Source organism: Lepisosteus platostomus, chromosome 12 (assembly GCF_059453375.1).
Source record: "Lepisosteus platostomus isolate fLepPlt1 chromosome 12, fLepPlt1.hap1, whole genome shotgun sequence".
Classification (NCBI taxonomy): Eukaryota; Metazoa; Chordata; class Actinopteri; order Semionotiformes; family Lepisosteidae; genus Lepisosteus; species Lepisosteus platostomus.
The window spans coordinates 30,145,363-30,274,061 of NC_142622.1; the positions used below are offsets into that span (position 1 = coordinate 30,145,363).

The 128,699-nt window shown below is 37.6% G+C and overlaps 3 protein-coding genes across 5 annotated transcripts; 1 reads left to right on the plus strand and 2 right to left on the minus strand.

Annotated features, from left to right (window-relative positions):
* Window positions 1-514: 514 nt before the first annotated feature.
* plekha8 (pleckstrin homology domain containing A8) lies at window positions 515-24,195 on the minus strand. 2 transcript variants are annotated; one of them, XM_088601590.1, is made up of 15 exons: window positions 23,968-24,195; window positions 23,618-23,685; window positions 21,435-21,551; window positions 19,027-19,182; window positions 17,609-17,739; window positions 17,310-17,474; window positions 16,042-16,088; window positions 15,694-15,830; window positions 15,175-15,394; window positions 13,737-13,822; window positions 12,498-12,556; window positions 10,849-10,979; window positions 10,136-10,206; window positions 5,867-5,928; window positions 515-2,585 (listed from the first exon to the last, which is right to left on the minus strand). In XM_088601590.1, the coding sequence occupies exons 4-15, from the start codon at window positions 19,157-19,159 to the stop codon at window positions 2,388-2,390; spliced, it is 1,440 nt and encodes a 479-aa protein (XP_088457716.1). In that variant the 5' UTR covers window positions 19,160-19,182; window positions 21,435-21,551; window positions 23,618-23,685; window positions 23,968-24,195; the 3' UTR covers window positions 515-2,387. The 2 variants fall into 2 exon arrangements, with proteins under 2 accessions (XP_088457716.1, XP_088457715.1); XM_088601589.1 differs by lacking the exon at window positions 23,618-23,685.
* A 169-nt stretch (window positions 24,196-24,364) lies between these two features.
* On the plus strand, window positions 24,365-29,442 carry fkbp14 (FKBP prolyl isomerase 14). The gene is made up of 4 exons (XM_088601591.1): window positions 24,365-24,735; window positions 25,360-25,511; window positions 27,327-27,454; window positions 28,768-29,442. The coding sequence occupies exons 1-4, from the start codon at window positions 24,539-24,541 to the stop codon at window positions 28,924-28,926; spliced, it is 636 nt and encodes a 211-aa protein (XP_088457717.1). The 5' UTR covers window positions 24,365-24,538; the 3' UTR covers window positions 28,927-29,442.
* Window positions 29,443-45,393: 15,951 nt separating this feature from the next.
* Window positions 45,394-100,905, minus strand: LOC148651386 (uncharacterized). 2 transcript variants are annotated; one of them, XM_088601593.1, is made up of 10 exons: window positions 100,791-100,905; window positions 100,374-100,474; window positions 93,905-93,983; window positions 82,016-82,139; window positions 74,164-74,290; window positions 56,720-56,857; window positions 49,641-50,417; window positions 47,997-48,158; window positions 47,549-47,650; window positions 45,394-46,288 (listed from the first exon to the last, which is right to left on the minus strand). In XM_088601593.1, the coding sequence occupies exons 4-10, from the start codon at window positions 82,100-82,102 to the stop codon at window positions 46,248-46,250; spliced, it is 1,434 nt and encodes a 477-aa protein (XP_088457719.1). In that variant the 5' UTR covers window positions 82,103-82,139; window positions 93,905-93,983; window positions 100,374-100,474; window positions 100,791-100,905; the 3' UTR covers window positions 45,394-46,247. The 2 variants fall into 2 exon arrangements, with proteins under 2 accessions (XP_088457719.1, XP_088457718.1); XM_088601592.1 differs by lacking the exon at window positions 93,905-93,983.
* Between the last annotated feature and the right edge of the window lie 27,794 nt (window positions 100,906-128,699).

Consider the following 128,699-nt stretch of genomic DNA (forward strand, 5'->3'; position numbering starts at 1 on the left):
TCTACTATGAATGCTTGAGTTACTCTAAATTAATTTGCTGATGGTGTGAAAAACTGCTTTTCTGCCAAATGTTATCACAAAATGTAGCTGGTTTCCTGACACTTTCAAGTAAATATTACAAAAATATTTACATTAATTCCTCATTACACTACTATCACATTAACTAGCTGGAGATTGTTTTGACTGCACCAGCTCAGTAATGCAGTGACCTTCCTGATTTGTCATTTTTGTTACTAGCCTCGCCAGAGTAGTAAAACCTGCAAACTTGATTAATTTCACAGATTCAGTTTGTATACTCAGCCATAGGATTTAAATATAAAACCATGTAATGTCAATGCTCATTTAGCACAAACATTCTGACATTTTTCAACGGGCTGTAGTTTGTGTAGTTAAAATTTGTGTGTTTTTTTAAGTCATTAAATATTTTATTTACAATATGTTTCTTTATTATTACTTACCATATCTATTTTAAAACTAGACTACAATGAAATTCTAAATAAAAAAATCCAAATACTTTTTTTGCATGTAAACAATTTAATAAATAATATACTTTTCTTAGTACAATGTTTCTATTAAAATGCATGTTTTTGTGTTTAGCTCCCATATATAAATACATGAAATATCTACATATTGCTAGACATTTGAAAAATTTCTAAACCATTCTGAGGTTTTCGTGCTTTTGTCATGCCAGAGACAAGATCTTTTTTTGTCCAATAAACAGTTTCAGTAAAAAATCAAAAACTGTAAAAAAGAAACTACTGGATACAACATTGACAGAACAATCATAGTAATAGTCTTAAGATGAGGTGAACATATTTCAGTTCTGAAGCTAAACAGCTACATCAGTATTTTACTAAACTTGGATTCTTTTAGTTTCCTAAATACTTCACAACTCATAGTTCGCTGAGAATAAAAACATAAATTATAAGAAATGAGAGGAGGCCATACAGCCCATCTTTGTTGTATGGATACTATTAGATAATCTAGCCTTCAGCTACTACAACATGGCTGGGTAGCTTGTTCCACAACAAATTTGCAAAACATGGTCTTTTAACCTTGTTGTTGCCTTTGAGGATACTGAAATCTTGTATCAGATCCCTTTGTAGCCCTCTCTAACCAAGACAATAAGATTAAATTATTTTAATTTGTAGTTATTTCTTCTGAACTTATTTGTTCCTAGTTATTTTTGGGGGGAACAACACTATACACAATATCCTAAATTAGGTTTTATTAGTCCATTTTACCATTGTCACTCCTTTATTAATCACTACTTATACTGCATGTACTAACATTCTTAGTTTTTCAAATGTTTACTCACATTGTCTAGAAAATTTAAATTACATATCAACACAATCACTTAAGACTTTTAAAGAAATGGCTTCTTTATGCTGTTTTTTCTAAGTATGTTTTTGCTACCTACATGTAACACCCTGTGTTTGTCAACTTTTAATTTCATACAGTATGCCATTGATTTGCCCAGTTTGTCATTTCTTTTGTGTAATTTCCTTTGCAACTTCTAATGTGTTTGCTAATTCTCGTATTTCAATGTCATAGGTAAACCTGCTTAGTTTACTAACTACTGTATAACAGAGTCTAGATCATGGATTCTGAAATAGAACAGTATCCCAAATAAAGATCCCTATGATACAAAACTAATTACTGTACTGTACCCCGTAATGATGTAATATGTAATTTGTGCCACTCATCTGTACTCTCTCTAGAGTTCATGCTTTTCTTTTTCTCAGTTTACTTATTCACAATCCGCACATTACCATGAGTGCTTACTGCCTGACATCTAGTAATTTAATTATTAATCTTTTATGAGGACCTTTCAACAGTCTTCTGTTGAAACCCAATATATCATATTACATGCTGTGTGTGTGTTATGGTTAAAATACATTACTGCTGTTTTGTGTTCAAGGAACTCTCAACAGTTAAAAAATACCTTTTCTAACTCCATGCTAACTGGACTCTAGAATTTTATCCCAATTCAAAAGATCCTGTATTTTAGTTTTATTGTTATTATAGTTTCCAGAAACTTAAATTAAAGTGAATTGTAAGTATAATCACTTGTTCTGATTTTGTCACCCTTTTTAGAGATAGGTGTACACTACATTAGCTATGTTCCAGTCAGTGGATATTATTCTTACCTTCAGTGACTTCAGTAGAATAAACATGGGATGAATTTGTTCAGGTGATAAATAGCTAGCTACACATATGTGATCAGGACCACTTTCTCTTTCTCTTGCTCTTCAAAATAGGAACTGTTTAACGTATACTACTTAGAAATAAAATTAATAAAGAAAAGCCAAAAACAAAACAACACCTCCTGAAAATGGTTTAGCTCTTATCCCTGAAGTCCAGTTTCTGTATTTTGTCTACTATCATCATACAATCTCATCTGATTCCAGACTGTATTCATCATACATAGCATCCAAGATGGCTAACTGGTTCTCCATAGCTGGCAAATAGACATCAAGGTCCCTGTGCATCCCCTCGGGAAACCCCTTCTTCAGTTCATCTCCTTCAATAGAGACCAAGGCTGCTGCAAAGCCCTCATAGGATGGAGCAGCTCTCAGTGCAAGCTAGAGGAAAAACAGGCCCATAGGATAAAAAAAGACACAGGTGGGGGGTAAATATTACAAAACACTTCAGATATTTCAGACATTAATACAGTATCTGTACACTTCAGTACTGCAATCTATGCACTTTTAAGTTTCATATACAGTGGGCCAGACATGGCTGTCAAACAGGCCTGGTTACTGTGTAGTTTCTTGAACTCCTTTTGCATTCTTCATAGCACAGGAGGCCCATTCTCAATACTCCCCCATTTTCATGCACGATAGTACTACACTGGCATGGTTGCTGTTCCGGATACACTCATGTCAGTGCACCTGGCACTACTACGCTACATTCTTTTAAATCTTACATCTTTTGTCTTCCTGTGAATTGCACATGCACACACAGTGCATAGGTACATGCCTACCTGCTTTAAATAGCATTGTCTGCACATACAGTATGATGCTTTTACTGATTGAGCAGTCAATTACATGGGAAGGGCAAGCATACATAATAAACTGGTCACTGAGTGTATTCTGTAGAAATTGTTTTATTTCACATTCACATTTATTGTTTTATTTCACATTCACTTAAAATATTTTGATTATGTATTTTTCTCATTACAAACATAACTAGTAATGGCACTAAACAGTAGGTGACGTTCAACACAGGCTGAAGATCTTTGTTCTAAAACCCGTTAAATTAAAAAACAGTTCAAAGCTTTTTTAAACTGTAGCTTTACATTTATGTTATATTCCTTATAATAAATTAATTAAAAATGGTTATTAAAAAGGGTATTAGGGCAAAAAAGGTCCAAGGGCCACATTATATTTTGAAACTGTATAGAAAGCCACTTAAGGCTGTTGTTACAGATATCCTATGCCCTATGTAAGTTTAAAACCCATTATAGGCTTATTAGTTCAATGTTAACAAAAACCTGAGTGAAATACCCTCATCCAAAAGGCTTCTTGATTATGAGAGCTGTGCAGCTGATCACTTCTTTTTGCAAGAGCATCAAAATCCATTGATAGTTGTGTTGTGGCAATCCGTAATACACAGCTCAAGTGGTGGTCACTCAGCTCTGATCTGTGGTGTGATTTGTTGATGTTCATCAAGCTGAATGTTTTCTCACACATGTAAGTAGATCTGAATAACACCAGTATCTTTTGTGCTGCTTGTTGAATATGGGTAAACTTGGCCTCGTTCAGTGATGCATAGAATTCTTTCTGCATTACAGAATGAAACTTTTCCTTCAGAGTTATGTCACTCTGCAGATCGATCAGTTCCAGCTGCAATTCGTGTGATGCTGTCTCGTAGTTGAAAGTCAGAGCACATGACACCAACGTTTGAGACCTCTCAATTTTATCAAAGTCAGCAAATCGACAATAAAATTCTCCATGCAAGTCTGTGAGGGACTTGTTGTCCCTTAGTGCTTGAGCGCGTGACACGTCTAGTGTCCCAAGAGTGGGGAAATGTGCGAACGAGTGGCTGATCATCTGTTTTGAAGGTGAACTTAACTCTGAATGCATTCACATTCTATTACAGTTCTGGAACAAAGTCACCTTTTCTTTACAGTTTCACGTTAAGCTCATTCAAGTGAGCAAAAATGTCCACAACGAATGCAAAGTCGCAGAGCCAGTCTGAATCTCTGAGTTTAAGGAAATCTGCAGCTTTCCCAATGTTCTCCAAAAAGGAGTCGGTCTCCTCTCTCACACTCACTTGAATACTTTTCCCAAGCTGAGCCAACGAACATTTGAATGATAGAGTAAGTCATGATCTGAGCCAATATCTTCAAGAAAGTGAATAAACTGATGATGATTAAGTCCCCTCGGACGTACGAAGTTCACAAGTTTCACGACAGCTTTCATGACATGATCAAGGCACAAAACATTTTTTTTTCCATTTACAAAATGATGCAGTGGAGAAATATTACCTCCACCTCAGGGTCATTTCCTTTCACTTAGTCCTGTATTCACTTCAGTAGTCCAGCATTTTTCCCGGTTAGATTCAGAGATCCGTCTGTGGTAACATTTAGTAATTTGCTCCACGGTAGCTACTACAAAAATTAGAAGCTGTGCAGTGTCCTTTATATCAGTCCTTTCAACCAATGCAACTGAATAAATCTTGAAGTTCTCCATTTTCGTGGTCAACTCACAAGCCAAGTCTTCACCGATTACCTCGACCCAACAGGTTCTGCGTACTAAACTTATTTTCTCAAATTTGCTCTTGCTCTCTTGACAAAGAATATCTGTGGTTTCTATCATACACTCCTTCAAAAACTACACTTCAGAGAATGGCTTGCCTTTGTGCTGGCCTCTTGGATGGTAGAAGGGCGGAAAAATACATTTTGCTGAGCCTGTAAACTAGCGGCTAGTTTGGAAGCTCTATTAGCCTACTCCTCGCATGACAGATTGCTAGCATAGTTAGCATGTTTGGTAGAGATTGTATTCTTTGAACACTGGGACATTTTTCTTGTAAATTAAACATATAGCCTTTGTTCCAACCTCTGTGAAAAAGTATTTTGCAGTCCATTCTTTGTTGAACACTCTGCATTCACTGTCAACTTTCCACTTCTTCAATCTGCTCATTTTGATGCAGATTTCCTCGCAGTATGATGCACCCAATTGTTGACAGAGTCTCTGTGAATTTTGTACACACTTTTCTTGCAGAGGATGCAATATTTTACAACGTGGACATTTAGAACTAGTTTGAACTGGATTGGGCACAAGGGCTACTATGTAACTCTATACCATTGTATAGGGATGCAAGCTAGGAACCTAAGTAACCAATTGTATCAAAAGAAGTTATCTTAAGCGAATAGGGAGGTAAGAGGTTCTGCGTGATTTTGGAACACTGCTAATCTCGTAAGCACAGGAAAGTGTGATAGATAACAGAAAAAATATTTGTACTGTTCTGGTTAATTACTTTGAGAAAAATACACAGAGCATCACTGTGTGTTTCGCTCCCATGCGCATGAAATAAAAACTACTTTTAACTTCTGAGCCGGATTCCTGACTTTTAAGGGGAATCGGGGAAAGATTGCTCCAACACACTGATTCTCCAGCGAATCAAACTGATTTTGCGGTTTGTGCGCCATCTTGTGGAATAATGAAAGAATGAAAGAATAATGAAATGCAAGAAAAAATTGCACCGAAAAGGTGGAAAATGGCGAATATTGACGGATTTATTTTTTACCTCAAGGGCCAGTTAAAACTGGCTGTAGTTTGCCCAGGGGTGTATTAGGATAACCATGAATCTATGAATTTAACTACGAATAAATTAAAAAAGTATAAAGAAATAAACTTACAGCAAAGACTCCTCTTACAACCCATCCATGGTACTGTCGTAGTGTTTTACCATATGCATTATCTGAAAAGCAAATGTAACTGATTTTCAGAATCTGTCTTTGATATTTATAACAGTAGCAAAAGTTCAGGGTCAGCAGAAACACAGAAGACCTCATTCATCTGGACTTGCAGCATTTCCGAAACTTTGATATAAAGCAATACGTAACTTGGAGGTACTGAAAAAAATACTGCTATTACTAAATACTAATTTATTGTGTTATCTGCATTACTGTCAGTGCATTTCTCTTAGATTTCTATTTCTAAGTTGATTTCCATAATGTCAGTATGAATTACTACTGTACACCAAGAGATGATGCCTCTGAATTGCTTAATGTAAGAACATAAGTAATTTATATGTACAGTATTTAATTACACCAATTATATTATTGAGAACAGCTTTGTTTAAAACTTAGAAAAAGTTAATATCCCATGTTGGCATATAGAGATGTAATCTAAAAAGAAAAAACAAATTCTCTCTAGTATACTAATACAACCTGGACAAGAACATGAATAGTATAAATTACAATGACATAAAAGTCTGCAATGTAAAGTTTGTGTTTTGTTCATATTAAATTTCAGTTCACTTGAACAGTGGAAAGAATAATTGTACAGTTTCTCAATTTTACTATGTTGTGAATTATTAATTACTCTCATAAGCTATGCGTTGTGAAGAAACAAATATACAGTAGTAATAAGGATAGCCTGGTATTTATTAAATAGTATGGAACACAAATCTAGACAGGTTATGGTGAATCTGTGCTGTGACTTACATAGAGTAGTGAGTACACTATGATCTTAAACAGGATACTCAGTTCTGAGCAACACAGAATGAACAGTAGAATATAATGAACAGTAATGTCATTTAGACAGTTTGTAAAAGGACAAAGAGCTGTTCCCATTCTAAAAATAATTTAAATGTAATGAAAGAAAAGATGAAATGCTTTTAGCCTTAACTGGCTATGGCTGAAAAATGGAATGTTTTTACCTCTTGAAATTAAAAATAAGAGCTAATTCCATTTTTTTTTCTCAAAATTAGTTCAGGCACAGTATAATTTGAATTTGTTTTTGTCTCATTCAGAGCTGATATCAGGAAAAGCTACAATACACTTATTAATTTACTATCATGAGAATCACCTCACCATTAAACAGAACCCAGGTGCTTCAATGTTTCTATTCTCTTGCCAGAATTGTTTTTTATTACATGGAAAAAAACACCAAGAACAATACCACTATTTATTACTAATAAACATTTCCAGGTGTTTCTAATTTTTTTCAATTTACAGTAACTGTAAAGCTCCTGGACTGTATTTCTAATAATCTAAAAGTAATACAACCACCCCATTGTGCTGTAATCCTAGGAGAGAAAAGCTCAACTGGATAAAACATCCAAAAAGGGGAAACTGAAGGGATAGGACCAGAGCAGGGGCCCAGGATATACACAACTACACAAGCCCCTATGTGCTCCAGCTGCCAGAACCACTCAACTAGGCTTCTATAGCTGTTTACCAGGGCATATCTCTTAGGTGTAAGACCAGCAGCATGCTCTACAGGAAGTACACCCCTTCACAATTCCTTTCCTGGGAATGACAAAGTAGAGGCCAAGGTATAGGCTAGGAAAAAATCTGTGACGCTGGCCACGACAGAGCCAGTAAGGTGCACAGTAGAAAAAACTGCTCCAGGAGTGTACCATGTTGATCTTTGAGCTGAAGAGGCAGAGTGGGGTCTAGCAGGCTACAGAACAAGAACAGACCCTGGATCAGTCAGATCAGTCAGCTGCAGCCTAGTAGGAATGAGAATGATCTTGCTCACCAGAAACAACTGAAAGGTGAGCAATGAGTTCGAGAAGTCCAAACAATGCCATTCTAGTCTCCAGAAGGGCTTGGAAAGCCTGCTGCAGGAGTGCACAAAGCTGTTCTTTGAGTTCAGGAGAAAGGAGGGAGGCTCATTCTTATGTTAATGAACAGTAGAAAATGAGTCTGGAGGCCACTTTGGTGGTATGAGATGTAAGTCAGCCAGCTGCTGACCAGTCAGGCTAAGCATGAAGACTCACTCCAAAGTCAATTGAAGGAAATGGGCAGTGAGCTGAATCAATTTCTGAGAAGTAGCCGCAGGCTCCAGACAGAGCTGGAAAAAGCCAAGGAGGCTCCACTCAATGATGGTAAGTTCAGAGATGGAAGTGAAGGACAAATAGGTCCAAATAACCATTCTGCAAACCCTGCTACAAAACAGATTATCCAAGTAAAAGAGTAACTTGGAGATCAAAAGCCTTGATGTGAAGAATATGGAGAAGCTAAACAGTTCAGGCCGCAATGGAGGTCATTAGGCAGATAATGACTTAGTGACAGACCAAAATGAGGAAAACCCTTCAGTTGTTTTCCTCTCAAAGAAGGGGAAAACCGGTTCCAGGAGTTTGGGGAAAGCACTAGATATTCTCAGCCAGAAACCACAGAGACACTTGGCTTTAGGGAGAAGTTAAAAGAAGAGGCTCAGATAATTTTAAAGGCAGAGTGTGAGTACTATTGAAGTGCTCTGGCTGAGATAAAAATCTTAGCAGAAGACCATCAGATCTTTCTGAAGACTTAAGTGGCCCAAAGATCTTTGATGTGCCATGGCCAAAAGGATGTCGGAACTTGCAAACTCTTCTTGAGAAAAGGGCTGATGTACCCTTTGGGAAGCCTGAGATCACCTGCAACCCTGACACAAGCCCAGTCAGAGGGGCCTTGTGTTCTCCTTCACACACTCCATTGATTGTGGTCAGGCCTGTGAAAAGATGGTGGGAGTGGCACTGTTCACTCCTGGAACACAGGCTGCTGTGAGCTCTATGTCTCCAAAGGAGAAATTGGAGGAAATGCTGTTGCCTGCATCCCAAAAGGTGAGAGATCAAGCTCCAGGTGCCAGAGGACAACAGGCTGCAGCTACCATTCTGGAAGGAATCTCCAACGCAAAAGGAAGATGATGGTTTCTTGCATCAGTGCAAGCAAGGGAGGTTGGTGTTTCCACAGCACCAACAAAGACAGATGGGTAGGGTGTTGCCAGGAAAATGACCCCATTATCCAAGTAAAAGAGCATCACTGGGACACCACCACCTTGCCACAGCATTTAGCAGATGATGGAGACAGAATCACCAGGTTGACATGGCAGCCCTCGTCATGGAGAGTGTTGCTGGGGTGAAGACACGGCTTTCACTACAGAAAGAAGCAGGTGGGGGAGAGAGTGCCAATAGGATGATAATGACACTACTCTCTCTAAAGTCTCCAGGGATTTGTAGACCCCAGCCTTCAGCTGGAGAATGTTTGACTTGGGAGGAAGGCCTAGGGACTCTTAGTATTCAACCTGCCATTTGTGAGGCAGATTGTGTCTCTCACTATGGGTGAGCAGTAATTTGGCAGGTCTGCAGCAATCAATCAGCAGAGGATCATTTCAGATGACTTGCCTGTAAAGGTCACCTGTTTGTATATAGGTTCATATGTGATGGATTCATTGATTTAAGTCAACTGGTGAAGAGCTTGGTGAATTGGTGAGAGATACATTTTCTCAAGCCTCACACACTACCTATACGGGGTAGGTTTGTCATAATTATGAACAAGATTTGTCATTAACTAGTTTCATTTCTGCCATAAACTATAATATTGTGAATGCCCAAGAATAATTTAAAGGTGTTTGTAATTAAAAATATTACATATACAGAAGATTTATTATGTTATTTATTACAATTAACTACTGAGAAGGCAAGAGGAAATTTGGCAAATTTAAGGTGAAAAAAGTAGTTGAAACACAGATGCAGTTTTCACTGATTACTTTTAGTACAGTAACATATTCATAAAAAGCACTGTATTGTTTCCAAAATTAAGTTAATTGGATTTTATTAATTAGAATAACAAAACATCATACAACACTGTAGTCTAAATTAACCTCAACCCACTATAGATATATGGACATTAATACAGTGAAATTAAGTGTGGTTGAATGTTTCATGATTGCTTTATTTCTAGATACTAAAAAGGTCAAAATTTAAACTTTAATATTTTGTCAATATCAATATGTCTATATCAACAGTTTTACCAGTTTCAGGAGTGATTCTTTAGAAATAGTGACTTTTCTTCTCATTATAATCTGTTTTTTAACATAGCATTCTTATGAACTCTCCTTAATATCAGAAAATTAATTGCTATAAGTTGCTATTTATCAAGCAATAATTAATATGCCAAATTCAGATACTGGATACTTACTGAGTGCAGTATGAATATCTTTCTCTCCTCTGTTCACTTCTGATAAGAACTCTTTCAGGAATTTCAAGCCTCTGGAGGAAAATTATAAGATATTTTTTATATTATCAATAATCACTTTTTCAATTTAGGGTCATGATGGCCCATGATCTCCCAGGAAGCATTTGGCACATACAGTATGGGATACACCCCAGACAGAACACTAGTCCACAAACATGCACACTCTTACACTTGGTCCAATTGTTTCAGAAGCCAATTAACCTAGCAGCATGTCTGTGGACTGTGGGTTGAAATGAGGTACCCAGAGCAAAGCCACGTGAACACTGAGAGAACATGAAAATTCCATTCAGATAGCATCTCAGGAATTAAACTCAGGGCTCCAGCACCGTGATGCAGCAATGTTAACCCCTGTGCAACCATGCTTCCCAGCCTTTAGAATTAAAATAATAAAAAATCTTTTTATTTATTAAATCATTTGTAATTGAAATTCTAAACAATAACCTTTTCATTTACAACCAGTATATACACATTTTTACATTTTTATAGATAAATCAAAGCAAACAATTTAAAAACACAGTGAGGAGCTCCTTATTAAAAAGGAGGTACTGCTCGATCCTATCTAACTTCCAAATACTTTGTCACAGTACACTACCAGAACACCTCAAATAGCATAAAATAATATTAATCAAATAATAATTAGAAAATTCTCACATTACCTTTTTAACCAGAGAAGGGCTTCTGTTGCAGAATTTCTAACCTGTGCAACATTTGTATCCACTTCGTACAGCACAATCTTCTGCAGGGTTGTGAACCTCTGTGGGTCAGTTATGTACTTCTGATTAATTTTCTGTAGGAAAACCAAACAGCCAAGTATTAAGAAGTGGTATTACCACAGAGGAAATCCCATGATATGAGTTATAAAGTACATAAAATGTTTCACTTTATAAAGAGGCGCTTCAGAGAGGTTAAGATGGTGATGATGATGAATTTATACAGTACTATATCTGTCATTTTTATAAGATAAGCAACAAAAGCTCTGAAACTTTAAAAGTAGAATCTTCCATTTTTTACAGAAATATTTAAGTAATGCACCTTTGGCACTAGTGACAAACTGCTTGCTTCCTACAGAGAGTTGAGAAAGGTGACACACTACAATAAGAACTGATCTCACATGGGGTCCAATTGACAATGGTATTTTGTAGAAACAATCACAGATTACAAATGCATTTTTAATTAAATTGACTCATTTCACATTTTTATTCCTTATCTCACCAATGTAAAATAAAAAATAAAAAAAATAATAACATTTCAAATTTTTTACTGCACATTTTTGACTGCACAGAAAAAATAAAGTTACTCATAGGAGAGGTATACTACTGTAGCTTAACAGCATCTTCTACTTAAAATATCATTTTGATATGTTGGTAGCAAAGGTGTTACATATTTAACAGCAAGTATAATTAGTTTAAATATAATTGGTTTATATTCTTAACATTCAAAATTATATTTTTTCCTTATAGTCTATTTCAGAAAGGAAATTAATTAGTAAACATTTTAAAAAGCTTTGACTTCTTTTAAAAAAATTGTTTGTGTTTTTGTGAGGAGATAAATTGTTTGCACTACATGTGCAATACAGTTGCACCTTAACAGAATAAATTCTTTACCATTATTATTATCATCTCAATTCCCCAGCTTCAAAAGCAGAAAATGCATAATGTGTGCATTAACACACATATTGAATGAACAGAGAAAATAGCAACCTTCGGGTGACAAAGAGCTACTATAATGATTTTTAATACTATAGTGATTTTTGTACCCTCTACTGGAATACTGTACTCTGAATCTCTTGTCTACCTATATATTGGTATATTGAGTTTCAGGCTGTTTAGCATGTTCTCAGTGTAGCATTTAGAGTCCAGTAATACCATCTTGTGGCTGTGCTAGAAATGACAGCTTCTAAAATTGTATAACTGTATTTAATTTTTATTCTATTTTTAACCGTTTAATGCACTTGGATACAGGTTGCAGACTGGACAGGATGCCAATCCATCGCGGTACACATACAGGCAGAAACATACACACTCTCACCAGGGCCAGTTTTCCCAGAAGCCAATTAAACCATCAGTATTTCTTTGGACTGTGGCAGGAAACCCACGCAAGCATGGGAAGAACATACAACACACAGTACCCCAGGAACTGAACCCAGGCCCAAGTGCTATAGGGAAACAATGCTAACCATTGTGCCATCCAAAATTTAAATCACACATACTAAAAACTATAACAACAGTTGAATCAAAATATCACATTAAATCTCTTTTGCCTTGGTTAAATAACTTTTAAGGCAAAAATTACATTATGTACGTACCTTAATATTGCCTACAAAATCTATTTTAACGGGAGCAAATACAGTGGGCCCCAGCTTATCTAAGGAAAGAAAGTCAAAAGTCAATTTTGGTTTTCAAAATAATTTAAAAAAACAAAAGTGACACTTTATATAGCAATATTGTAGAGTATTTTATAGTCTCTAAATGCATTTCAAATGCTCAGCCTTCTTGTGACAAAATTAGACTAATGTGATTTTTCAAAAGGATTCTGAGTTGTCTTGTCAATATTTTTCATATAATATCAGACAATCTTTTCCCCATATCAGAATTTATTACAAAATATTATCATTGCCAGCTAAATAAGTGCAACTGACCTGGAGAGAAAGAGAAAGCTTTTACCCTGCAATCTTTAATACCACTTATTAAAAATCATACTCATCCATGGAAGTTATATATAGAAGTTTTTTGCAAAAACATACAGTATAGACAAAATAGACAAGCAGTTTGCAATGGTTCAGTATGTTTACAATGTGAAAGTGCAGTCCTGTCAGAATCAGAAGTAAAGCAACTGTTTAGTGCAGAATGCACAAGGAATTTAAATAACTTTTAGTTAAAAGAGTAAGAGTTTCTTCCTACATTATTCACACCTTATTATACTTCATACCCATTTATGCCAATATGTGTGATGTAATACTCCACCAGAAATACTTTAAAAGTATTTTCATTTTTGAATGTCTTATGTAGAGTATTATCAGAAATGTGTAAAAGGTTTATTCCATGCTGAAAAAAAGAAGAAAGAGAACACAACGTTTCGGCCGTGGAGCCTTCTTCAGGTGTCAGAAATGTGGTGGTCAAGGCTCGACAGTCACGCAATGGAAAACCTGATATACTGTCATTTCCATATGAATAGTTTTACCAACATTTTTTGTAGCTAATTAAAATGTAAAAATTTGAGTATTTGTAATATTGCATTTAAACACAAGTAAGGACATATTGGATACTGGTACACACAAAATAACCTTATTTTAATTTAATAAAAACTGTTGTGTTATATTAAAGTGTTAGCACAATTTTGTAGCTCTGTTAATGTAGTCAAAGTCAAATTAGTAGTCCTGTAGTTCATATTAGTTAGAGTCAAATTAGCATATATTTTGATATCAAGATTAAAAGAAAATACTCTAAAAGTTTTGCCCTTTTAAATGCTTACCACTTACATACTCAAATAATAAACACCCATTGCATGTAAAAGCTTTGTGATGACATTTATATAAGGATCTTACCTAATACAGGAACTATTGCATAGCAAGATTCCAAAAAGGGTTCTGTTGGAATACCACTGTCCTCTTCCAATGTAATATCACTAAATCTAAAATTAGAAAATATTTAGACAAAATTATTCAAATGAGTGAAATGGCTATCTTATCCCTATATTCATATGTAAATGAGCCATGAACTACAATTACAGAATGAAAATATCAGTACCCATGCAAAACATTTTTAATATTTAAAATTGTATGGTTATAAACATAGCAATGAAGATCACAAGTCTTATTTTATCACCTTTACTTCATTTTAATGGTAATGTTTATGTACAGCATATTAAATTAACAAAAAATCACCAGTTGAAAATATTCTAGACTTTGTTAACGTTAGCTTTTCATACAATATTTGAAAAATCCTGATTCAAAATTTTTCATCACTTGCATTTCCTGCCTTGCATTTTTACAATCTTGTGTGAGCTTCCCTGTTGTTAAATCTCTATAATTATCTCCTCCAGTCCAAAAGCTTATAACACAAGGTAAGAAAAATATCCAGTGCTGCACCAAGTTAAATGTGTACTGCTGTACCAATTGTTTAAATTGTGGTGTAACACTAATTGCTGCATTTGAAATATTGTGTAGCAATTAGCTTTAGAAGCTAGAAGCACTTGTTGGAATCTGTAGCTGGTGTGAACCCCAAAATCACAATCAAAGAGCAAAATAATCACAGAGAACATTTCACTGGGTATTTAACAAGGAAAATAAAAAAAATAAAAACATTCCTATAAAACCTATTGCATTTGATCACACCAGTACTGAATAAAAAATAACATTAAGTACAAAATCCACACGTGTAAAGATTCATGCAAGTGCAAATACACACCAGAATAAACTCTGTATCACTCTTAATTACCTGTCATATTATAATGAAGTGAAGATTGCGTCACAATGCTGATTAAAATCAGATAAAATGAAATGTTCAGACATGACTTCTCTCATTAACAGTGAAGAAAACAAACTATTCAATAAATATATTCCTATTATCCACATACAAATAAAACACATTTTGTATTTGTAAACACTGTTGCATCTATATTATTGATATTGTATTGCATCTGTATTGTATCTCTTTCCACTGGACTAATTAATACAGTTGTGAGATTAATTTAAACACTTTGCCACTCAATAGCTAACAAAAGGAAATGTCACCACTTAGTATGGACATACTGACTAATCTCAAAGTCAGACATTTTTTTACTGAATAGTTTAATACTATATTGAAGATGTATGTGTTACAAGTGCAACTGTTTTCCTGAATAGGATTATACAGTGCATTTAATATATAACGCAGCAAATTTCTTTCTTTTAAAAGCCCTGGAAAAAAGCTGAAAACCATTCCAATTGTTGGTTGTGCAGTATTGTACTCTGAACAACTCTTTACAATAGGGAACCTGCATACCTGTGATTCATGGTACTAAAAAATGTGTCAACTTTTTCTGGCTCTTCCTGTTTTTCCTGCAGAGGAGGGAGGCCACCTTCCTGCTCCAAACAGGTCTCTCTCTGCACCTGTTCACTTTCCTCTCCGGGTCCATCTGCTCCCTTGCTCTCTGCACTGCCCTCACAGGGGGCATCCTCAAACTCTTCATTATCTGTATGATCCCCCTCCATCATGCAGCTGCCTTTCAATAGCCACAAGATAACAGAAACACAGACTTATAAGAAATCAGAAAACCCAGTTTAAATCTATTTTTTGCATCTAAAGAGTTCTGAAACTGGAATGTAAAATGATGTTTTAAAAATAATACAAAAAATATAAAAAGAGGCACTGCCATTGTGTGATTCAAATGAGAGTATTTAATGAAGGTGTGTTTCAGTTCAAAATTGGAAATTAGCTTTTTTAAGTTCTCTTTTGGTGCATATTTTTTAAATAAGCATGATTCAATACTGTGATTGACACCACAGGATAAAGAATGCATACTTGTTAACTGGTTTTGTGAGTCTTCTGCAATGCCTGAGTCATGGTGCTCTGATATCTCAACAAATATCTTTTTCCCTTGTCCTGGAGCTCTTGATTTTTCAGGTGCTGCCTCCCGGTTGTTATTCAATTCTTTTTTCCTAGTAAAAAGAAAGAAATGACTGAATTTTTATGTTCTAACTTGAAAAACTCATTTTTATTTTCCATGAAATTCCCACAAGAAAACCTGTACCTGTTTATACTACCCGTGTAAACAAACTTTTCTTCAGGCATTTGTTGTTATGGATAAACAAAAGGAACCGTAAATTACCAAGTAAATTCCAACCCAAAGAAATGTGTAGAACACCTTACTTTTCTGTAATTCCAGATGGGTGACTGGATGAATTGAGAGGTTTCATCTATAAGAGACAGGAAAGACTGTTTTTCAATGCATCCATTAAAAAATGAATTTAAATTGCTAATAACCAGGTAACTAGAAATTAATTACTTCACATCCTGGATGTTTATAAGGTTATGTCTTCTGCACTTTTTTTTAAAACTGTTCAGATTCGGCACTGCACTATTTTTTTAAACTGAAAGGACTTAACAGAAAATATTCAATTTCACATTTTGATTTCTGAATGATTGTTTAATGTTCCAGTGAAGTTCATTACCAAAGGAATAAAGCGAGAAGAGACTGCACACCACAGTTCCTTTAGATTCTTCTTTAATTACTGTCTGAAAACAAAATGAAGACTTACTTTTCTCATTAACCTAAAGTGGAGTGTTTACTTCACTGGAATAATATACATTACATTCAGAGAACATTCTTCATTACACCTTTCTCAACTGCCCACAAACAACTATGCATGTTTAAGCACATAATAATTGTATTCATGTTTGGTTACATTTTTTCTCTTTCTTCATTGATTTTGCACCCAAAGTACTACGGCATGAAAATAATAGGTTTCCTCAAAGATAGCTGTTTATTTTTTAATTTTCTTGGTAATTTATTTTTTTATTCCATATTAAACCACACCTTCTCTGAATTCATTTGTTTCTACCTTCAGAAGCCATGGCCATGCAAAGGGATCCCTGGGGTCCAAATGCACATAAACTAGGGGAAGGTCTCTTCTGTGTCATGGAATCCCCCTTTCCCCCAGAGTCACCTCCCACAGGAGGAGGAATTAATATGAGAGGGCTTTCGCCACTTGAGATTCTCAATTAAGTATTAGGTGCCTTCTATTTTACCTCTTGTATTAATTATTAATAAAGGCAGCACACCAAAGCCTTTATATATACTTGATTGATCCCGTGAGGGAAATCTTTATCTTACTCGGGTACATGCACCACTGATACAACAGACTGTGTAATAATATTATTCGGTGAGTCAATAAATTAAAGAAAGAACAACTGATCCTATAATGGGGTACAGATCTAGAGACAAACAAAGATCTAATGTTATCTGGGGAATAATTATTTCTAATGTTTTACACTACTCATCTAAGTATAAATATATTTTAGCAATACAGTTAATCCATAAACTGAGTGTAAAACAAAAAATAAAATAATTATTTTCTTTATATATCTTTAATAAGACACATCTCTGCAGCTGTGAAAAACCACCAAGGTTAGCTCACCCTGTTGGCTTTGATGGCTGCCATATGGGGCGATCCAGGGGGTGTCTGGTGCAGCAGCTCTGCACTGAAGGTCCTGTTGGCGATCTGCATACACTCCTCAAGCGTCTTCAGAAAGGTGCTACAGGTGGACTTCACCAAGGCTCCCATGTCAAGATTATCTGGCTCCTTTTTGAATACAAACACAGGCTGTAATGAAATCTAAAACATCTTCCTGTTTCTGTTGTGTATCGCTTTTAAAATATACAGTATAGTATGTCTGATATTACTGAATCTGAACCTTTTGCTGACACACAGTTTACCTCAGTGGCAATGTTGACTGCTCCAGCTGCAGAGCTCTCTTTGATTTTATTTACTTGCTGAAGAAGAAGGTCACAGTACAATCTCAATTCAGACATCTTTGTTTTTAAAACTTCTGTGTTTTCATGTAGCTCTGAGGAAACAAAAAGTTACATTAAGCAAGTCTATAATATTCAAGATCATTTCAACCATTAAAGCAGTACTCCTTCCCAATGCCATTCCAATTATTTTCCATAAAGAAAAATGTCTGAAGCTTAAGAACTCAAAACACTGTGGTTCAACTGACTTCTGCATTTTTCTTTTGAACCATTTATTTAGTTCCTATAACAAATAATGTAGTAATATTTTGTATCACACTATCTAAAGTAATGCACACCTGGTTACCTTAAGAATATGTGCAAGGCTACAGAAAAAGCCACACAATTAAAATGAGCAGTCACACTAAGAAATGACCTATTAAGGATGGTAACACACCATTAAATTTAGTAATGGTAAAATTAAATTAATTTACTAAAGCATGCCTACCATAAAGAAGCTGAACTTCCTAAGAAAATGCCTGTAATCACTGACAACCTCTAATGTCTAAGCATTTATTACTGTGGGTTGGGGTACGGGGATTACCCTGGATTTCCATGCAGATAGAACCCAAAATACGGAATTGAACCCAGGTCCCCAGTGCTCGAATGCTAACCACTATGCCACCATGCTGCCCTGACTAGGGCTATATCATTAGCAAATTTAAAATAATGCCTATCTGTATTCTTTAAATTAATAGTGTACAAAATGTACAATACGAACGACAAGACACAGAACTTTGATGATTTAACAGAAGTGCAACATACTTTTGATAACCATTTCTCTACGGTGAGAAACTCAGTTTGCTGAGATGGAATAACAGATAGCTTTAGTCAGAAGATCTCATTTCTGTTTTTACATATGGGCTTTATATTAGCTTGACACCACTGACAAAAGTTTAAGTCCTGGAGCTCAGACAACAGTGGTGCCAGTCACATAATTTTGCTGTCAGCTTGCCAGGTTTCAATGAGAGCAGAAAGCAGTATGGTTGCAGATTAGTTGTAATCAGGTGTTATGTTTTTTCACACTCTGTCAGTTCCTCAAAGGTTGGTAGTCTTTTGGATGATTGACTGATACCAAATACAATTTTGGTTTCCAAATTATAGAAAATATATTCAGGTCTGAAATCACCTCACATACATTCCAGGGATTATGGGGATGTTCAACACTGACAGGTTGAATGAATTAAACCCTTTTCATTTTCAAAAGAAAAGACTGTGAATGGACTTGATCAAGGGCATCACAAAACTAAACCCTTTGTCAGAATTTTCAGAATGAGAAGTGAAACACAAACCAGAAACAAGCAGAAACCACGTGGAAATACAATTATAACTGAGAAACTCACCCTTTTCTTTTTTTGTCCTATTATCTGTAAGGCATGCCTTGGTGGTGCCCAGAGCAACTAGCCATTTTTGCCTCTCTGCAGCATTTATAGACTTCAAGTAGAAATACTGCTCTCCTGGGATTATCAGGTCCATTCGCGTTATATCTGTGGAGTGAACTGTAAAGTGAAAGAAACACAAAACCTGTATCAACACAACACAAAACTTAGGACAGATTGACTCAGACACTTCAAACTGTAAATAAATCTAAGAAAGCAAGCATTACAGTTACACTAATGGCAATACACCACCAACACAGGAAAGCAGATACTGTATTTCTACTTCTCCATTAAACAAAGGTTTTCATTTGTACAGTAAGAGTTCTGTAAAGCATTATATTAAACTTTCTTACAAAAGGTATAAGTCACTCACCAAGGTAATGCTTAAATTTAGGTTTAATAATGTTCCATAATAAGGGAGCAGCTTCACAAATGGCAAAAGAGATACAGGTTTATGCAAATACTTGGGCAAATATTTGGAAGAGCCATCAGAAGGAAGCCTTACTTGTGATCCCATCACAAAAGTCAACATTTGAAGTATGCAACACAACACTTAGATAAGCCAGAGGTGTTTTAGAACCAAGTGCGGTGGTCTGATGAAATAAACATTGAACTCTTTGGTTGCAATCACAAAGGTACGTTTGGAGAATAAAAGGAGAAGCATTTGAAAAAAAGAACACCTTGCCAACTGTTAAGCATGGGGGTGGATCTATTACGCTTTGGGGTTGTGTGGCAGCCAGTGGCACTGGAAATATTCTATTTATTTTACTGGAAATATTCTATTTATTTCAAGTGCCACTGGCTGCCACACAACCCCAAAGCGTAATAGATCCACCCCCATGGTTCAAATACTTCTCCTTTTATTCTCCAAACGTACCTTTGTGATTGCAACCAAAGAGTTCAATGTTTACTTCACCAGACCACCGCACTTGGTTCTAAAACACCTCTGGCTTATCTAAGTGTTGTGTTACATACTTCAAATGTTGACTTTTGTGATGGGATCGCAGGTAAGGCTTCCTTCTGATGGCTCTTCCATGCACATCATGTTTGTGCAAGCAATGCTGCGCAGTTGACTGGTGCACCACTACTCTTGTGCCAGCTTAACCTTCCTGCAGGACACCTTTGCAGTGATATGGGGGTTTTGCAGAGATTTTTCTTGGTTTTTCAGATCTTGTCTTTGTCAGGGAATATTAATGAGGACCCTATGCAGAAAAACCAGGACGAACTCCTGAGGCGTAGTTGATTTAACAGTCCAAGGTCCGAAAGCCGAGGGTAAACAAAAGGGTAAGCAAAAGTACAAAATCGGAAGCAGAGCCGTAAGCCACGAGGAAGCCGAGAGTCAAAACCAGAATGATAACCAAAGTACAAAATAAAACAAGGAGACATAGTCGGAGAACAAACCAGGGTCAGGAAGCCAAAAACCAAGAAGTAATAAATTGCGAGAAATCAAGGTAGCTCTAACCAGGAAAACCTAATACTGAGCAGAGGGGAGAGTGTGAAGCAGCATTAAATAGGCTGGGGTAAATGGGCTAATTGGGAACCGTGCTGGAATGTGAGGTGGAATGACGAGTCCTCCAGGGGCGTGGTGTAACAGTCTTGACTTAAACAGTTCCCCTTAACTTCCCCTTTATGACATTTCAGACAGTGGAAATTGCAAGCAGGAAGCGTTTCTATATCTTTTTATAGCCTTCCCCTGCTTTGTATTAGTCAATCATCTTTATTTTCTGATCCTCAGTCAGCTGCTTAGAGGAGCCCATGGTTGTTGAGTGTAAGCACAACACCCTGACAGGTTCGATGAGTAAAGAGAATTTGTTAAGATCTGGAATTCTCATCTGACTTAGATTAAGGCCTAATGAGTCAATTAAGTTCTGAGACCTTACATAAAAATAACACTAGTGAATCAACTGGAACTTTTTCACATGCCACATTTAATGTTTTATTTATTTCAATCTGTTAAATTAGCAAATAAACAGTAACTGTGCATTAATATTTGTAGAAATATGTCAAGTTTAAGTTTGTTAGCTACAGAGGTTGTGTTAACTTCTCTTTACTTAGAAAATAAACCAAAAATGTAATACGGCCAGGGGTGCCCAAACTTTTGCCTAAAACTGTATGTCTGTAGTATTTAAAACATTAATATTGAACTACTTTGTCTGTACAGCTCACTAGTGGTACATTTATCTCATACCCCTCCTTGTTCTTAGCTTGCTGAAAGAATTGAGAATCTACGTTTCACCACTAGACCAATTTTTTTAACTATTAATTGGTAGATAAAGAGAAGGCTGTACAGTACTTCATTTAAAATGTGGACTTTTTAACCTCAATTGTTTATAATTTTATAAATACTGGCATGTTAACCTGTAATATCATACCTTGTATTTCGCAAACAGAGATTGTAATGCTGCCTTTACATCCTTTCCAGGCATCTTCTTGTGAGTCATAATATGATAAAGTTCCCCCCTCCAGTACAAACCAGCGTGGCTGCCAGCCTAGAGAGAAAAAAAATAAACCAAATTAGATTCTGTGTACAGTGGCTGTCAAAACTATTCACCCCCTTGGACTTTTTCATATTTTAATTACAATATGGAATCATAATATATTTAAGTTTGAATTTTTATCAATGATCAACACAAAACTCTCTTTAATCTTAAAGTGAAAACAAATTTCTAAAAATCTTCCAATATTAATTATAAATATAAAAGAGAACATAAATAATTATATAAGTATTTACCCATCTTGAGTCACTATTTGGTAGAGGCACTGATGGCAAAAACTACAGCCATGAGTTTTCTTGGATAAATCTCTCCTAGCTTTGCACATCTGGATGCTACAGTTTTGCCCATTCTTCTTTGCAGAGTTGCTCAAGCTCCCTGAAGTTACATGTAGATGGGGACCATTGGTGAACAACAATTTTCAACTCTTGCCACAGATTGGACTGGATTGAGGTCTGGGCTTTGACTGGACCACTCCACAACACTGACTTTTTTGTTTTCAAGCCACTTAAGTGTTGCTTTGGCTTTATGTTTTGTGTTATTGACCTACCAGAAAATCAGTTGTATCCCAAATCCCAGGTCTCTTGTAGACTGCAGCAGATTTTCCTCAAGGATTTATCTGTACTTGCTGCATCAATTTTGCCTTCTATCTGCACAATTGGCCCTGGCTCTGATGCAGCAAAGCATCCCCATAGCAAAATGCTGCCACCACTATGCTTCATGCCTGGGACTGTGTTATCAAGACGATGTGCAGCATTACACTTACACCAAACATAGGGCTTAGCATTGAGGCCTGAACAGTCCATTTTGGTCTAATCAGACCAAAGAACCTTCTTTCACTTAGTCTTGGAGTCTCCAACATATATTCTGGCAACTGAAGTGAGATTTGATATGATTTTTTTTTCAGCAATAAATTGGGGGATATTCAATGCCTAGGAAATGTTCTTATACCCATTCCCTGATTAGTACTTCTGAATAACCCTATTCAGGATTTTCTTTGAACGTTCCTTTATTTTTATTATGTAGTTTTTTTGGGGTGTTGTACTAATCAACTGTGAGAACTCCCATAGATAGGTGTATTTAGTCTGAACTCATGTGAAACACCTTAATTGTTTTGGTGGAGCGGAGCGGTGGCACTGTGGCTAAGGATCTGCGCCTGTGGCTGGAAGGTTGCCGGTTTAAATCCTGCAGCCGGCAGAGGAATCCTACTCCATTGGGCTCCTGAGCAAGGCCCTTAACACCAACTGCTCCAGGGGCGCTATACAATAGCTGAAAATGCACACAGTTGGATTCCATTCAACTAATTGCATTACTTATAATGACAACCGGTTGCACCAGATCCTATTTAGCTGTGTCATAGCAAAGGGGGTGATTACTTAAGCAATCAGTTATTTTCTGTTCCATATTTATTATTTGGGAGGATCTGTAAAATGTTGTTTTCCTTTTGACATTATAGAGTTTTTGTGTCAATCAATGGCAAAAAAATCCCAATTAAAACATTATGATTCCATATTTTAACACAAAAAATATAAAAATGTCCAACAGAGGGGTCAATAGTTTTGATAGCCACTATATTATGATCCAGTGGACTACCTGGCATCTTCCTTCCATGTATTGACAAGGCTGCACTGTAGGACTAAGTGCTATTAGTATTATTATAAACACTACTGAACAAGGAGCCATTTTATTTAAAGAATTCTTACTGGACTAGTGCTTGTACAGTTGGTAGAAACTCAAAAGTTTTATCTCCAGATTCACATTATCAAGTGAACAGAGATCTTGACTCGTTTAACAGTTTGATGAGGAGTTCAGTCTCACCTTTGAGAGCATTTACTGTACATATCACGCACATACAGTAGCAGCTGGAGTAATTATTTCTCAAGACTATAAAACAACACGTGTTATATCATAAGGCGTTCTCCATATCAGAATCGTTCTAGTTTTCCTCAACGTTGAGAAATTAAATCAATGCTGCTTCAGTGATGAAAATATGGCCAGGCAAAAATGGCAAGAAATACACATTCCAAATTATAAAAGGAAAACATGTCTGTCTGTATACTGACCTGTGCTGCAACACTAAGGAAAGGGTAAGGCGTGTTTGGTGCTAGATCTTCACCTTCACATGGTTTAACTGAACGCCATCGGAAACAAAGCGATTGCGGTGGTTAAGTAAATATTGCATTTTTCAGAAACATATATTAACAACCCCCCTCGTCAACGAATAAACACATAATATTATCCTTCACTAGTAGAAATATACTGTAGTTCGAGGCCCTGTCCCATCTTAATTAAACCTCTTGTAGCAATAGCATAACCTACACAAAAAATACATTTACTCAGTAGGAACAAATAACAAAAGCCTCTTTTCATACACTGATTTGTAGTCTTGAAATAATAAGAAAAGTATACATACCACTAAGATAATTAGTCCATTTATATAATAACCCCTCCATCGTTTTTCTCTTCACAGTTCATTATTATGAGGAATTATGTCAAATCCCTTTAATTCAAAAATAAGAATTCCGTAACTCTCTGAGCAGGGTATATCGCTTCCTTGCGTACTACGTTGACTTAATGTGTAAAATGTTTCGTGAATGATTGGAACCCATGTGATTGCGTAGACTTGTAGGCCAGCACAATCTTCGTGACGTCAGGAGGATTGGATCTACTCAGAGCTCGAACCGAACTTGTCTTCACGCTGTTGTGGGTGTGGTTAGAAAAAGGCTGGAGAGGGTGCTTCCAATAAGACTCGAAAGTACAAGGAGAGGCAGTGCTCTTTTACCAGATCTCACCAATCATCAGTGGGGGAAGGTGTTGAGTGTGTTGATGTTTATAGAAAAAAAAGAATTGTGTTTGCCACGTAGACGTCTGTGTGGTTGCATATGAGCAGCTTAGTTGTTCCACGTGTTTAGTGTTGTATAGATAGTTTATCCCTCAGTATTAACCCAGTATTAGTGTGGTCTTGTATAGGATTTCATTTTGAAATGTTGTTAGCAACTTTTAATTGGTTATGTTCGTCTTTATTATTGTACGTAAGCGGGGCGAAGTTGCCGGAACCAGAGGTGAAAATAGAGGTTCTTCACAAGCCTTTTATCTGTCACCGAAAGACAAAATTTGGGGACATGCTGCTGATACATTACGAAGGGTTTTTGGAGAGCAACGGGACAATGTTCCACTCCAGGTGAATACTTTGGGGAAAATTACAAAGGGCAGGGGTAATTGTGCATACAAATTTGAACACTGTATTATGGAATATTTGTTTTAACTTCTGTTGACGTGTTAGTTTTGCGATCAGTTTAAAAAACACCCCAAGAAAGTCACTTTATCAGCGTGTGTGTATTACAATTTAGGAAAGATCTAAATCCTGGATAGAAAAACGGGTCAGTTAAAACTTCAAACAAATTGATCTTCCAAGTTTAGTTTTTCAAGGTAAAGTTTACACAATGCATATAAAGAGTCAGGGACTCTTACTGAATTCCTTTTATCGATGACTTTTTAAACTGATTTCCTCTAAACCTTAGGACTGTCCACTTTTCTCTCAGTTCTTTTGGGGTTAGTGTAATTCTCCTGCTTTTTATAAGGCTAAACTGTGTGAGCTAGTCGTTCCATTTTGTATTTAGTCCTTTGCCACAGTTTATTGTAACTTTATCTGGTTTGTACAGTACAGGGCAGCCATCTCTAGTTTTACCTTACATCTACATGAAATTAAATATGTTTAATTTTGCCATTTTGCAAATAGCCATGTTGCCATTTGCAGAATGGCAACATTAGTTCAGAAACATTTAACAAAGTTTTGTTTTCTCAGCCGCACACTTGGCGATAAGCATCCTGTTTGGTTTACTCTTGGAATAAAGGAAGTTATCAAAGGCTGGGATAAAGGCCTGCAGGGCATGTGTACAGGAGAGAAAAGGAAACTGACTGTGCCACCAGCCCTTGCCTATGGAAAAGAGGGAAAAGGTAGTTTGCAGTTTTTGGTGGCATTTAACGTCTTTCACAAGAACAAATGTTCAGTTTGGACATTCAGGTTTTGATTAAAATATTCACTTAGAAATGGTACACAACTGAAAGAGGTTGAATACTTTTGAAGGTGCTTTACTTAAAAAATCAAAATAACTACAGTAGTTCTGCTTGACCACTATTTCTAAAACTTCTTTAGTGCCTATAGAAAGTCAACAAACCCTTTCCAAAATAACACATTTTGTGGCTTAACCTGATATTAAAATATATTAATCAAAATTGATTTAACCTTAACACATTGTAACACAACCTGCAAGTGAAGAAAATGTTTAAATATTCTGAAAAGTAATTACAAATGAAAACTAGAAAACAGAGTTGGATACATGTACACACCTCTGGGTACTTGGTAGGAGTACCTTTTGCTTGAATTATAGATATAATTCTTTTTGGATAGGTCTGTACCAATGTAGCATAACTAGATTTGCTAGTAGGTAGCTGCAACAGAATGCGTAGGCTGCAAAGTAGCAAGTAAAAGTTTATTCCATTCAGAAAAGTAAAGAAAAGAAACACAACAAACATTGTGTTTCTTTTCTTCTTTTCAGCATGGAATAAACCTTTTCTTGTTCCTTTGCACACCTTGATTTCACAGTGTTTTCCCATTCCTCTTTACAGAACTGGAGACTTTCTATAGGCACTGTATATGGTGTATGTAACTGTTTTCATAGTAGGCGTCTATGATAATGAACAAGTAATAGGTTTATTCGATGCTGAAAACAGAACAAAGAAAACACAATGTTTCGGCCGTGGAGCCTTCTTCAGGCGTGCCAAGGCCTTTGCAGCCTACGCATGCTGACGCAGCTACCACCTGAACGATCTATGATAATGTGCTTCACCTGATCACTTCCAGGCTGCCAGATTTCACAAGTTAGAATCTGATGGTTATATGATTTGTAACTTCATTGTCTTAATAAAATAATACAATTTTAATAAACCTATTGAACGATACAGACATTTTAAGAAATGCAGGCGGCAAAACCTATAGGTGCCAGCATAGGATAAAATACATTGGAAATTTAGTTTTTATTATTTAGACATAAAATGGGGGGTAGTTGAAAAGACTAAATGGTGTTTGCTGTTTCAATTTATTTTCAATTTTAAAATGTCTGAAATTGTCTGTTTCAAACATTTTAATCTGTACCCACAGCTTCTTTTTAGTGTGTCATTTTTAAGTTGATTGAGTTAACCCTGATGTTACTAACAACTTTTTGTTACTCACCTTTAGGCACCTAGCTACAGTATTTAGTAACAGCATGCTGAGTCAAGATATGCATGCTGCCAAATGCATTCTGTGTAGTACCTTTCACCACATTGGTAAGCCTAGAAAAATAAGTGGCATGTAAACTCTAGATGGCACTAAATCTTTGCTTTTTGAAACTTGGACTTTCTTTGTGCATGATTGCGTTGGTTGTCCTTCTGAAAGGAGAATGTTAAAAGCTTTTTATTTTGCTTTAGTTTACTGCAACTTAAAGTAAAACCAGCAGCAGAGCCCACTTGTCTCTTTTTCTTCTAAATTAATAATTTTTAAAGGGAATGAAAAATATCTGAAAAGCTATGCTTGTGTAGTACGTAGTATTATATTTTAGTTATTTGAATACTAACTTCTTCTATAGAATATGCTTAACAGTTAGGTAAAAGTATTTCTATTGTTTATAAAATAGAAAACATTAAGACACTAAGTTTTGTTTCTTCTATAAACTGTGATTCAACAAGCTTCAGCATCACATAAAATCTGTTTCCTCTTGCCTTTTTTTCTAGGAAAAATACCTCCTGAGAGTACACTGATATTTGATATTGAATTAATGGAGATCAGAAATGGACCCAGGTCTCATGAATCATTCCAGGAAATGGACCTTAATGATGATTGGAAGCTCTCTAAGTTGGAGGTGTGTATATAATGCACCTTGGTATCTTTGAAAGGTTGTTTAATTGTGGTCTTTCATTTTTATTACTGAAATAATTAAACCCTTTAATCAAAATAATTAAATACCAAATATAGCCAACACTTATAAATGTATAGTAAATAATAAATGAAACATTGGGGAGAGAGAATTACCTAGTCTAATGTAACTACCTTATGTAATGTAAAGCTTCTGTGATTTTAACATTTTATTATGGGACCTGTGGGAGGTTTATGTAAAGTCAAATTTCAGTAAAGTGATTCACAGGAGACTAGGAGACTAACCTAGTAACAGATCTATGCCTTTTTATAGTGATAACATGCCTTCTCTCAAAGAGATAAGATCTAAATAAAATGAGGTCAATCCTAAAATGATAAGTTCAGTTTCCAACCAAGCAAATAAAATGTTATGATTCACAAGTAAAACACAGCACTGAGGACTGTGAACAAGATTAAGAGAACACTCCTTAGCCTGAAGTCATTGAATGGTTGATGTAACAGTATAACAGAGACATAAGATCACTTTATGACCTATACAATTTCTTGCATTAGGAATTTATCTTTTCGCATACCCTAGCTTGCTCTCCATGACACACAGACAGGGAGAGAAGCTTGGGGTCAGAGTGCAGGGTCAGCCATTGTACAGCGCCCCTGGAGCAGCTGGGGTTAAGGGCCTTGCTCAGGAGCCCAAAGGAGTAGGATTCCTCTACCGGCTGCAGGATTTGAACTGGCAACCTTTCAGCCACAGGCGCAGATCATTAGCCACAGAGCCACCGCTCCGCCCCCAACCCCCACCCCCGGTCACTCCGCCACCGCTCTCTATAAAGACAGATTAAAGGTTTATAATAAGAAGGTGTTCTATGCCACATCAGTCACTAATGACATGAGCCAAATGCAACTGGAGTTCTGTAAGTAGTGTCACACAAATGGCTTAGTGTTGACTCCTTCAGCTTTCTTGGCACTAGCAGGCTAGCAGTGACATCGCTGAGTGATGTGCTGCTCCTCCATGTAGTGTTAATGCTCCTTTCAGGCATTGTAGGTTTTTCGTTATATGAAATGATTAACAGATGTCCAAGTGGGGGTTTCACAAGAGCATGGCAGTATATTTTTTCTACCAAGTGGGTCTTTGCTGGAGGGTCTTAAAACAGTTTTTGATTCCAGCTTCAGTAGGTATGTAATATAAAACTTGTAGAAATTGCCATTTCTAGAACATATAACTTAGAATTTGCATCTTTTATATTGTGCGTAATGCTAAGTAACAAATGTTTGGTAATGTAGTTGTGCTGCTTAATGTTTCAGGTCAAAGAGTATTTGAAGAAAGAATTTGAAAGGCATGGCTATTCCCCCAATGACACCCAACATGAAGTGATGGTTGAAGATATTTTCCAGAAGGAAGATGAAGATAGTGATGGATACATATCTGCTAGAGAATTTACATACAAGCATGATGAGTTGTAGAAAAAGAGAAAATATTTGAAAGCTTACCTTTTGTGATATAGCATCTGTAAAAACAAGTTGGGTATTGGCTATTAGGAAAACATTTTTGAATATTTCAATGTTTTTAAATTTAATGACATCACATTGTAGTTTGAATATGAAAGACGTTTTTGTTGTGTCATACTTGTTTGTTACCTAAAAAGGTCTTTTTATGTATATAACAGCCATTTTATAATGGAAAATTTCCAAAGCATGTTACATTGTTTCTGTGGGGAAAATAGGAAACATGCAAGATGTATCTAATGTAAAACACAAAAATCATAAAGAGTGCTGTTGTTACATAATGTTCTGTGTCTTGCCAAATGTTTGAAATTTCAGACCTCCAGCACCTCCAAGATGGTAATATGCCCTTTGAGTGGGCAATTTCAGACCTGCGTTTTAAAAGTCATGTAATAGTGATATGTTCCTTAAAGGCTATACAAATACTGTACAACTGGCTGTCTGCCAAATATTATTTTAAAATAACTGAAATCTTAATCGTATGTGTATTGTTGTACATTTACATAGTATTCATGGTTTCTGTTTTTCTACATACATGCAAATTCTTGCACTTATCTATATTGGAACATCACATGCTATAGGTATGTGTTTTGAATTTCATCCAAATATTTTTTAACACCAGTTCCTATTTCTACAGTGTTTGCGAATCCCTGTAATATATCATCTACAAACTTCACTAGTTTGCAGTGGCCCTAGTATAGATCCTAGTGCTATTCCACTGATACGATCACCCCAATTTGAACATTCACTCCTTTACTGTACTCTGATTTATATTCAATTCAACTTTATTGTCATTAAACTTACACAGGTGCATAGTATAATGAAAAGTGTTTCTCATTAGTCACTCAGGTGCAGTATATAAATAGGACAGAAGATAAGACAATAGACAGTAACACAATAGCAATAACAGTAACATGTAATAACATAAGATAAATAACATGTAATCAAAACTGTGCAAAATTCTGCAAACAGAAAATATAACAGGACAAAAACAGTGCAAGGTAATTCTTGGAACAGTGCAAAAACAGTATGGTTAATAAATATTAAATATTACGACTGGTACAGTTTTACTGGGCTATCGAGGGGACAGTACAATTTTGGCTTACATGTGTGTGTAGTGGTGTAGGAGTACAGTCATTGTGGATACAGGAAGACGTTAGGAGAGATCATAATATGGTGGGAGGGAGTGGGGGCAACACCAACTTGACAGCTATGGGGAAGAAGCCATTTTGAAGTCTAGTTGTGTGCGACTGGAGTGACCGGAACCTTCTGCCAGATGGTAGGGGAACAAACAAGTTATGAGTGGGGTCAGACATAATTTTGGTGGCTTTTTTCAGACTCCTGGTGTTGTTTATTTCCTGGATGGATGGTAAGGCACTGCTGATGTTTTGGGCAGTTTTGACCACCCGCTGTAGTGCCTTACAGTCGGATGCGGTGCAGTTGCCGTACCAGACTGTGATGCAGCTGGTCAGTATGCTCTCCACCGTACATCTGTAGGAGTTGGTGAGGATCTGTGGATGTAGGTGTATTTTCTTTAGTCTTCTCAGGAAGTACAACCTCTGTTGTGCCTTCTTGATGAGACTGGACGTGTTCAGTGTCCATGTAAGGTCCTTAGAGATGTGAACACCTAGGAATTTGAAGTTATTCACCATCTCCACCGCAGACCATTCTATGTAGATGGGGGAGTGAACTTTTCCTTGTCTTCTGAAGTCAACAATCAGCTCTTTGGTTTTGCTGATGTTGAGACATAGGTTGTTGGTTCGGCACCAGTCTGCAAGTTGTTTTATCTCCTCCCTGTAGGCAGTCTCATCATTGTCAGTAATATGGCCCACGACTGTGGTATCGTCAGCATACTTGATGATGGTGTTTGTGCTGAACTTGGCAGTACAGTTGTGGGTGAACAGGGAGTAAAGCAGTGGGCTAAGCACACAGCCTTGAGGGGCACCGGTGTTAAGGGTGAGTGTGTTGGAGGTGAGGTTGCCAATCCTGACAGTCTGGGGTCTGCTGGTGAGGAAGTCTAGGATCCAGCTGCAGAGGGTTGTATCTAAACCTAGAGCCCTGAGTTTGGTAGAGAGTTTTATGGGTATGATGGTGTTAAATGCTGAGCTAAAGTCAATGAACAGCATTCTTGTATAGATGTTCCTTTTATCCAGGTGGGTTAGTGTGGTGTGTAAAGCTTTAGAGATAGCATCCTCTGTGGAGCGGTTTGTGCGATAGGCAAACTGGAGAAGATCCAGTGTTTTTGGAATGCTGGCTTTAATGTGTGGAATAAGTAGTTTTCAAAGCACTTCATTATGATGGGGGTGAGTGCAATAGGGCGGTAGTCGTTCAGGCCTGTGGGGGCTGATTTGTTTTGGTACTGCCACAATGGTGGTCGTCTTGAAGCAGCTAGGTACAGTGGCCTGGGCAAAGGACAAGTTGAAGATGTCAGTACAGACATCAGCTGTCTGCCAGGCACATGTTCTGATACCAGGCCAGGGATACCATCAGGTCCAGCAGCTTTATGTGTGTTCACTCTACTTTGTGATTTCCACACATCTAGCTTGGATAGTGTGGGGGTGGGGTGGCAGGGGAGTCAGTGGTCCAGGTGGTTGGTTCAGGGTTTTGAGCTTCGAAGCGTGCTTAGAAGGTGTTAAGCTTGTTTGGAAGACAGGGGTCAGTAGCGCTTACAGGGCTTGTTTTGCTCTTGTAGATTGTGATTGTATTTATGTCTTGCCACATGCGTCGTGGGTTAGCGTTGGTGTTGTAGTGGTGTTCTATCTGGGATTTGTACTGTTTCTTGGCAGATTTTATGCCAGCTCTTAATTTTTTCCTAGCCCCTCTCAGTTCTTCCTCATTACCAGATTTGAAGGCTGCATCACGGGCTTTGAGGAGGGAGCAGATTTCAGTGTTCATCCAAGGTGTTTGATTCGGGAGTTTGCGTATCTTTTTAACGCTCACCACATCATCAGCACATTTGCTGATGTAGCTGGTGACTGCTGATGCATACATGTCAATATCGGTGTGGGATCCGTGGGAGGCTGCATCTTTGAACACACTCCAGTCTGTGCACTCTAAACAGTCCTGAAGCATTGATTCTGCCTCTTTGGTCCATGTTTTTACAGTTATAACTGGAGCTTTGGTGCGTTTGAGAAGTCGTCTGTAGGCTGGGAGTAGGAACAGGGAGATGTGGTCAGATTGTCCAAGAGGGTGAGGTACTGCTTTGTAAGCACCGGGTACATTAGTATAAACTAGGTCAAGTGTGTTGTTTCCCCTGGTGGGGCAGTCAACGTATTGGTTGTAGCTAGGCAGGACTGATTTCAGATTTCCCTGATTAAAATCGCCTGCAATAATAAAAACACCATCAGGGTGTGCTGATTCTTGTTTACTAATAGTTTTGGATAGTTTTTTGACTGCTTCCTTAGCATTAGCGTTAGGAGGTATGTATACAGCGGTAATAATGGCCGACGTGAATTCCCTAGGTAGGTAGAAGGGTCGGCATTTTACCAATAAATATTCTAAGTCGGGTGAGCAGTGGATCGCGATTTCTGTAGTATCTCTGCACCATGCTTGATTGACATAAATACACAGACCTCTTCCTTTATGTTTACCAGAGGCAGCTGTTCTGTCCGATCGGAGAGTTAAAAAATCATCCAGCTGAATGGCGGAGTCCGGTATGTTGTTGTGAAGCCACGTTTCCGTAAACACAAGAGTGCAGCAGTCTTTTATATCCTGGCGAGTAGTAAGCCTGAGTTTTATTTCGTTATTAACAAATCCTCAGTCCAAGCACTCATATTTCCCTGAATGCCTATCACTTTGAAAATGTGAATTAATTTTTTACCAGAGCCTTCTGAAAATCTAAAAACACCATATCCTTTACTCTATATGTACTGTATACATTATTGTTGTTGCCTGTTTAAATAACTGTAAAAAGTAAGCAAAATCTACTGTAGCTTTTCTAAATTCATGCTGATTATTCTCTAAAATCTGATTTCCATATAGCTGATCCTGTAGTTCTAACATAAGTCAGGTTTATTGGCCTATAATTACTTGGTTCAGGTTTCTCATTCTTATTATGGATGTGCGGTAGATTAGCAATTCTTCAGGTCATGGGTATTACACCCGTCTTGAGTAACTATTGGAATAGCTGTGCTAATGGCTTCTGAGTAACATCTCATCCTTTCTTGAGTACATTTGACAAGATACCATCAGTCTTGGGTTGAGTGAGTCTAATAGCTGAAACACTTCTACCTCTTCTATGCTTATACTATGAATACAAAACTTGCCTTAGGCATGTTGTTGATTTCAATGCAGGTCATTATGTTCTTAAACAGAAAAGACCACGACAGACCTGATCCAGGTATTCATAATCCTCAAAGGCATTGACAAAGGCAACACAATGGAATTCTTCAGAATCACTGGAAAATGGACAGGAAGGGGAGTAGGGGAGCAGCTTTGTATAGAATTGAAATTGTTAATGTAATCAATAATTCACATAGCTATCTCATGTACAGCTCATTTCACCCCACATATACTAAAAAGTCTCTCCCTTTCTCACAGTTCCTCAGACTCCGACGACTTGGATTTCCAAACCCTAGCCCTCAAAATGCATTTGTTTTTCGTCAACAGAGGATAAGCAGATAAGGTGGTCGTCGATATAACATTGACAGGGCCCTTACCTGAGCCAAAAACAGCCCTTGGATAAACTCAACTCAAATTAGGAACTCCCAGCCTCACAACTGCATCCCATTGGTGCTTCCCTACCACCCTAACACCCTTTCTATCCTCATGACCATTAACGACAACTTCCCTATCTCACAGGATGATCTGTCCACTGGTACCCCTTTTTCTGAACTCATATCATCTCATATTATCGACAACCTAATCTGCATAACCTTCTTGTTCACAGTTCCCTTGACCGCCCTCAGCATCAACCACTCCAGGCACTTTCTTCTGCAACAGAACTTGCTGCATCACATCACTATAAATATATATCCAATACCACACTCATTCAAGGCCCTTCTGGACAATTCCAGATCACTCAGATGACATCATACCTCCAGCAACCTTGGTTACTGCATCTCTTGCAGAAAATTCTATCTACATTGGGAAAACAGGAAGGAGACTGGAAGACTGTTTAAGAGAACATGTCAGGGCTATGAGGATCAAAGATCTCTTCAAACCCATAGTTTCTCATTTCACCTCTAATGGCCACGATCATACTGATCTCTCTGTCTGCATTCTCAAAGAGGGGTTTCTCAACTTCTATTGCAGAAAGACATCTGAAACTAAAATTATCCTTAAACTAGTATCACACCCTTCCACTTCTCTCAATGACAGATTTATTTTCTTTTAATCCTCTGTACTCATTTGCAGGTTTTGACTTCACACATCTCTTCACCTCTCTCAAATTCAAACCCCCAGAGTGCCCACTTTGCTTCTCTGCTGCTCCTGCCTCCTCTCCACTCCGGCTTTTGTTCTCCCATTGCTGCTGACTTTCCCCTCTTTCTCACCCGAAGAAGGCTCATCAGCCGAAACTGTTTCTTTCCTTCTCTTTTCAGCATGGAATAAACCTTTACTTGTTCTTTTGCAGCCTACGCAAATTTGTGATACCAGGGAAATAAAACTTTTAATCTTATCACATAAAAAAACACCTCCAGAAAGACAAATATTTGTAATTATTTTCTGTGAAACTAATTTAATATAGTAAGTTATGTCATAAGGAATCATTTTTATGCAGAGGCAATTTACGAGAAAGCTCGTCAGAAACATGAGAAAGCTATAAGGCAGTAAACTGCAAATTTTCCTTTTATCTCTGCGGGACATATAACAGTTTAAACAATAATAACCTGCAACGTTTGGACAATGGTGTATATGTAACTCTGACTTTTTCCTAACCACAGCCAGCATGGTGTTTGTTTTACCTCGGAACTGTACTTATTTCTTCACTGCCACTACTGACTCAGTAAGACACAACTGGAGCCATAACCTGGATATGAAGATCAGACACTTGTAAAACATGCCAGTGAGATCTTCTAATCTCAAGGCTTAGGCAAGACCTGTTGCTGTATTTTAAATTATTTTAAGAAAGAGCTGTTTTGCTTTACTAACAAATTAAAATGTATACTCTGCAATCTCTGGAATCCCTATTTTCTACTCCAAACCTCAGACTACATTAATCATGGAAAATGGAATTGTGTAGGCCTGCTGGATTTGAGGGCTATAGAAATATGAATTTCTTCAAAGTTCAATATTTTATTTTTATACGTCATATTTGTTTTACAGTAAATAATCAATTTGTATAAGTCGTCTTGTCCCTTTCTCACACTTTTTGTTTTTGTTTTATGTTTTCAGATGGTTAAAATGGATCCTGTTCCCTCCTGTTTATTATTTAAATATTTGTCTATGATCCTTAGCAAGACCAGTAAAGGAAGTGACTAAATTAAGATGATAGATAGATACTTTATTGATCCCGTGAGGGAAATTGCAGTGCAACAGCAGCTTAACACAGACAACACAACAACAGTGTAATGAATGATACAATAATAATAATACAATACATATCAGTACAGTAAGAATTGCACTACCAAGAGTTACTCACAGTCCAGAACACACAACGAACAGAACAGTACACAAAAAAGTATTTGCACAATATAAAAATAAATGTATTGCATTGGTTCCTGGCATATATTGCACAAAAATTGTTGTAAACGGGAAAAAGAACAGATGTAACAGTTTACTGTTCAGTCCAGAAACAGGTCACTGTCAATCCATTATCACCCTGCAACTCACAACTGGCAACCTACTGAAGCTAAGCAGGTGTGAGCCTGGTCAGTACCTGAATGGGAGACCTCCTGGGAAAAACCAAGGTTGCTGTTGGAAGAGGTGTTAGTGGGGCCAGCAGGGGGTGCTCACCCTGCGGTCCATGTGGGTCCTAATTCCCCAGTAAAGTGACGGGGACACTATACTGTAAACAGGCGCCGTCCTTCGGATGACACGTAAAACCGAAGTCCTGAATTCTGTGGTAATTAAAAATCCCAGGCTGTGTCTTGAAAAGAGTAGGAGTGTAACCCCGGCCTCCTGGCCACATTTCCCCTTGGCTCTTACCAATCATGGCCTCCTAATAATCCCCGTCTATGAATTGGGTTCATTAGTCTGTTCTCCTCCCCACTAATAGCCTATGTGTGGTGAGTGTTCTGGCGCACTATGGCTGCCGTCGTATCATCCAGGTGGATGCTGCACATTGGTGGTGGTGGAGGGGAGTCCCTGTTACCTGTAAAGTGCTTTGAGTGGAGTGTCCAGAAAAGCGCTATATAAGTAAGTGTAAGCAATTACTATTATTATTATTAATGTTGCATCTGCCCATACGCAAGGTGGATGCATTGTACAGTCTTATGGCAGAAGGCAAGAATGACCTCCTGTAGCGCTCCCTGTCGCACTGTGGATGGATCAGTCTATTGCTGAATGTGCTCTTCATTTCTACAACCATGTCATAGAGGGGATGGGAGACGTTGTCCATGATGGCCTCTAGTTTGGACATCATTCTCACTACCTCCAGGGGGTTCAGGCCAGACCCAATGACAGAGCTTGCTCCTCTGATGAGCTTGTTCAGCCTGTTAGAATCCACTGCTCTAATCCCAGAGCCTCAGCATACCACCACGTAGAAAATGGCTCTCGCTACCACTGACTGATAGAACATATGTAGCATCTTACTACATACATTGAAGGACCTGAGCCTCCTCAAGAAGTAAAGTCGGCTCTGACCCTTCCTGTAGATGGCCTCGATGTTCTTAGACCATTCCAGTCTGTCGTCAATGTGCACTCCCAGGTACTTGTACAAGTCCACCATCTCCACGCCACTCCCATGGATGTAGACAGGAGTAGGTTTGACCCTTTTCCTCCTGAAATCTACCACTAGTTCCTTCATCTTTGTTACATTCAATTGCATGTGGTTCTCCCCACACCACTCCACAAAGCTGCTGACCAGTCCTCTGTACTCTTCCTCCTGCCCACTCTTAATACATCCCACAATTGCAGAGTCATCTGAGAACTTCTGCAGGTGGCATGACTTTGAGTTGTATTTAAAGTCCGAAGTATAGAGGGTGAAGAAGAACGGAGAAAGAACCGTCCCCTGAGGAGCCCCTGTGTTACTTACTACCTGTTCAGACACACAGTTCTGAAGTCTCACAGACTGTGGTCTGCCTGTCAGATAGTCAGTGATCCATGAGATCATGGAGGCACCAACTTGCATCACCTCCAGCTTCCTCCCTAGAAGTAAGGGCTGGATAGTATTGAAGGCACTGGAGAAGTCGAAAAACATAATCCTTACAGTGTTGCCAGCCTTATCCAGGTGTGAATAGGCCCTTTGCAGCATGTAGATGATTGCATCCTCCACACCAACACTGGGCTGGTAGGCAAACTGTAGGGTGTCCAGTGATGAACTAACCAGGGGTCTCAGGTGGGATAAATCCAGCCTCTCCAGTGCCTTCATGACGTGAGAAGTCAGCGCAACTGGTCTGTAGTCATTAAGGACAGAGGGGCGCCCTTTCTTTGGTACCGGGACCAGGCATGATGCCTTCCAGAGCACAGGGACATTCTCTAAGCGCAGGCTCAGGTTGAACAGTCGCTGGAGTACTCCACTCAGCTGATCAGCACAAGCCCTCAGGACTCTGTGACAGACGTTATCTGGTCCTGTAGCCTTACCCTGGTGCAGCCTCTTCAGCTCCCTCTTCACCTGGTCAGCCGTGATGGTCAGCCTGGCCTGGGGGATGGTGCTCATAGCGCTGTCAGTGCTGCAGGTGTTAATGACGGAGGTGTTGGACAGCTGTGGGGGATGGGGGGGTGAGTAGCTGTTGGGGGTTGTAGCTGTAAGCGGCCATGATTGTGGGGGAATGCAGGAGGTGTTGGGCAGTCGCAGCTGTGAAGGCTTAGGGAGCGTGTGGCTGTGGGAGGATTGGTGTTGAGCCACAGAGGGCCCTGAATCAAACCTGTTAAAAAACTTGTTCAACTCATTGGCCATCTCCAGGTTCCCATCCGTTGCACCCCCAGCCTGTTTGAAGCCAGTGATCTCTCTCTTTCTGCTCCATACATCCCTCACCCTATTCCTTTGCAGCTTGTCCTCTACCTTCCTCCTGTAGGCGTCCTTGCTCCCTCTTAACTTCTGCTTTAGTTCCCTCTGTACACACTTGACCTCTTCCTAATCCCCCTCCTAAAGGCTCTTAAAGGTTTGCCTTATAACTGTAAAATATCAGAGATTCGCCATTAATTCCCATTTTTCTAAATGTGAACCAATCTCTCCTCGTTTCTTTAAAGGTCAGTATTTAAGCCTTTTACTTTGTGGTCAATGTGAAGCCTGTCCCTAAAGTTCAAGCTCCTAGTTTTGATATATAAAAAAACTAAGGTTGCTGCTGGAAGAGGTGTTAGTGGGGCCAGCACTCACCCTGTGGTCCATGTGGGTCCTAATGCCCCAGTATAGTGACAGGGACACTATACTGTAAACAAGCGCCGTCTTTCAGATGAGACGTAAAAAAACCGAGGTCCTGACTCTCTGTGGTCATTAAAAAACCCAGGGCATTACTCGAAAAGAGTAGGGGTGTAACCCTGGTGTCCTGGCAAAATGTCCCATTGGCCCTTACCAATCATGGCCTCCTAATAACCCCCTCTATGAATTGGCTACATTACTCTGCTCTCCTCCCCACTGATAGCTGATGTGTGGTGAGCGTTCTGGCGCACTATGGCTGCTGTCGCATCATCCAGGTGGATGCTGCACATTGGTGGTGGTGGAGGGGAGACCCCATTACCTGTAAAGCGCATTGAGTGGAGTGTCCAGAAAAGCGCTATATAAGTGTAAGCAATTATTAATTATTATTATTATATATATATGGCCTGGTTATGAAAGCAAAGTGGACTGCAGGCATGGACTTTACAAGGCGCATGAGTTGCCACTGACAATAATTGACAGTGTGGAAGTAAGGAAAGGAATCTTGAGTGTCCTTATTAAAAAAAATAGCATAACTTAGTCACTCTCATTTTTAGTTTCACAGAAGTTTAGACAGGTGACTTGAAGAGGTTAATATTGTTTATAGCACTTGATATGATGCATGTGACATTCAATCTATGTCATGTGACATACTGTACACCCCAGTGGTTCAGATTGTTTAACTGATAGTTTTTACTCAGTTTTTAACTGATAGTGGTTCCATCGCTGCTGACAAGAATAATAAAAAGGATCTGGTGGTTTTTAAATCTCTTTTAAGAGCGTGTTTAAAAAGCTCTCTTCCAATATATTTACGCATGCCACATCAATCAAGTCTTATTTTTTCTATGCACAAGACAGGGAAACATGAAAGAGTACAAACAATGCTTGTTTGAGTGTTTTTCTTGTTCTGGACACGCAAATCATTGAAATAAGCATGTAAATTGAAAAGCAGATGTTGCACATTACTATAAACTATACGACTAAACGATGTATTGTTACTGTATACGACACCTGTGCACGAGCAGGCAGACAAATCATGCCTTTGATTTCTATCTCCCACAAAAGAGATATTGATTTCAACCAGCAGCCCCCACACTGTGACAAGCTATTCCATGACATTAGAAGGTTCAGATAAAAGTAACTTATTTGTTCTTAAAAATATATATATAGCCAGTCTACTTATCTAATCATGGCCACTAGTACAATGAAATGTAAATTGCCTTTTGCATATTATTTTTTATTCATTTGCAGACTTTTATTAATACCTCATTGGTTGGAATGCTTTGTAATTGTAAAATTTTATGACACAGCTGCTCAATTTTATTTTAATATCTTAACACCTGGGTTATTTTGTGAAATTTGTGCTTCAATAAAACATTTCACATTATTGGAAATGTTTCATTTTTTCCTTTTATTGGAAATGTCTTTTTTTGCAATAAAACACTGCTAAGGGTTTATAACAGTGATATGACATCTGAATCCTATGTCACTTTATTTAAATTGCACAAATGTTGTTATGGAGCTGCTATGTACATGCAGCAGTAGTGGATAAGATAGCACTGGAACAAGGGTTTATAACAGTGATATGACAGCTGATTCCTATGTAGTTCAAGAAACTAAGGAAATTGTGGAAAGGTGCAACCTATCTAGTGGAATGGGTCAGCCAATTTCTGTTATGCCATCAAAGGCTCTCTCAAAAATGTTGGCAACGGTAAAATTTTCAGTAACAATTATACTGACACTTGAATTGATGTTTGGTACAGCAAGGATTATGTAATCTGAAGGAGTCATATACTAAAGGAATCCTTATTGCCATGTGTAAATGTAAAAGTATTGTCAAAAAGATGAAGGGCTTAAATGAAGGGCACAAACTATGGAAGAATATCTTGAGTACATCTAAAAACATCAGTGATTTAGTTTTATTTTTACATAGTAATTGTAAGTACTTAGGAATAGTTCAATTAAGTGTATTTTCAATTAGCTAAGGAGATACAGCCGGCAGCCATATCACTCTGCAACTCACAACTAGCAACCCATTGAAGCTATGCTGTTGTGAGCCTGGCCAGTACCTAACTGGGAAAACTCCTGGGAAAAAACTAAGGTTGTTGCTGGAAGAAGTGTTAGTAGGCCAGCAGAAGGAGCTCACCCTGCGGTCTGTGTGGGTCCTAATGCCCCAGTTTAGTGACGGGGACACTATATTGTAAAAAGGCGCCATCTTTTGGATGAGACATAAAACTGAGGTCCTGACTCTTTGTGGTCATTAAAAATCCCAGGGCGTTTCTCGAAAAGTGTAGGAATGTAACCCTGGCATCCTGGTCAAATTTCCCATTGGCCTTTACCAATCATGCCCTCCTAATAATCCTCCTAATTAAGTTTATTTAATAAGTTAATTAGCACAGCTTATACTTATTTCCACAATTGAATGTAATAGACCTCAGTAAACGTACAAAAAAACACAGGTTACAGTATGTCCAAATTTGTTCAGTTCATTTGTCCGCTAATAGGTATTTTATAAATAATGTGGCTTCTTACTCCCAAACAGCTTAAATCACACGGAATGGTACCTGCTCCTATATATATACAATGCAGCCACTCAGAATGCTGAAACACACGCTGCTGTACAGTATGTTGAAAGGTAACGCTGAACACCTTTTTATTTTTTCAAACGATGTCATGCAGGACTGCACTACTCTGTAAGTGCATGGCACAGTGAAGACTTAATGAACCACTGTATCAAACATACAGTTAATCTCATTTAATAATAAAATTTCCTGTGCATCATAGTGTACAGTAACACTAACAGGATTTTTCTTTTCTTGCATTAAATACAGTATACAGAACTATTAATAATTGTGTATAAACAGTAATTAGAAAATTTTAATTTAGGTTTTGAATTATAAAATCTATTATACATGGTGGCTTTAAAATATATTATTTCGAAGTAAATAAAAACAGGTCAGTAATTCTGAATTACTACAAGCTCTTCATTTTCCATCGCAACAATTAAGACAGCAAAATCTAGTTTAAAAAGCAAGTGAGAACATTTCCAAACTAAGCACAAAGTTAAAGAATCTGATGCAGATGTATCTGAAGAAAGTGGAACCACAACTAGTTAAAAATAAATGTAATAAATGTAAATGACATTTCAATGCACAATCTGAGTGGCTGCATTAGTAGGTGCCTGTTTCTGCTTTATTGGGATATTAATGGTAAATGCTGTCTTCATGCAAGGGTGTATTTTTAAATATATATATATATTCATGATCGTAATTAAATTCAAAAGTTTGAATTGATTAAAAAAACATTAAATCTTTTCTTTATGACCAGAAAGATCCTAACTATTGTTACATTCATTTTACTAAATACAGGCATGTTATTTCTCCATCTACAGACAGGCATGTTTAGAGACATAAAAATAATACAGTTAATTACAAGTCCCTTAGCTTAGTCATTTACAGTACAATACTATATTGTTCACAGATAAATGTAGTTACAAATAACGAATGTTATTAAACAAAAGTGCAATAAATACATGTATTTTTTTCTTCAACACATAAAAGGCATACTATCTATCAATACTTTTCCTTATAAAAGGCATTTTTAGAATTCCTGCACATGCTGTGCTTCTAAGCATGTAAACAAATCAGTACTCTCAAGACCTATTGAAAGCCACTCAACATACTGTATGAATAAAGTAGCAACTGAAATTGTGACAAATATGAGTAACGTTTTGCTCTTCTGGAAAGGAATAGTCTATTGTTTTGTGCTGAAATACAGCCAAACACATTCAAAACAACTATTATTATTAAGTCAGTAATGCATCACAGGGTCCTAAGATTGTGCAACAGTAGTAACACAAAACATTTAAATTTAGAGTAAGATTACTTGTGCCATGTAAAAGTAACCTAAATTGAGCAAACAAAGTTTAACAAAGTTATAAGGATGACTCTTTGTGGTCACTATAGCAAAAGCCCTGGCTGCACAATTCAAAGATGAAACGTCAGTGCAGTATACTGTACTGCACAATATATGGTGTCCTTTAAAATCAGCTACATGTGATTTCTTTTGAGGTGGAAATGTTCTATTAGTTTAATGCATAGAAATATTTAAATAACTGTATAGTAAACTAATAGAATATTTAGTATAATACAAAATATTCTACTGTATATTAATCTAACAGAAAATTTCCATCACAAAAGAAATAAAACATTAACTATGGTTTATGGGTGGTATTAATTTCATTAGTACGATCTGGCACAGCCTTTTGTATTATGGTTCCACATAGTAATGTGACATCCAGGGAATCTTGCCATGTCTTAATATTTGCAATTTAAAAAAATTACATTTTGTTGGTTTTCACAGATGTGTACTTTTGTTACATTTTTTCCTAGCACATATAATTTATGAGCAATTGATTTTAAGTGGTTCTCCAGTTGGTTAGATTAGTATTTTGAATCCTACACAGCACACAAATCAATACAAAAAGCCATATTTATTGACAGTAAATTAAAAATACAACCCAATCTAAAGGCTGCTTTCACAAACATAAAGACTGGGTTATATCACATGGAGTTAAGTGCACAATTGAATGGATTTTCCCCATTGTACAGGACAATGTAAGAAGATTTTTGTATATCCCTGAATTTTTGTGGTTTACAACTGCTCCTGTCCTATATACAGTGGTGTGAAAAAGTGTTTGCCCCCTTCCTGATTTCTTTTTTTTTTGCATGTTTGTCACACTGAAATGCTTCAGATCATCAAACAAATTGTCTAATATTGCAAAGATAACACAAGTAAACACAAAATGCAGTTTTTAAATGAAGGTTTTTATTATTAAGAGAAAAAAAAATCCAAACCTACATGGCCCTGTGTGAAAAAGTGATTGCCCCCTAAACCTAATAACTGGTTGGGCCACCCTTAGCAGCAACAACTGCAATCAAGCATTTGCGATAACTGGCAATGAGTCTTTTACAGCGCTGTGGAGGGATTTTGGCCCACTCATCTTTGCAGAATTGTTGTAATTCAGCCACATTGGAGGGTTTTCGAGCCTTAACTGCTTTTTTAAGGTCATGCCACAACATCTCAATTGGATTCAGGTCAGGACTTTGACTAGGCCACTCCAAAGTCTTCATTTTGTTTTTCTTAAGCCATGCAGAGGTGGACTTGCTGGTGTGTTTTGGATCATTGTCCTCCTGCAGAACCCAAGTGCGTTTCAGCTTGAGGTCACGAACAGATGGCCGGACATTCTCCTTCAGGATTTTTTGGTAGACAGCAGAATTCATGGTTCCATTTACCACAGAAAGTCAACCAGGTCCTGAAGCAGCAAAACAGTCCCAGACCATCACACTACCACCACCATATTTTACTGTTGGTATGATGTTCCTTTTCTGAAATGCTGTGTTACTTTTACGCCAGATGTAATGGGGGACAGACCTTCCAAAAAGTTCAACTTTTGTCTTGTCAGTCCACAGAGTATTTTCCCAAAAGTCTTGGGGATCATCAAGATGTTTTCTGGCAAAACTGAGATGAGCCTTTATGTTCTTTTTGCTCAGCAGTGGTTTTCGTCTTGGAACTCTGGCATGCAGGCCATTTTTGCCCAGTCTCTTTCTTATGGTGGAGTCATGAACACTGACCTTAACTGAGGCAAGTGAAGCCTGAAGTTCTTTGGATGTTGTTGTGGGGTTTTTTTTGGCCTCTTGGATGAGTCGTCGCTGCGCTCTTGGGGTAATTTTGGTCGGCTGGCCACTCCTGGGAAGGTTCACCACTGTTCCATGTTTTCGCCATTTGTGGATAATGGCTCTCACTGTGGTTCGCTATAGTCCTAAAGCTTTAGAAATGGCTTTATAACCTTTTCCAGACTGATAAATCTCAATTACTCTGTTTCTCATTTGATCCTGAATTTCTTTGGATCGTAGCATGTTGTCTAGCTTTTGAGGATCTTTTGGTCTACTTCACTTTGTCAGGCAGGTCCTATTTAAGTGATTTCTTGATTGAGAACAGGTGTGGCAGTAATCAGGCCTGGGTGTGGCTAGAGAAATTGAACTCAGCTTTCCAAAGATGTGATAAACCACAGTTGATTTATGTTTTAACAGGGGGGCAATCACTTTTTCACCCAGGGCCATGTAGGTTTTGATTTGTTTTTCCCTTAATAATAAAAAACTTCATTTAAAAACTGCATTTTGTGTTTACTTGTGTTATCTTTGTCTAATATTTTAATTTGTTTGATGATCTAAAACATTTCAGTGTGACAAACATGCAAAAAAATAAGAAATCAGGAAGGGGGCAAACACTTTTTCACACCACTGTATATATGGTACCTTGAAACAGTTTTCAGATCCTTCCTATGTTCCTCATTTTCCAAAATGCTATTTTACCATTTAATACATGTGTGAACAGTATGTTTCAACTTATAAACAGAGATTATATAAATATAAAGAGATATTATAAATCCATCCTTCGGATGAGACATAAAACTGAGGTCCTGACTCTCTGTGGTCATTAAAAATCGCAGGGCGTTTCTCAAAAAGAGTAGGGGTGTTACCGTTGTGTCCTGGCCAAATTTCCCATTGGCCCTTACCAATCATGGCCTCCTAATAATCCCCATCTATGAACTGGCTTCATTACTCTGCTCTCCTCCCCACTGGTAGCTGATGTGTGGTGAGTGTTCTGGAGCACTATGGCTGCTGTCACATCATCCAAATGGATGCTGCACATTGGTGGTTTTGGAGGGGAGTCCCCATTACCTGTAAAGCGCTTTGAGTGGAGTGTCCAGAGAAGCGCTATATAAGTGTAAGCAATTATTAATTATTATTATAATTCTGAGTTAATTCCTAGGTGATTTCAAGACTTCAATTTTGGCCCATTTTCCCCCAGTAAACGTGTACATAATTTGAAATCTGTTAACTTAGGAACACTTATTGTAAACTTAAGTTGTGCTTTTTATGATACACTTCATATGACAAGACACTTAGTTCGTTAAATAATTTATTAATTTTTTATATAATTAACATTTCCTTCTGTCGTACATGATATACATTACTGTTTTCTTGTTTTGCATTTACTTACAGGAAAATAAACAGTTTATCCCTTCCATTTAAAAAACATTCCATTTGAATACATTTCACAGTCCTGAGAAAAGAAAAAACTGAAGACAAGTTTTAAAAACAATTTCTTGATCTAAAATACGGGTCATAATTTTAATTATTTTTCAGAGTCATTCCTTCTACTTCAGTGCTGTTACTGACAATATGTGAAATGGGATGTTTGTACATTTACTGAATTTTTAAAAGCTTTATAGGTCTCAATAAAAGTGATTGTGAATCTAAAATGTATGAATCATAATTCTTACTGAGAACAAGCTGCTAATAATGTGGACGTACTATATAAAATAACAAAGAATGTCACAGTATTAACATGACAGGAATGTTTTATCTGTATTTCCATGTAAATATTTGTGATGTGCTGTACACTGTCTGCCTTTAAACTGCAAAACTCTGAAATAATGTTTACATAAATTAATGTAGAAAAATGTACAACACTCACAATATGAAATATTGTCAATGATTTTGAACAGAAATGAAAAAAGTCAAGTTATTAGGTACCTCGGGGTTCTGGTATTGTTATTTATGCACCTATTTCCAATTTAAAACGTTAACATTTTTACATTGGCCAACTTCACAGAAATAATAATAATGGAGTCAGACCACTAGAAGAAGTTTATTCTTCAATGTCTTTACATTTCTCCTCTGACATCAGAGACAAACAGAATCCTTATTTCTTTCCGTGGTGTAATGTGTTCTATAAAGCACCTTTTACACGATATTGTTTATCGCATCTGTGTTCTTAATGCAGGTGGTCTGGAGCTCACTGCAAAGGAAAGAAATCAGTAACCACATTATTATTTTGATTTAGAAAATCTTTCTATTTTGCATAAAATTTTCAGAATTTATGCAAAAACGAACTAATTTGGTAACAAAATATCTATTCAAGCTGCAGATGAAACATGACATTTAAAGCAACCAGGTGTAGCATTATTTGTTGATGAACTAAAAAAAGTCAAAAATAGAGTGGCCATAAAGAGTTTCATAAATATATGACATAATAGCAGAAGAAAAATATTAAGAGTTGCCAATCTAGACTGAGATAATAAAAAAAGAGAAAATCTGGCCAATGTTACTTCACAGAAAGTTCACAGAGTATGTTAACTGCTGGATGTCTTGTTGGTAAGCTTGACAATTATACATTAAAAATAAATGTATTTGTATTTAAATACTTTATATTTGACCTAATATGTTTTCAGTTAAAAAATATCAAGGTTCCTAATATATTTTCATAGACCCACCCAGTTTAATAAATAAAATAGATGATAATGCCTTTTTTAAGCTTACTTATTCCACTTTTAATACTTATCTACACTATGGTTCATCATTTTACCAAACTGATAGCTATATCCTCTGCCCCAGAACACAACTAAATATTTTTATCCTCTAGAGCTAATAATAAATTCTGTATTCTGAAATTAATCAATAATTTCTTCCAACCCCAGAAGAAAATAACTTCCTCATCAAGACAGTCTTTACTCTTGCTGGCACAAAAACAATTTTTCACAGCTACAAGAGTCACTGGTAAGAGGTAGCATGTCTCTTGGTGCTGGTTAGTGCATTTGGCTGTTAACCTAAAGGTTGGTGGTTCAGGCTCATCCAGGGATGATTAAGTCTTATGAGCGCAAAGGTAAAAACTTTTAACATTAAGCACTACCTTCCCTAAAGGCTTGAGGAGTATGGAGCAAGGTATTCAGCAATGTTGCTGATGAAGATACTCTTTGTTTTTTTTCAAGAAATGGCTGAATGAGATTTTTGGATCACTTACTATCAAACTGACTAGGTGGAACAAATAATATGCTTTTGTCTATAATCCTTATTATTTTGATCTCTCAAATATTATATCCGTCTCAATGCCATTACACTAAGCTTCCATAGGCTGGATTAGAACCAGAAATGTATAGAATCCTATATTATATATATAGGACCTGTTCTGTTCCCCATTACTTTTCCTTAAAGTGTAACTCCACTGTGCAAAAGCAAATGGTAAGGAATGATTCAAATATCAAAGTTGTTATTATCTTACCTCTTGGTTCTTTACTTGGATATACTCTGGGGAATTGTTTATATTCCTCAGGTGGTGGAAAATCAACAACTGAGTGAAAATGAAACTTTGACTCAAAGTCATCTAAAAATGAAACACAATTAAATAAACACAACATTGATTCTACTCTTGATTATCTAATGATTAGTAAAAACAAACTTAATAAATCATAAAAGACAGAATGTAGAAAGAACTACAGTAATTGTATTAAGGCACAATCCTAAAAATATACATTAAAATAGATTTCCAAAAATTAAATGTATTATCAACTATAATGACGACTTTGTCATTCAGAAGAAGTAGACTCATTTTCTGTGTGGAAAACAGTAAGGGATATTAAGAAACAGAGGTGTTTTATTTTGATTATTTGATGACAAAAAATATCGTAAATGAGCTCATTGCAGAGTGAGTAAAATGGAATGCTGTTTACCTAGGGAGGGCATCTGGCTATTCTTCAGAAAGGGAGGAGGTGGTGGGGGAGGTGGTGGTGTTGGTCCCCAGCTAGAGTTGGGGGGCACCTGATTTCGACTGGAAAGCTCGGTGGAAGGAGACCGAGCAGGAGGAGCTGGGGGGGGAGCCAACCTTCCCCCTCCTGTGGAAGACAGAAAATGCCTAAGCTGGGTACACAACAGCCAGGAAGAGCATAAATAATGCTACAGTGCCTCCGCTCCAGTATGTTGTCTTAAACCTAAAGTGGTTATATTTTCATTCACATCCTTGAGATTGTTTCCTTAAAACTACTTGAAATGGCACACATGCATTCACACTTCCCAGTCTCTGCAGCTGTGAGAAAGTATGATAAATTGTGTGAAAGTAATTTAGTTTTCTGAAATAAAAAAACAACAAATTATGTATTTTACAGAGGAGACAAATGGTAAAGGAATCAAAAAGCACATTTACACCAGGACATTAACACAAAAAATAGTTCACTGTAGAACAGAATTCTCTTTGGTGCAACATCTTAAAATGGAACAGTGTCACCACACAGATCTGAGTAAGTGACAGGTTTCAGTCTTAATATATATTATACTTTTAACTATTTAGAAAGTGTTATTATATAAATGCATTGTCTTTGCCTTGAAAAAATGTAGTTTAGGTATTCTGTGCTCATTATGAAAATTAAGAATTTCTTCCAAAAGTTGGATATAAACACAACACATACAAAGGTACTTCACTGTTGAACTATATAAAGGTGAACCTCAAATGTTGCCTCATTCAGTATGTACCAATTGTTTCTCTACAGCTTTTTCTTCTGTGTCAGGGTAGTGACACAATATGACGTTGATTCCTCAGCATGTTTTAATAAAGTATATTTTAACCTTAAGATTTAATTAATAAAAGATGCTCAATGTTATGTAATGAAAACCAGTTTGTACAGAAATATTTTGTTAAAATTAAATAATGCACTTTGGTTTAAAACGGAATATTGCTGCTTTGAAATCAATTCAAAGAAGAGGGAACAAGTACATTTCTAAAGCTGTTCAAGTAGGGAGCTACATCAGCATGCGTAGGCTGCAATGGGACAAATAAAGGTTTATTCCACGCTGAAAAGAAAAAAGAAATTTTGGCTGTGAAGCCCACACCCAAAGAAGACTCCACAGCCGAAACGTGTTTCTTTTCTTCTCTTTTCAGCAGGGAATAAACCTATTACTTGTACATTTGCATTTCTAAAGCTTAAAGAAATGTCCTACATACTGTAGCTTACATTCCTAGAGGCTAAAATAATTGAATCTCGCTCACAGAAGTCTACGTGAGGATATCCAAATCCTCAAAAGCTGTAACAAAGTCAACTCAAGGGATTTGTTTGACATCATTCAATCTGAATTTGAAATGAACCAGTGGAACTGGAAATGCATTTAAGTCAGAGGGATTTCTTTACATAGAGAGGCCACCCAGCTATGCTCTCAAAGCTGATAAGTGCATACACTGACTACTTTCAATTAATGGTTGGTTAAGATCCCCAGATCAATGACCAGATACCGATAAAATAAGCTAGATGGATCAGTAACTGGGACACTCCTAAAAGACTTCTTCCATCAGACATCATCAAGCTCAGCACTGGCAAATACTGTACCTCCAGCTCTGGGGATTCCTGGAGGGCGTCTGGCTGGTACTACAGAGGGCAGAGAGGGAGGAGGTGGAGGCATGCCTGGCCTGCAGGTTGGAGATGGCACTGGGGGCATCTTTGGAGGAGGAGGTGGAGGTGGAAGTGTGTTCTTCTCGGTTGAGTTAGCACCAGAAGGTAATGGAGGAGGGGGAGGGGGAAAGGAAGATGAGTGGGTAGAGGAATAAGAAGTTGGAAGTTGGGGAGGAGGTGGGGGAAAAAACAATAGGCTGTCCCTAAAACTGTTGTCAGACAACATTGGTGGTGGAGGGGGAGGGGGAGGAGGAAGAGGGGAAAAGAAAATGCCAGAAGACCTGTCTGGGACACTGGATGGAGGCAGAGCTGGAGGGGGAGGTGGACTAACAAACTTCAGAGGTGTGGCAGGTGTTTGCGGTGGTAGCCAGGTGGGTTTATTGCCTAGAGGGGATGGGAAGGAGAGAGAGGGGGGCAGGGGACCAGATTGAGAAGGTAGGTCTTTGCCGGGTCTCTCTTGGAAAAGTGGAGGGGGTAGTGAAACATATGGAGTAAGGGGCATGGAAAATGCTGGTTTATTGCATGCTGAAGGTGGCAGTGGTGGGGCCGGAGCTGTCATCCCAGGGCATCCAGGGCTGTCTCTTGTAGTGCTTACAGGTTCTGAATTTTTCTTCAGCATAGAAGAATCAGGCACAGATGGGTTCCCACCATCTGGCACAGGATATCTTTGTACTTGCTGTCTCATACCACTGGAGGACTGGGTTGATCTGGAAGCTGAACAAACAGTTTAAATTGAATATGGTGTTTGTTTTCTTAATGACATGTGCATCATAAATCATTATTCTGGATTCAAAAGAAAAGGGTAATTAAAACTTTAATTAGCCAATGTAATCTGATAAATTTTAACCAGCCACTAGGTATGAATGGGAATAGTTTTCTAATTCACTTTATACCTTATAAATATAAATATATTTTTGCTTAAACTTCTAAAATACAAAATAATGCTATAGTCATCGTGTTCACATTATGCTTTCTTCCTATTACATTTAAATTCACCACATAGTTTTATTTTTTAAGGGAAGTACTACATTTATTTAAACATGCATACGGATTTATGATTAGTTTGCATCTTTACTAAGGGAAAGTTTGAAATTAGAATTTCATGACAGTGGAAAACACCAAAATATCACTTTTATGTGATTTAAATAAATCATGCATGTCTATTTTTTATTAAAAGGTTTTTATTAAAATTCAAAGAAATTAATAATACATAATATATCATCTACTAAAAGCCATAAATAGAATTTTATCAAATTAGTCTCTAACATTTTAAAGATGACACTTTGATGACATGGAATTCAGATTTTTTATCCCAAGAAATCTGCTGTCTGGGGCAATCTGTACTAAAGGAATACATGGAATTTAGCAATGTTTTTCATCTCAAGGAAACTGCCGCATGAATCCCCTTATGTATAAAATGGGTATGGAACATATACATTGCCCTCCAAAAGTATTGAGACAAACACCTAAAATTGGCATTTCCCTGCTGTATACACACATTAAATTCACATTCACATTCACATTAAATAAATTATTCTAAGTCAGAGTTCAGAATGTCAGCTTTTATTTTAAGGATATATTTTGCAAACACATTTAATCAGTTTTCAACTAAAGCATATGTTCTGGTCAGTTCCCCAATATTTAGTTGCCCATACTATTGGGACACTTAAAGCAAATTAAAGAAGTGAACTGCATCAAGCCTCTGTCCCATTGACATCACCAGACTCCGTTTCTTCAATTGAGATGCTTTGCCAGACTTTAACTGTAGCCATTTTAAGTTGTTGCTTGTTGGTCAGGCTTTCTGCCTTCAGTCTCCTTTTGAAGAAATGGAATGCTTGCTCAATTGGATTCAGATCTGATGATCGATCTAACTTGGCCAGTTTACTCATCCTACTCATCCTGATGGCTTTGTCACTGTTGCTGGCTACTTCAATCACACAGATCTGTTCTCCCTAAATTTTATCAATATGTTAACTTTGCAACCTGAGGGGTGAACACACTAGACATAGTTTATACAAACATCCATGACACATACAAAGTGGTTCCCTGCCCCCAACCTGGGCTACTCTGACCACATCTCTGTGGCATACAAATCGCTGCTCAAATGTGCCAAACCAGTTCTGAAACAGATCAGAGTAAGGCCAGATGGAGCCATCTCAGCATTACAGGACTGTTTTTAGCACACAGACTGAAATATATTCAGGGAGGCTGCGACCTATGAACATCTCATTAACTTAAAGGAGTATGCAGCATCTGTGACTGGCTACAACAGTAAGTGTATAGATGATGTCACGGTCTCCAAATCCACCATCACACGGGCCAACCAGAAGCATTGGCTGACTGCAGAGGTCCATGCACTGCTAAGAACCCGTGATGCTGCATTCAGATCAGACGACAAGGCAGCCCTCAGGACTGCTAGGGCCAACCTGTCCTGTACCATCAGGGAGGCAAAGTGCTCCTATGCACGAAAAATCCAATGCCACTTCCCAGACACTAAAGATTGGCGGCACATGTGGCAGGGCATCCAGGCCATTACTGATTACAGTACTACCCCACCTGTCAGTGACAGTGATGCCTCCCTCCCAGATGTACTGAACAACTTCTATGCACGGTTTAAATCAATGAACGTTGTTCCTGCGACAAAAACCACACTTCCTCCCGAGGATCAGGTGCTTTGCCTGTTCGCAGCTGATGTAAGGAGGACACTAGCCAAAGTTCATCCACGTAAGGCTGCTGGACCCGATAATATACCTGGTTGTGTGCTCAAGGAATGTGCAAGGAATGTTACATCCTCACAGATATTTTTAATATCTCTTTGTGCCAGGTGGTCATCCCCATATGCTTCAAATCCACCACTATTATACCAGTGCCAAAGAAGTCGGCTGTTTCCTGCTTCAATGACTATCTGCACTCACACCACTTATTATGAAGAGGTTCGAGAGACTAGTCATGAGCCACATAAAGTCCAGACTCCCTACCCTTCTGGACCCCCTTCAGTTTGCAAACCGCCCCAACCGGTCTACTGATGATACTGTATCTCTTGCCCTTCACCTGGCCCTATCCCACCTGGATAAGAAAAACTCTTATGTAAGAATGCTTTTCGTTTGACTTCAGTTCAGCATTTAATACAATCATCCCCCAGAAGCTGACAGAAAAATTGAGCTTGCTGAACCTCAACACCTCCCTCTGTAACTGGATTCTGGACTTTCTAACCGAGAGACGTCAGACAGTCCGGATCAGTAATAACATCTCCAGCACCATCACAATGAGCACCGGAACCCCCCAGGGCTGTGTGCTCAGCCCACTGCCGTTCACATTGATGACTCATGACTGTCCTGAGATGCACAGTTCAAACTGTATCATCAAGTTTGCCGATGTCACGACAGTGGTGGGCCTCATTAGCAACAATGATGTAAAGCGCTTTGAGAAGCCACCTTTAAGGTGATATATAAAATAAAGTTTATTATTATTATTATAATGATGAGTCACCATACAGAGAGGAGGTAGAGCAACTAGTGGACTGGTGCACAAACAACAACCTGTCTTTTAATGTAAACAATACAAAAGAGATAATCATTGACTTCAGGAGGGCCCACGCTGATCACTCCCCACTGCACATCAACGACTCCCCTGTGGGGACAGTTAGAAGCATCAAGTTTCTTGATGTATACATTACAGATGACTTCACTTGGTCCCTCAATACCACCTCCCTAGACAAGAAAGCACAGCAGCGTCTCTATTTCCTGTGGCGACTGAGGAGGACAAACCTTCCCCCGCCCATTCATACCACTTTCTACCATTGGCCAGCTGTATCACTGTTTGGTTTGCTAATTGCAACGCTTCAGACCGCAAGACCCTGCAACGAATTGCAGAAACAGATGAAAAGATCATTGGAGCCTCCCATGCTTACCCCTGCTTACACAGGGCCTTCAGTATAATAGATGACTCCTCCCACCCCTCCCGTAAACTCTTTGCCCTCCTACCATCTGGAAAAAGATATCGCAGTATACGGGCTAGCTCCACCAGACTCTGTAACAGCTTCTTCCCGCAGGCTGTCAGGCTCCTCAACACCCTGGAATCTACTTGCACCCACCCCAATTCCAGAAACAGGGCTTAAATCCCCCCAGTGTGTTGTGTATATTGTAATATGTATTTGCACTATCTGCACTTTGCACTATGTGTATCCTGTCTACAATGTCTATGTCAGTGTCCTGTCTGTATTTGCACAGTGGACCAGGAGGAACGATATTTCATTCCACTGTATAGTTGTATATGGCTGGAATGACATATAAATGTGAAATTGAACTTAAAATGTTCCACTTTTTCTGTCTGATTAACATGCACCTTAGTGTGCAGTAAGTTTCAGGTCATCGTCCTGCTGCATAATCACAGTCTTGTGCCATTTTTTCTTAAAAGATCTGTTTGTATATCTCTGAGTTCATCCAACCGCTGCCATCTTCAGTACCTGGGGTGGGAGTACCTGGATGGGAGAACTCCTGGAAAAAAACTAAGGTTGCTGTTGGAAGAGGTGTTTGTGGGTCCAATAGTGATGGGGACACTATACTGTAAAAAGGCGCCGTCCTGCTGATGAGATATAAAATCAAGGTCCTGACTCTCTATAGTCATTAAAAATTCCAGGGCATTTCTCAAAAACAGTAGAGGTGTTACCTCTACACTAATCAATACACTAAGGGCCAAATTTTCCCCTGCCCTTACCAAACATGGCTTCTTAATAATCCCATCTACAAATCTGCTTAGTCACTCTGTTCTCCTCCCCAGTGATAGCTGTGTGGTGAGTGTACTGGCGCACTGTGGCTGCCATTGCATCATCCAGGTGGGTGATCTATTAATACTACTACTATGACTAATAAATTATTATTATTGATACTCCCTCCACCATGCTTTACTGAAGAAGTGGTATACTTATGATCGTTGGCTGCTCCTGTTTTTCTCACCTTTTCGTCACTTTGATAGATGTTTATTTTGGTTTCATCTGTACATAAAACCTTGCTCCAGAATTCCTGTGGCTCATCTCAGTATTTTTTTGCAAATTCCAATTGAGACCTTCTGTTCTTGCTGCTGATGAGGGGCTAATACCTTTTAGTACAGTGTCTGAAATTTTCTTGGTGAAACCTTCTGATTCGCACCTCCACACTCTGGAGATTATTTTATTTTACTATCAGTAATTTTGAGGTTTTTCTTTAGACTGAGAAATATTTTTCTGTCATCCACTGCATTTGACTTTTTGAGATGCCTTGTTCTCTACTCGTGACTCCAGTTGTTTCCTTTTCTTAAGAACATTCCAGATTGTTGATTTTGCAATGCCAAGAGTCTTAATTTCTTTGATGGTCATTTTCTTTCTTCTCATTTTTAAAATGGCCTTCTTTTCTGTCAGAGAGCTCTCTGATCTTCATGTTGGTTTTTGATGACTAATTCAGGTGAATTACTTCAAAAGAAGTTTCACAAGACCTCAAACATGCCTAGACCTTCACACCTTTATGTGTGTGAAATGTATGCAATGTGTAACCCCGTAGCAGTTAAAAACAGCTGCAAACCCATTTGTCCCAATACTAATGATATAAATGTGGGAGATTGAACAAAAAAAGTGCTGTTGGTATATAACGGTAAATATTTATGCATAAAAATACCCATGCATAAAAGGTAGATAAAAGAAGGTAAAAGTGGATATTCTCTGATTTTCTTTCATATTCATCTTGTGATTTGAAATCCAAATTTCCTGAGCATAAAGCTATAATGGGCTAATTTGTCCCATTACTTTTGGAGGGCACTGTATGATGTGACTTCTTGGCTATAAGTGGACTTGTTTGGCAGAAAGCATTCTATAGCATATTTTCTTAACTTATGTTGGCATCTATGGTGTAAAACAGAAATTTGTTATTATTCTCTATTTATTTACATATTAAAGCGGAACTGCAGTCCCTATTTATAAGAACAATTATTAAATCTAGTTAACAAAATAAATTCATTGACATCACACAAAAATTGTACAAATTTCGAATTAAGCACAAAATTGTGAACTCTGTTAAAGTACTGTAATTTGCCATGTTGTCACAAACTCACATTTGAGTTCCTACAAATTGTGACATGGAGTCCTTCTTGCTCTCTAGTCACCATATTGACTAATTTTTTGTGATGTACAAGCAAATATGTACAGGTTGTGCAGCAGACATTTCACCGCGAAAATTATCCAACATGATCTGCATGCAGAGCTAACAAGTAGTAAGTGTCAGCAAAGCTGTACCAAAATCAAGAGCAATATTTCTATTGGATTAAAAGAAATGTATTCACAAGACTGCTTCACATCACAGGAAGTTTTGTTTCCATACCTGGAATTTTTTGTAATTTGTAATGGTCTATTTTGTCATGTAAATTGGAGGTTTTACAAGTTACTGTGTACATTTTACTTTTATTGTGGTTTGAAATGCACTCATCAATGCAGATTCTTTTGAACCCTGACATATAAAAACAGCACTGCAGTTCCCCTTTAAAAATAATTATGTTCTATTTGTTTATATACTGTAAGTGTTACGCATTACACTTCTCATTACATAAAGCGTCTCTGTCCCGTCTCGCAGTCCCTCGCGCACTGTGTTTAACAAACGCTCACGCCGCAAGTAATGTACCTACTGTATCTCCGTTCACTCCTGTCACTATTTCAGTTCCCCCTTTTCCTTACTTCCCTGCTCACTATTGCGGATTCTCCTCGAGCTTCCAAGTGCGCGTTATTTACTCTTGCTGTCTAATCGGTATCAGACTTTCTTGCCTGCCCCCTCGTTTACGATTTAGTCATGTGGTTTGGATTGTTGCTCTCCTGCTGTGTCACCCGTTATCAGACCTTCTGCCTTTGTTTCCTGGATTACGTTTTTGTCTTGTGATTCGGATTGGAATTCTCTCTCTCTCTCCTGAGTCCTGCAAGGATCCATACTCTCTTTCCTGTCTCCTGTTACAGTAAGCAATAATCACAACAACTGTCCTGCAATGGTGCTCATTCTTACCCGGGTAATCTCTCTTGCCTGCAGGTTTCAGCACAGGAAAGCCTCCAGCAAACAAGCCCCCAAGAGATGGTGCAGGGCTTCCTGCCGCAGTTGAAGACCCTGCTCCACTGACCACATCAGGACAGTTGCTTTTTGCTTCTGTTATCCAAAAAAATCAATTTAGAAAACAGTTAATCATTCTGATTCACCAAAACCTGAACACAAAAAATATTTTGTCACTGTAAAAAAACATTTTATTCTTTTTTGCTGGAGTTTTAAATATATGGGCACACATACTGATCAGAGGCTGTTTTTAATTCAAAGACTAAAGAACTTTAATGTCAGTAAAAATGTCCTAGAGATGGCATATAAAAAGCCTTGTTGAGAGCATCCTGGCATTGAACATGACAGTGTGGTATGGAAACCTGGGGTTGAAAAGCAAAACCAAACTGTCCAGGACTGCAAAAATGGCAGGAAAAGTAGTTGGGAAAGAGCAGCCCCAGCTCAGCAATTTATATCATAATACAGTTCTCAGAATAGCAAGGGACATCACAGCTGATTCCACACACCCACTCCATTCGTAATTCATAATACTCCCATCAGGAGGACGGTATAGGGTACCAAATTCACATAAAAACATTTATAAGAAGTCTTTTGTCCCCTCTGCAATAAAACAGCTCAATGAATGTATGTAAATGTAGTCCCCCACAACCTATAAATTTATCCATTTATTTATGCATCAGATACTGTTGTTGTGATTTAATGTACTTCACGTGATTGTATGCGACTTTTATGTTTTGCTTGTGTGTTTTGTACTTTTATAGGAGAAGCCAAAGACAAATTTCCACACTAGTGGACAATAAAGTATCTATCTTTAAGATCTACCTTTTCTAACATAATGTTACTTTTATTTTAGACTCAGTCAATTATCAATCATCAGTTTTGAAATATTACAAATCCATGACTTCTTAAGTCATTAAATTTTATTCTGGAGTATATATTCAAATATAGATCTACACTATGTGTGCTTTAATTGGTGGTATATAAAAGGTCTGTAAAATGTAGTGTAATGCAGATACACAAGGCAAGTTTTTGCATATTCTGTAACTTAATGTTAACAGAAATTAATGTACTGCAGATTAATAGAAAATCCATGAGGTCTCTGAGGTCTCTAATAAAAGCATAACCCATCACAGTCAACATAGTCAACAACCAGTGCAAAGAACCACCACATCAGTGTCATTACTTGTAAGTACAATATAACCATATCTACGACAGAAACATTTGAAAACCAGGCAGTCCAATGAACACATTAAGAATGGATTAAGCATAATGTTTTCTATTTATAGATACAAGTACACAGCATAGAAGTACACTGCATAATACTCGGTTCCATGCTCAACATACAGTGCCTTCAGAAAGTATTCACAACTTGTTATGCTGTAAATTCAAATACAAATAGATTTATACTGTATGGAATCTTTGTCAGTGATCTACACAAATAACTATTATGTTAATATGGAATTAAAATTCTGGAAATTATTTACATATAACATTGTAAAAAAACATTGAAATATCTTAATTTAATTTAACTTGGTAATTTAATTTAACCCTTATGACCTGCTAAGACACTCCAACTGAGCGCAGCTGTACTGTATCTAATTTCCTTGTGAGATCACTGTAAAGCTTGTCAGTCAGGTCCATCATTAGGAAATACCAAATTACTCCTAGAGAACGCTGTCCTCCCTATCCGAGTCACCCGGCAAGAAGGACCTTCGTCCTGAAGTGACCAAGAACCCAATGACCACCCTGACAGAACTACATGGTTCCATGTCTAAGATGGGAGAACCTAAAGACCACTTTTTCTGCAGCACTACACAGATTATGGGAAATAGACGAAACTAGACGAAAGTTCCTGAAACACAAAGGCCACATAATAGCATGTGGTAGACCCTGAAATCACAAGGCAAAAAGTTATCTGACAAAGCTTGAGCAAATCTACAAGAAAGAATGGGCAAGAATTCTCAAATTCAGATGTGCAAAGCATATACTGGCATACCCTACAGACATACTTTTGCCATAAGTGCTGCAAAAGGTCCTTTTATGAAATACTTAGGATGGAGAATACTTCAGCAAACAAGATACAGTATTTCCATCTTTTATACATTTTTGTTACAGAACAAAATTATTTTGGTCACTTTAAACTGTTGTGTGAATAAAGGAGAAATTACTTCAATGCATTAAAAATGTGGTAATTGTTTTAACACAAATATTTGGAATAGTTCAACAGAGAAAACTTTCTGAAGACACTGAATATAAGACGCAGTAAGGGGAATACTGTATATGATATAGATATGCAGTCATCTATAATGCACATGAAATCTTGTGTACACAAACCGCAGTTCCAGCCAGTATGCCACAATCAGACTTTCACTGCTCAAAACTTCAATTGGTGGCACTTTTGCTGTGTTAGATGTTACTAAAATGGCAGCTTCATTTGTGTTTTTCTTAATCTAATAATTATGTCTTGAAAATATAGTATTTTGTGTTATATAAACATATAAAATACATAGTCTAGCTAATGTTTTAGAATGAAATGTGTTAGCTACCATTTAGAATTGAATTTTATTTCTGTTAAGAAAGGAGACTGGATTGGACTACAATTTTTTAATGTGACTAGTTTCACAGAAATTCTCAGAAAACAAGGGATTTACAGTATATAAACGGAAACTGTTAATATTACGATTTGCCATTATATAGTTAAGGTATTTTTCCTTTTATTTAAATGTTGGCCTGCAAAACAGAGGTGTAAATCTAGATAATCTGGACAGTGTACCCGAACTTGTAAACCCGTAGCTGAATTACAGTATGATTATTTGTGGATATTAACAGAATTCTGTGATTCTGTGTGGAAGTTGTACTGTACGTTTTGGTGTCCAGGTATTTGGCTCATGTGCGGAGTTAAAAACTATAGTAAATGTTTTTCTTGGTACTTCTGGATCCCCTTTTTGATAGGCCCTTAAAAAAATTAAAATTAATAAATGCCACTCACAAAATCCTAAAGTATTGTAAATATTTGTCTTTTGTATTTGTCCCCTTATATCAGACCTAGTACTCAAAATACTGTCTACTGTACAATAAAGCAAACCCTACAGGACTCTACAAAATCCTATAAATGCCATGCAGAAAACAAATACGGGGTTTTAACAAGCTAACATTGCCTTTACTCATCTAGCCAAATATATAATAATATATAAGCATTAAAGCTTATATTTTGTCTGGGTATGAGGAAAAATGTGTTCTTGGAAGCACGAAGATGTTTAAGTAAGTGTTTCAGTTCATTAAGTTATCTCAGTTACTGAGATAGAGTAACTTGTGTGTTGTTGTTTTCTGTAGTATAGTGTTTTTTTCTTGTCCTTCTTAATAAACATTTGTTTAACAAAGTGTGAATTATGCCTAGATTATTACTCTTTTCACCAAAGCTGTGCCAGGGAATGAAGAATTCACATGTCTTTAAATATACTAACCGCTTGGGTATATTCTGGAGAAATCACTTACAAGTTGGGGGTTATGAATATCTAGTATAAAGTTATTACCTTTAAGATAGTGTTAAATTAAATGAAAATTCTGGTACATTTTATTAAGTAATTCAAAACAATTATGATTTTGATTCAAATGGTGATACAATTTATGTATGATTTAGTTAGAACTTTTATTATTTAGATTTAATATTTAACATGAATAAATAAAAATATGTATCAATTTATTCTAAAAATAATCATGAATCTTATTATGTTCCTGTCCTCTCCCCAACTAAAAATAGTGGTAGAGGTGTCTTGATCATATAAATTGATCCAGAAACTGATTATTCTAATGGCCCATTGTCTTTATGTCTTTAGAAATATTTCCTGCTGTCTGGATTCTGATATTTGTAATATCTGCTAATAGGTGGGAATTAATCAAGATTCAAAATGGAGAATCCAATTCAAATATTAAAAAACAGTCAACAAACATATTACAAATATTATTTCTGTGTGGGTTTGCATGGAAAAGAATGTAGTGGAAAGTAACCTAAATCAACACAGCAACTGCATATTTTTTTCACTGTGAAAACACTATGATTGCACCTGTTTAGTAACACTGTATACACAACCATATATCACAGGTACAATACACAGTTATGACTCATAATACTAGGAATTATGCAGCAGAACCGCAATTATATTTTCTATTGTATTAACAGTTAAAACAAGATACAAAATCTAAAACAAATTAGATTTCTTTCTGAAACAGAAAATATTAACCCTGTTTTACAACCATGTGTGAGATCAGGGTGTGCCCAGCATATATTGCTGCAATCTGTTGTATTGATTACTGATAGTGTAAAGATTCATGGAGCACCAGGAGGCTGTTTCACAAAGCGAGACTACTCAGTTAGCCAGATAACATTTGTAAACATGTTGACAAAAGTATTGTCGCTTTCACAAAGGAAATTGTATTTGTAATTGGATTGTATTCAATTAAGTAAAGCAACATATCCTCAATTCTTAACCTGCTCCAAGCTGACAAATTTCAACTGAGGCAGAGCTTTTGGTTAAGAGTTCAACTCACAGACCTATCATTACCCTGAAAAGAACATATTACAGTGATTCCCCCTAGTTTTGCATATGTACTGCATATTTGGAACCTTAGTTGAAAAAAAAAGGGGGCTAACTCAAAGTAAAGTTCCTTTAGGAACTTGTTCTTAGATGAAACAAGACTGTACAGGCAAATTTAGTATACAATTTATTAAAGAGAAAGTGATGGAAAACATTGATGCAATTGTACAGCAAATCTTCCTTTAATCCCATCCAACTTTGTAATCAGATTGAGTTAAAAGGTTTTTAGCTTTACCAATTAAAATGTAGTTTAAGATAATAAAAACCTGTGCCTTGGAGAGAGAGGTAAAACTATTAAAATGGATAGTTTCTGATTCAGATTTTCCCTTTGGGAAAGTTTAAGGTTTGGGCTACGAAAGGGATTACGGCAATATGAACTATGACGAAACAAGACCATCTGAAAAACTTTAAAGATCTATTACAACAATATAAATTGGAAAAAGAAGATTTATATATATATATTCAAATTAGATATTATATAAATAGCTGGAGAAAGTACCCACGTATAAAGGAAAGTAATAAATTGCTTGATAATTTTGTAGTTGCATATCAGCAAGGTTATTTGAAAAAAATAATATTAAAGCTGTACAGTAGTACTGAATATATTAAAAAAGAATCAACAGAATATATTTAAATAAAATGGGAAAAAGAAACCAACACAACAATTTCTATGGATCAGTGGAATTATATGTGTAGATTTCAACAGGGCTCTACAAGTTCACAGACTTAGAGAGAGTTTTGTTGGAAGAATCTGACTCTGTTTATCAGCCCTAAAATTAAAGCCAAACAAAAAGGCAGTAGTTCACAATGTTGGAGATTATGTGGAGAGTATGATGTGACTCATTCACACATATTTTGGTCATGTCCAAAAATACACCATTACTGGAAATCTATACATATAACTCTTCCATATAATTTAGTAAATTTGAATATACAGATGCAGCCATTCAAAATGGGTGGGGTATTTCGCGGTATACCCCAGTGGGCGTGTCGCATCAAAACGCAGTATCACGCAGTATATCGGGTCATTTGACGTCATGCTGGAAAGTATCCGCCATCACCTTGTAAAACCGCCAGGAGGAGCCAATAAAGCTTAACCTCTCATGTATAGCATTTGAGCTTTTAAATTTAAACTGTGTATTACAGCATGTTAATCATCAGTCATTAAAAAGTTGGTATATTTTATGAAAGCAAGATTGCTCAGTTGGACAAAAGTACACAACCTACCTTTATCAGAAATATTTATGCATCAAAGCCTTTACCGAAGATATTACTAATACTATTAATAATGAATGACTTTGGACAAGCTGTAAACTCAAAGTATGACGCTGGTCCACATTCTTTCTAACCGTCATTTTAAACGAAAATACTTTTAGTTTTTTCTTTGACAAACACCACAGCATTTCGTAGACCTAACTAACGAGGACAGGACATTAGCTAGCCAATACGATTAAGGAATGACTTTTTTTGGTAATTTCTTTAGCACATTTGTACAAGCACTCGGAATCTGTCCAAGCCCTACTTTGTCAGGCATTTTCTTTTAGTGCAACGGACATAAAAACTCCCTTGCTTTTAACAGAGCGTTTCATAATTTCTAACTACGAAAATTATTTAAACTGCGACACTTATCATTCAACCAGAGCTCAAAATATCACAAGGATCCTCAAGAGCACATCAAAGACTGTATTAAAAGATACTTGTATCAGATACATGAGAATCCAGGCTTTTTTATCAACGCTTTCTTTTCCGTATACCAGATATTATGGAACCACTTCAGAAGGGTGTCAGCCAGTCAGATTCCAGGAATCGGTACTTTAAAGAAAAAATACACACCAGTATTCCATTTCTCCCTAAACATTTTAAGCATCGAAGTCTTTAACATGTGAAATTGCGTGTAAAAAAGTGGTAGTTTTAAGCTTTTCTGCTAATATGGAATCGCGTATCTAAAGAAATTAATAACGATATGATTATATTTGTGTACTGCAACAGGGCTGCGTAGGGCTGTTTTGCCTCTCTCTTCATGTGACTTCCCTAGTAGCCCACTGGTCTACGTGCCTGATTACTAACCTGCAGGTTGTGTGTTCAAATCCAGCTGGCACCGTGACTTTTCTTTTAACAAACATTTCTTCGAAAAAATAGAATACCAATATTATGGACAATTAATTGACTTTTATACTTCTAAATATCACAACATGATCGAATTTAAGTCATTTTTGATAAGAGAAATGGAGGCTGTACAGTATGCATTACAATATAAACATTTATATTGATTTAAATCGAGTTTTGATTTAAATCGCAAACGCGTGTTTAGTTATATGTTTAGTTATACATGTTTAGTGTGTTAACACACGTGTTATATGTGTTAACGTGTTTAGTTATATGTGTTTCTTGAATCATAATCAGACAAATGCAACATAAATTGATACAGTATCTTTGTCTTCTAAGTATCTTAATAAACTTTCAGCAGACCTTTCTCCCACTTTAGATTTATTTTTCTTGGGATTTTGGGATCAAATGTGGAAAGATTAGATTGTAATCGTTTTTATTTTTTAAATACATTTAAGAAAAGTGTAATCTATACTAAAAAGCTGTACACCACCTGCTATAAAGATACATATTGTAATACTTTCGGGTTTGGATAGGTCGGACAAAAGAACTCAGACTTGCGGATTTAAAGGAAGTGAAAGCCTTTATTTTTCTTCTCTGTCACCACCTGCTAGCCCGGCTCTCCCGCGCCCCCGCCCACCAACAGCAAGCCAACACACGGCCCGCGCACCCGAGAGAGAGAGAAAAGAGAGAGAGTAAGACCCAGGGGTGCAGAAGCAGGGAACTATTTACAAGGAAAATGGATACCTCCCCAGACTGTACGCCCGCTTCACTGTGGGACAGCCGCACTGGTCGGCGGCCTTCCTAAACCCCGCCCTGACCACTTTCACTCCTGTCCTGCTCTTCCCCGCGCACCCCACGAGCTTTCTGGCTCTTCGGCCTCTGCCCGGGGCGAATGTATATTTCGATATTTAGACCTGGCGCGGCACCGAGAGCGTCTGCATTTATAACTTAGTTTTTAAAATTAGTCAAGCAATTTGAAGCATCTCGTTTTACTTTTAAGTCCCTTAATTATCATTAAGCACAGCTTTCTCACCACTTTTTGATACCATCCTTAGACAAAGCAGAAACTTCTTGTATTTTCCGACGACATACAAGTGGAAGGATTACAGATTTTAATCTTATTTAATTTTGTTACGTTATACGTTTTAGGAACGTTTCATCTATACAAACACCACAAAACTATTCTCGATTGTATTTCTGAATGTTATGTTACACTTACAGTAGTTCACTGTTTTAAATACATCTAATTAAGAAAGTTAGGTGTAAGCATAAACTATTAGTAATCAATAATATTGAATTTAGCACTGTAATAAGTTGTTGCACTTGTAAAAATATATTTTCATTGTTCAAATATACATTAAATCTGACTATCATATAATAAGTTAAATACAAAACCAAAGAAAAAACAGGGTAAAATATAATTCAAAATATTTTGCTAACAATTTGAACTGTTTATAAAAATAAAATGTATTAACAAAGGAATAGGATGGCACAGTTGTTAGTATGCTTTTTGTTTTGTTTCTTTTTCATAAATACAACAGTAGTACCTGATGTCTCACTGGCTTTCAAAATTAAATTATGCATGCAAACTTGTGAACTGGCCTGTGATACTGGCTATGTAATAAACTATTATTCCACAATGCAGGGTATTTTAAAGGATAGAGAAAGCACAGGAAACAGGCAGTTGGATTGATCAGATTAGTACTAGGATACTTTAGATCTTTTTTTCTGAACCAGGGAAAATCTGATCATGTTTCTCTATAACAATAATAAAAAACTTTGATTACAAAGTAAATACCCAGACAAACGCAAACGCGTTTTTTGATAAAATGCTTTTATTCATTCAGCAGAGAAAGAGAGAGACATCCAGCAGAGAGAGACACACACGCCGGTTTTCATTGACAAAAAGTAATTGTCTTTTTTACATTCCTCGTCTAACAGGAATAACAGACTGTCCACAAACGTGAGACTGTCTTTCTAAAATTGTTACAATTTTTTTTGGTCAGTTCTTCCTCCTAGAATTTATAGATCGCATCAATCAGTTCCTGCTTTGTGACGGGCTTAGAAGTTTTCCGAACATAGTCTTTCAGCGAAAACCTGGGCGTAACAGCTGTTCATTTTTCTGATCACTCGCTCTCTGGATACACGTCTCACCTGTCCTGTTCTTTGTTTTCCTAATTTGCTGATTATGCCTGCTGCGATCCACTCCTGCCCTCACACCTAAAGAAGACTATTTTAAATTTCTTTGCGCGGTCCATTGTGCAATTAACCCTTGTATGTGCTGTCCTTAAGGTGATATCACATAAAAGGTGATATGTAAAATAATGTTTTTATTATTGTTATAGAGAAACATGATCAGATTTTCCCCGGTTCAGAAAAAAAGATCTAAAGTATACTAGTTTGTCACTCTTCTCATCCCCTCTTTGTTAGATGGCTTTTGAATAGAGTCACATGAAGAGAGAGGTGAAACAGCCCTACACAGCCCTGTCGCAGTACACAAATATAATTATATCTTATTAATTTCTTTAGATGCTGTCCTTTGACAAAACAAGGCTCGCCAGATAATGTGAATCGAAACCTGTTTTTCAAGCTTTTAAAGTCGTGCGGGAACACATCATTATATCTTACATATGAAAAATACATAATATAGTTCCCAAACAAATGCAAACGTGTTTTTAATAAAATGCTTTTATTCACTCATAATCTGACAATTTCAGGAAGACTAAGGGAATTGTCATCTGTTGTTGAAGCTCTGTGAGCTCGGTGGCTTTGAGACCACTTGTTATCCCAGGTTGTTTGAATCGCCACAATTCAAATAGAGAAAAAAGAGCTGACAAGATTTAAGATGTGGCTGTCAATGTTGGATTAAAAAAAACACGTTGCCCGACGTTAGTTGCATTGCTTGAAAAATAATTTTATTTCGAGAAACTGGATAAGTAATTCAAGTGTTTTTTTAACTTCCTGAAAAACAACGAATAATTAAACTATATGTGCAAACGTTTTATGATATGTCGCTGTTGTGAATGTCTGTGGAGTGTATCTTATTTGCCTGTCTGTCCTGGCTGTGCTCTCTCGCTCGCCCCCCCCTCTCTCTCAATTCAATTAAATTCAATTCAAGGTGCTTTATTAGCATGACAGATGGGTACAATCAGTGTTGGGTATTTACCTTGCTTTGAGATGCCACTTTTAAAGGTGATATATAAAATCAAGGCTTTAACTTGCTTTAACTCCGCAAGTCTGAGTTCTTGTGTCTGTCCTATCCGAACCGGAAAGTATTACAATATGTATCTTTATAGCAGGTGGTGTACAGCTTTTTAGTATAGATTACACTTTTCTAAAATGTATTTAAAAAATAAAAACGATTAAAATCTAATCTTTCCATGTTTGATCCCAAGATCCCAAGAAAAATAAATGTAAACGGGGAGAAAGCTATGCTGAAACTTTATTAAGATACTTAGAAGACAAAGATATCAATTTATGTTGCATTTGTCTGATTGTGAATCAAAAACACGTATATTTAAACACGCGTTTGCGATTTAAATCAAAACACGATTTAAATCAATATAAATGTTTATATTGTAACGCATAGGTGAGTATTCATTGTTATTAAAATGACTTAAATTCAATCATGTTGTGATATTTAGAATTATAAATTGGTTTGGTGAGAGTGAGGTTTTATTTAATCTCTGACCCAGGGAAAAGTTTTATTTTTTCAAAGAAATGTTTGTTAAAAAAAAAGTCATGGCTTCGGCTGGATTCGAACACTCACCATCTGACGTGGGAGTCAGTAACCTAACCCACAGCGCCACCGGCAAGGTCACATGTGGAGTGCTGAAAAAGCCCTACCGAAACATTATCAACAGACAATGTACGAGGTGTACTATTCTTGTGTTGCGGTACATGAATATAATTATATCGTTATTAATTTCTTTAGATACGCGATTCCATATTATATTCCCTTTTAATCAAATTCTAAAAGTATGCTTATTGACTCCGGTATCACGTTAGTTAAAGACTTAAAATGTTTAGGGAGAAATGGAATACTGGTGTGTATTTTTTCTTTAAAGTACTGAGACCAGCCATATACTGTATGTTTATGTTCCAAAATTAATATTGTTTATGGCCTTCACACGCGTTACAGTATGCTCCTTTTCTTTTTATGCTCAGCTACTAAGATTGCCCTTCAGTGGTAAAATTCCATATAAATATTCAATACTAAAATGGGCACAGTAAAGACATTTAAATCTTTCTACGACCGACCAACGGACCACGAGTGCCCCTGTCGGTCAACCAATCACGTACCGCGGTATTTTGCGTCAACGCGCGTCACGATGCGCGAGGCCGCGCACTTTGGATGGCTGCATCTGTACCATTTGACTTTTCTTTTATATACTTGGGCAATTTTGACTGATGATATTGAAGTAAAGGATAGATATATATTAAGTATTCTTCTAGCAGCTAGTAAAAAAGTAATTACAGGAAAATGGCTTATAAAAGAACCTCCAACACAATGTTGTGAATGAGATCTAAATAATGGAAAAAATAACTTTTTCTCTCAGATTGCAGGCAGAGAGGTTTAGCAAATACTGGAAAACTTGGATTCAATTTATCTCCCTATAGGGAGTTTATGAGAAAACATGCAGTGATATCTATGTGTAGACGTTTTTTTTGTTTGTTGTGTTTCTTATGAGACAATTGTATTTTATTTTGTATGGCCCTCCATACCTGCTGGCATAGTGTAAATAGCTCATTTTATATTTATATACAATGTGGCAGAAATGTAAGATGAAGGTAAATGTTTATTCTGCTGTTCTGGTTATGTTTGTAAACCCTTTCACCTCTAAATAAAAAGTTTGGAAAAAAAAAGGTTTTTAGTTAGCTACAAAGTTTCCAGTTCAGTAGTCACACAGGCCTCAAGGTTCTGGGAGTACTCCTTTGTACCTCTGGTATGCAACACTAGCACCCTTGTTTTCCTTATTTCTCGTCCTTGTACTTCTGCTGACCGCTTTGTTGCTTAGCTACACTAGTGATAATGATTCCTCCAACCTGCTTACAATATTATATATAAGCTAGAAAAACACACTGTAATTTGAACTTCACTTGCTATCACACTAATTGTTTGCTCCTTGTGTACACAATAATGATTCCTTTCTCTGACCAAACCCGAGTTAAGTTTCTGATTCAACAGTTTTGGCGTAGTTGGTGGCAGGATTCCAGGAGTGGAGGGGTCGCCTGGGCGGTGGGAGCGACAGAAAATAAGGCACTTAACTAAGTGGAAAGGACTCCTATTTTGTAAAAAAGTCCTGAAGTCTCTCGCCTGCTGCTCAGAGACAACCTGACGCTCTCTAGGAATTGCAAGTCAGAGACTGGGAGTCTTGGGCATCCCCTGTACCAGGGAAGTGACCAGTCAGGTTTTAAAGGGAAGGTTATCCTCAGGGCAGAGTGTACCTAGGAAGAACAGTACCGTTAAAGAAAAAAAAAAGAAAGAGGCCCCCCTGGTTGCGGTAAAACCAATGGTTTGGGTTGGTACGCAGTTGCGGTAATCCCAGCAGGATGAGATGGTGCGCAGATAAACCTGGGGAGATCTCCAACTGGGTGTCAGAGAAGAAAAAGCTCAGTGCATGTGAGGAGAAGCTGAAAAAGAAATATAGATTATCAGACGGTGTTTGGCCTGAGCAGGATTGTTGGAAAGTGTATGAGCAGTGGTGTAAGGATTAACAGATAATTTTAGGAAAACATTTGAGAGTGAGAAAGGATACAGCCGAGAAAACTGATTGGGAAAAGCAGATCAAGGATGTAAAAGGGAGGTTGGAGGCTGTAGCAGAGCGCAAATATGCGGTAAATAAGTTGCGAAGTGAGTTGGAGGAAGAGGTTAAGAAATTAAAGATTGAGAATGATAAATTGCAAATTGTGTAAGTATAGGAATGAGAAGGAGAAAGCTAAACCAGGATGAGGATGAGGATGAGGGGCCGGGCCCCTCCTTCCTGAGTGACCCTGCTACGGTCCTCGTAGTGGTACAAAGACAGAGAATTCCTAAACCTGAGGATATTGATAGGTGGGCAAAAGAAGTGCCCCACCCTAAATCTGATATGCAGCAGACAAAAAACAGGTCACTTTAAGATACTGCAGAAAGCGCATGCTCAAGAATACATGATCATACTGTGTATTCTGTCATAGACATTGCAAATGGTTTCTGGTCAGTACCTTTACACCCAGAGGTTCAGGATTGGTTTGCATTTATTGTTTGATGGAGAATAGTACACCTGTACCAGACTACTTCAAGAGTTTCACAACAGCCCGACAGTGTATCACATGGCTTCGAGACAGCACTTACGTGAACTACCTCAACTGACTTCTGTGATCATTCAGTATCTGGATGATATTCTGATTGCTTCCCCTGACGAGGAAACCCATAAGGTCGAGTTACTCCAAGTACTAGACCTTCTAGCAAAGAGAGGTCATAAAGCCAGTTACGATAAAGCACAAATCTGTTTAGAAACTGTGATCTATCTGGGACAAAAGATCAGTAAAGGGAAAAGGGAACTCAGTGAGTATAGAACGCAGGCTATTTGAGGGTTTCCAATACCAAAGCCTGTGAAGAAATTGAGATAATTTCTGGGCCTGTGTAATTTTAACAGGGCCTGGGTGGGTTCTTTTTCAGTGCGAGCACAACCTCTAACAGATCTGCTTAAGTGGGGAGTGCAGTCCAAGGACAAGATTGCCTTGTCTCCGGCAGCAGAAGCCACCTTTAATGATTTGAAGCAAGCTCCCTTGGGATTCCCTCAGACGGACCAACCATTTTTTCTGAATGTGAGAAAAACAGGTTTTGGGCAGCTGTGCTGACGCAGGAGTATGGAGGTAAGCATTGCCCGGCGGATTATTATTCAGGACCCCTCGATGCAGTGGCCAAGGGGTGGGGGTTGTGTTTAAGGGCTGTGCAGGCTACCTGCTTGGCTGTACAAGCTGTGAGTAATCTTGTGTTAGACCAGCAGTTAATAATGCGGTACCCCCACCCTGTGCATACACTGCTCCTACTTAATCGAGTAAGTCAGGTAACTATGGCACGGTGGACCCAATGGCAGGCTCTCCTAGAGGCCTCCAACCTGACCATTGAAAGGGAAGGAACGCTTAACCCCGTCTTCATCTCCTTGCAGACCCTGGCGAGAATCATTTAGTTGAGCATAGCTGTGAACAGTGGGTAATGGGAGAAGACGAGGGGATTAAGATAGCTGAACATCCTCTCGGAAATGAGGACTTATAACATTATTCACGGACGGGTCCTCTCTGGTGCATGAAGGGGGGCGGAGGGCTGGTTGGGTGATTACATCAGAATTTGATGTATTTGTAGATAGGAGTATGCCCCCTACTGCCTCAGCACAGCAAGCCAAATTTAAAGCATTGATTGAAGCTTGTAAATATGCTAAACGGGAATCTGCTACAATTTATACAGATTCCATATATGCTTTTGGTGTATGTCATGATTTTGGATGGATTTTGGAGGAATGGGGATTTCCTCACTGTGGCAGGGACTCCAGTTAAGAATGCTGGGTTTGTCTCTGAATTGTTAGAAGCTTTGCAGTTGCTGACTGAAGTAGCTGTGGTAAAGTGCAAGGGACACAATAATGCCCCTAGTAACTCGAGGGAACAGTCCTGCAGATGCGGCCACCAGGCGAGCAGCCCTGGGAGAGCAGTAGTCTGAGACCTCTGTTGGTGGAAAAGGGACAGCTACAGGACATTCAGGCTGAGGCCTCCAGAACAGAGAAATGGACATGGTTAGAAAAGAATGTGGGGCTGCATGATGATGGGCTGTAGCGCTGCCAGCAGACCGGACGCCCTGAATGCCCTCACAGCTTAATGCCTTTTACTGCCTGACAAATGCATTCCATTGGACACCTGGGTGTGAGTCAAATAGCACGTCGGTTTTACAAAATTGGATGGGATCCGGGTTTGCAGCAATAGCCTCTGATGTGGTACCTCGATGTGATGTGTGTCAAAAGAACTCAACTACAACTCAGGTGCGGGTGCCAACTCTCAGACGGCCTGCCCCTGAGGGACCTTTCATGCACTGGCAAATTGAAGATTGAAGCTTGCCAGTATGTAAAGGGAAAACTGGACTCTTAGTGATGGTGGATCTGTTTTCCTGGTGGGTTGAGGTATTGCCAGTTAAGAAGGCCACTGTCTCTGTAACTGCTAAACATTTGATGATGGGTTTTAATTCCTCGGTGGGGGCTGCCCTGCCGCTTGGACTCTGATCAAAGGACACACTTCACTAGTGTGTCAGACTGTGGCCACATTGCTGGGGGTGAGATGGGACCTTCACTGCCCTCACCCTCAATAAAGCAGTGCAAGGGGCTCGTGAGCAGGTGCTGGACGCTTTGGGACCTCCAGTAGAGGGAGGACACGACCTGATACCTAGCTTCACCTGGTATGGGTGAAGAAGATACCCTCCCAGACGTTGCAACCCCGGTGGGAGGGACCATATCAAGTGATACTGACCACCGACTCTGCCATCCAAGTGACAGGACGAGATTGCTAGATCCACGCATTGCAGTTACCGGTATTTTATACAAGATTTAAAGCTCTCCGTTTTGAGTGCAATAAAACCACCAATCCCCTCTTTAGATACTGTTGCTAACTTAGTCAAGCTTTTACCAAGCCACTATAGAAACCAATAGAGAAACTGATAAAGTGTTATATTCATAACATAATTTGTCTTACATATTTTTAAGTAACAATATTATTGAATTTAACATTAAAACTAAACAAAGTATTTTAATTAATATGTAAACCTGAAAAAACACATCACGTTTATAGTGAGCTAAACAATAGCCCCAGCGTGTCATGGTTTCTACAGTCTCTCTATACTACCCAGGTTAATCAATGTTATTGCTACTTTATTTTTTAATATTAATTTAAAATTTGATTTGATTGATTAATTTGACATGTTGTGCTGTTTAAAATTATTATAAATATGGTATACATATAATTTATTTTATTATTAGAGGAAGAGTCTTAATTATCCCCAAGGGGTCTGGCATTGGCCTGGAATCAAACCCAGGCCTCCTGCACGGCAGAAAATAATTCTACCACTGAACCACCACTGCGTCACTCTGAATGGACAAGTGCGTATCAGCTCCAACTTACAGTATGCAACCATACAGTAAGTTATTCTTTGAAATTAATTGAAAGTCATTCAGATCACTACTGGCCTCTTTTTTGTTGTTTATATGTTTATTTGCTTTTAAATACAATGTTTTTAAAGCCACTGTGTATATTTGTAGTAATCAAAATTCTAAATAAAATTATGTTTTCTAATTACTAATTATAAACAATTACTTATAATCCTGTATATTGTATGTAATTTAAAAATTATATTTCTGTTCGTGTTATACAGTTTTGTGACAAACTGTATAGTATCTTATTTGGAGTAGTGCGTAATCATTGTATTTAATGCAGTTGTTTGTAGAATATGATTAACCCTGGAAAACACTAATGGGATACAAATATTAAATTTTTATTATTAGAAATAGTATTATGTGACAGCCACACGCAGTTGGAGTACATAAAGATTTCACTGAGCCACCTGGCAGTTTCACAGAGTTTTACAGAGTATTGCAGCCCCACACCAGATCATTTGAAAAAATACTGAATTAAGCAGTGGTGTTCACCATGCCACAGCAGTTGTTGCAGCACACCACCACACATTATAAATGGCTGCATCTGTAGTGATACAAAACACAATTGCACTACCTTAGGAGCTTGAATTTAGATAAAGCAAAAAAATGCACAAAACATCCCATTGTTTTCCAAACGCTTGCCAAATCACAGTAATTTCATTTTAACTCTATTAATTTATTTCATTTAAAATTGTAAAGCATTAAGTTCTTTTTTCTTTAATACCATTTAATTTCCTTTTACTAGTAACATATCATAAATTACTGATTAGAGACTCCATCACTAACCATGAACAGAGTACAGACATAATGCTGTGAAAGTGGTATTTACTTATGAACTTCACAAGCTTCCCTCTGTATAACAAATAGCTGCACAGAATCACTGCACCTGCTGTTTGTGCCTGCATAATGCCAATCACTAAGCATGAGTAACATAATGCATTTCAGAAAAGGAATTAAAAGTTTAAATGATTAGAAGTGGTAATAAACCTTTTTAAAGCTGTTTCTCAGAAGGATTAAGAAAGTTCCTCAGAATGTGGTGGAGCCAGATTTGAAAGCACAATGTGGAAACTAAGGGCAAACGCATTTAAAACTCAGAACAGGAAGCCCTTCTTTACGTAAACCAAAGTAGAGATCTGTGGCAAATCTGTAATAAGCCACCTTGTTACAGAGGGTGGGTGGGATCCAGCAAATGAATTAGATAAACTAAATTCCTCTTATTTCTTCTTATTGCTTCCTCTTATTTGCAAAAGTTTACATAAAAGAGGTCAGATGTGGAAAACAGACAGAAGTAAAATATTTCAGTAAGACCCATACAGAACTTATAGCGCATGAGCATGCACATCTAAGACCACATTTCTGCAATTTGTATCAATCCTTAATCCATGTATATCATCACAAAGAGACAAATAGTAATAAAGATTAAACACTAGCAATAAAATGAAGGAAACGTACACAATAAAACAGCAAACTGTAGTAAGCCCTGAATAAATGTAAGTATAAAGAGTATTAAGAATGAACTTACTATCAATTGCTGGTGCACTACGATCATTAATCTGCATCACCTTCTTCAGACGAGCTCCTTTCTGGATGTCTGCCAACAATGCGTTCCTGCCTCTCTGTTCATCATGTTTCAGTTTAGAAGGTGCATCCTGTCAGAACCAGCATTTACATACTTTGTAAGAATTTCAGGAAATTAAAGAAAACGAAGAAAATGAAGGTGAAGAAAAGACCCTATCACACATTTAGGGTTTTCCTTGTCTTTTTTAATTAAACCATTGTACACAATTTAAAGGTCTAGACCAGTGTTTCCCAAAGTAGGCTACACGGCTGAATTTTTTATTTTATTTTATCACAGTATTTTTTAGCTGCAGAAAACAATTTAAATTTAATATATGAGAATGGAGTAATGAGAAATATGCTCACATTTTAAATATTATATTTTGTATGATAACAAATGCCTTCAGATTTGTTTGTTTACATTGCAAGTGCAAAAGGAGAGAAGTGGATGGTCACCCAAGGTTTATACAACACACACAGATTGGCTCAACCTCAGATAAAGCTGTTAAGTACAGATGCAGCCATTCAAAAAGTGCAGTAAAACCCTGTACTATGTGGATTTAACAGCAGATTAGTGCATTATACCGCAGTACATGATTGGCTGGCCAAAATGACCGACAGCACTCATGGTATACTGGTTGTTAGTGAAACGATTGCTTCATTTAATCTCTTTACTGTGGATGTTTAAATCCACTCAATATTGAATATTAATATGGAATTTTACAACTAAAGGGAAAATTTAGTAGCTGAGCATAAAAAGAAGAGGAGCATAATGTGTCTTTAGGTCATAAACGATATTAATTTAGGAATATAAACATATTATGTAAACTGTATATGGCCGGTATTGGTAGTTTAAATAAAAAATTCATATCAGTATATACTTTCTTCGTAACATTTTAAGCATCAAAGTCTTTCATTTGGTTACCCACTGTGGTTATTTTGGAAACGTTTTTACGTGCTCCTTCTGACTATACAAAGTTTATATACTTTATACAAACTTAACCTTTTCTATGAATACTTGCGGTCATTATCGCAGTAAAAACAGCATTCTTTTTAGAATTTGATTAATAGGGAATATAATATGGTATCTAAAGAAATTAAGAATGATATTTAAGAATTTACTTATTTTCATATAGCTCAAATTATTACCATAGTCCACTTTCTTTGTAAACATCTGCAAAAATTGGACTCATTCACCTGCGATTGCTTGGAAACATTTTGCCTGCCCTTTTCAGGTATAGCTTAAGTTGTCAAGTGATGCAGTGGTGTAATGGCTTTTGCGTGTGACTTGGGTGCTAGAGGTCGGGGATTCTAACCCCTTTCCCGACCTGAGCTTACTTTTAACAAATAAACATTTCCTTGAAAAACTAAAAGAGTAAATATTATGGAAACTATATTTAATTTTTGGGTATTTCTGAAACTCCCTCTGTATTTCCTGTTTTCACACAGGTAAGAATAAACTACATATGCAAATCATTTCACAGACAGAAAGATGTTCTGTGCTCAATAGCTCTTTAACTACAGTATGCATTGTTACATTTTTAAGCATCAGTTGAAGCATTCTGAAGTCTCTCAAAATCATAAAAAACGTTACCAAATAGTATTGGTGAAACTGTTACCTGTCCTGGATAAAGCATTTAGAAAATAGGTGGATTTACACTTGCAAAAAACGTTCCAATTTTACTGTGATACAGAAGATATTATTGATAATAAACGACATTGGACAGTCTGTAAACTGAAGATTTATAGAGAAGACACGTTGTGTCTTTTCTTTCTAGCTTGGAATTAACTTTTACTTAATGTAATGCAGTTTGGGAGGCTAGGAGTGTTAACACCCCACTGTGTAATGTTATGTAGAATAGACAGTTCTGGGGAATGGAGAGGAATTTTCAGTTGCAAGCACTTTTGTTTTTGTTGTTGTTTAACATAAGGCAACCAGCAATCAAATGTCGTGTTTTTTCTTAACACGTTTTTCCATACTGTAGTTTTAAAACTTAAACAAAGACGTGCCACATGCATACAGAGTGATGTTGACACTACAGTATAGCTTGTGGGAAATACATTTGTACTGCATCAAATTTTAACTCGTTCAGAGCACCCGACATTACAAACTCCGAGCATTTCATTGTCTATTGCAACAGTATCAACAGCAATGTGGTTAAAAGGAACATGTAAAAATATTTGCAAAATAATCACAAGTGAACGAGTTGAGGGATTCGATAATAACAGAAAAATCATAACAATTACCCCAAGTTGTTTCATGCTAATCATGCAATCCAACTGAAAGAATGACACTTAAATCAACATGAAAAGACTTTATATATATATAAATCAGTTAAAAACACTTTTTATGCACCAGAAACTGTTGTTTTTCTTCTACGTGATCAGCTTAGAGTCTTTGTGTAAGCTGTAAGTTCTTTATATTTCTTAAACTTTTTAAACACTTTAAATTTGTAAAATCCAACACGCATTCAGTACAGAAATAAAATAATGTTTTCTATAGGTGTTAAGCAGATCAGCAGGTTGCTGACAAAATAGTGCATCGTCCACTAACCGTAAAGACCGTTCTACAGCTTCTATTTTTTAAAAAACATTTACAAACAGTTTAATCTTTACAAATACCACAGACTATACTTGATTGTTTTTTATTTAATGTCACACTAAGTTACTTTATTGACTTCTAAATAAGAAAGTCAGGTGTTAGCATAAACTATTAGTAATCAATAATATTAAAGTTCGCAATGTAATAATTTGTTGAACTTCTTCCACATCTTGTAAAACATTAATTTACAAGAAAGTTATAAATATACGTTGAATCCATCAGAAAATAAGTAAAATACAAACTTATAAAGTAAAAAAACTAAGGTAAAATATAATTAAGCAATAAGGCACGAGAGGCCATGCTATATCGAAGATATAGTCAGCGTTAAAAGGCGCTGTTAGGCCTGATGCGAAGCTTTTATAAAACAGTCCCCAAATATGCGATTGCTGTATAGAAAATAAAAAATTAAAAATGTATTAAACACGAAAATTAAGCTGTTTACGTTCCTCCGCCTGAGAATATTGTCCCTTGCTGATATGCAACACAGAAACACAGCCATATGTAACATTAACTAGCAAAGAAAGGACATTAGCTAGCCAATATGATAAAGGAATAAATAACTTATTTTTTGTTTATTTCTTTACCACATTTAATTGAAAACTTCCATTGAACGTACAAGCATTGAAAAACTATCCAATCCCTAGTTCGTCAGGCATTTTCTTTTTCGCTGCGGGAGTGCTTCCACTGGTGCTGGTCTCAGTGCCTGCCAGGGTATCACTCCAGCGCTTTGTCATTAAAATTGGGTTCATAGCGAACTCTCATTTTTATGTCCACTATAACAGACAATCTCCCTTGCTTTTAACCGAGCATTTGATAATTTCTAAGAATGAAAATGATTTAAACTATCATTCAACGAGAGCACAAAAAATCACAAGGATCCTCAAGAGCACAACCAAGACAGCAGAAGAAGATACATGTATCAAATACCTGAGAATCCAGGCTCTCTTCCTAATCTAAGTAGTAGTGTTTAAAAGCCTATGCAATTGATTTTAATTGACCGTTATTTATCAGTCAGTGCATTGATATTTCTTTGTCACACAATAAAAAGTCAAAATTCCTTCCTGGGTGTGCGTATATCAGAGAATATAGCACAGCTTCGAAAGCGTGTCAGCCAATCAGATTTCAAAATGGGACCTATCCGTTTTATAAATTGAAATTAAGACAGGATACACATTTTTTTTCTGTGTCTTTTCCTACTCTCTCGCACCCGCTTTGATTCGGACACAGAATGATTAAAAATGGGAGGGAATGTTTCGTGCCAGCCAGCGCGGTATCATCTCACAACAGAGGGAAGGGAAAAAAGCTGATAGTGCTTGATATAACTTTTATATATACAAGAACTAGTACCTGGTTCAATTAAAAATATATATATATTTTGAATTAATCGAATCCCAGGTGTGAGTTCATAGTGTGAGAATTACATACTATCCCTACGTCTGCGAAACACCTGATCATCTACTGTAAAGCTTTCAGTGCTTTGTTTGTGTATATTCCAATCGCAGCCAATCCCCCCAGACAGACTGAGAAACAGAAAAAAGAAACAGATGTCAGAATGTTTCCAAAACGTTCACTTGTGATACTTTAGGTACTTGGTTACACGATTCCATATTAATATAGCTATCAAGTGATGTTAAATCACTATAACATTTATCTTTTTACAACAACAGCAAGTGGTGCTCTAACTTCGTATTCTTAGAAAAAGATAAGACATAATAACTTTTATTACAGAACCCACTGTAAGTTACCACGTTAAAGACTTTGATGCATAAAATATTTATTCATAATTAAAATATTTATGATAAAGGTGGAAGGTTGTATACTTTTGTCCAACTGAGCAATCTTGCTTTTATAAAAATTACTGACTAATGTTTAATGTATAACATGTTGTAATACACAGTTTAAAATTATTAAAAGTCTAAACAGTATACAACTTAATTGTATTAATTAATAAACTAAATACAATTCTTAATTGGAAAAAGATTCGAAAACCAGGCATTTTCTGGTGACAGCTCAAATGCTGTACATAAGACGTTTAGCTTTATTAGCTCCACCTGGCGGTTTTACAAGGTACTCCTGGAAACTATTATCCTATTTCAAAAGACATGCAGTATGTTGCAGTATGTTGCGCTGCGTCCACCACGTTTTAAAACAGCATACCGTACCTCACTCATTCAGAATGCCCTTTCTACTTCATATTTTCTGCGCTAGTTGGCATGAAGTAAAAAAAAACTAAACCATCTTATTGATATGGAGCCCCCATCTACATCTAAAAATGACAATCATAGAACCGGATATCTCTGCATTAATTTAATCTCAACACAAGCTGTTCCATCCCTCACAATAAACAGTTTGTTATGTTATTGAAAATGTCAATGTCATTATTTAAATGTATCATTATTTTTAGTTTTTTTTATTTAACTATTATTTCTAATATAGTATACATGTATAACATTTCTAATACATTAAGTATTAAGAAATAACTACCATATTTGTTCTAGTCTAGATAAAATAGTATTAGTATCTCTACCCTCAAATTACCTTTGCCCGAAAAGGGGTACACTGATAAGACTAAAATCTCAAAAGCGGTACGCGATTATTGAAAGTTTGGGAAACACTGGTCTAGACCAAAGTACTAGAACTTTCCTTCAAATAGTCCCTGGTGCTGAAAAGCAATTTCAGTAAAAGACAACCTTAAGAGGGAATAAAAAATTAAGAGGGAAAAAATAATCCCTTATTTTATCTTTTCATGTTGAATTAAATTCTGTTGCAGCTGTTTGCTGCACAAACAGTGCAGGAAAATAACTAATTAATTTCTGTTGCAAAGCATTCAGGGCTGAAAAAAAAATGTTAATGAAATCTTGCACAACATTTTTAATTGTTACACTGAACCTACTAAATGGTAGCTACTATGATGCAATTAGACCAAGAGATATTCTTTGCTTACATTAATATCTCAAATTTCTAATGCAAGACACATCAAAATTAAATGCCCCAAATATTTGAGCTTGTTTTTCCAATTTCAGAGTCAAGCGTCATGGGACTGAAATATGTGCTATCTCTTCTCAGCAGTGAAATTTTACCTCTGAATAAATAATGTAAAGAATGCTCCGTGACATGCTAACATATACTACAGATGCAGCCATTCAAAGTGAGCGGTACAGACACGTACCGCAGGTAATTGGCTGCGGTGTTGCGCATCATGACGCAAGATGACGCGGGGTACCGCGGTACGTGATTGGTTGACCGACAGGGGCACTCGTGGTCCGTTGGTCTGTCGTAGAAAGACTTACAGTAAACGTCTTTACTGTGCCCGTTGTAGATATTGAATTTTACCACTGAAGGGTAGTAGCTGAGCATAAAAAGAATAGGAGCATACTGTAACGCGTTTGAAGGCCATTAACGATATTAATTTTGGAACATAAACATACAGTACTGTATATAGCTGGTCTTGGTACTTTAAAGAAAAAAATACACACCAGTATTCCATTTCTCCCTAAACATTTTAAGCATCGAAGTCTTTAACTAAAGAGATACCGGAGTCAACAAGCATACTTTTAGAATTTGATTAATAGGGAATATAATATGGAATCGCATATCTAAAGAATTTAATGACGATATGATTATATTCGTGTACTGCGAGTTCATGCAAGTTCATGCGAGTTCCCCTGTAGCCTACTGGTCTACGTGCCTGACTAACAACGCACAGGTTGTGTGTTCAAATCCAGCTGGTGCTGGACTTTTCTTTTAACAAACATTTCTTCGAAAAAATAGAATAGCGATATTATGGACAATCAATTGACTTTTATATTTCAAAATATCACAACATGATCGATTTTAAGTCATTTTTGATAACAATGAATAGTCACCTTCTTCCCTTCTGACAACGGTTCCTGCTTCTATTGTGTGTGTGTGTGTGCAATAGAGTAAATTTTTATAGAGAAATGGAGGCTGGACAGTATGCGTTACAATATAAACATTTATATTGATTTAAATCGTGTTCTGATTTAAATCGCAAACGCGTGTTTAATTATGTGTTTTTTAATCATAATCAGGCTAATGCATTTCTACATTTCTGTATGAACCAGCTTAGAGGTTCATACAGAAAGACATCTTGTGTTTAAATTGAGTGTAAGGTAATTTATGCTTCTAAAGTCATGGTCAGCATTTATTATTGTACTGTGCTGTAAACTTGTTCTGTGCCTAGTCACATTATTTTATAGCGTTTTTATAGCGTTATTAAATCCGGTGGCGCTGTGTGTTAGTTTCCTGACTCCCATGTCACATGGTCTGTGATTGAATCCCATGGAACTATGACTTTATTTTTTAACAAACATTTCTTTGAAAAAATGAAACGTTTCCCTTGGTCAGAGATTAAATAAAACCTCACTCGCACCAAACAAATTTATATTTCTAAATATCACAACATGATCGAATTTAAGTCTTTTTAATAACAATGAATAGTCACCTATGCGTTACAAAATAAACATTTATATTGATTTAAATCGCGTTTAAATCGCCTTTATTTAAAACCCATAAATAAAGCTGATACTGTTTAGACTTTTAATTATTTAAAACTGTATTAAAGCAGCACAATGCACAATGCAACGTAAATTGCTATCTTTGTCTTCTGTGTCAAACAGATAGCAAGTGTGCAAAGAGAATGCTTTACCAGGCAGAAAAAATAAGTTCATTGATAATTTTAACTGCTTATAAAATATATTATTTTTTAAAGAGAATGTACATTTTAGCAAATGGACAGAATCCATAAGCTTAAATGATATCGTTGTTGTTCTTATTACTTATTTGCTTCACAGATACCCTTATCCAAGGAAGCCTACAATACATACATAAAATATACTTGCACAATACACTTATGCAATTTACAGTAACAATCATGATGTACATTCAGCAAGTAAAAAAAAAATAAAAATAAGGTCAGCACACAGCACAAGCACTATACCGGGAAGAATGAATCATGAGATCTTAATCAGGTTACATACACCAAGTGTTTGTGTCTGGACCACAAGTGCCAACTAAGGCAGCCTATTAGCAGACACACTAAAAAGTAAACACAGTATTGTTTTTTTAATTTTATATTCAAATTACCTTTCAAGCTTTGACATGAAAGTCATCCAAAACTATACAACGTTTAAAGAATTTAGTGATTTGTACAATTAACTTTTACAATTATAGTATAATTATAACAGACACTTACCTGGGAAAGAAGTGGGTGAGGAGGTAGGGGAGTCCCAGACAAAGGGGGAGGGGGCCCTGGGGGTGGAGGTGGTGGTGGAACTGGCATTATAGAGATGCCATAAACTGGAGATTGCCCTTCTTATCTACAAGGACAGAAGAATAAATGTCTCATGACAAAACACAAAACAAAATGAGGCAAAAATGAAACTTCTAATTTGATAGCAGGAGCATGAACAGGCAAAACGATATGGTAGTGCTGATATGGAAGGCAAAATCAGTCAACTTTACATTTTTTATAAAACAAACTGAACATTTCACCATATCAGCACTTGTATAGCAGTTACCAAAAAAAATGAATGTTAAGTACTATATTTACGTAATAAACAAATCCATTTTCTAGTATTATATTGTCCCAAAAATGTTCTGATAAGAAAAGATTTCAGATTTAAAGACAAATCTTCCTGTCAATTAAAACAAATAATACACATTTCTTACATGTTTGTTAAGTTTTATGTAACATTTTAACATGTTTTATCAAAATCAATATGAAAACCATTCCCTTTACTTATTATTGCATTCATTGTACTCTTATTTTAGGTGCAAACGGCCCAACATATCTACAGATGCAGCCATTCAAAACAAGCGGGGTATGCTGCAGTATAACACGGTGGGCGTGTCGCAGTATACCGCATCATACCGTATGCAAATTAGATTATGTTAATAGTATCCGGAATCACCTTGTAAAACCGCCAGGTGGAGCTAATAAAGGTTAACCTCTCCTGTACAGCATTTGAGCTGTCACCAGAAAACGTCTGTTTCAAATCCCGATCACTCCTGAGGGACAATCTTTATTCAATTAAGAATTTAAGTTGTATACTCTTTAGACTTTTAAATTTAAACAGTGTATTACAGCATGTTAATCATTAAACATTAAAAAGGCGGTATATTTTATAAAAGAAAGATTGTTCTGTTAGACGAAAGTACACAACCTACCACCTTTATCATAAATATTTTAATTATGCAGGAATATTTTATGCATCAAAGTTTTTACCGAAGATATTACTAATAGTATTAATGATGAATGACCTTGGACAAGCTGTAAGCTCAAAGTATTACCCTGGTCCACATTCTTTGTAACCGTCTTTGTAAACGAAAAGAGTTTATTTTTTCATTGACAAAAAGTAACACCACAGCATTTAGTTGATCCGATCACGCATTCGTTTCCAATCATACAAAGAAATTCTTGAGAATGTCCAATTCACCATGCCTTTCACATGCTCATAAACTAAATTAATTTAGGAACATAAACATATTACTGTATGTAAACTGTACTGTATATTGCTGGTCTTGGTAGTTTAAAGAAAAAATACACACCAGTATTCCATTTCTCCCTAAACATTTTAAGCATCAAAGTCTTACATGTTGTTATTTGGGAAACGTTTTTACGTGCTCCTTCTGACCCTATTAGGATTATATACTTTGTGAAAAGTGATAGTCTTTTAACCTTTTCTGTGAATTCGCTTGTTATCTAACAAATGCATACTTTTAGAATTTGATTAACAGGGAATATAATATGGAATTGCGTATCTAAACAAATTAATAACGATATAATTATATTCATGTACTGTCTGGCGGAATAAACTGAAGAGGTTAGTTAATGCGACACGGAATTATTAAGAATTATCACCTCTTTTTACACTCTTTTTTTCTCTTTGAGAACAAATGAGAACATTCCACTCAGTGGGCAGTGCATTGTTATCTCAATCACCTGCTAATTCGTTTTACACCACTGGACGACAGGAGAATGTGACTGTACTGAATGTGTGTTTCAATCAATACAGTAATTGATTAAAATCGCAATCGCGTGTTTAATTAAATGCATTTTTTGATTCACAATCTGAAAATGAAAACCGCGGTTAAGTCACCTTAAATTAAAAAAAAAAGATTTTGGCACGCCTATAGTATTTTCACGAAACCTCCTAGAGTTGTGAGAACACTTGCTTTGAGTATAAAGTACATTGTGAATGTTTTCACAGCCTTAATTTTGTCGTTTTTATGCCATTTTTTGGACCACTCACGAATATTCCTATGTCCGTATCTTCGCAAGGGAATCAGTGCGAATTTTAATACTAATTCCCCCTCTACATTCTCAGAGTAGAACAGACTAACCTTCAAATGAAAGACGGTCCACCCCCCCACGGACAGGAAAAGTGCCCACAGGCACTTAAACTTAATATGGTCAGTAACAGTAAACAGTAACATGGTCAGAAGGAGCACGTACAAACGTTTCCAAAATAACCACATGACTCTGATGTTTAAAATGTTTAGGGAGAAAGTCGAATACTGGTGTGTATTTTTTCTTTATCATACCAATACCAGCCATATACAGTCTGTAACATAGGGATTTCTATATGCCTTTATTTAGTGGTTACATTAGTGACAAAGGCTAAACTTTTAGCTTCAGTAACGCGTACGCCGTATGGCATACATGTTTGTTTTGGGTTTTCCTTGTTCACATATCTCTCCTTTTTATAAAACAACATGGTTGAAAACTGTTCCAGAGCCACTGTTGTTTCATCAGTGAAAAGTACATCAAGAAATGCCTCTCCCTGTTCAATCCACTGGAAAAAAGAAAAGGAGCATAAAGCGTCTGACGGTCATAAACGATATTCATTTAGGAACAGCATCAGAGATATGTTTTTAACTGCACTGCATCGGAGAGAATACCATAGTGTGTTTTTTTTTTTACTCCCTAGTGGAAACTGGCTTTCATAAGAATCAGTATGGCTCAGAGATTAAATAAAACTTCACTCGCACCAAACAAATGTATATTTCTAAATATCACAAAATAATCGAATTTAAGTCATTTTAATAAAAATGAATAGTCACCTATGTGTTACAATATAAACATTTATATTGATTTAAAGCGCGTTTAAATCGCCTTTATTTAAAACCCATAAATAAACCTGATACTGTTTAGACTTTTAATTATTTAAAACTGTATTACAGCAGCACAATGCACAATGCAACGTTAATTGCTATCTTTGTCTTCTGTGTAATAATGTTCACCTCTCTGTCCAGCAAATTAACAATAGTAATAATAATGAACTTTATTGTATATGGCGCCTTTAAAGGTGGCTCCTCAAAGCACTTTACAGGTTAAAAACAATAACAACAATACTGTTAGGGTGGGCAAAAGATTTTTTCTTTAAGAAATACAAAATGAGACATAATGATGTGTTCCGGCTTAGACATTAACAAAGAGCATAACACGTGGGCGGCGTAGCGGTCAGCTCTGGCTTTCACATCTACTGTATACCGATGCACTGCAAATACAACCCCCCTCTCTGCGGGAGTCCTGGCTGTGACTAATTAAACCGGTTTCACAGGTATTTTCAAAGTAGAAGGGGGCGAGATTTCCAGCGAAAGACACCTCCCCCCCTCAAAAAACCAGTAAGTACAGTACTTACTAGTTAAGAAAGCTAGGCTCCTCAATGAAATCGCTTTAACATGCTAATGCGTTGGTGTAACAGTCCGGGCGTGGCAAGCTTCTAATGTCAACTCGACTACGGCGAACGGAACCCTTCTTTCATTGGAAGACAATGAACGGTTTACATAAAAGACATTTTTCCAAGAAAGTTTAGCATTTGTCACTAATGAAACCACTAAATTTATTTAAAAATAAAAACGATTACAAACGCCAGCGTAGAGAGAGAACAGGGGAGGGATGTTGGTTTTACATAAGGGGCGGGGCTATGGAAATGAGGTCTATTTGGAAATGTGGAGTTACATGTCCTGGCTGTTTGTGAATTATCGTTGTTGAGTATGGAGTGTTGAGGTATTGATTTTGTGTAATGCTTTATGTAGAAAATTGAGGTGGATTTTGTTTATAATAAAGAGGATAAACTGGGATGGGAGGAGGGTTTGGTTTTGCATAAGGGGCGGGATTATGATAATTGGAGGAATTTGAGAGAGTTTAATGGTTTGATATATTTGATTTTGTATTGTGGTTGTTATCTATGTTTTTGGTTGGTATTATGTTTATATGGTTGTTTTTGTTGGTTGGTCGTTATTATGGTTATTAATAATACGATCTATAGTTTAAATCTGAGCCTAAATAAAAAGAAAAAGCATTTTCAGAGAGCAATTACGCTGTGTTTATGTAGAATAAGTGATCAGGTTTATGAGCAATCTAATTACTTATTCGCTTAAAACGCTATATAAAATAAAGTTTATTATTAATTTGCTGGACAGAGTGGTGAACATTATTATGCATAAGACAAAGATAACGATCCTGATCAGTTTAGAAATCTGTGTACGCTGTAAGGTTTTTACTTCTTAATTGAACTTTTAAAATACAAGTTGCGAATGGAAAGAAATCCTCTTCCTGGTACAGTATGTATAGCAGACCAGCACATCTTTTTTCTCCAATCAGAGGGGTGTCAGATGGTGTCAGGCAATCACCATTCTGAAGCCCTACCGTAATCTCTGGTATAGGGAGACCCCAGAATTCTGTCCCATAGTTTAGATAGATGATAGATACTTTTATAGATCCCGTGAGGGAAATAAAGTAAATCATTTTCATTTTAGGAAATTATTAAACGTTCGGTTAAAAGCAAAGGAGATTGTCTGTTATAGTGGACATAAAAACAAGAGTTCGCTGGCATTATATCCTAGAAGACACAGACCGGCGCCAGACCAGGAGAATGCCCACAGCGTAAAAGAAAATGCCTGATGAACTAGGGATTGGACAGTTTCCAAGTGCTTGTACAATCGATGGAAATGTTCAAATAAATGTGTAAAATAAATAAAAAAATAATCATTTATTTCTTTATCATATTGGCTAGCTAATGTCCTCTCTTTGCTAGTTAGTGGCTGTGTTTCTGCGTTGGGTAGCAACGGGTGACTGTTCTCAGGCGGAAGATGTAAACAGCTTCATTTCCGTGTTAAATAATGTTTTTTAATTAAAATTCATTCTATACAGCAATCGCATATTTGGGTACCGTTTCATAAAACTTTCATGCTTAAAATGTTTAGGGAGAAATGGAAGACTGGTGTGTATTTTTTCTTTAAACTACCAAGACCAGCCATACACAGTACAGTTTACATACATACAGTAATGTTTATGTTCCTAAATTAATATCGTTTATGACCTTCAGATGCGTTATGCTCCTCTTCTTTTTATGCTCAGCTACTAAAATTTCCCTTTAGTGGTAAAATTCCATATAAATATTCAAAACTAAGCGGATTAAAATGTGCACAGTAAAGAGATTAATTTATTAAATCTTTTCACTACCAACCAATGCACCATGAGTGCCCCTGTCGGTCATTTTGGCCAGCCAATCACTTACCGCGGTGCCCTGCGGTGGCTTGTGGGTAGTTTACTGTACCGCGGGTTTGTACCGTGCATTTTGAATGGCTGCATCTGTGCCACATTCTAAAAATTAAAGAGACCTTTTTTCAATAACCAAGCTATTGTTATTGTTATCCCCATCTATGAATTGGCTTCATTACTCTGCTCTCCTCCCCACTGAGAGCTGATGTGTGGTGAGCGTTCTGGCGCACTATGGCTGCCGTCGCATCATCCAGGTGGATGCTGCACATTGGTGGTGGTGGAGGGGAGTCCCCATTACCTGTAAAGCGCTTTGAGTGGAGTGTCCAGAAAAGCGCTATACAAGTGTAAGCAATTATTAATTATTATTATTATTATTATTATTATTATTATTATTATTATTATTATTGTTCACTAGACAAAGACTCTAGCCAGAGAATTAGAGTTTGCGTGAATCTGTGAAATACACCCATGACTTGTCTGGATATTCAAAACACTGAACTGAACATTATAACCTGATTGGTGCCTAGTATACTCCACCAAAAACGAAAGTACTGACTACATTTCTAGTAAGAAAATAATGAAAGGCTATGACATAAGAGCTTACGTTAAAACACAGAAAATGCCATACAAGAGCAACAGAAGCAAGAATGGCCTACTTCCATTATAAATGAGCAAAGAACTTTTGATACTTAAAAACACAATAAATTTGAAATATAAATAGCCTAATTGATAATGTAAGATAGCACTTGAAGACACTGTCGCCAGTCTCTTTCAGGTGATCAAACATGCTCAAATGACATAAATGGAAGAATACCATAAACACAAGTATAAACTTGAGTACAGTAGTGTTTACAAACGAGCATGAGACCATGTTATGTTATGAAATGGGGCACTGAAATTACTATGGTGTCAATGACTACATATTAGAAAGATTATGAAATCACCAGCAGAAAGGAGTCTTAAGAAATAGCACCAGTGGAAATTGTTCCTATTTGATCTCAGAGCTGCTTTCTTGGAAATAGGTGGCCTATTGATTGGCCAAAGACCCAATGAGAAATTCAGTTTCTAAGAATTTCTTTCCCAAAAAAGTGAGTATTTTCAAGAATGAACTATCATATCTAAAACAAATTAAGCTAAACTGTTAGGTTTCTCTAGCATAAAGTAAAACAAACAGGGACAATCTTAAGGGTCTTCTGCAGCTTAAGTGTATATGCTTTTAAATACAACAACAGTGCCCACAAATGTGTCTGGCAGATACAGAGAAAAACAGCACTCCAATACTGAAGCATTTGTCTGTGACACTGGTATCTGTGTATTCTATCAAATATTTTATTTCTAATCATAGAATACTTTAAAAAAGACACATTCCACAATACTCCAACTTTAGATGGAAAATAAGAATGCTGACCTTGTTCTCTGTGTCATGGTTCAAGGCTGTCTTTGGGGAAATGTGATTAACAATGATTGTCATTGTCTGGGATGGGTGGTACTTTAACCTTACAGATAAGCTGCTGTATAAAACACAGAAAAGTAGCACACTGATTGAAATTTCAGATCTAAAAACAAATATGAAGATTGTACATTATGATTCACACGCATGCAGTAAAGATAACATCATATTATTACAAATGGGGGGTTACGAAACGAAATCAAATGTTTGATAAAAAGAAAAACATTAACCTAAGGATGACTGGAAAAAAAATACTCTACACAGCATTGAAAACATTGTTTGCATTGTGCAATGGAAAATTTGATCTCCTCTCACATTCATGTCAAATTATTTACAAAATAAGCAAAGTGTATGGCATATAATCCCCAATATGATATTTCAAGAAGTAGGGGGTCTACAGTTTTTACTAAAATGTAACTTTGACATTGGAAAAATCCCCTTGAAACTTGCCAGTTTTCATAAACAAGTACTTCTGACGTGGTCACTTATGTATAAACATAACTTTTCCCCACATAGATTTACTATCTGGAACAACAAATATATAAAAATTAGAAATAAAACCTTATTTTTTGAAAACTGGGTCAAGATTAAACAATTAATCAAGGCTGATGATGAAATATATAGTTACACCGAGTTTGTTAATAGATACAATATTTCTATTACTTTGGATCAGTATTTTGCTGTAATTAATGCGATTCCTGGGGAAATATTAACTCTTTTAAGGAGTTGTAATAGTAGTCCTTTAGAAACATTGGAAGAATTTACAGCTCATATTAAACTACAAGGAAAGGATATTGTGAGTTGTGGATGTAATAACCCATTTTTGAGATCCTTGTTAAAAAATGATAATTTACTTGCGACTACAATATATTGGAATTCCGCATTTGGAAAGCGTTTTGATTGGAGAAAGATTTGGATGCTGCCCAATAAATATTGTATAACCAATAAAATTAAGGAGGTTTCATACAAAATAATTCATCGAATTTACCCAGTTAAAACTCTTGTTACCCAACGATTTAAAATTAATATAGATGACAAATGTGTTTTTTGTGACAATAGCCCTGAAACTATTCAGCTTTTGTTTTGGTTTATTTCCCAGGGTAAAAATGTTCTGGACTAAGTTGCAGAATTATATAAAAGAAGAGACGAATATTGATATTTGTTTTGTTGAAAAATATATTATGTTAAGTTTCAGCCCCAGTGAAAACAATATAAAAATTTATTTTGTAATAAATTTAATTATTATATTGGCATTATCACATACATAAAATGAAGTGGTCTGGGAGGTACCCTGTGTTTGAGCATTTTAAAATGGAAGTAAAGGGGTATTTGCAGACTATATCGAAATGCAAAAATATGAAAGCGGTGCGGACATTATTTTTATTTAATTTGTTTAATCTTTTTTCATAACTTGAATTGATGTAGTAGTATGTACCCCTGACGATATTTTTGTTTGGAATTGTTATATGTACTCTTGTTTGTATTGTAATGTTTGTTCTTTTGTTAAGCATAAATAAAAAAAAACATTCATGTCAAATAAAACTTGTTTCCCTTACACTATGAAACTTTTATTCCCCTCCCCCCAGTTTTTTTTAAAAAAGCATTGTACATTCACCCACACGGGAACAAAATTCTCTGTGAACAAGGTATTTAAAATGCAACACCACCAATAAATAATTTGCCTATATTTTCAACAATATTATTTTGTGATTTCAGATTTAAAAAAAAGATATCATCATCAGAACATCAGTGATTTTCCACTGTCAGTCGTGAGCTTGGGAAGTCATTCAAAGAAATTGATTTTACAATATAATCTCTGTCATTCTCATGTTCATTATTAATGTGAAATTATTATGTGAAAGGAAGTGTTCCCAACAGATGGGATAGTAAAAATGTAAATTAAAAACACACCTAATTAGAGGTTTATGAAAATAGAAAGTACAACTTTTCTTATCTATTGACACAATTTCTTTCCTACAACACAGAAAATATGTTGCTTGTTTTTTGTTGTTCACTCTTGTATCAGTATGCATATGATATGCTGAAAATCGGTTTCATTTTACCTTATTGTTTCAGAATCAAAAGATTCAGAAAAAATATGATTTAGGATTTAAGAAATCTTTTATACACAGTTCTTTCTAATTGAACAATAGTCCACAAATAAATTATCTGCACTTTTTATGAAAAATGGCCTTGATAAGGACTGCATAACTCAGTATTACAAGACTACATATGTATTCAGACCAGTGAACTCAATATTTGGTGGAAGCACCTTTGGCGGCAAATACAGTGGAACGACTTTCTAAGTAGGTCTACCAAGCTTGCACACCAGCTTGAGGAAATTCAGGACCATTCCTCCTGGGGACTGATTGTGACTGCATTTAAGCCTTTCCACATATTATCAACAGAACGCAAGTCAGGACTTTGCCTGGGCCTCTCGAGGACATTCACTTTTTTATTCTTAATCACTTCAGGATAGCTTTGGCTTTGAGCTTTTGATCATTGCCCTGTTGACACTAATACATTTTAGGTCCCAGTTTTAGGACTGAAGCAGGTTTGCCTCTAGGGTTTGCATGTTCCCATTTGTTTTAATAAGCTTCTCAGTCCTTGCTGATGGGATGCAAAATATTGCCACCACCAACCTTGACAGTACTGATGGTGTTGACCCAGTGTGAGCTTGCATCAGATCTAATGTTTCGTATTTAAAATGTTTCATTTTTCTTTTGCCACATGCCATAGACAATTAGTGCTTCATTGCAAACCCCAAGCAGGATCCAAGATGGTTTTTGTTAGTTCCATCCAAGTCTCCTTTGCGGAGTGACCATAATACTGTTGACTCATAGACATTTTCTCCAATGTCAGCAACCGAACTCTGTAACTCTAACACAATCATAGCTAACATCACGGTGGCATTCTTAATCCAGGTTCTCCTTGCGTGGCTGCTCAGTATGGAGGGACAGCCTTTTGGTGCTTTCCACTTCTTAATTTTACTTTTACTTTTTTTAATGTTCAAGCTGATATCAGGGGTCTATAGGGAAGCTTCTCCGCACCTATACCTTCATACAATTATTAATGCCTGTGTTGTCTTGGAGCTAGTTGGTCTTCGTGGTTAAATCATTGCTTGAAATTCAGTCCCTGACTGAGGGACCTTAACAATATAGGTTTTTTATTGGTAAATCTTGTGAACCACTATTTCTGCAGTGTAGCTCGATGTTATTTTGTGTTCCATTTTAAGTTTCCCAAAGCACACTTACTGTACGCAATCATGACTTTTCAATTTTTATATTTATTATGTATTGTCTTCTTTTGCTTTGTCTTTTTCTTTGAACATTTGGAGTCGATCATTTATATAATAAATACCATTAATTGCTACATTAATGTGTCATAATTACCAACTTTAAAGCAAAATGTGAAAACTGCGAAAGGGCCTGCACAGCACTGTATATGTACAGATGCAGAAATTAAAAAACGCGAGGTACTGTATGCTGTGTCAAAATGCAGGGACGTGGCACAATATACCACATCATACCACGTTAATTGCAATATGATAATAGTATCCGGAAGCGCCTTGTAAAACTGCCAGGTGGAGCTACAAAAGCTTAAAATCTCATGTACAGCATTTGAGCTGTTGCCAGGAAATGCCTGGTCTCGAATCCTGGTCACTGCTGAGGGACAATCTTTTTCCAATTAAGAATTTAAGTTGTATACTCTTTAGAATTTTAATAACTTTAAACTGTGTATTACAGCATGTTAATCATTAAACATTAAAAAGTTGACATATTTTATAAAAGCAAGACTGCATTGCATATTTTATAAAAGCAAGCTCAGTTGGACAAAAGTTCACAACCTTCCACTTTCATCATAAATATTTTAATTATGCATAAATATTTTATGCATCAAAGTCTTGAACTTGGTAACTTACATGGGTTCTGGTTTTAACGGGCTTGTTCTTACATTAGCTTATATTGTGTACTTCACAAAAAGTTATTAACATTTTATCTTTTTCACAGAATACATAGTAAGAACACCGCTTGCTGTTATTGTAAAAAGATAAATGTTGTGTTAAATAATTTAACATCACTTGATAGTTATACTAATATGGAATTGTGGACGTTTTAGAAACATTTTGACATTCTTTTCTTTAAAAAAAAAAACTTCTATTGTCCTTGTAGTGGTAATGACCACTGTAATGTAGCGAGCTGCACCCAGGCGGTTCAGAGCGCGATCGGAGCATTACTTTCGGTTTGTTTCTCACAGAGCTGAATGCATAAAAATAGTCCACTATTATAGCTTATTGTGAACATGATGTGTCTCTTTCAGGTTTATATGCAAGTTGAGGAAAAAAACTATATTTTGTCTTAATCCAAATGTCAGCAGCCAGTAATCAGCCAACAATTTAACTTGGAATTTTTTTTTTTAACTGTACTATATAGTATACTGCCTGGGATTGAACCCGGTCCGTCAGTCATTCAACATTCAGAAAGTGCTCTGTTTTATTAACAGACACTCTGACTCAAACCTCAAATGACTGAAACGTACAGTGATATAGACATGGGTAATGTCATCCCCATTAAACAATGTGCGTATTGCACAAATCCTGCTAAACTAGAAGCAGTGCAGAAGGTTATATACTGTAAATTATTTACTGGAGCTCTGTTGAGTTCAAAGAAGGAAGTCTGCGAAGCCTCCCTGTTTATTGGTACTGTAGCGCCCTTGCCCGGTGGCGAGGAGGAAGGGCACCTAGGCGCTGAGGGTACTGCAAAGCAGGCTGGGAGTTGTAGCCGGGGGGAGTCCGTGGGTCCATACGATGACCAGCAGCTGACCCTGTTCATGTAAATAGACCTAGGTTCGTTTTAAGTGTTCTTTGAAGCTTACTGTGTGTAGATTTCTCTATCAACTGAAGAGTAATAGAGGAGACAAGTTGTGCATCACCTCTTTTTACAGTTGTAAGAACATACCAATGTTAATGTGACATGGAAGATATTATTAATAACCTTTTAAATCTGAAGCTGTTAACTACTTCACACCTGCATGTTAAGATGATGGTTTCAAAATAAAAAAACATCAAACCTCTGACTGGATAAGAAAGTCATGATTGTTTCGCAAGAATATGAAATATTTACTTGTGGCTGCTGCAGTGGAACCCTTTGCAATTGCTGGATACTTGGGAGCTTTCTTTGACAGCTGACACTCCTCCATACGCTTAAGTAAAAAATTAACAAAAACGCCAATGTAAACATCATATTTACAATTTGTTGAAAATAAAATGGTTGTAAAGTTATCTAATGCTTTCTCAGTCAAAAACAAGAATTCACGTAGGGAGCTGTGTAAACATGCGTAGGCAGCAAAAGTAATCATGGCTGAATGAGTCAAATTGATGCAGATGTTTACATGTTTAAGTGGAGTACGGTAATAATTTGAGCTATATGAAAATAAATCCTTAAATATCATTCATTTCCTTAGATATGCCATTCCATATTATATTCCATATGAATCAAATTCTAAAAAGAATGCTTTTTTTACTGCAATAAGGAGCACAAAAATTAGCGTTTAATAAATCGAAGTTTGTGAAAACCGTGACGAATAAAAAACAATGTTAAAATACAAGCAGCTTGAAATTATTAGTTATTAATAAATCACTTAACTTTGTGATATTAAGAAATACCAACAAATTCAAATTGATGCAGATGTCTACCAAGAAAGTGTAGTACTGTAATAATTTGAGCTATACGAGTATAATAATATCGTTATTAATTTCTTTAGATGCGTGATTCCATGTTATATTCCCTATTAATCAAATTCTAAAAAGTATGCATTTTTTTACTGTGGTAACGAGTGCAAGTATTCACAAAAAAGGTTAAAACATTATAACTTTTTATGAAGCATATAAACTTAATATAGTCAGAAGGAGCACATAAAAACTTTTCCAAAATAACCACAGTATGTAACCAAATGAAAGTGGAATACTTTGATGCTTAAAATGTTCATGAAGAAAGTGGAATACTGGTGTGTACTGGTTGTATTTAAACTAACAATACCAACCATATACAGTTTACATGTTTATATTCCTAAATTAATATTGTTTATTGACCTACAGACACTTTATGCTGCTCTTCGTTTTATTCTCAGCTACCAAAACTTCCCTTTAGTTGTAAAATTCCATATTAATATTAAATATTAAGTGGATTTAAACGTGCACAGTAAAGAGATTAAATGAAGCAATCGTTTCACCAACAACAAATGCACCACGAGTGCCGCCTGTCGGTCATTTTGGCCAGCCAATCACGTACTGCGGTATAATACGCTAAACTGTAGATAATTTCTCACGGTACGGGATTTTGCCTTGTATTTTGAATGGCTGCATCTGTATATACAGTAGTGTCTCTACATCTGAAAATTTAACATTCAAAAGTTAGCTTAATTGTGATTTGGTCTGGCAGACAGCAGTTTTGAAGGAATGATGGATGAAACAAAACGAAGCAGGATGAAACCGAGCTGAAGGTTGTTTACAACTATTTTAAAATGTTCAAATAGCAGTACAACAGACTAGGATCGTTGAGATGTATCTAGCTAGTGAGTGAGCCTCTCCCTGTCCCCTGCCCATGTACCCACTACCCAGCATCTGCATCTCATTGTGCTATTCACAGAGCAAGGAATAGCTGGTGCGCAGGCAGAAAGACAAAGTGCTGGCAGCCACTGGATACAGAGGCTCACTGACAATTTCATTGCCCATTTCATTACAGTAGGGTGTACTAATAATGAAGAGAATGGATTAAATTTGTTCTTTCAGCTGATTGCTGTAAGTTTATGATAGCATTTTCTGAAGTGTTGTTTAAATTAACTTAAAAGCAATGCATTCGTATGTTAATTATCCTATAAAAAGAGCAAAGTCCAATTTTGCTAAGCAAACTATATCCGTGATGAAGAAAAATCTTAAATGCCTGATGAACTATGAAGAACTACACAATAATGCTGTTGTTTGGTGTAAAAGAAGCTACAGTTCATACGATAAAGAAAGGTGAAGCTATTAAAGCAGGGGTGCCCAACCAGACGAGGCCTAATACAAGAGGGAAAGCAGCAATCATCACATCGTTCCATGTGAGCCACGTCCTGGCTAAACACAAAGTAATTCAGGGATCGAGAAGTAATAAAAAAAAGCTAAGGCTGCTGACTTGCTGTTGGAGATTTCAAAAACAAACTTTTTTGGCAAGGTTCAGACAGCTGTTGCCTGAAATCAAAGAGTTTCTTAAGTCGTGAATATGCCCAATTAGAGGATGACCAGTGGCCTCTGGATTTAGCATTCCTCACAGACCTGACTGAACTACTAAATGAGCTGAATGTCGAGCTGCAGGGACAAAATAAAAAATAATCGACATGATCAGCAGTGTCAACACGTTTAAAAAAAATTACAAGTGTTCTCAAGTAAGCTTCTCAGTGCCAGTGCTCACATTAAGGTAGGATATTATTTTTTCTAAAATGGGGAACATTACTTGTTCACTGTAGCATGAGTCACTTGCTTTAAAAAAAAAATTAGTGATGGGTATCGTTATTGTACTGATGTGCCCATCTTCTGTTTTTCCTATATCAGTGCTTCAAATTCACACTGGTAGATTGCACTGGACTGGCAAATGAAAAAGTAGATCTTACATTAAAAAAGGTTAGGCACTCCTGAATTTAAGTGAGTTTAAGACCCAACCTACACTGCCATCATTGCTTAAGGTAAAGGTTAACCAAAAGGTAAACAGCAGATAAACAAAAGGTAAGCACTAAAAGGTTAAAAAAAAGCTCTAAATGGTCCTGTTTTGCTTTACTGCAGATGAAAAAAACCTCTGAGGGATTTTAATAGTTTGAATCATAACTTCAGTTCCCCTAAAATTATTTAAGTTTATCAACCACAAATTTACCTAACGTGAGGGTTTTAAGGAACATAACCCTCGTGGCTGGCAAGGTTTTACTGTAATGCAATCCACAATTTCTGTATTCTGACACCTGCTGTCCATTAAAAGCAGTGTGGTGGGCATGTGTACTATTTCTGAAATGACAGAGCTAGCACAAATATATTTTAAAACTTTGTTACTCATAATGATACTCAACATGTGAAAAATAAAACATTTCCACGAGATCTTTGTTACCAATTTTCTTATAAAAACATACCAAAATGAAACTTTGTTTATATGACAAGACAACAATACAAAACACATATTACTAAAAAAATCATATGCATGAAACATTTGTGAGGAAGACAAAAAATTATTTGTTTTTTTCTTTTAAGAGCAGATGTTTATGATGAAACTGAGCAGATTAATATTTTGCTCAACCCACTCTGATGGCTGGATCTACAAATGGATTTGAAACTTGACATCAAGAGCAATTATCATTTACCATCACAAACGTTCCTCCTTTTAACAAGTCTGACATATTCCCTTTCTTTTTATCTCCTAAACGAACTTCAATAATCAAGTATGTGCATGTTTTGTGAAAGAACAAATTGTTTTCAAAATAGGTCAGGGATAAATATAAAGTTCTACAAAGTAAAAAAAAAGGACTTATCTATATATTCAATGCTTACGTATGTAAATGTTACTTTTCCCATTCAGAAAAGGAGCTTTTAATTTAATTAAAAGAGGTTTTTAATAAATGAGGCTTAGATACAGTTTCATAAAATTAATATATAGTGTTGTTTGTTTAGTGTTTGTCTAGTTAATTCTTAAATCATATGTTGAAAAGCAACATTTTATTCTATTACTTAGAGGATAAAATGCATGAGCACCATGTATGACCATACACTAACTTAAATATCATGCCAAAGCACAAATATCCCCCTATGACCTTAAATCCTAAAGTGTTAGATTAATCCTAAAATCTTTAGCAAAGTGACATCCTCAGTCATTGGGTCTGGCCTAGACCCCTTGGAGGTAGTGGCTGAGAGGAGAATGGTGTCCAAACTAGAGGCCATCATGGACAACGTCTCCCATCCCCTCTATGACATGCTTGTGTAAATGAAGAGCACGTTCAGCAATAGGCTGATCCATCAATGGTGCGACAGGGAGCGCTACAGGAGGTCATTGCCTTCTGTCATAAGACTGTACAACGCATCCACTTTGCGTCTGGGCAGGGGCAACATTCACAGTGACCTGTTTTTGGACTGAACAGCAAACTGCTACATCTGTTTCCCCCACGTTTACAACCGTTTTTGTGCAATATATGCCAGGGACTTGTACATTTATATTTATTTATTTATATTGTGCAATACAACTTTTTTGTGTACTGTTCTGGTTTGTCTTTGTGTGTTCTGGACTCTGAGTAACTCTTCTTAGTGCACTTTTCACTGTACTGATTGTATCGTATGTATTTTATTAATATTATTGTATCATTTGTTACACTGTGGCTGTGTGGTCTGTGTTAAGCTGCTGTTGGACTGGAATTTCCCTCACAGGATCAATAAAGTATCTATTTAATAGTCCTGAGGGGCTCACCTCAAGATTACTGACTGAGTCCACAATGACAGGACAACCAATTGTTGAATTAAAAGAAAATGCACTACAGATGTTCTGAAAATGTATTCATCTCGTCCCCACCAGCTCAAACTATGTGTTCTCTTGCAGGCCAGTAGCCTTACACTCTGACCAGTCTCACTTTGTTTGGTCTGCTTATCATTTGGTAGCACACACAAGAGAGCACCAGGGTACTACTTTAATATGTGTGCTCTTCCATTTAAAGGAACTAAATAGACAGTAACACAATTTAATATTGGCTTGACCCTGTAATGACAGTAATGAAATTCACAAGAATAAAGTTTAAATATTTTAATCCAGAAACTGAAATAAGACTAGCCAAAATTCAAACAGCTTCACAACATCAGAATCCATTCAACAGAAACACAACACAAACAAAAACAAATAAATTCTGGAAATTCTATAATGATGTGCTCCCGTTACAGTATCTGACTGTGAAAACCGATATGGCAACTGCGATAGACATCTGTTATATGACTGTCACATTCCAAAAGCCTACCTTAAATGCTAATTTCTAAACAAAAAACAAGCAAGTGTTTTTTTTTTTATTTCTAGGCTTTACAAAGCAGATTCTTTGTCAGAGATTAAATTATTAATCTAAATTAAATTATACACACAAATGCAAGTGATTACTACTACTACCACAAATACTATATAGAAACCTGATTCGCGCAGGCTGCAACCTATTTTTGCTACCGTATGTCTTACAAGAACGTCCTGAATTCAATCTCTATAAAGGTTTTAACTGCAAGAACAAACTACAGTACCTACACGAAATGTTATTACATACTTAGAAATAACATTGTGCTTGATTACTAAATGTCACCTGAGCATTCCAATAGGCTTCAGACACTTAAAACAACTGCAGACCTCATGATTATCTGCACCTCAATGTATTATTTTCAAAGCAATAAATGTATTTTTGCTGTGTATTACTTTAAATAAATATTTGGTACGTAATAAACATTTATGTTTAATTTGTAAAAGAAATATGTAGATATGAAAATTAACATTTGTGAGGTGATGATGCAAATGATTGAAGAGAACAAATAACTGGACTGAATTTACCAAGTAGTTCATGGAATAAAAATTCTAATCATTTACATCTTTTTGACTTTTAAATTTATTGTATTCTCTATAGTGTCCATCTGAGGCAAATGTTGTTTTTAAATTATGCTTCATGTATCGGTAACTGTTATAATACTAATACTAATAATAATTTAACACTAATCTCAAGTCAACTAGAAAAAAAGTATTTAAAATCATTTTTATCCAAGACAGCAATACTCAAAAAAGAGACGAGACTTTTTAACACAAAGATTTCTTCTTAAAAAATCAGAAGACAAAAAAAAAACGTTTATCTTTGTATAACATGACATATTTTGTGTAGCCAAAACATATATACTGTATCTACTGTATGTAAGTACCACGTCCTGGGAAACGTAATCGTCTGAGAACACGATACTTGTCCTAACAGTACAACGATACAGCACAAGTTTAGTCTGCACTTTTTTAAACACGTTTAAGTGTTTAGGTTTGGAAGGAGACATGAAGTATAATTGATACAACACCGTCCTTAATATGGGTCACCAATCAAAAGAAAGCTGGGTAAACGAAATGGCGCATCAAGAAACTAATTAAAAAGGTAGCAATAGAAAATAGAAGAATCGGTCACTTGAGCATAGTATACAGAGTCAGAAAAACAATAAAATGAAAAAAATAAACGACAGCTGCAGAAAAGCAACCCACACCACACAAACCAAAACTACATGCATTTCACGATCATAGAGTTGACAAAATGGAAATAAGGCATGTTAACAGCAATACTGTTTTACTGTTACTTCCTAGTTATACTACGATCAGTAATTCAGAGAATATTTTATGTGACCCTGAAAAACAGAACTACTTCATTACACAATCTGTAATGTTAACGTTGATTATAAAACCAGTACTTTACAGCTGTAGAACACTAAGCACTAGTGTAACTTCCGACAGTTAAGGAATTCGTCATTCTTTATTCTTTTGCCTGTTTAAATCTTAAGTATACTAGCGAAGAGACAATTAAAACAAACCGTACCTTAAGTTTTGGAACCCGTCTCAACAACAGTTTTCTTCAGCTTGTGTCCTCGTTTCTCCTGCGCTGACTGCAGCAAACAACACACCCTCCAGTTCAAACGCCTATAACAGTGAGACATGACAACAGTAAAACGGAAAAAAAACGACCCAGGTTTAACTTTGCAAGAACGATAAAGTTTAGGGAAATCAGGACACCACAGCCTATAAGCAGTGCCAAAGTAAAACGACATTTACATTTCGAGTCACTAAAGTTTACGTAAAACGTCCCCAAAAGGTTATCTGACCAATGGACAAAAATAGCCCCGAGCTATTTTACACTTGTTACACACGTAAATAATAAGAATATTTATTCTTTAACAATAGACAAAATTTAATTTGTAGTTACTATTTTGAAACATTTATATCATATCAGTCTTACGTTGTTCATGAATTTTAAATGTTTCCGCGAAACACTTCACCCTAGACTCCTGTTGTTTCTCCTCTCCACAGAAGATCAATTTCATATATGCAGATAAGGGGGTAGAGCCTAAGCCTCACCTGCTCCACCCAAGCTGTCCTATCAATCAGACTGTCAGCGATAGAGGGACTCGGCTTTACAAAGTACGAAACCTTTGTGTTTCCAGGGAAATACACTTCTCATCATAATTTGGATTATACATATTTAACAGGAGAGGTGCTCCTGACCTATTCCTTGTTTTATATAGAAAGAAGTTATGCACCGCGTCATCTTTTTTTATATATATTTAGGTCCTAACATAATCTTCCATCATTTGCTGCCCAACAAACTCCGCAAAGATTGTATCTATGGATCTAGCTAAAAGCCTTTTCATGTATGAAATGGTCTTCATACATTCAGACATATTGCTTTTACTTACTACAAATGCATAAGCTGATGCATACTCTTATCTATCAAGGAGAAAAGTCTGAGCACTCACTTTAATTCATTGAATAGATGTAAGGTGCTTGGTTTAGCAAATGTTTGTAATATTCATGGACTTATACTAATTTTCGAATCTGCTTTATCCAGTACAGGGTGGAGGAGCAGAAGCCTATCCTGCTAACCTATGGGTGCAAGGCGGGATACACCCTGAATGAGGATTCTTGTTCAAAGGAGACACACACACACCATGATCAATTTTATAGCAGCCAATTAACTAGCCAGTATGTCTTGGGACTATTGTTCTAACAATAACATAGAGAAAACGTGCAAACTCCATGTAGATATCACTCAGTTCAGTAACTGAACCCAGGGCCCCAGCAGCAGATGTTTATTCCTTACTATTCAGTTGGGTGCTCTGCCAAAATTTAAATTCACAACACTACTGCTGTACCATAGTGAGATAAGATAGATAGATACTTTATTGATCCTGTGAGGGAAATTGCAGTGCAACAGCAGCTTAACACAGACAACACAGCCACAGTGTAACGAATTATATAATAATAGTACAATACATACAATACATTACAAGAGTTACTCACAGTCCTGACACACAAAGAACAAACTAGAACAGAACAGTACACAGAAAAATCGTATCACACATATGAATATAAATATAGATATAAATATAGATATAAATGTATTGCACAGGTCCCTGGCATATATTGCACAAAGAACGGTTGTAAACGGAAAAAGAAAAAGAAAGAGAACAGATATAGCAGTAGATGTGTAGATGCGTTCAGTCCAGAAACAGGTCACTGTCAATGTCGCCTCTGCCCAGACGCAAGGTGGATGTGTTTACAGTCTTATGGCAGAAGGCAAGAATGACCTCCTGTGGCGCTCCCTGACGCATCGTGGATGAATCAGTCTATTGCTGAACGTGCTCTTCATTTCTGCAAGCCTGTCATAGAGGGGATGGGAGATGTTGTCCATGATGGCCTCTAGTTTGGACACCATTCTCCTCTCAGCCACTACCTCCAAGGGGTCCAGATCAGACCCAATGACAGAGCTTGCTCTCCTGATGAGCTTGTTCAGCCTTTTAGAATCCACTGCTCTAATCCCAGGGCCCCAGCATACCACTGCATAGAAAATGGCGCTCGCTACCACTGACTGATAGAACATATGAAGTATCTTACTACATACATTGAAGGACCTGAGCCTCCTCAAGAAGTAAAGTCGGCTCTGTCCCTTCTTATAGATGGCCTTGATGTTCTTAGACCATTCCAGTCTATCGTCGATGTAATCTAAAGGCATGCTATTTACAAACCAAATCACCCACATCACTGCTACTGTATCTCTCACCAATGAATGAAGCCTGTTCTAGCAAGGCAAGGCTTGAAATTACATTAAAGTAGTATCAAGACAGTATTAATGGTAGATCATTATACATATAATGCAAAACAAATATTTGTGAACAATGAGTGGTATTTCTTGCCTTGCTAGAACAGGCTTCATTCATTGGTGAGAGATCCAGTAGCAGTGGTGTGGGTGATTTGGTTTGTAAATAGAATGCATTTGGATTCAAATGAGGTCACAGAATGAGTCAATGTTGTTTGTTCCGTTAAAACATTCAGCATAGTGATATCCAAAGTTACAAATTGGACAAACAAAGGTTGTCAAATTATATACAGTTTAATGCAATAGAATACTTAGTTGTGCTAGAATATAGGTCTTAGCCTTTGTTAGCTTAAAAGCACTCAAAAAGTACAGTATGTATATTTGAATGTCTTTAAATCAAAACAGATTGTGTGGTATCTTACTTAAATTTTAAGATATTATTTGAGTTCATATTTTGTCAAACAAGACAAATTGATATTCTATGATATTCATAGGTCTTAGAGTCATTCAATAACTAGAAATTGCTTGAATCCAATAACCTTTCAAAACTTGTTTTTCTCTATATCCCTTCTTCCTCCTTCTTCCGCCAAGCCCTTGTTCTTTCTACACTTGAGTGCTGTACTGTAACTACTCTACTAGCTAGCCTTCCTGGTTCTGATCTTTTCCAACTTATCCAAAATTCCACAGCTCACTTAGTCTCTGCCTCTTTTCTCACTTGCAACACATTTTCATGAGCAGTCTTCACTAGCACTATTTCTGTTTGCATCATATTAGGTCCTTGTTTTTATGTACTCCATACATCACATCCATCTGTGTACCCACTCTCACCTTCCCCATTCATCGCCCTTTAATCACTTAGTTGTTGTTTCTTTTCACTCTCCTACCTCTTGACGTCACTTATTTCTCTCCTGAGCACCCCTACAGTGGAATGAAATACTCAGAAACATCAGGACTGTATCATTTTTGGTTACCTTCTTGACACCTACAGTGTCTTCTCAGGAGCTGCCTTAGTCAAACTGGAGATTGTCTGATTTAGTTTTTCAATTGTTCTACTTTTATTTACTAAAGACTGTGCTTTTGGAACTTTGTATTTCTGTTGTACATTGTTTAGCACATTATGTTATATGAAATTATTGCATAAAATGATATCTTTTTTTCAGATTTACATTCTGCTTCATTTTTCATTTTCAATGAAATGATGGGTGGTACAGTGGCATAGTGTTTACAATTCTTGTCTTGTGGGGTCCTGTGGTGCTGTCTGTGTAGTCTTTACATGTTCTCTTAATTTCATGAGGTTTGTTTTCAGTGTGCTCCAGTTTTTCCCACAGTTCAAAGACATGATGATACCGTACTGTAAGTGAATTGGCTTCTGTATAAACTGTCTATAGTGAGAATGTGTTTGTATTTGTGTCTATTGTGCAATGCAATAGATTGGCATCCTGTCTAGGGTGTAAAGCAGTTTAAATGGGATATGATGGATGATAAAAATACTACTTTTACTATTACTACTATGTTACTATACTGTGTAGCCAGGTTAAACATTACACATTAAAATTACTTTTAGTAAGAGATGTAATGTAAAGACAACATTATATCTACTATCGGTGTGAAAAAGATTTAGAGGAAGGCATACTGGGTCACAGCAGAATTAGGCTGAAGTAGTTCAGGTGGTTAGCTGCGTCAGCATGCACAGGCTGCAAAGGAACAAGTAATAGGTTTATTCCATGGTGAAACGAGAAGAAAGGAAACACAACGTATCGTTTCCCAGTTGATCCAGAGGATGTCTGGGTATCCAATTCCGTTCACACCCAGGCACTTCAGTTAGAGAGTGAACCTGGGAGACTGCGCTTACTGTGCATGCCTGGCCTGGTCTTGGAGAACACTTCCCGTAAGGGCGTGTGCCTTGAATCACTTTCTCTACTCTTTGCAATTGGGCCCTCTGACTGGACTACTGTGTGGGGCTCACCAGCTCAATGAAACCCCTTATCTCAATAAAAACCATGAGCACAAGCACAGCTGTGCCTTGCCAATGTGTGCGCATCAGCCTGTGGGTTTGCCAGTCTCCACCCCTGGGTTACACCACAAAAGACCAGGGACTAAGGCGGACAGATTTCAGAGACGTCTGCTCTTTATTGTGCATAACTCGTAACTGACACAGAATGGCAAAAACCCGCCAAGGCACAAAAGTAACGTAAAGCGGTAACCCCCAAACCCAAAGCACGGCAGTGTTTTAAACCCCAAACAGACGCTGTCCGCGACACAACATCTTTCTCCCCTTCAGAAAATGAAACAAACACAGTTCTCCCAGACAGTGAAAAGCACCTCTGGAAGTAGGGCCAGCAAGCACCATAAAAGTAATAAAAAATCAGTAATAAAGTCATTAAGCCAGGCTGGTCTAGACCGGACCCTGGCTGGCCGTGGAGAAGGAGCTATGGGTTGGTCTGCCACAGGAACAGACGGCTCCACTGGGATGTCGACATCACCTGGGAGTCCAGCAGGGGCAGCCTCAGCCTCCACGTCAGGGTGTGTGGGCGCTGTCACTCTGCGGAGGCAGCTGGCGTGCCATTGTGACTCATCAGAGAGGCAGAAGGTGGTGGGACCCAGATGCTCTGTGACCTGAAAAGGAGAAGACTGAAAAGACTGGAGCTTGTGCTCCCGACTGGGCCTTCAGATCCGGACCCAATTCTGGATTGCGACCCCAGGCGGCTTCACCCTGTGCAACCTCTCATATTGCCTTTTCATGTGATGCTGGCGTTCGGCCACCCTGCTGTGGGTGCGGCCGGTGGGGTTGGGGCTGGGTACGCTCGAAACCTCTCCAGGTGCATTTGTAGCTCACGGCTGAGCGTGAGGAAGGCTGGTGAGCCACCTGTCGTGGCATGTTGTTGGGCTCTGTAGTGAAGGAGAGTGCGGAGGAGCGCGGCTGTGAAGGAACATCCCTTAGACAGGTGGGCTCTGATGCCGTTTTTGAGAGTCTGGTTCATTCATTCCACACCCCTGTTCGCCTTTGGGTTGTAGAAAGCAGTGTAAATATGTCGAATGCCTCGGCCAGCCAAGAAAGACTCAAACACTTCAGACACAAACTGTGGCCCATTGTCGGTGGTGATGATGGTTGGCAGTCCCCAGCGGGCAAAGAGGGATTCCAGGAAGTCTGTGACAGCTTGGGTAGTGACCGATCCTGAGGAGACTACTTCTGGCCATTTTGAATGGAGGTCATAGGCCACTATGATAAAAATAATAATAATATCACTTTACTAGCCATATACAATCTCTTGCATTGAGAATTTGTCTTTTTTCACAAACCCCAGCTTGCTTTCCATGAGACACACAGACAGGGAGAGAGTCAGAGTACAGGGTCAGCTATTGTACAGCACCCCTGGAGCAGTTGGGGTTAAGGGCCTTACTCAGGAGCTCACCAGAGTATGATTCCTCTGCCAGCCATGGGATTTGAACCAGCAACTTTCCAGCCACAGGTGCAGATTCTTTGCCACAGTGCCACCGCTCTGTCGCTATGAGGAAGTGCTGATGAGGCAGGACACCATGCAGCTTCCCACAGATGTCCAGCTGGAGGTGATCCCAGGGCTTGGCCGGCAAGTGTAGGGGCTGAAGAGGAGGCAGAGGAGGCCCTCCTGTTTTCCTGCTAAGGAGGCAGGCCTCGCAGTTTCTGACCAGTGCCTCTATGTCCTGGCCACCACACCAGATCCTGCCACCGTTGCTTGATCTTAACAATGCCCAGTTGTACTGCATGTGCCATCTGGAGAACACATGCTTGGAGACTAGCTGAAATAACCATGCAGGTCCCCCAGGCAACACAGGAGTCGTTCCAGCAAGAGAGCTCATCTTTCACACGAAGGAAGAGACCCAGTTCAGGAGGGACCTTGGAGGGCCAACCTGAGTGTATAAAGGTGTGGAGCTGGGAGAGCACTGGTTCCTGTTCTGAGGCCCCCTGTAGTTCCCGGAGAGAGACTGTGGCCTGAAGTGGAGTGTAGAGCATTTGGATAAGGTTGGGCTTGAGTGTGTCTGAATCAGGGCTTCCAGACGGGTTAGGAAAGGAGCGGGACAGTAGATCTGGAACTACGTTCTCACGTCCTGGAGTGAACTGCAGTGCAAAATTGTATTGCTGGAGCCTCTCAGACCAGCGGTGAAGCCTGAGTGGTCAATGCTCTGTTCCTGAAGTGGCATGCAGCATGGTGAGGGCCTGGTGGTCTGTCCGTAACGTGAATGCACGACCATACAAATACATGTGCCACCTCACATGCCCAAACGCAGGCTAGGGCCTTCCGCTCCCTCACAGAGTACTTCTGTTCCGTAGGGCTGAGAGCCTGGGAGGCGAAGGTAATAGGTTGCTCCACCCTGTTGTGGAGCTGGGACAGTACAGCTCCCACGGCGGTGCTGGAAGCATCGCAGTTGACGAGGGTGAGGCTGGAGAGGTTGAAGTGTGCCAGGACAAGCGGTGAGGTGAGCTGAGCCTTCAGGAGATGGATGGCTTCAGAGCAGGCAGGAGTCCAAACCTAAGGGGCATCCTTCTGCAGCAGCTGACACAGCCAGGCTGTAGTGGCTGAGTAGTGTGGCAGAAACCAAAGATAGTAGGCAGTCATTCCAAGGAAGGAGGCAACCTAAGCTGGTGTGGTAGGCTTTGGGATCCACTGAAGGGCCTCGATGTTGGACTGCAACGTGGTGAGGCCGGCACTTGTAAGATGAAAACCCACAAACTCGATGGCGTCAGCAGCATACACCAATTTCTCTCCGTTGAGGGAAAGGTGGTTGTGGTGAAGCACCTTGAACACATTGTGGAGGCGCTCATCATGGCTGGCACAGGTTGAGCCATGAACCACAATGTCATCAAGATAGATGACTACTCCAGGGATTCCAGTGAAGATAGTAGACAACACTTTTTGGAAACAGCTGGGGGCGGAGCTCAATCCAAAGGGCACCCTTGTGTAGCGGAAGACACTGATGTGTGTGACGACAGCTGTCAAATTCCGGCTATCAGGGTGGAGAGGAATCTGGAGATAGCCCTGATGAATTTCAAACTGCTACTGATATTATTACTGACAATAAATATTATCAACACTATATTGAATTTGTTGGTCTTTCTAAATATCACAAAACATTCAAAGTTAAGTGATTACCATTTTCCAGGAATACTTGCACTCGTTATCACAGTAAAAGAAACTCATACTTTTCAGAATTTAATTATTATTTTGGAAAGGTTTTGGAAATGCTCCTTCTGACCATATTGTTTATATACTTTGTGAGAAAATTGATATTTTAACCTTTTCTGCGCATACGCTCGCTATCAGAGTAAACAAAAGTATGCTTTTAGAATTTGATTAATAGGGAATATAATATGGAATCGCGTTATCTAAAGAGCATGTTTGCCAGCGCGGTGACGTCACAGCCTTTCTCTCTGAATAGCTACTAAATAGGCAGTGAAAACGTTTGTCTGTCTGTCCGTGGGGGGAAGGGGGACTGTCTTTCATTGTAAGGTACACCTATTCTACTCTGAGAATGTAGAGGGGAGGAAAAGTGCCCATGGTCTTTTCACTGATAAACTTGTGTTAACAAAAACTACAGTATGCTTAAGAGTTGTTAAACTGTTTTTTATTTATCGGCACTGCCTGCTAGTGCACCACAATTCGCACTCAACCACATCACAGATCACAGATCAGTCCCAGTGTGTGAGATATTGCTGTTCGATCTGTGCTTGATCTTTGATCTGAGCTTAAATAGAGAGCTTCTCTCTATTGATATAACTATCGAGTGGTATTAAATGCAACTTTATTGTATAGATGACACTTTTCTAAAATTTATTTAAAAATAAAAGTGATTACAATTGGTATACCTGTAGCTTTTTCACAAAACCTCCTAGAGTTACGAAAACACTTGCAGTGTGTACAAAGTACATTGTGACTGTTTTTTCAGCCTTCACTATATCGTTTTAAGCCATTTTTTTATCATGCTCGAATATTCTTCTGTCCATATCTTTGGAAGGGAAACATAGAAAGCCTTCAAACCAAATGCATTTTAAAGACCACGACTTGTGAAAATTTTCACAACCTCCACATAAAACTATCAGTGAACTAACTGAAACCCAAGGGGACTGCTGTGTACACACACTCACAACGCAAGGAATACTGCTCAATGCGGCTTCATGCGAAAAACCCGTATGTCGACATAGGAAGCAGAACAGCGCAACCTCCAGTTAAGCACGGGAATAAAGCTTTGTTTGATTTTTGAAACCCTTTATTTATGTCCTGTTTTCATTCAGGTAAGGGTCAACTATATTCACAATACTGCTGACAGCAGGAAAATTAAAATATCCTTTACTCAGCAGCTAATTAGCAGCTGCACAATGCTGCAAGTAAGTGTTTTACACATTAAGCAGGTCCTCTGACCTTTCCAAGTCTTGCTTTGGGTTGTGAAACTGTTTTTTTATTTTTTATGTTTTTTTGAAGATGACACTACAGGTAATACACTGGAATAGGGGAGTCTTCTTCATGACTCAATAGCATTTACACACCAGACAGCCCCCCTCACCTTATACAACCTTGCTTTTGGTTGTGAAACTGTTCTTTATTTTTTAGGATTTTTTGAAGATAACACTGCAGGTAATACACTGGGATGGGGGTGCTTCCAGTAATTTCCTGTGTTTTATTTCAGTTTCACATTGGTTCTGAAATTTAACACTTATGCAAGACATACTGTTTTTTGGGCATATTGAAACTGTTATCTAGCTTTCTTTGTGAGGGGAGTTATCCTGAGAAAAGATGTACTTTTCTATACTGTTTTCTTGATTTTCAAACATACTGTAGCTATTATGCTATGCTGCGCTGTATGGGGGTGGCTGTTTACTTATCAATAGTGCCTGGAGTCTAAAACCATTAAAAGGGTTACAAACAACAGGCCATTCACTCAATCTAGCAAATGTAATGGAGGACCTTATCCTGCTTTTTTTTAAAGAAGCCCAAGTTAAATGATCAAAAACACAGTTGGACAGATGTTGAAGTTGACCCACAACTGGCTAAAGAACTGTCCCTTGCTGTCTGTATTAAACCTCGTTCACTCAGTAGCTTAAACTAAGTGTAAAGTGCTATGAAGAAGAATGCATGAAGATACTATCACATTTTTATGAACGCTATAGTTTTTAAAATCTTTTAAATATTGGATGCTCCTACAGTTAAAGGACCCAAAGAATCTGAAAGCTTCACAGCTCAAGGGCAAAGTATCCATAGATTTTGCCAAAGTTATTTGAATCAAATGGCTTTTTTTATTCCCTTTTAGGAACATATTTATAGCAAACAAATTATGCCTAGTAACGTTTTTTTACAGCAAGAAATTATGTTCTGTCTGTACAACTGAAACACATTTTGGAGTACTTTCACAATGCTTTTCTGTTTTAATTAATCCAAACATTTCTGACTCCAGCATGCCAAACAACATGGTCTTTAACATCATCCCTGAATGAACTGTACTGGGAAATACATTTTTCCTGCATCAAAGTTTAGCTCGTTCAGAGCGCTGCGCACAAACATACACACATCAGGGCCAGTTTTCCCGTAATCCAATTAACCTACCAGTATGTTTTGGAGTGCGAGAGGGAATCATATCACACATAAGGAGAAAAACCACGGAACCCAGAAAGAACATGCAAACTCCACACACACAGGATGGCAGGAATTGAACCTAGGGCCCCAGCTGCAAGATAGCAATGCCAACCACTTTGCCACCATTAGAAATAGATGGATATATTATCTTTCTAGTTCAGAGGTTTGCATGCATAATTTAATTTTGAAAGCCACTGAGACATCTGGTACTACTGTTTTATATTTATAAAAAAACAAAAAGTATACTAACAACTGTGCCATCCTATTCCTTTGTTAATACATTTTATTTTTATAAACAGTTAACATTGTTAGCAAAATATTTTGAATGATATTTTTCCCTATTTTTTCTTTAGCTGTGTATTTAACTTATTTTCTGATAGTCAGATTTAATGTATATTTGAACAATGAAAATATATTTTTACAAGATGCAGGGAAAAGTGCAAATTTATTACAGTGCTAAATTTAATATTATTGATTACTAATAGTTTATGCTAACACCTAACTTTCTTAATTAGATTTATTTAAAACAATGAACTAAGTGTAACAGCATTCAGAAATACAATCGAGAATAGTTTTGTGGTGTATGTATAAATGAAACCTTTCTAAAATTTATAACAAAATTAAAGACGATTAAAATCTGTAATCTTTCCACCTGTAATGTCATTAGAAAGTACAATAAGTTCCTGCTTTGTCTAACAATGGTATCAAAAAAGTAGTCTAAGTGGTGAGAAACCTGTGCTCAATGATAATCAAGGGACTTACAGTGTAGATGCCCAAAAAAATGATTTACGTTGTTTAATTTTAAACACTAAGTTATGAATGCAGATGCAATTGGTGCTTTACAGCCATTGTGCAATACTGAGCTCCGCGCCTCCTCTCTCTCTCGGTGCCTCCCCCTCTGACGCAGCGCAGTGGGCGGCACGCTGTTTTCAGAGCCTCTGATTGGGGAAAAAAAGACCTGCTGATCTGTTCTACATACCAGGAAGACAACAGAATATGATTTTTTCTGTTCTAAACGTGTGTTGTTTTTATGAAATTCATGTATTTTAAACGTTTAATTAATAATAATAATTGCTTACACTTATATAGCGCTTTTTTGGACACTCCACTCAAAGCACTTTACAGGTAATGGGGACTCCCCTCCACCACCACCAATGTGCAGCATCCATCCGAAGGACGGCGCTTGTTTGCAGTATAGTGTCCTCTTCACTAAACTGGGGTATTAGGACCCACATGGACCACAGGGTGAGCACCCCCTACTGGCCCCACTAACACCTTTTCCAGCAGCAACCTTAGTTTTCCCAGGAGGTCTCCCATCCAGGTACTGACCAGACTTACACCTGCTTAGCTTCATTAGGTTGCCAGTTGCAGGGTGATATTGCTGCTAGCCGTAAAACTACATACACCATACTGCTGACACCAGGACAATTCCTATTCTTTACTGAGCAGCTTATTAAAAACAGCACCCGTGGTGTTCAAACTGTTTTTTTTTACACAGAAGAGTGACACAGCTTCGCGTTCTGAATCTGTTTTTCTAAGAAAACATTTGTCAGTCTGTCCGTGGGGGGAAGGTGGACTATTTTTCATTGGAAGACTTACCCTATTCTACTTTGAAAATGAAGAGGCTGAGAAAATACCTGTGAAACCAGTTTGTTTACAAACAATGTAGACAGAGACTCAGACTTTGTGGAGTGAAATTCGGCACAGCCAGCATTCTGTCCGCCAGCCGAGAGAGAGAGAGAGAGAGAGAGTTCTGTTGTCACCCACTGAACAGGGTCTGCAGCAGAATCTGGCTCTGCTAGAGCAGTACTGTCAGACCTGGGCGCTGACAGTCAATCTGGAAAAGATCAGAGTTATGGTTTTCCAGAAGAAAGCCAGACCTCAGGGAAACAGGAACAAATTCACACTCAATAACAACACATTGGAGCACACATCCAGCTACACATATCTTGGTCTCACCATCAGCTCATCTGGGAGTTTTGACCTGGCAGTGAAGGCACTGAGGGAGAAGGCACTCAGGGCTTTCTACGCAATAAGAAGGAGACTCTTCAACATCAACCCACCAACAAGAATCTGGCTCCAAATATTTCAAAGTGTAATCCAAACCATTGCCCTATATGGCAGTGAAGTGTGGGGTCCCCTCACAGACCAGGAGTATACTCAATGGGACAAACACCCCACAGAAACTCTGCACATTGAGATCTGTAGAAATATCCTCCGTGTGCAGAGAAAAACACCTAACAACGGGTGCAGGGCTGAATTAGGCCAGTATACACTATTGATAAACACACAGAAAAGAGTATTAAGGTATTGGATACACCTAAAAAACAGCAACCAAAATTCTTACTACCACAAAGCCCTGCTGAGCCAAGAGCTGAGCCCAAAACAGAGCCCCCTGAGCCAGCTGGTCCTGAGGCTCACTGACCCAAGTCACACCGACACCAGCCAGCCTCAGGACAGCACTGCTAGAGCACCACAACTCAGACTCAAGCACATCACAGCACAGATCAAACAGCAATATCTCATACACTGGGACACACACACACAAACACAACATAAACTGGAATGCTACAGAATCCTACACAGACAATACACACTAGCCGAATATTTGACCAAGATAAGAAACAGCAAAAAGAAACAGACCCTGACAAAGTACAGGCTCAGTGACCACAGCCTGGCCATAGAAACTGGGCGACACAGGCAGACCTGGCTACCCAGAGAGGACAGGTTGTGCTCCCACTGCCAGCGGGGAGAAATAGAGACAGAGGTGCACTTCCTACTGCACTGGGACAGATACTCTGGGATTAGAGAAACATTCTTCCCTAAATTTAGAAATCTAATCCCAAAGTTCCCACACCTGCCAGAATCACAACGGATCCAAATCCTACTGAGAGAAGGAGGAGGGAACTCAATTGAACTGGCAGCCCAGTATGTGATCTCCTGTCACAGCCTGAGGAACAGTGAGTCTGTCTCCCAATTATACTCCATCTGTCTACAGTATATGTAAATATTTTTTGATACTGTATGTCATTGTTGTAAATGTCTGTAATATGTCTGTAGAATTTATTTTACGTTTATTTTTTGTTTTGTTTCATGTTAATTTCATTATTTTTATTTCTTTGGCAACACTGATTGTACCCATCGGTCATGCTAATAAAGCACCTTGAATTGAATTGAACTGAATTGAGAGAGAGAGTGATCCCCAGCCGGGTGCTCCTCGGCCGCAGCGCCAGGCAAAATTCGCAACATTAATGTAGGGCTTTCAGGCTCACGCGGGTTTGTGCCCTACACCCTGCGGTACCGATGTGTACATACAGTACGAACATGTTCTGATATTTAGAAATCTAAAAAATGTAATGGCAATATAATGCCAATAATATTTGCTATTTTAGTTTTTCAGAGAAATGTTCATTTGTTAAAAAAAAACCTCATAGTGACAACTGGATTTGAACACCCACCCTCAGCTTTATAGGTCAGTCACTTCAGCTATCACACCACAGAAACAGTTATGTATCAAGCACTGAAACAACAATACACATATCAATGGAAAGTCTTAAACTACTGTTTGTGCAACAGTACATGAATATAATTACATTGTTATTAATTTATTTAGATACCCAATTCCATATTATATTCCCTATTAATCCAATTCTAAAAGTATGCTTTTGTTTACTCCGATAATGAGCGTACTCGCAGAAAAGGTTAAAACGATCTATTTTCACAAAGTATATAAACGTACAGTAATATGGTCAGAAGGAGCATGTAAAAACGTTTCTGAAATAACCACATGTAAGACTTTGATGCTTAAAATGTTATGTGAGAAATGGAATACTGGTGTGTATTTTTTCTTTAAACTACCAAGACCAACCATATACAGTACAGTTTACATATTATGTTTATGTTCCTAAATTAATATCGTTTAGGAGCACGTGAAAGGCATGGTGAATCGGAGATTCTCAAGACTTACTTCGTATGATTAGCAATGAATACGTGATCGGATTAAAAAAATGCTGTGGTGTTACTTTTTGTCCATGAAAAAATAAAGTATTTTTGTTTACAAAGATGATTACAAAGAATGTGGACCAGGGTAATACTTTGTGTTTACAGCTTGTCCAAGGTTATTCATTATTAATACTATTAGTAATATCTTCGGTAAAGACTTTGAAGCATATAATTTCTGCATAATTAAAATATTTATGATAAAGGTGGTAGGTTGTGTACTTTTGTCCAACTGAGCAATCTTGCTTTCATAAAATATACCAACTTTTTAATGTATAATGATTAACATGCTCTAATACACAGTTTAAATTAAAAAGTCTAAAGAGTATACAACTTAAATTCTTAATTGAATAAAGTTTGTCCCTCCCCAGTGATCGGGATTTTAAACCAGGTGTTTTCTGGTGACAACTCAAATGCTGTACATGAGAGGTTAAGCTTTATTAGCTCCACCTGGCGGTTTTACAAGGCGATTCCGGATACTATTAACATAATCTAATTTGCATACGGTTAAGTGCGGTATGACACGAAAAGACGCGTTATGACACGTTTTGATGTGACATGCCCACTGCATTGTACCACAGCGTACCCCGCTTGTTTTGAATGGCTGCATCTGTATGGAGCAGCATGAGAGAGATCACTGGCTTCAAACAGGCTGGGGGTGTAACAGAAGGGAACCTGGTGTTGGCCAACGAGCTGAACCAGTTTTTTAACAGGTTTGATTCAGGGCCGTCTGTGGCTCACCATCCATCCCCCCACAGCCACACGGTCTCTAAGCCCTCACAGCTGCGACTGCCCAACACCTCCTCCATCCCCCCACAATTGGGGCCGCCTACAGCTACAACCCCCAACAGCTACTCACCCCCCCCCCCCCACAGCTGCCACTCTCCAACACCTCCACCATTAACACCTCCAGAACTGACAGCGCTATGAGCACCATCCCTCAGGCCAGGCTGACCATCACGGCTGACCAGGTGAAGAAGGAGTTGAAGTTCAACAGGGTAAGGAGTCAGATAACGTCTGTCCCAGAGTTCTGAGGGCTTGTGCTGAGCTGTGCTGAGCGGAGAGCTCCAGCAACTGTTCAACCTGAGCCTGCGCTTGGAAAACGTCCCTGTGGTCTGGAAGACATCATGCCTGGTCCCGGTACCAAAGAAAGGGCACCCCTCTGTCCTCAATGACTACAGACCAGTTGCCCTGACTTCTCATGTCATGAAGACACTGGGGAGGCTGGTCTTGTCCCACCTTAGACCCCTGGTCAGTTCATCACAGGACACCCTACAGTTTGCCTACCAGCCAAGTGTTGGTGTGGAGGATGCAATCATCTACATGCTGCAAAGGGCCTACTCACACCTGGATAAGGCTGGCAACACTGTAAGGATTATGTTTTTCAACTTTTCCGGTACCTTCAATGGAGGAGATGCAAGTCGGTGCCTCCATGATCTCATGGATCACTGACTATCTGACAGGCAGATCACAGTCTGTGACACTTCAGAACTGGGTGTCTGAACAGGTAGTGAGTAACACAGGGGCTCCTCAGGGTACAGTTCTTTCTCTGTTCCCCTTCACCCTCTATACTTCAGACTTTAAATACAACTCAAAGTCATGCCACCTGCAGACGTTCTCTGACGACTCTGCAATTGTGGGATGTATTAAGGGTGGGCAGGAGGAAGAGTACAGAGGACTGGTCAGCAGCTTTGTGGAGTGGTGTGGGGAGAACCACCTGCAATTGAATGTAGCAAAGATGAAGGGGCTGGTGATAGATTTCAGGAGGAAAAGGGTCCAACCTACTCCTGTCTACATCCATGGGAGTGGCGTGGAGATAGTGGACTCATACAAGTACCTGGAAGTGCACGTAGATGATAGACTGGAATGGTCTAAGAACACCGAGGCCATCTACAAGAAGGGTCAGAGCCGACTTTACTTCTCGAGGAGGCTCAGGTCCTTCAATGTCTGTAGTAAGATGCTACATATGTTCTATCAGTCGGTGGTGGTGAGTGCCAACAGTAAACAGTAAACTCTCTGCTACATCTGGCTTTCCTGTTTACAACCATTTTTGTTGAATATATGCCAGGGACTTTTGCATTTATATTTATACATCTATATTTATATTGTGCAATACAACTTTTTGTGTACTATTCTGGTTTGTTTGTTGTATGTTCTGGACTGTGAGTAACTCTGTTTAGTGCACTTCTCACTGACTGTATTGATTGTATTGATTGTATTGTATGTATTGTATTATTATTGTATCATTCGTTACACTGTGCTGTGTTAACTGTGTTAAGCTGCTGTTGCACTGCAATTTCCCTCATGAGATCAACAAAGTATCTATCTGTCCTAAATCAGTCGGGTTTCCTTGAGAGTTTTGCACCTCCACTCACTTGCGTGTGGAATCTGATGCATCACCACCCTCCTGGCTGTAACTGGTTGTGGCCTTACAATCAATATAATGTACAACCTTTTTCCTTACATCTTTCAAATTCAGGTTCAATTTCAAAATTTTATTTAAGTTTATTACATTAAGAGCTTGTACTGCAAACATTTTCTTAGCTGCAAATCTTCCCTATCAATCAAGTGCCCTAGGTGCTCCACACTCTTTGCAGCTAATTTATTTTTTGACAATTCTACATGTACTCATTATTGCTGCAGTCAGCTAGACACCCTTGCAAAAACTGATCCACAGCTGCATCAAAAATTGGGAAGCCCCAAAAGGAAAGGAGATGATATCCTTAGTATCCTTAGTATAGTACAGTCCTGTGTGTGTGTTGTGCTAAAACTGAATCCAACTGCAATTGTTGGTACACATAAAAGATTAGGTTTGGTAAAATATGGTGCTTTGCAAAAGTTTTCAAACTTTTCAAATACCTTCTTCTGATGTTCCATTTTGTGACATTATAGATTAATACACACATACTTTCAATTTACATACATACATAATTTCTAACTACTTTATCTAATACAGGGTTGCAGGGGAGCCGGTGCCTATCCCGTCCAGCATGTTGGCACAAGGCAAGATACTCCCTGGACAGGACACCAGTCCATCACAGTGCAAAGTCAATTAGATTTGACTGGTAAATTTTATAATTCAGTCATTTCAACATTTCTTATTGAATGCTGATGTATAGTTTGCCTTTAATTTTTGTGATCAGGTTCTTGAAGATTCAATTCAATGTGAACTACATTCTGCGAATCTCTGGTAAAAGCATGGTTTAAGAAAATGTATTAAAACCTTACAAATGTTTATAATGGACTAAAACAGAGTCCATGTTTCAAGCATGCTATCAAGGCCTAACATTTTTTACATGGCTTCAAAAAGAACCCACCATTTGTGAAGATAGCTCATCCATCCATTTTCAAATCACTTCCACTATACCATGGACAGAAAGCCACAAACACAAACACAGACACATACACTCACACCATGGCCAATTAAATTACCAATGTTTTTGGACTGTGGGAAGAAACCAGAGCACCCAGAGGTAGCCCATGCAAACATGGAGATAACACAAAAACACCATGAAGATAACACTCCAGGACCAGAATTGAACCCAGGGTTCCAGTGTTGCAAGTCAATAATGCTAACACTGCACCACCATGCTTCCCTATTAAAGATAATATTTTTAAAATTCCTGTTACGTGTATAACATGTGATTGCCATGACCACTTTCACTGTGGGGCATCTGCAGCTGTACTGGCTGTGGGACAGGCTTCCTTATTTCAGCCTGCCCTGCACTGTTTGCTGGGGAGACAATGTACTCATAGCACCAGAATGCAATGAGAAATCAAGTCTGCAGCTGATTGTTTAAGTCCTGTTATTTATGTCCTTTCTCAGCAATCGAGCATTATGTTGTTCAGTCCTTGCCCTGCACTTTATTTATGCACCACCACCACCAGCAGTTTCCCAGCTGAGTTTTCCCTGCCTTCTTCCTGTTCCCAGTCTGCCTATATGCTCTCTGTTTTCCTATTCCTGTTTCCCAGCCTGCCTGAACTTTCCCTGTTGCTGGCCCATATCCTGACCCTCCCAGACTTTGCCTAGGGAACCTGTCCTTTGCTGTGCTCTCCCCTACCAATCCACCCTGCAGCGTGCACATTTCTTTTACTGACCAGCCCTGCTTTGTCCCTGGTTTCCCTTTCTGCACTTGGCTCTGTGAAGCAGAATCCATTCTGGAGTGTGCTGGTCACAACCCCTTGCTTGTGGGTCAGGAACACCTCCTGGCCCTCCCACACCATCCTGGAGGGCAGTGCACCATTACGGTGGTATCATACACAGTTTGAGGTATTTACAGTAAAAAGCAGTTGAAATATTTAAATTAATTTACATTTCATGAGTCTACAGATCAGATTGATGATTGAAGGTAGGGCTTCGGTAGTTTGTGCATGAGAGCAATGGCAATCATTGGGACTTAAAACTGGAAAAACTCATGAGTGGCAAAAAACAACAGTACAGATGTCAATGTTAGTCAAAGATTATGTTCTCAGGAAAGGATAGCACTAGGGTCTGTTGTCTCTCTTACCTCCTCATCAACTTGGATCCTATTACGTTTCTGAAAAAGAAGCGAGTACACTTTTCATTTTCTTCCAAGAATTGCACTCTGCTTCTTAACAGCACACTTCAACTTCTTTCTTCTGCTATTCTCTGGATGTCCTTTTTTAAAAGGGTGATATCCTAGAGCACATCGAAGCCATTGCGCAGCATCGTGTAGAGATGCTGCAGCTGCCTCTGTTTCCTGGCTAGCACTCCTCTCCATCTGGCAGTGGCCTTCCTCCCCTCAACAATGAAAAAGGCCAATGTCCTCACCATCACCTCTTCCCACCACTCTCCTACTGACCCTTACAGACACTGCAAGGACAGCCACTGTGTTAGTTTCCCCTTGTAGCGGGATACTACCCCCTCATTCTCTAGCAGTTTTGTGTTGAGTTTCCAGAGGTCTGGGCCAAAGACAGCCCGGCCATGGAGTTCCACTCTGCACCCTAAAGCCTTGATGATCTGAGAAGAAGACAGGCTGAAGAGTGACCCCAACAACTTTCACACTCTCCAAGACGAAGCAATAGTCAATTCTGGAGCTGCTATTCCTCCCTGACCACGTATATCCTGCTGTTGTGGGATATGGGCATCTATATGCATCTGAGAGTTTGAAGTCTTTATATTTTGCAGGGCCATTGAGCTGGAATCCTATTTTATCAGAGAGCTAGACTCCCTGTCTGTGTGCTCTAAGATACAATTAAAATCCCCTCCCACTATCACGTCTGTGCTACATAATAGTGCTACAACACAATAGGGGAGAGAGAGTCTTGAGTACAGTAGCTCCACCCCTCCTCCCATGTCAATTGGACAATACACGTTGATTAAACACAGTTTAACGGTCCCCCATTCAACATCCACACATAGTAACCTGCCATCTATGACCCTCTGAATACTTTTCAATTTGAAGGCCCATCCTTTGAAAAGAATGGCCACGCCAGAGGCTCTCTTGTTATTGTCCCCTGACCAAACAGAAGGCCCTTTATCCCACCTATCTTCAAAGCTTTTATACCTCTCTTGATAGGCTAAAGCACACTCCTGCAACATAAACACATCTCCCTCTCTTTGCTGGAGGTAATTAAAGACAGACTGGCACTTAACTCTGTCATTGATACCTCTGGTGTTAAGAGAAACTATGCTTAGAGCCATTATACAGTACATAAGAAATTGAGGGGTATTGGGTGCAGTCGATGCACCAGTCTCCTCTTCCTCCTCACCCACCAGCTGCTGAAGACTGGAATGGACTGGATGGAGGAGAGGAGGGCATCTGTAGCACTTGCAGAATTTGAAAATAGCAGCTCTGCTGAATCCTGGACATCCCTGCTTGTCCTGCTCCACCGAAGGACCCCACACTGGCCCTTGTTCTGAGGAACAGGAGTGGGGAAGGGGTCCTCCCTTTTCTCTGGGGTATTTAAATCCTCGTGCTTGTCTGGTGCAGTCTGCGGTTGTGGGCTCATGGTGGATTTCTCTTCCACTGGCCCTGGAGCCACAGCAGGACTGATACTGGCTGGTGGCTGAGAGTCTTTGTCCAACAAGGACTCTTTGTTCGATTTGTCATTTGCTTTGGTTTGGCTGAAACACGCACTGCCTCATCCTTTTTCATTTTGAATTATTGGCATAGGCATGAGGGCAGTCCTTAAAAACGTGTCCTTCTGAGCCACATAAATTGTACTTTGGAGGCATTAAACAATCAGAGGCGAAATGTCCCTGTTGGCCGCAGACCTGGCAAAATTTCACAGTTCAAGATGATTCCAGGTGTCCCACAGCACCACCTATGGCTCTCCCACATAAAAAACATAATCATTGCAGGCACCGAGCCGGATTGTAGAGGGCAGGTACCTTAACCCTCCATTAATCCAAACTTTGAATTTCCATGCTCCTGTTCAACATCTCTAACCTCAGTTCCATGAAGGACCGTGCAGAACTGTTTAAGCCAGGTGCAAGTGTCCTCCATCTTAGCCAGTTCCGAGAACATACTGTAACAACATGCACTGTTTTCCTCTTTCTCTGTGTCAGAGTCTGCAAGTGGATCTTCTCAAGGGCAGAAACTTTCCTTCTTTTTGCCTCAAACACCTCCACACATTGTTCCAACAAAAGGTAGGTAGCAAATACAACCTCAAATGTTTTCTGACCTGGGAGAGCGAAGATGAAATCCAAGTGCTAAGGTTCAAAGCTGAGTTCTAACACTTTTCTCCAGAACTGCATACAGTCCATTATGAGGTCATCCAAGAGCTCAAAACACACAGCATTCTTGTGGGATCCAAAAGCTGCCATTTCCTAACACGTAAAAGCAAAACACTGTTTCACAAAACCAGAAAAACAATCTGATAACTCCACCTACAGGCTGATCAAGGTATCTCCCCTGCCAGGTAAGTATCATGAAATACTAGGGGTTCTCGTCTGGGGCAAGCTTCGTCCCAACTCCTCTGGACTCTTGTCTCTCCTCTGATTGTTTCCTGCTTTTCCTTTCTTCTTCTTTTGCTCTTTATATCATCTAATCCTGTGTGGTTGACAATCATTAACCCACAACTTACCAAGGTATACTAAGGTAAACTTTACAGTTGCTTCTGCTCAAGGGACCTCAGCAAACATCCTCTCCAATTTGGAGTTGGAAGTGTTTACTCTGCCAAGGGTCACAAACTTTATCTGGAATCCAAGAGACTCTTACCAGTCACCTAAAGCTTTGACAATATATTACAACAAATATTACTCTTGTCTGCTACATAACATATAAAACAATAACACTGTTTTAGCAATTGGAAGCATACAAAAAACAAACATGAACACATTAATAGAATTTAAACTGTAAAGACTTTCAAAAATTTTTCCTGAGAATTTGAAATGATACAATATTCTTAAATGTAATTTCCTGTACATGGACCACTGTGTAAATAATGATGTCTCACTTGGAACCAAAACTTCTGTTTCCAAATCAAACTTTGACCATGCCACTACATTACTGTACATGCTCTGTTTCCTTTTTTTCTGTACTTTGCTCCCTCTCTACTCTAGACTAGAGTTTTCTGAATTAATTCAAAAACACTCCTCTAGAGGGAGCAAAACAGGATTTTGCTCATTGAGGGTTTTTGAGCATTCCCTCAAAAACAAAGCAAAACAGAATTTTATAACATTCTTTTCTATTTTTGCAAAGTGAACATTATAAGGAGTTTTTAGTTATTTACAAGAGAAATCACAGGAAATATTATATGTAGTATCATGATGGATCCACTGTCTTGTATATTTTCTTTTTTGTTATCTCTATTGGAAAATACAAAACCCAAATGTAAATAGAATATGGCAAATTGTAGCATTTTGAAACATTACACTTCCTCTGGATGGCGTGGCAGTCTATGGAGAAAGTAGCCTGTAGAACAGACCAATCCAATCCAGTCAGTCACTGAGAGATGGAAGAAAACTCAGATGTCTGAAGCTAGAATCAAAACTCTGGACCTTGGAACTGTGAGATAGCTAGAAACTTGTAGTTCACATTTCATCAATATTCTTAATATTTAATTCTTTAAAAGTTTCCACTCTGAATCAGAGGTTCACGTCACACAACATCGTGCACTGTGTTGGCAACATTACATTGCTATACTGTTGGAGTCCACTGTTTGGTTTGTTTTTATTGCCCGGAGCATTTTTCTTAAAATTTTTATTTTAAGATACTCTGATCATATGTTTCAAATACAAAAATAATTGGAAATTTTTTTGGATGTTTGGATAGTCTAAGTTTGGGATTGGGACATGGATCTGAATCTGTGAGTCCAATCACACAGTAAAGACAGATAAAAAAAGCCTAAAGAAGATACTACAGATGGAAAAAACTTTAACTTTGCAACAAAGGGATAACCTCTATTTGATCCTCTGCAGCTTGTACACTGAAGCAGCTCCCCACTCTAACCTTTGTCACCTCTGTTTTGTCTTTGCACCTGTAACTGCATTAGTTCTTAAGATTTTATAGTTCTGTTTACATAAGTTGCCTCATCTTATCAAAGCTATTTCTTTTTTTGTTATACCCTCAATAACAATTTTGATTAATATTAACTGCTGTTTTGCAAATGATTAACTGCTATAAACTTTCTTGAATCTTAGATAGAAAGGGAAAGTATTTATATTTATTTCATAAACAGTGTTTATTTCATAGCAACTCTAAGGTAGGTTTTAAGATATCGCTGTGATGTTCAGCGCAGTGAGGTGTAGGATGCAATGAATTAGCTGTCATATACATGTGGAGATATTAGGCTAAAAGAAAATGATACCCATTATCGCCAGCAGCCATATCACCCTGCAACTCACAACTGGCGGCCCACAGAAGATAAGCGGGTGTGAGCCTGGTCAGTACCTGGATGGTAGACCTCCTGGGAGGTGCTGGAAGAGGTGTTAGTGGGGCCAGCAGGGGGAACTCACCCTGCGGTCCATGTGGGTCCTAATGCCCCAGTATAGTGACGGGGACACTATACTGTAAACAGGCGCCGTCCTTCAGATGAGGCGTAAAACTGAGGTCCTGACACTCTGCGGTCATTAAAAATCTCAGGGCGTTTCTTGAAAAGAGTAGGGGTGTAACCCTGGCGTCCTGGCCAAATTTCCCATTGGCCCTTACCAATCATGGCCTCCTAATAATCCCCCTCTATGAATTGGCTACATTACTCTGCTCTTCTCCCCACTGATAGCTGATGTGTGGTGAGTGTTCTGGCGCATTATGGCTGCTGTCGCATCATCCAGGTGGGGCTGCACATTGGTGGTGGTGGAGGGGAGTCCCCATTACCTGTAAAGCGCTTTGAGTGGAGTGTCCAGAAAAGTGCAATATAAGTGTAAGCAATTATTATTATTACCTCCGTTTTTATTTATTCCATATAGGAATTCTAAAAATCTATTTTAAAATCTATACTATTTATAATCTTTTTTAAATTTATGAGTGAATTTGGGTTACAAACAAAAATTACTTAATATTCCTTAATATTAGTGGTGCAGAAGCCATGGAGAGAGACCGGCGAGACGTGAAGACGTGAAGATGCGTAGCGGCGGGAACGGAGCAAACACGGGGTTCGGTCGGGCTGAAAGTATCGGGCAGGGTTGGAACAAGACATAAGCCCTCAGGTAGCAGACGTGAGGTGAGCCTCTCAATAACCAATCCCAATGCCGAGCGAGGAGGATAGAGAGACCCGGAAATATAAAGCCACAGACAACAAGACACTCTAGAAGAACAAGTAAAGCACAGGGAAACTAGGAACAGGACAGAGCAGGAGTGTCCTCTAGATGAAAAAAAATGATAATCTGTCACACAGACAATTATATTCCACGCACTCTCGTAAAAGACACAGTATTCACACACGCACTGATTATCACAAACGCCCACGCCTGTCCTAATTATCCAACCACACTTTTCCCTGGTAATGCACCTCTCCTATTTAAGTCCCTCTCACACTCACCTCTCTGCTCAGTGATTGAGACTCGTCTCTAAGAGCTCACTCTGCTACTCGCGTTTAGCAATATTCTTTCCCAACATTTGGATGCTTGTTTACCGAACCTGATTCTTTTCCTGATGATTTGGCTTGACGACCTTCCGAAAACCTCCACATAGGATCCTACCTTTTCTCACGGATTTGTTACAGTCCACATTGTCTCACAAGGATGGTGTATGCATTGATGGGGTTCCTAATAATGAAGTAGCAGTAAGTTTTTTACATATTCATGGTTCAAGGTGCTCTGATTTCTTTGTAGACTCTTCACTTCAGATACCAATTGCTACATTTTATTTTTCAAAAACTACGGTGCTGTTTTTCTGATTAATCATTATTAAGGTATGAATGCTATGGTGATGAAATGGTCTGTAATATACACACATTAAAGACCTTTGGTTCAACAGCAGGTTCCTACTTCCATTTCCCAATTCTGATATCAAACATCTTGTCAGTATGCACTCTAAAAGCCCTATGACTGCCTAAGGTGTTGACAATTTTTTATGTTTTGAAACATTGATTATTATGTGACTTCATAACAATAAAGATTTATATTGAAAACAACATCGTCAATTTTTGCTCTTCATTGGTAATTTGGAAAGACCCATTTGCAAGTGTAATATGTTCTCCCCATGTTTATGTGCTATTCTTCTCACAGTCCAAAGACATACTGGTTGGTTAATTGCCTTTTGGGAAAATTGGCCCTGGTGCTCATGTATGAGTGTTTGTGTCTGTGCTTGCCCTGCGATAAACTGGTGTCCTGTCCTGAGACTGTAACTGACTTGGATGAAATAGTTAGAAAATGGATAGATAGCCTACAACTGTATATGAAATTAAATGTAAAACCTGTGGTGAGCAATTAAGTGCAAAGTCCAACATTTTGAACAATACAGTAAAATAAATGAGTTCAGTTTGAAATAAGTTCTTACCCTTAAAACCCCATTATTTCCTTTCTGAAATAATGTTTTCTTGAGTGTAGTAGGCTAGAAAACACTACAGTGTTACTAAATTATCAACGCAGAAGACTGTATAATTTATATTGCAGACTGTATATTGCCAATACATAAGTATCTCTTCTCAAGAGGAAAGCTCTTTATATAATGGTTCACTAATCCCTTCGTGTGCAGCAGTTGACTTTCATAAAATAACAAGACCTGTACTCTAAAACCAGGCACATGGGCAGTCATACAGTTTTATATTTACTATTGTTTTCTCATTTATATAATTGTGTATCTTTCCTTTTTGCAAACTGTGACAGAGTGTGCTATGATAACTTGCAAAGAAAAGCATAACTTAAAAAAATATTATTACTTTGTAACGATAGTAAAAAAAACATGATCACAGTATACCACCTTAATTTGTACTGAGATGAACAACAACACATATACTCAATTTGAAATGCCTCATGGGAAGTCTTTTCCATGAATACTTAAATTGTTTACAGAAGGACTGAACTCTCCAAAGGACAGGTGATCTCACTCACATTTAAGGATGGAATACTGTAAGCAGCAGCTATGTGGAAGCAATAGAACAAAAGGGTTCCAGAAATTTCAAGTGAAACATTCCAGTTACCAATTTACTGTAATTTAATTTTGTAGAAAAAATAAATGAAACCATGATCAGCTATAATTGAAGGATTATTTACGATACACCTCAACCCAGTGTATAACATTTGATAATCCAGTGCATGACATTTGAAAGATATTGCAAGGGTCATAAAAGTAAAAGCGTATACTTTTTTCAACATTACAAAAGCAAACATTCTGGTAAAAATGAAATTAGAACGGAAGTAATGCCAATGTGATGAATTACTTTGGGGTCTCATTAGGGTTTTAAACTATTAGATTTTCTAAATAATGTTTGAATGTATTTACTTAAGAGCTTTTAAGGCACTTATACTGTAGTTCTTGATTTATAAGTCTTAGTCTTAGTGAAACAGTAAACAGTAAAAAAACCATTAGTGGTTTCTAATTCTAATACAGAATCAAACAAAACAGAGACAGTATGAGCAGTAATATCAATTTGAGGGGCAATAGTGAAAGAGGTACTGTACCACATGGATTCACAATATTTATTATTTACAAGAAAATTACACCTTATTTGTCTTAGACATTTATATTTTTTCTTTTTATATATTTATCTTAGACATATTTATAAGACATTATTAAAGACAAACACCCCCAAAAAATATTTACCTTACACGAAAACATTGTGTGGAATATTGGACACAAAGGGTGCATTGTATCTGGATTGACTGTATAGACATACTGTAGCACATTTCAAATCAGTAACAAATATAATGAGTGAAAGAACAGAATAAGTGGAACTAAAGTCAATCATTTAAAACATCTTTTGAAAAATACATTGGAGTTCAATTGCCTTTTTTTGTTTTGTAACCTTCATTTGTGTTACTACAGGAGAACAATTGTAAAAGAATATTAGAATATTAGGATAAACAGTTGAAAGACACAAACAGGTGTATTTAACCTCCAGGGACTCAAACTCTGCTCCACAATATTGAGGCATCTAATATTTAATTTATATACATGATGCTAGCACAAATTCAGCTGGGACTTGTAAAATTCTTATTTTCAAAAATATTTAAGGACCATGAATTTAGCTAAAGGAATAATAACTAAGGTTGGGAGGAATGACAACAGCCAAGTTCAATTGGACTTAGCTGTCAGTAATTTGCAATCATTCCCGATGTCACCTCTTCACCTAAAAAGTTACAAATACAATATGTTATCTCCATGTCCCTCACATATGTTTTTCTGCATTCCACCACCACCCCATCTCCAACTTTGCAGTTACCCTTTTGTCACTCTTCACATTGCAGTCCTAGCCTCCTCATCCTACAGTATGGCCAGGAGGCCAGCCAAGGGGGTTAAGACAAATTTTGACTAAAACACTCTATAACCTTTTCATTATACTTAGTTCTTGGGGGTTGTTATTTTTAGTAAATAATATAATGAAGCTAAAAATTCTGTAGTCATAGTGAAAGAACAACAATAGTGGAAGTGAAAGAACAATGTTTGTATATGTTTAAAAATATATGCGTATACCAGTAAATGAAACATTACTCTGTATTTTTCTTATATTTACCTGAAAATGCCTACAATTTATAAACTCCAGACACTCATGTAACATTAATAATGAGAAAATATATGTTGCTAAAATAAATATCTTAAAGCACAGTAAAGCACAAGAACAATTGATTACAATCCTATCATAGAATTCTATCATGGCTTCCCTCTCACATTCGCATCTTTGAATATTCTTTGAGATAAAAGATGGTTTGTCTCTGCAGAAGGAAGAGCAAAATACCACACACAGTATATATGCACAAGTATGTATTTTATTATTGACAATTATAAAACTTTGTTCCTAATTCTCTTAAAGTTTACCAGAAATCACAGGATTTTCTTTAGCAAAATTGTTTTTAACCCCCTTCTTCCTATATTGTAAAGAGTTCTAATAATATTAGGGGCCTTTCATACCATAACCCCAGACCGATAACACATGTGACAGGATCTCTTCTGAAAACTACCATTAGGTGTTGAAACTAGTGATCTTAAATTATACTGTTTCAAAGAGGCCTTAATATCCTAAACAATTATATATTTTGCTATTGTTGAGTGTCCTTGTTCTCGAGAGCTGTATTTTTTGTATTTTCTTTTTTTTTGTTGTTACTTTTGGTATTATTCTTTAATTAATCTGGGTTATCAATTTACTCAGAGTGGGGTTTTTTGTATTGCACAAGAGAAAACCACCTTGCACTTAAAAATGTCTTGCTTTTCCAGGGTATCCCTTCTTCACAACAATCATTTCTATACTTCAAATCATTATCATCATTTGCTGTCTCAATCCATCTGTAATTCTCATTCACCTGTGTGAAAATGGCATAGTAATTCTCCAAACTGTCAACTAGATAGATGCACATACACATTGCTCAATGTGGTATAGGCACATATTAAAATTAAACATCATAACTTATATTGTACATTTACCTTTGAAGAAAGTCATGTTGCCACTGTCATGTTGATCTTTATCCAACCACCAAAATTTATAAAACAACAGTGTAAAACCCAACCATAAAAGTATACACTTCTAAATATTTTTACTAAAACACTGAAAATCTTTTTAAAATTATGTTTAAAACTCAATAAATACTAAATGCAAAACAGGGTAACGGTTAAAAACAGGTTAAAACTCTTTGGATACTGTCCCTTTCAAAATAGTCAGCCTTGTCAGTAAGAGAGCTTGGGAGTAAGACAATTGAGCACCTGTTTTATTACAGCAAATCCTTTACAATAGTGCAATTCTACTTAGGTTTTTTGATTAAATGAAAGGATAAGCTTAATAAATTATGTTAAATCATTCAGAAAAAAATAACTGATGCTCAAATAGGATGTTTGTTATTTTACATAAAAGGTCAGTGTTGAACACTTAGATATTAATATTAACCCATATT

Coding starts and splice junctions, on each gene's coding strand:
- plekha8 (XM_088601589.1), bottom strand. CDS start 24,007: ATGGAGGGGTTATTATATAAATGGACTAATTATCTTAGTG. Junction 19,183..21,434: donor CTCTGTTTGCGAAATACAAG/GTATGATATTAC, acceptor TTCACTTTACAG/TTCACTCCACAGATATAACG. Junction 13,823..15,174: donor TTTAGTACCATGAATCACAG/GTATGCAGGTTC, acceptor TTCTAATTTTAG/ATTTAGTGATATTACATTGG.
- fkbp14 (XM_088601591.1), top strand. CDS start 24,539: ATGTTGTTAGCAACTTTTAATTGGTTATGTTCGTCTTTATTATTGTAC. Junction 24,736..25,359: donor GGGACAATGTTCCACTCCAG/GTGAATACTTTG, acceptor TTGTTTTCTCAG/CCGCACACTTGGCGATAAGC. Junction 27,455..28,767: donor GGAAGCTCTCTAAGTTGGAG/GTGTGTATATAA, acceptor TTAATGTTTCAG/GTCAAAGAGTATTTGAAGAA.
- LOC148651386 (XM_088601592.1), bottom strand. CDS start 82,102: ATGCCAGTTCCACCACCACCTCCACCCCCAGGGCCCCCTCCCCCTTTG. Junction 74,291..82,015: donor CTCACCCACTTCTTTCCCAG/GTAAGTGTCTGT, acceptor TGGTTCTGACAG/GATGCACCTTCTAAACTGAA. Junction 56,858..74,163: donor TAGTGCACCAGCAATTGATA/GTAAGTTCATTC, acceptor TTTGGATAACAG/AAGCAAAAAGCAACTGTCCT.